General features: G+C 38.6%; 1 protein-coding gene across 1 annotated transcript; it reads left to right on the forward strand.

The window, feature by feature from the left end:
• Positions 1-15,085: 15,085 nt before the first annotated feature.
• COL6A5 (collagen type VI alpha 5 chain) lies at positions 15,086-118,286 on the forward strand (the record flags this gene model as incomplete). The annotated part of the gene is given in 41 exon segments (XM_082624344.1): positions 15,086-15,152; positions 16,115-16,297; positions 16,300-16,704; positions 17,893-18,525; positions 23,644-24,204; positions 41,623-42,177; positions 44,238-44,813; positions 47,542-47,756; positions 47,762-48,103; positions 48,107-48,116; positions 49,827-50,360; positions 53,510-53,643; positions 53,647-53,652; positions 54,236-54,328; positions 56,762-56,815; positions 58,707-58,778; positions 59,109-59,135; positions 59,249-59,293; positions 59,384-59,437; positions 61,312-61,374; positions 62,008-62,073; positions 62,515-62,566; position 65,757; positions 65,759-65,792; positions 66,284-66,346; positions 67,805-67,867; positions 69,114-69,176; positions 70,495-70,557; positions 71,998-72,048; positions 72,136-72,171; positions 73,836-73,898; positions 75,462-75,528; positions 79,799-79,829; positions 79,831-80,350; positions 83,070-83,163; positions 85,172-85,262; positions 90,774-90,982; positions 115,091-115,594; positions 115,597-115,779; positions 117,130-117,226; positions 117,965-118,286. Coding segments are annotated over 41 exon segments (7,302 nt in total).
• Positions 118,287-144,179: the final 25,893 nt, after the last annotated feature.

Below are 144,179 nucleotides of genomic sequence, written 5' to 3' on the forward strand. Positions count from 1 at the left end.
TTCCCTCTGTTTCCTGATGAGCTAGGAGACGGAATTAAGAGTGCTGCTTAAAGGAGCTCCAGAGATGGGTGTGAGCTGTGGCTATCAGCGCGGACCCCAGAGACAGGCATGAGATGCTAAGGCTGCTGCTGCAGCCACCAAGAAGCCTGTGAGCAAGCACAGGTCACTATCCACACCTCCCCTCCCGGGAGCCTCTGCAGCCTGCCACTGCCAGGGTCCCGGGATCCAGGGACAACTTCCCCGGGAGAATGCATGGCACACCTCAGTCTGTGCAACGTCATGCTGGCCTCTGCAGCTGCAGGCTCGCTCCGCACTCCGTACCCCTCCCTCCCCCCGGCCTGAGTGACCCAGAGCCACCAAATCAGCTGCGCCTTTAACCTCATCCTGTCTGAGTGAAGAACAGATGCCCTATACGCAGAGGTGGGGCCAAATCCAAAGCTGAACCTTGGGAGCTGTGCGAACAAAGAAGAGAAAGGGAAATTTCTCCCAGCAGCCTCAGAAGCAGCGGATTACAGCTCCACAATCAACTTGATGTACACTGCATCTGTGGAATATCTGAATAGACAATGAATCATCCCAAATTGAGGAGGTGGACATTGGGAGCAAAGATATATTATTTTTTCCCATTTTTCTCTTTTTGTGAGTGTGTATGTGTATGATTCTGTGTGTGATTTTGTCTGTATAGCTTTGCTTTCACCATTTGTCCTAGGGTTCTGTCCAACTGTTTTTTTTGTTACTTCTTAAAAATTTTTTCTTAATAATTATTTTTTATTTTTTATATTAATAACTTTATTTTACTTTATCTTATTTTATTGTCTTTCTTTCTCTCTCTTTCTTTCTTCTTTCTTTCTTTCCTTCTTTCTTTCCTTCTTTCTTTCTTTCTTTCTTTCTTTCTTTCTTTCTATTTATTCTCACTTTTATTCTGAGCCATGTGGATGAAACGCTCTTGGTGCTCCAGCCAGGAGACAGTGCTGTGCCTCTGAGGTGGGAGAGCCAAATTCAGGACACTGGTCCACAAGAGACCTCCCAGCTCCACGTGATATCAAATGGTGAAAATCTCTGAGAGATCTCCATCTGAACACCAAGACCCAGCTTCACTCAATGACCAGCAAGCTACAGTGATGGACACCCTATGCCAAACAACTAGCAAGACAGGAACACAGCCCCATCCATGAACAGAGTAGCTGCCTAAAATCATAATAAGGCCACAGACACCCCAAAACACACCAGAAGACGTAGACCTGCCCACCAGAAAGACAAGATACACCCTCATACACCAGAACACAGGCACTAGTCCCCTCCACCAGGAAGCCTACACAACCCACTGAATCAACCTTAGCCATTGGGGAGAGACACCAAAAACAATGGGAACTATGAACCTGCAGCCTGCGACAAGGAGACCCAAAACACAGTAAGTTAAGCAAAATGAGAAGACAGAAAAACACATAGCAGCACTTCCCTGGTGGTGCAGTGATTGAGGGTCCGCCTGCCAATGCAGGGGACACGGGTTCGTGGACCAGTCTGGGAAGATCCCACATGCTGTGGAGTGTCTGGGACCATGAGCCATGGCCACTGAGCCTGTGCATCTGGAGCCTATGCTTCACAATGGGAGAGGCCACAACAGTGAGAGGCCAGCGTACTGAAAACAACAACAACAACAACAAAAAAAAAACACACAGCAGATGAAGGAGCAAGATAAAAACCCACCAGGCCAAACAAATGAAAAGGAAATAGGCAGTCTACCTGAAAAAGAACTCAGAATAATGATAGTAAATATGATCCAAAATCTTGGAAATAGAATAGAGAAAATATGAGAAACATTTAACAAGGACCTAGAAAAACTAAAGAGGAAACAAACAATGATGAACAACACAATAAATGAAATTAAAAATTCTCTAGAAGGGATCAATAGCAGAATAACTGAGGCAGAAGGATGGATAAGTGACCTGGAAGATAAAGTAGTGGAAATAACTACTGCACAGCAGAAGAAAGAAAAAAGAATGAAAAGAACTGAGAACAGTTTCAGAGACTCTGGGACAACATTAAATGCACCAACATTCGAATTATAGGGGTCCCAGAAGAAGAAGAGAAAAAGAAAGGGACTGAGAAAATATTTGAAGAGATGATAGTTGAAAGCTTCCCTAATATGGGAAAGGGAATAGTTAATCAAGTCCAGGAAGCATAGAGAGTCCCATACAGGATAAATCCAAGGAGAAACATGCCAAGACAAATATTAATCAAACTATCAAAAATTAAATACAAAGAAAACATATTAAAAACAGCAAGGGAAAAACAACAAATAACACAAAGGTATCCACATAAGGTTAACAGCTGATCTCTCAGCAGAAACTCTGCAAGCGAGAAGGGAGTGGCAGGACATATTTAAAGTGATGAAGGGGGAAAAACCACAACCAAGATTCCCAGCAAGGATCTCATTCAGATTTGATGGAGAAATTAAAACCTTAACAGACAAGCAAACGCTGAGAGAGTTCAGCACCACCAAACCAGGTTTACAACAAATGCTAAAGGAACTTCTCTAGGCAGGAAACACAACACAAGGAAAAGACCTACAATAACAAATGCAAAACAATAAAGAAAAAGGGAATAAGAACATACATATCAATAATTACCTTAAATGTAAATGGATTAAATGCTCCCACCAAAAAACACAGACTGGCTGAATGGACACAAAAACAAGACCCATATATATGCTGTCTACAAGAGACCCACTTCAACCTAGGGACACATACAGACTGAAAGTGAGGGGATGGGAAAAGACATTCCATGCAAATGGAAATCAAAAGAAAGCTGGAGTAGCAATTCTCATATTAGAAAAAATAGAGTTTAAAATAAAGACTATTACAAGAGACAAAGAAGGACACTACATAATGATCAAGGGATTGATCCAAGAAGAAGATATAACAATCATAAATATTTATGCACCCAACATAGGAGCACCGCAATACATAAGGCCAATGTTAACAACCATAAAAGGGGAAATCAACAGTAACAGAATCACAGTAGGGGACTTTAACACCCCACTTTCACCAATGGACAAATCATCCAAAATGAAAATAAATAAGGAAACACAAGCTTTAAATGATACATTAAACAACATGGACTTAATTGATATTCATAGGATATTCCATCCAAAAACAACAGAATACACATTCTTCTCAAGTGCTCATGGAACATTCTCCAGGATAGATCATATCTTGGGTCACAAACCAAGCCTTGGTAAATTTAAGAAAATTGAAATCATATCAAGTATCTTTTCCAACCACAATGCTATGAGACTAGATATCAATTACAGGAAATAATCTGTAAAAAACTACAAACACATGGACTCTAAACAATACACTACTAAATAACCAAGAGGTCACTGAAGAAATCAAAGAGGAAATCAAAAACTACCTAGAAACAAATGACAATGAAAACATAATGACCCAAAACCTATGGGATGAAGCAAAAGCAGTTCTAAAAGGGAAGTTTATAGCAGTACAATCCTACCTTAAGACACAGGAAACATCTCAAATAAACAACCTTACACCCAAAGCAATTAGAGAAAGAAGAACAAAAAAATCCCGAGTTAGCAGAAGGAAAGAATTCATAAAGATCAGATCAGAAATAAATGAAAAATAAATGAAAAAGAAGTGAAGGAAACAATAGCAAAGATCAATAAAACTAAAAGCTGTTTCTTTAAGAAGATAAACAAAACTGATAAACTGTTAGCCAGACTCATCAAGAAAAATAGGGAGAAGACTCAAATCAATAGAATTAGAAATGAGAAAGGAGAAGTAACAACTGGCACTGCAGATCATGAGAGATTACCACAAACAACTCTATGCCAAAAAAATGGACAACCTGGAAGAAATGGACAAATTCTTAGAAATGCACAACCTTCCGAGACTGAACCAGGAAGAAATAGAAAATATGAACAGACGAATCACAAGCACAGTTATTGAAACTGTGATTAAAAATCTTCCATCAAACAAAAGCCCAGGACCAGATGGCATCACAGACGAATTTTATCAAACATTTAGAGAAGAGCTAACACCTATCCTTCTCAAACTCTCCTAAAATATAGCAGAGGGAGGAATACTCCCAAACTCATTCTACGAGGTCACCATAACCCGGATACCAAAAGCAGGAAAAGATGTCACAAAGAAAGAAAACTACAGGCCAATATCATTGATCAACATAGATGCAAAAATCCTCAACAAAACACTAGCAAACAGAATTCAACAGCACATTAAAAGGATCATACTCCATGATCAAGTGGGGTTTATTCCAGGAATGCAAGGATTCTTTAATATATGCAAATCAATCAATGTGATACACCATATTAACAAACGGAAGGAGAAAAACCATATGATCATCTCAATAGATGCAGAGAAAGCTTTTGACAAAATTCAACACCCATTTATAATTAAAAAAAAAAACCCTGCAGAAAGTAGGCATAGAGGGAACTTTCTTCAACATAGTAAAGGCCATATATGACAAACCCACAGCCAACATCATCCTCAGTGGTGAAAATCTGAAACCGTTTCCACTAAGCTCAGGAACAAGACAATGTTGCCCACTCTCATCACTATGATTCAACATAGCTTTGGAAGTTTTACCCACAGCAATCAGATAAGAAAAAAAATAAAAGGAATCCAAATCAGGAAAGAAGAAGTAAAGCTGTCACTGTTTGCAGATGACATGATACTATACATAGAGAATCCTAAAGATGCTACCAGTAAACTACTACAGCTAATCAATGAATTTGGCAAAGTAGCAGGATAGAAAATTAATACTCAGAAATCTCTGGCATACCTATACACTAATGATGAAAAATCTGAAAGTGAAATTAAGAAAACACTCCCATTTACCATTGCTACAAAAAGAATAAAATATCTAGGAATAAAGCTACCTAAGGAGACAAAAGACCTGGAAGCAGAAAATTATAAGACACTGATGAAAGAAATTAAAGATGATACAAATAGATGGAGACATATACCATGTTCTGGGATCGGAAGAATCAGCATTGTGAAAATGACTCTACTACCCAAAGCAATCTACAGATTCAGTGCAATCCCTATCCAAATACCACTGGCATTTTTCACAGAACTAGCACAGAAAGTTTCACAATTTGTATGGAAACACAAAAGACCCCGAATAGTTGAAGCAATCTGGAGAATGAAAAATGGAGCTGGAGGAATCAGGCTCCCTGACTTCAGACAATACTACAAAGCTACAGTAATCCAGACAGTACGGTACTGGCACAAAAACAGAAATATAGATCAATGGAACAGGATAGAAAGCCCAGAGATAAACCCAAGCACATATGGTCACCTTATCTTTGATAAAGGAGGCAAGAATATACAGTGGAGAAAAAACAGCCTCTTCAATAAGTGGTGCTGGGAAAACTGGCAGGTACATGTAAAAGTATGAAATTAGAACTCTCCCTAACACCATAGACAAAAATAAAATAAAAATTGTTTAAAGACCTAAATGTAAGGCCAGACACTATCAAACTCTTAGAGGAAAACATAGCCAGAACACTCTATGACATAAATCACAGCAAGATCCTTTTGACCCACCTCCTAGAGAAATGGAAATAAAAACAAAAATAAACAAATGGGACCTTATGAAACTTCAAATCTTTTGCACAGCAAAGGAAACCCTAAAGAAGACCAAAAGACGACCCTCAGAATGGGAGAAAATATTTGCAAATGAAGCAACTGACAAAGGATAAATCTCACAAGCAGCTCATGCAGCTCAATAACAAAAAAGCAAACAACCCAATCCAAAAATGGGCAGAAGACCTAAATAGACATTTCTCCAAAGAAGATATACAGATTGCCAACAAACACATGAAAGAATGCTCAACATCATTAATCATTAGAGACATGCAAATCAAAACTACAATGAGATATCATCTCACAGCAGTCAGAATGGCCATCATCAAAAAATCTAGAAACAATAAATGCTGGAGAGGGTGTGGAGAAAATGGAACCCTCTTGCACTGTTGGTGGGAATGTAAATTGATACAGCCACTATGGAGAACAGTATGGAGTTTCCTTAAAAAACTAAAAATAGAGCTACCATGCGACCCAGCAATCCCACCACTCGGCATATACCCTGAGAAAACTATAATTCACAAAGAGTCGGGTCTTCCCTGGTGGCGCAGTGGTTGAGAGTCTGCCTGCTGATGCAGGTGACACGGGTTTGTGCCCCAGTCCGGGAAGATCCCACATGCTGTGGAGTGGCGGGGCCTGTGAGCCATGGCTGCGGAGCCTGCGCCTCCGGAGCCTGTGCTCTACAACGGGAGAGGCCACAACAGTGAGAGGCCCGCATACCAAAAAAAAAAAAAAGAGTCATGTACCAAAATGTTCATTGCAGCTCTATTTATAATAGCCAGGACATGGAAGCCACCTAAGTGTCCATCAACAGATGAATGGATAAAGAAGATGTGGCACATATATACTATGGAATATTAGCCATAAAAAGAAACGAAAGTGAGTTATTTGTAGTGAGATGGATGGATCTAGAGTCTGTCATACAGAGTGAAGTACTTCAGAAAAAGAAAAACAAATACTGTATCCTAACACACATATATGGAATCTAAGAGAGAAAAAAAAGGTCATGAAGAATGTAGGGGCAAGACGGGAATAAAGACACAGACCTACTAGAGAATGGACATGAGGATATGGAGATGGGGGAAGGGTAAGCTGTGACAAAGTGAGAGAGTGGCATCGACATATGTACACTACCATACGTAAAATAGATAGCTAGTGGGAAGAAGGCTCATAGCACAGGGAGATCAACTTGGTGCTTTGTGACCACCTAGAGGGGTGGGATAGGGAGGGAGGGAGGGAGGGCGATGCAAGAGGGGAGAGATATGGGAACATATGTATATGTATAACTGATTCACTGTGTTATAAAGCAGAAACTAACACACCATTGTAAAGCAATTATAGTCCAATAAGGATGTTAAAAAAAAAAAAAAAACGAAATGCATGGGGCCCAGAATATCCAAAACAATCTTTTAAAAGAAAAAGTTTGTAAGGCTCACCACTTTCTGACTTAAAAGCTTCCTACAAAGGTGGTCAAGACTGTGTGGTACTGGCATAAGAATATATACAAGTAATAGTATTTGGAGTCCAAGAACAAACTGAGATACTTATGGTAAATTTGTTTTTGACATGGGTGCCAAGATAAATCAATCGTGAAAGAAAAGTCATTTCAACAAATTTTCAACAAATGGTGCTGGGACAACTGGACATCCACATGAAGAAGAATGGAGTTGTATCCCTACCTCAAACCATATACCAAAGTTAACTCAAAATGGATCAGATATGTAAATGTAAATGATAAAACTGTAAAATTCTCAGAAGAAAAAACAAAGTAAATTTTCATGACTGTGGAGTAGGTAATGGTGATTTAGCTATGACACCAAAAATCACTAGTAAGAACAAAAAAATAGACAAATTGGACTTCATCAGTTTTTAAAATTTAAATATTATTGGCTTTACAATATTAGGTTAGTTTCAGATATATGACATAATGATTTAATATTTTTATACATTACAAAATGATCACCACATAAATCTAGTTAACATCTCTCACCATACAAAGTTATTACAATATTATTGATTATGTTCCCTATGCTGTACATTGTATCCCCATGACTTATTTATTTTATTACTGGAAGTTTGTACCCTCTTGATCCTGTCACCTGTTTAATTCGTCCCCACACTCCCCTCTCCTCTGGCAACTATCTGTTTGTTTTCTGTATTCTATGTTCTGTTCCATTGTTTTGTTTTTTAAATTCCAAATGTAAGTAAAATCATACACTATTTCTCTTTCTCTTTTTGACTTATTTCATTTAGCATAATACCCTCTAGCTCCATCCATGTTGTCACAAACAGCAAGATTTCATTCTTTTTTCGTGGCTGAGTAATATTCTATTGTGTATATACACCACATCTTCTTTATCCATTCATCTATTGATAGACACTTAGATTACTTGCATATCTTGGCTATTGTAAATGACGCTACAGTGAATATGAGGGTGCATATATAATTTCAAATTAGTGTTTTGTTTTCTACAGTAAAATAGCTGGAGTGGATTTGCTAGATTGTATGGTAGTTCTATTTTTAATTTTTTGAGGAACCTCCATACTGTTTTCCATAGTGGCTGTACCAATTTATATTCCCACCTACAGTGTACAAGTGTTCCCTTTTCTCCACATCCTCACTAACATTTGTTAGTTGTAGACTTTTCGATAATAGCCATTCTGGCAGGTGTGACGTGCTATCTCATTGTGGCTTTGATTTGCATTTCTCTGATGATTAGTGATATTGAGCATGTTTTCATGTGTCTGTTGGCCATCTGTATGTCTTCTTTGGAAAAATGTCTACTTGCATCCTCTTTCCACTTTTTAATTGGGTCGTTTTTCTTTTAATATACTAAGTTGTATGAGTTCTTTGTATATTTTTTATATCAACCCCTTATCAGATAGATGGTTTGAAAATATCTTCTCCCGTTCAGCATGCTGCCTTTAATTATGTTAATAGTTTACTTCACTGTGTAAAAGCTTTTTAGTTTGATGTAGTCCCATTTGTTTATTTTTATTTCTGTTGCCTTTACTTGAGGAAACATATCAAAAAAATATTGCTAAGACTGATGTCAAAGAGTGTACTGCCTATGTTTTCTTCTAGGAGTTTTCAGGTCTTAGCATTTAGATATTTAAACCATTTTGGGATTATTTTTGTATGTGGTGTGAGAAAGTACTCCAGATTATATCTTTTGCATGTCGCTGTCCAGTTTTCCCAGTATAATTTATTGAAGAAGTTTTCTTTCCCATTGTATGTTCTTGCCTACTTTGTCATAGATTGACCATATACATGTGGGTTCATTTCTGGGCTCTATTCTGTTCCATTGATCTATGTGTCTGTTTTTGTGCCAGTACCATGCTGTTTTGATTACTGTAAATTTGTAGTATAGTTTGAAATCAGGGAGGTTGATACAGCTTTTTTCTTCCTCAAGATTGTTTTGGTAATTGGGGTCATTTACATTTTCATATAAATTTTAGAATATTTGTTTTAGTTCTGGGGGAAAATTTCATTCGTATTTTGATAATGATTCCACTGGATCTGTAGATTGCCTTGGGGAGTATGATCATTTTAACAATATTAATTCTTCCAATCCACGAGCATGGTATAACTTTCCATTTGTTTGTGTTGTCTTCAGTTTCTTTCATTGTCTTATAGTTTTCCTAGTACAACTCTTCTACATCCTTATTTAGGTTTATCCCTAGAATTTAATTCTTTTTGATGCAATTGTAAATGGAATTCTTTTCTTAATTTCTCTTTGATAGTTCGTTTTTAGTGTATAGATACACAGCATATGTCTGTATGTTAATTTTGTATACTGCAACTTTACTGAATTCATTTATTAGTTCTCATAGTTTTGGGGGACATCTTTAGGATTTTCTATATATAATATCATGTCTTCTGAAAACAGTTATATTTTTAATGGTTCTTTTTCAATTTAGATTCCTTGTATTTCTTGTCCTGTCTGATTGCTGTGGCTAAGACTTTCAATACTGTGTTGAATAAAAGTGGTGAGAGTGGACATCCTTGTCTTGTTCCTGATCTTAGAGGGAATGCTTTCAACTTTTCACCATGGTGTGTGATGTTGTGGAGTTTTCATATGTGGCCTTTATTATGTTGAGGTATGTTTCCCTCTATATCCACTTTCTGAAGAGTTTTTATCATAAATCGATGTTGAATTTTGTCAAAAGCTTTTTCTGCATCTATTGAGATGATCATATGGGTTTCATTCCTCAGTTTGTATTGTGGTGTATCACACTGATTGATTTACTGATATTGAAAAACACTTTCACCCTGAGATTAATCCCACTTGATCAATGTATTCTTGAATTTAGTTTGCTAATATTTTGTTGAGGATTTTTGCATCTGTGTTCATTAGTGATATTGGCCTGTAATTTTCTTTCTTGTGATGTTTTTTTCTGGTTTTGGTATCAGGGTTTTGCTGGCCTCATAGAATGAGTTTGAAAGCATTTTATACTCTTCATTTTGGGGAGGAATATTTTGAGAAGGACAAATGTTAACTCTTCCTTAATTGTTTGGTAGAATTTACCTGTGATGCCCTCTGGTTCTTGACTTTTGTTTGTTGAGATTTTTTAAAAATAACTGATTCAATTTCACTAGGGGTAATCAGTGTGTTCATAATTTCTATTTCTTCTTGATTCAGTCTTTGGAGATTGTATGTTTCTAGGAATTTATCCATTTCTTCTAGGTTGTCCATTTTATTGGCATATAGTTGTTCATAGTAGTCTCTTATGATCCTTTGTATTTCTGTGCTGTCCATTGTAACTTCTCTGTCATTTCTGCTTTTATTGATTTAGGCTCTCTCTTTTTTTCTTGATGATTCTGGCTAAAGATTTATCAATTGTGTTTATCTTTTCAAAGAACTGAATCTTAGTTTCATTGATTTTTTCTATTATTTTTCAGTCTTTGTTTAACTTTTTTTAATTAGTTTCTGCTTTATAACAAAGTGAATCAGTCATACATATACATCTGTTCCCACATCCCTTCCCTCATGCATCTCCCTCCCTCCCACCCTCCCCATCCCACCCATCCAGGCGGTCACAAAGCACCGAGCTGATCTCCCTGTGCTCTGCAGCTGCTTCCCACTATCTATCTACCTTACATTTGGTAGTGTATATATGTCCATGCCTCTCTTTTGCTTTGTCACAGCTTACCCTTCCCCCTCCCCATATCCTCAAGTCCATTCTCAAGTAGGTCTGTGTCTTTATTCCCGTTTTAGCCCTAGGTTCTTCATGACTTTTTTTTTTAATTCCATATATATATGTTAGCATATGGTATTTGTCTTTCTCTTTCTGACTTACTTCACCCTGTATGACAGACTCTAGGTCTATCCACCTCATTACAAATAGCTCAGTTTCGTTTCTTTTTATGGCTGAGTAATATTCCATTGTATATACTTATTTCTGCTAATATTTTTATTTTTATTCCTTTTACTAACATTGGCTTTTGTGTGTCCTTGTTTTTCTAGTTCCTTTAGGCATAAGGCTAGGTCGTTTGTTTGAGATTATTTTTGTTTCTTGAAGTAGGCTGTATCACTATAAACTTTCCTCTTATAACTGCCTTTGCTGTATCCCATAGATTTTGTGTTGTTGTGTTTCCATTTTGATTTTTCTCTGGGTATTTCTGATTTCTTCTTTGATTTCTTCAGTGACCCATTGGTTGTTTAGTAGTATATTGTTTAGCCTCCTGTGTTTGTGTTTTTTGCAGTTCTTTTCTTGTAGCTGATTTCTAGTCTCACATCACTGTTTTCAGAAAAGATGCTTGATATGATTTCAGTCTTCTTAAATTAATCGAGGCTTGTTTTGTGGCCTAGCATGTGATCTATCTTGGAGAATGTTCCATGTGCACTTGAAAAGAATGTGTATTCTGTTGTTTTTGAATGAAATGTTCTGTAAATATCTATTAAGTCCATCAAGTCTAATGTGTCATTTAAGGCTAGTATTTCCTTGTTGATTACCTGAATGATCTATCCATTGAAGTAAGTAGAGTGTTCAAGTTTCCTATGATTATTGTGTTACTGTCAGTTTTTTCCTTTACATTTGTTAATATTTGCTTTATGTATTTTGGTGCTCCTATGTTGGGTGTATATATATTTATAATTGTTATATTTTCTTCTTGGATTGATCCCTTTATCATAATGTAATATCTCTTCTCTGTCTCTTGTTTTAAAGTCTATTTTGTCTGATATAAGTATTGCTACCCCAGCTTTCTTTTCATTTCCACTTGCATGGAATACCTTTTCCATCACCTCACTTTCAGTCTGTGTGTGCCTTTAGATCTGAAGTGAGTCTCTTGTAGTCAGCATATATATGGCTCTTGTTTTTTAATCCATCCAGCTACTCTATGTCTTTAGATTAGATCATTTATTCCATTTACATTTAAAATAATTATTGATAGGTTTGTACTTATTGCCATTTTGTTAACTGTTTGGGGATTGTATCCATAGTTCTTCTTTGTTCCTTTCTTCTGCTTTTGCTCTCTTCCCTGGTGATTTGATGACTTTACTTAGTATTATGTTTGATTCCCTTTTTTTGTGTGTGTATCTATTATAGATTTTTGGTTTGTGGTTACTATGAGGTTTATTATAGCAATATATATGTAGTTATATATATATATATTTAATATTATATATATATATATATATATATTTCAAGTTGATGATCTCTTAAGTTCAAACACATTGTAACTGCCCTGCCTTTTTACTCCCCCAACCACACATTTAATGTTTTGACATCATATTTTACATCTTTTTGTTTTGTGTATCCCTTACCTACTTATTGTGGGTATAGATAATTTTATTACTTTTGTCTATTAACCTTCCTACTTGCTTTATAAGTGGTTGATCTATTACCTTTACTGTATATTTGCCTTTACAATGAAATTTTTTCCTTTTGTAATTTTTAATGTTTCTAGTTGTGGTATTTTCTTTTCTATTGATACTTTGATATGTCCTTTTAACAGTTCTTGTAAAGCTGTTTTAGAGGTGCTGAACTGTTTTAGCTTTCACTTATCTGCAAAACTCTTGATCTCTCATTCAAATCTTAATTATAGCCTTGCCGAGTAGAGTGTTTTTGGTTGTAGGTTTTTTCTTTCATCACTTTAAATATATTGTGCCACTCCCTTGTGGTTTGCATAGTTTCTGCTGAAAAGTCAGCTGATAGTCTATGGGAGTTCCCTTGTATGTAACTAACTGCTTTTTCCTTGCTTCTTTTAATATTCTCTCTTTATCTTTAATTTTTGCAATTTTAATTACAATGTGTCTTTGTGTGGATCTCTTTGGGTTCATCTAGTTTTAGACTCTCTGTGCTTCCTAGATCTGTTTGTCTGTTTCCTTTCCTAGGTTAGGGAAGTTTTCAGCTATTATTTATTCAAATAAGTTATCTGTCCCTTTCTCCCTCTCTATTCCTTTGGAACTTCTATGATACAAGTATTAGTATGTGTGATATTGTTGCAGAGATCCCTAAAACTAGCCTCATTTTTTAAAAATTCTTTTTTCTACTTTCTTTTCAGCTTGTGTGATTTCCACCACTGTCTTCCAATTTGCTGATCTGTTCCTCTGGAAAATCATATCTACTGTTGATTCCTTTTAGTGTATTTTTTATTTCAGTTATTTTATTCTTATCTTTGGTTCTTCTTTACATTTTCTAATTCTTTGTTAAAATTCTTGCTGTGTTCATTCATTCTTCCTGTGAGTTCATTGAGCATCTTTATGATCATTACCTTGAATTCTTTATCAAGTAGACTGCTCATGTCTCTTCACTTAGTTCTTCGTCTGGGATTTTATATTGTTCCTTCATTTGGAACATATTTTTCTGTCATTTATTTTGCTTAATTCTCTGTCTTTATTTCTATATATTAGGTAGGTACGTTACATTTTTGATATTGGAGGAGTGGTCTTATATAGGAGATGTCTTATGGGGCCCAGCAGCACATTTCCTTCTCGTCACCAGAGCTATGTGCTCTATGGGTGCCCCCTATGTGGGCTGCATGTGTCCTTCTGTTGTGGTGGGGCTTACTACTGGCCACACTGGTAAGAAGGGCTGGACTCCAGGCCAGTTGGTTGCCAGGCTCTGCCTCATGCTCTTGGGCAGGGCTGGGTCCCCAGTGGCTACTTGTGGAGCCTATGGTGTCCAGGGGCTGGTGCTGGCCTGCTGGTGGATAGGGGCAGGTCACAGGTGGCTGGCTGCAGGGCCCCTGGGCCTGGGCCTGGTGTTGACTGGCTGGTGAATGGGTAAGTCCCCTGACACTAATAGGCTAGAGGGAGGAATCTAAAATGGCAGTAACTAATACCAGTGTCCTTGTGGTAGAATGAACTTCCTAAAATCGCTGCTGCTGGGATGCAAATACTATTAATATACTAAAACACATTGAATTGTCCACTTTAAAGGGTAAATTTTGTAGAATGTGAATTATATCTCAATAATAAAATTAATGAATAAGTAAAATATATAATATATTAAAATATGATGAGTATAGATCTGAAAGTCGTCGCTAACATGATTCAGCCAATAACTACTGGGGATCCTCGATTTCCTCCTTAGCAAAATAAGGGTTTAGTCTAAATGATCTATAGGGTGACTTCCAAATCTAGTTTCCAGTGATTCCCTCAGTCTTCCCGCATGATTAGCAATTTTAAAGTAACTGATGGAAAGGTCACCTCTAGAATAAAATCCAGTCCTTATACCTTTGGTATCTCATTGAAGGCATCTCTATTTTTAAGTATTGGTTATTTTATCGATTTCCCTATTAATAGAGAACAACTTTGACTTGGTGGAATTTCTGTAAGTTTATAAATTCCCATGAAGATTTCTGATTGTGTGCTCATAGAGAGAAATACTGAAGTTAAAGTAATTTATAAAACTGAGTATAACCAGAAATGAGGGAACAGCTCTTACAAGGGTTTAATGAAGAAAGCAACATGGGTAACTGTTGGATTTTTGAGCCAAGTTGTGAACATATAAAATAGTCATTGTTGACATGAAAATAGATGGTCAAAAGTAGTGATTACATAAGTTCTGAGTCCAAAGATTTTGTATAAACCTCACGGCACAGTGGTTAAGAACTTGGGCTCTGCGATCACCTTCTCTGGGTTAGGATGATGGATCCACCACTTACCAAGTCACTTGTGCCTGTTTCCTTATCTGTCACATGAGTATAGTAGTTGTACCTCCCAGTAAGATGGTTGTGAGGGTTAAATAAGATGATGCTTAAAAAGCACTGAGAAAAGTATCTGAGCCATGGTAAGGACTCAGAAAACATTAGCATTATCTATTTTCAACAAATACTCAAACTCTTGATGAATGTTTTAAACACAACTGCCGTTGTTGACAAATACAGTGTTTACAGTGTATTGTGCTGTAAACCAACTTTACCAGTAGTTATTTCTTGTTAGACAATGAGATTTTTTATATTGTAAATAACATTTTTTACAGAGTAAAAGCAAGAAAACGTCACCAACAAAATGAAGATCATGCTAATTGTATTTGTTCTCATCCTTTGGACTGAAACACTGACATATCAGAGCCCAGGTACCAGTACATTTTATGTTTATTATTATCAGGAAAATAAATATTTTATGTCTCAAAAAATCTTTATTTTAATAAATAGAAACAAGGAATTTATTTCTTTACTAAAAAAATCAAAGCAGACAGCATTTATTTGTAGTTGGTAATATATTATATCAAGCAAATGTAAGCTCTCAAAGATGATGGAAAGCCATGGGCAAAAGGCATGTATTATTCTACACCTGGCTAGGAAAACCTTTAATTATTCATTGATTTCTTGAAGTCCTGATGTTCCATGTCTGTATGAATAGAGTCAACCCATACGTTTTGTGGGTCAGTTTGCACCTTGGCTTTAATAAATGAAAGAAAAGGAAAAAAGGAACACCACAGAGGAAACTATATATATATATATATATATATATATATATATATATATATATATATATATATATATAATAAGCAATATAAAAGCTTTCATATTCCATACATGCATATATGGAATATGAAAGCTAGGTTTTTCTACTTTTCTGTAATTACTAAAAACATCATTCAAAGAAGTATTTGTAACCCTGCACTATGCTACCCTAAGACTTCCTAGTGAATTTCAGGATCATTTTGAAAGAAATGTCCTGCTTAGTTAAACATTTACCAGTAGATCACTAACTGGGTGGGTGGAGGTGGCTGACCATGACTGCTAAAGTCAATGCTCCTGGTGCCTCCCCTTGTCCAGACTCTCTTTATGAGTCAGGTACACACTCCCCCACCCCCAGCTTCTGTGAATATTGCCTGCAATGGCAATAACTCATGGCTGTACCCCTCTTTCTCAGGACATTTGCCCTTGGCTTTCCCAGAGCCACCTTACCCGTAACCCTCCACTCCTTCCCTCCAGTTCTTGGGAGAAGTCTGCAGCTGATGACTGACTCATAGGCGGGTACAAAAACTATCCCTCTTGACCCAAAGGGTTTGTTGTCATTTTATTTTGATAGGGCCAGGCCCTGAGTATGCCGATGTGGTGTTTCTGGTGGATAGCTCCAACCACTTGGGAATTAAATCCTTCCCATTTGTGAAGGTGTTCATCAACAAGATGATCAGCAACCTCCCCATAGAGGCCCACAAGTACCGTGTGGGCCTGGCCCAGTACAGCGATGGGCTCCACGGAGAATTCCAGCTCACACCTTCAAGAACAGAGGACCCATGTTGAACCACCTCAAGAAGAACTTCAGGTTCCTGGGCGGTTCCTTGTGGATTGGGAATGCTCTCCAGGAGGTACACATGACCTACTTCTCAAACGGGAGGGACAGGAGACATTTTACTCCGTTCCTGGTGGTCTTGGCTTCAACTGAGTCCAAGGATGTCATAGAAGTGTCCTCCAAGGCGCTGCACAGCGATGGGGTGAGGATCATCTCAGTGGGGGTGCAGGGGATGCCTGAGGAGACTCTGAAGGACATGGCCACAGGCCAGTTCCACTACAGCCTCCAGACGGTCCAAGATCTCAACATGTTCTCCCAAAACGTGATGCAGATTCTCAAGGATGCAGCTCAGTACAAGGAGGAAGCAGCCCACTCTCATACAGTAGGTAAGGAAGCCTTTGGTTGAAGAGGTGTCCCATCCCCATGTAATCTGGTCCAGAGAGCCATCTCCTATTATCTCTATGGTGCCACTCACCAGAAATCTCAGTATCTCTTTCCTGGACTAGGGCAATTGTCTTTTAATGAATTTTAATGAATTCATTATCTCCCCTCAGGAACTAGGGTGATATTTAAAAGATTTAAATAAGATCATCTGAGCCCCATATGATTGGGCCCTGCTTCCCTCTGACCTCTGACCATGATTGTTCCCCTCACTCATTGTCTCTGGCTACTCTGGGCTTCTTGCTTGTTTCTATTTCTTGCTTTTCTTTCTGCCAGAATTCTTCTTCCTTTCACACAATGTGTAGTTCAATCTTTCTCTTCATCTTTCTCAACCCAAATGTAATCCTTTCAGAGAGGTCTTCCCTGACTTTTTATGTCTCAGATCAGTTAGTTCTCATCCCACATCCCCAACATGGGGTAACTCAATTGAGTCACTTATTTTATTTCCTTGTTAGCATTTACTATGGTCTGAAATAGCATAATTTACTTATCTGTCCTCCCCATAGAATGTGAGTTCCCTGAGGTCAGGTATATTTCTACTAATTTATGCCTATATTTCAGCATTTGAAAGTGGTGGTGGTGGTTGTTCATACTGATAGTGGTGGACTTGGAGGTGGTGGTAGTGATAGTGTTGGAAGTTCAGGTGGTAGAGTTGCTGAAGAGGAGGGGTAGTGGTGGTAGTCATAGTGGTGGTGACGGTGGTCACGAAGACCATGGTGGTGGTGGAGGTGGTGGTAGAGGTGGTACAGGTTGAAGTAGTAGTGGAGGTGGAGGTAGAGGTGGTAGTGGTGGTGATGGTGGTGCTGGTGGAGGTGGTTGCTGTTGGTGGTAGTAGTGGTGGTGGTAGTCATACTGGTGGTGATGGTGCTCATGAAGAACATGCTGATGAGATGTGGTAGGAGAATCATAAGAAGCATTCTTCAGATAGAGGGAATAGCATTGCAAATCCTCTGAAGTCAATGGCCCATGTAAATTTTGCTGAGAGTTTTTATCCTTTGTTCACTAAAAAATGTGCTAACTGCATCCATCATGACTGCCTCTATTTTCAAATGCCTTCTGACAATCTGTAGAGTGCCTTTCTCACTCTGGGCCAGGGGTGTGTACTAACATTCCTACTTTTTCTCCCTCTATAGTCCCCTTCCCCAGTGCCTGTCAGAAAGATTCGCTTGCCGACCTCATGCTCTTGGTGGATGAGTCTGTTGGGACCAAACAGAATCTAAGGAACCTGCAGAAATTCCTGAAGAATATCACCTCCTCCATGGATATGAAAGACGACTGCCTGTGGCTTGGTCTTATGAGCTACAGTGACAGAGTTCAGGCTTTTTCTCTTCTGAGCTCAAGCACAACCCAATCTGAATTTCAGAAGCAAATCCAGAAGCTTTCTCTGCGGGCTGGGAAATCCACTGCTGGTGCTGCCATTGAGAAGATGAGTAGAGAAGGCTTCTCAGTATCAAGTGGCAGTGGAAGGGCACAGGGAGTGCCCCAGATTGCAGTCCTGGTCGCTGACAGACAATCAGATGACAAGGTGCATGAGGCTGCACTGGATCTCTGGCTGGAGGCTGTAACTGTGTTTGCTATGGGCATCCAAGGGGCCAACAAGACCCAGATAGAAGAAATAGTGTCTTACCCTCCAAGACAGACCATCTCCATGATGAAGTCCTATGCAGACTTGGAAATTTACAGTAAGAACTTCTTGAAAAAGCTCCAGAATGAAATATGGTCCCAAATTTCAACTCATGCTGAACAAATGGAACTTGATAAAACTGGTATGTCTTAAAAAATCCTGTTCATAGTATAAAAATAATATGAGCAGTTGTCTAGGGCTGGGGCAGGAGTGAGGACTTGTTGTAGTTGGGTAAGGGAACTTTAGGAGTTATGAAAATGTTCTAAAACTAGATTTTGGTGATGGTTGCACAACTTTATGAATTTCCTAAAAATCATTGAATGATTGCAGTGGATGAATGTTTTAAGCATGTAAGTCATACCTCGATAAAATATAAAAAATGTTAATTATAAAATAGTTTGATAGTGTTGATGAACATAAAGAAGAAAATAAAATCACCTGTGATCTTATCTTTCAGTTAAAGCCATTTTTATCATTTATTTCTCTTATCTTTTAGTCTCTTCTCTGTCTCTACACTCATGTACACACAAACACATGCATACACATTTTTTGGAAAACGATGTGACATTATGTGTATCAGTACTGCCAAACAGAATTTTTTGTAATGATAGAAATGTTCTTTATCTTCACTGTTCAATAAGGAGGCCACTAGCCAATCATGGCTATTGAGCACTTGGAATGAGGCTAATGGAACTGAAGAGCTGTGTTTTAAATTTAATTTAATTTAATTTTTAGTTTAATAGCTACATGCTGGAGGCTGTCGTATTGGACAATGCAGGAACACACTGCTGGGTAACTTGTATCAGTTACAATTACTTCTGAGTGTGACTAACTAAAGAAAAAAATAACAATGATTTCAATAGGATAAAACTATCTTTTATTTCTGTTTCACAAATAAGTCCTAAGGTAGGTATAAGGAGCTGGGTAGTACAACACAGTATCAGGGACCCTGTCTCTTTCTAAGTTATTTTTCTGCTCTTTGTGGTCTCTATTCCCAGCATCATAATCCAAGATAACAGCTCCTGGCATTACCTTCACATCCAACAACAAGAATTATAAAAGAGAAGGAAAAGACAGGCTTCCCCCTCTTTTTCTTCAAGGATATTCCCAGGAATTACATTCACCATCTTTGCTTACATTCTATTGGCCAGAACTTAGTCACATGTCACTCTTCATTGTAAAAATGAGAGGTAGAAAATGTAGTCTTTACTTGGGGCAGCCAAGTACCTAGGCAAATATTGGGGACTAAATTAGTGTAGAAAAGAGAATGGATATTGGGGATAGCCGGTATGATATGCCTTATTCACTTTTCTGTCAACCGTATAACATGAACTTTTGTCCATCTCCTTAAATATTTTTTGGCAATATTCTTTTTAGGTTGGGAATAATATTCCATCCTGTTATATATGGATATAACATAATTCATTTTTCTATCACTTTTTAGGTTGGGAATAATATTCCATCCATGTTATATATGGATATAACATAATTTGTTTAACATGTCCTAAATTTTTGGATATAGAGGTCATTGCCAATGTTTCGCTCTTATAAAAGTCTTGCAGGGATCATCATTGTACTTATATCTTTATACACAACCGAATCTGCTATAGTTTTACCAAGTTCTTTTCAAAGATGCCAGGACATACTGCCAAAAGATACTTGATGTGACTTCGAGTTTATCTAATTCTGAGATATCTGCTGACATTTCCCTGTAGATAAAATGCTTCTAAACAATTGGAACTCAAATTTGGCAGCACTCACATGGAAAAGAATCCTCCAATGATGTTAAAGGCTAATTTTAAATTCAGATTAGTCGATTGAAAGTTTAAAGATGCAATCCTGGACCAGCCCTTGATTTCCTCTTGCATATATACATTACAAGATAGCAGCAAAAAAACAGTCCCCTATTACCTCCTGAGTGATACAGAGAGGAGTCTCTCAGAGTGGCAGCTGCCTTGGTCTAGTAGCAACTTTTTGGGAATAGGAGGGATGTGTATCGTGATCTCTCTCAGAGAGTTTGAAATTATGTGACAAAAAACTATTATTGTCATTACAGAATTTCTAAATGGGAAGATATGGGACCAAGGCTAGGACAAGGGCCATCCTTATCTTCCATAAGACCTCAGTAAGTGGCTTCTTATTAATTCAGTGGCTCTCTAATACTGGTACCTGACTTAGATTGAGTTCCTCAGATGTAGATGTCAGATAAGGATTCATGTGAAACTGATATATTACAAATATACCCAGGAAAAACTGGAGATTGGTAGAGAAGGGAGGATATGGGACCAGGAAGGACAGGATGATAAGCAAAGACCCATGGAGGGTCAATTCCACAGGACCATTTGAGAGACAGTGTGGGTTAAACCTTAGATTTGTCCTAGTAAGGGGGCAATGTAACTGGAGAATTTATATTCCAGAACACAGAAGGGAATGTACATTTCCAGACACCTCTGGCTTAATACCAAGCAAAAAGGGTTTCAACAACCTGAGAGCAGCCCACCCACCCACAGACACAGGTGCTAGCTATTGGAATGAAAGTGCTGGGAACTGGTTACACAAAAATGGTAAAGGATTTGAGGGGATACAGGCGGAGCACCAGAAGTGTCTGCTGTAAATTTATCAGGACTTCCTGAGGAGCTTGTTAATAATTCAGTGGCCCAACCCAATGACTCAGTCTCTGCAAGTAGGGCCTAGGCCACCTGGATTTTAGAAAACTCCCCAACAAACTCACTCTAGCAATATCTGAGAACCACTACCTCAGTGAATTTGCCATGGTCTACAGTGGGGTGGTCAGCTTTGTAGTTTCAGAATGGTCAGACACAGAACCAACCTCTACTGACTTAGTCCCTGCTGTATCCACCACCTTTGACACCACTAGGTATTCAATTTATTAAATAGAACTTCATTAAAGCAAGGAAAGACTTACATTAACCAAACCAAGAGGCTATGCATAGAAAAAGATTGACAATTATCTCTGAAATGGAAATATTAGTGCCCAGGGACCTAGACATTCATGTCCGCTGAGCAACATAGTCTCTCCCTGTAGACATATAGACAAGTCAGAAGCTAAACTGTAATCAAAAGACTGCTGGAGGATGTGGAATCAGAGCAAGGGAGTTAGTTTTATGACTGAAATGTCTAGTGGTATTTAATCAGGGGAATGACTATTTTAAAATCAAATATATAGATCTACATCTCTGTCTATCTCTCTGTATAACTGTGCAGGTGAGGCCTTGTGCCAGGAGACACATTTCTCTTCAACCCTGTGCACTTGATCTTTTTAGATGGATATATTCTGTAATTACACTGTCCAATATAATAGCCACTAGCCACATGGGACTGTTAAGCACCTGAGATGTGGCTTTTGCAACTGAAGAGCTGACTTTTAAATTTTATTTAATTTTAATCAGTTTAAGATCACATTTTAATAGCAACATGTGACTCACAGCTCCAGGCAGGGTTGGATGGGTATTGCCATGGTTACACCTGGACTCAAATTTTTCTCTTCTTCATTACCGACCACCATTCTTCTTTATTGCATATGTAAGTCAATTCATTCTGGTTGCTGCCAAGTTTTTGTGGCCTGGCATCACCCCTGTCTTTTACAGATAACTGCTTACCTTTGCCCTGCTACTTTTTTTAAAAATAAATTTATTTATTTATTTTTGTCTGTGTTGGGTCTTTGGGCTTTCTCTAGTTGCAGGGAGCGGGGGCTACTCTTCGTTGTGGTGCATGGGCTTTTCATTGCAGTGGCTTCTCTTGCTGCAGAGCACAAGCTTCAGTAATTGTGGCCCGTGAGCTCTAGAGTGCAGGCTCAGTAGTTGTGACTCATGGGCTTAGTTGCTTAGCGGCATGTGGGATCTTCCCAAACCAGGGCTCGAACCCGTGTCCCCTGCATTGACAGGTGGATTCTTAACCACTGTGCCACCAGGGTAGTCCCTGCCCTAATACTTTATATGTAGATTTCATAGTTTAATTCTCAGCATCAAACTTATTTCCAGTATTTCTGATTTCTTAAGGACCAACTCCTCATAGCCTGAAGTAGTGTCAATAGCCATATATTGCCAAAAGCTATCAAGAAAGAAAATATTTCTGAAATGACTAAATTGTGTTGTATTTTAAAGACCTTTTCACATACTCAACCAGGAAATTGTGCACATAACTAAATTTTAAACGTATGCTTTTCCTTCTACCTAACTTCAAAAATGGTTAAATAGAGTTGTAAATAGACTACTAGGAAAGTTAAAGCACATTTTCAGAGAAGCTGCTCAACAAAGGAAGGAACATTGAGAGCTCCTTTATTTACAATTTTCTGTTGAAATCCTGTGATATACCAGGCCTACCGGGCAGAAGCAGAAAATTAGGCAAAGTCTCGCCCTCATGGAACTGACATTCTGTGACAGGAGACAGGCTGTGCTCATGAACAAATGAATAGGTAATTTCAGATAGTAATGGGCATCATAAGGAAAATAGACAGGTTAATAGAATAGACAATGATCAATGTGCTTTAGCTAGAAGGGAAGCCCTTCTAAAGAACTGACATTTTAATTGGCACGTCCAGGAGGTGAGAAGGAACCAGTCATGAAGATTTGGGGGGAAGAATATTCCAGGAAAGAGGGCAGGTGCAAAGGCCCTGGGGCACATTTAGAGTACAGGAGAAGCCCAGTGTTGCTGGAACACAATGAGGAAGATGAAGAATTGCTGCAAATAGGGTCAGAGAGAAAATAAGGGGGAAAGATCGGTTGATTTTTCATTTTTAAATTCTAAATACAATGATAAACCATTTAAGCAGAAGAGTAATATGATCTGGTTCTAGCTTTAAATACATATTCTAGTTCTGGACAGAAGAGGTTATTGGGGAAGTAAGAACAGAAGGTCATCTATCCCGTCCCATTTCTCAGGAAATGATAAGGCATAAACTAAAAAGCCAGGTGTCAATACCAGAAAAACGATTTTAACTAAAATCCTGGAGACTTGGGAATCTCGTCCTTACTCTTTAATTCACTGGTTGTGTGACCTCAGACAAACCACTAGGCCTCATTCAGTTTCAATTTCCTCAGAAGGTTGTGGTAAATTTCAAAGGAGAAAATGGGTATGAATGTGCACAGCGAAGTGTCCGGGCTCCGTGCAAACCTGAAGTGTTCTCATTCTTTAGAAGCTTCGCAGCCTCATCCTCCTCTCCAAACCCTCCTGCAATGTTCTCTCCAGATTCTCTATAGTTAACAGAGAATGGAATTTCTGCTTTCCATTTTTTTTGCAGGCTGTGTAGATACAAAAGAGGCTGATCTCTATTTCCTCATTGATGGCTCAAGCAGCATTCAGAATAAACACTTTGAGCAAATCAAGGAATTTATGTTGGCGGTGATAGAGATGTTTAGCATCTGCCCAGACAAAGTCCGAGTTGGAGCTGTGCAGTATTCCCACGAGAAGGAAGTGGAATTTGATATCAGTGACTATCCTAATGATGTGACATTAAGAAAGGCTGTTTCTAACATCAAGCAACTTGGAGGCAGAACTCTTACTGGGGCAGCCCTGGATTTCATTCTGCCACTAATAAGGAAGGGGAGGAAGCAGAAGATGAGCAAGGTACCCTGTTACCTCATTGTGTTGACTGATGGGATGTCCACGGATGGTGTCCTGGAACCTGCTGAGAGACTAAGTGCTGAACACATCACCATCCACGTGGTCGGCATTGGTGAGGCTAACAGAACACAACTGCAACAAATTGCTGGGACAGAGGAAAGGCTTAACTTTGGGCAGAAATTTGATTCTTTAAAAGGCATCAAAAATGAAGTTGTTCACAGCATCTGCACTGAGAAATGTAAGCAAAAGAAAAAGACTTTATTCTCTGTACTTCGTTGGTTGCTTCAGGTGGACCAATAGGCCGAAACAAGGAATGACGTGACCAGTTGTCTGGCTTACATTTTGCTAACTTCCTTTATAACTGTGGAGGGATTCAGCCCCTCACTTTAAGCCAATTGCCAAGGTTGGAGAATCCCTCTATAGACAGCTGCCCTTTTCGAAAGCCATAAGTGTGAAGGTTGCTAAGAATGTCGTTGCTTTGACAAAGCCCACTGCTGTGGAGGATAAGAAACTTTTTATTTGTGTGTGTGTGTGTGTACACACTAATTCAGGCAGATGAGGACAGTGGAAAGAAAATGGGCTCTGGCTTTAAGTAGATTAAGGTTCAACTCACTTCACTGCTAGAACCTTGAACTTCCTCATCTAGAAAATGAAGATAATACCTACATCAGAGTATCCATATAGGTTTAGCATAATAAACACCAACCATTATTTCTCTATTATGAATGCATACCTAGGACATATGTAACCCTTGCTTATTTTTATTTATAACAGAAACACGTATTTGCATTTTTGTTCTGACTAAAATTAAGTAACAGAAGTAAGGAAGAACAATGTGCAAATTCCTGCACCTGATTGTTATTTCTCTTATTAGTAATAGCCACTTATCTAAAAAAAAATACAAATGAACTTATTTACAAAACAGAAGTAGACCCACAGACATAGAAAACAAACTTATGGTTACCAAGGGGAAAAGGGGGGAAGGGATAATTTAGGAGGTTAGGTTTAACACATACACACTACTGTATATAAAATAAACAACAAAAACCTACTACTGTATAGCGCAGGGGACTGTACTCAATATTTTGTAATAGCCTATAAGGGAAAAGAATCTGAAAAAGTATATATATATATATATATATATATATGAATCACTGTGCTGTACACCTGAAACTAATGTGACATTGTTAATCAGCTATACTTCAATAAAATTTAAAAAAATAATAATAGCCACTTACTACTTGAAGATGGTGTGTGTTTACCGCGAGTGTTAGCACCTGAAAATATTGTCTGCCAAGAGTCATGTTACTTATTGATTAAGATAAAGGATGATGGAGTCAAAGCATCAAAGTTCACAACCCAGATTTATCAATTATTGGCTGTGGACCTTGAATTGGTTACTTACTGTCTACCTGCCTTTGTCCCATATGTGTAGGCATATTGTGAAGCTTAAAGGTACTAATACATGCAGGGCACTTAAAAGAGGACTTAGCCCATGGAAAGTGCTACATAAAATGTGGTTATTTTAAAAGTTGGTCAAGGTGTTCACTGATGTGGAAGGGAAAAGAATTCTAACTTACTTGAACTTACAAAAGTGAAAATGTGTTAGAATTTTTTCTGAGTCACTAAAATCCAAAGAAAAATAAGCCAGCTAATAAGTAGCATTAACAGCAAAATCCTAAATCACAACTTCATTGATTTTTTTCTTCCTGTTATGGACAGTAGTAGAGTAGGGTCTTCGGGATGTCTTAGAATGAGTGTAAGAGTACAGGTTCCCTGACGTTTCCTGGAGTTGATGCCAAGGAAAGTAAAAGGGTTTCAGAAAACCTAAAATAGATTGTACTTCAGGTCTTCTCAAGGGAGAAAGCCATGGAGCAAGCTGAAGAAAGACAGTATGTTTTTTGTTGATCAGGTAGTTGCAGGTCAGGTGCCAAAACCCTGGCACACCTGATGGGGGGAGACAAACTGTGGACAAGGAAATGAGCCATAATATGGTGAATAGAGAGGCAGGAAAACTAAGGACCCTATGCTGGAGGGCCTGGAAACCACTGACTGGTCTCAGAGCACATGTGGATGGAGTGACACTGTGTATTGTTTCAGGGGCAGGTTAAGTGGTTCTAGCAAAAAGACCCTAAACTACACAACATAGAATATTGTTTATCTTTTGTGTAATAGTCCAGGGTAAGCAGTACAGGTCTAGCAAAGAGGCTGGTCCATACTCAACACATAGCACCCATCTCTAGGTCAAATGGAGCTCCAGTCCTCATCACCCTGCATTTGTGGAAAGGGAGATAGGGCCAGGGGAGCCCACCATGCTCAATTGTTTTATTGTTAAGTCCCAGAAGTGGCCAAATCAGTCCTGCTAATATCTACTATCAAAAATTTAGTCACAGGGCCACATCTAGCTTCAAGGAAGCCTGGGAAATATAGTCTTTACCTGGGCGGCCATCTGCCTAGTTGAAACTCTTTTATTGACATGGAAGAGTGGGAGATGGTAGAGGGCAAGAAGCAGCTTCCATCACAAATAGAGATGAGGAGGTACATCCTGTGAATACTGAACCACAGGTAAAAGTCTCCTCTTTTGACATGTGTTCATGGAAGAGAACCTTCCACACTTTGCAGAGCTGGGGCTTTGCCAAGGCCACAAACGTCTTCGGGAACTTCCCTATTTACAACTTTCAAAATGGCTCCAGGGCAGCATGGATCTCAAATGATGGTTTTAATACTCTCTGGTGAGCCTTATACAAGTTATTAAAAAACAGATAGCATCTTTTAATTCTTCTATGGCTGATACTGTATCATCACTTTCAAATGTATCATCATTTGAAAATGATGATACATTTTCAAATACTATGGGATAGCTTCTGTGAGTATTGAGGGAGGGGCTGGTAAAAGAATGGCAGTGATAACAGATAGACAAAAGGGTTAAGACTAAGGAGATACATGCTAAAGAAAATATATTTACACTATATATAGAATATGTAATATAAATATATACTATGATACATATATATGTATATATATATACACACACAACTCCTGAACCATGAATTAATAACACATTTTTATGGCTTATAGAACTTGGTCTTCTATGCATGTATATATGTACAGATACATATATATATGCATATAAACATCCACTTCCAGTCAGTAGGGTATCTACAAATTTTATGTATAAATAAAGGAACAGTCCATGTTGAATGGATATGTGCTTACTAATGTACTTATTATCTCTAGTAAAAGCTTTTCACCCAAATTTCTAATATTGATTTGTAGTGTTTATCAAATCACTTTATTATGTTTTAACATCTTTATTGGTGTATAATTGCTTTACAATGTTAGGTTAGTTTCTGCTGTATAACAAAGTGAATTAGCTATATGTATACATATATCCCCATATCCCCTCCCTCTTGCATCTCCCTCCCATGCTCCTTATCCCACCCCTTTAACTGGTCAAAAAGCACTGAGCTGATCTCCCTGTGCTAGGCAGCTGCTTCCCATTAGCTATCTATTTTACATTTGGTAGTATATATATGTCAGTGCTACTCTTTCACTTCTTCCCAGCTTGTCCTTCCCGCTCCCAACGTCCTCAAGTTCATTCTCAACATCGACATGTTTACTCCTGTCCTGCCCGTAGGTTAGTCAGAAACTTTTTTTTTTTTTAGATTCCATATATACGTGCTAGCATATGGTATTTGTTTTTCTCTTTCTGACTTACTTCATTCTGTATGACAGACTCTAGGTCCATGCACGACACTACAAATAACTCAATTTCGTTTCTTTTTATGGCTGAGTAATATTCCATTGTGTATATATGCCACATCTTCTTTATCCATTCATCTATCGATGGGCACTTAGGTTGCTTCCAGGTCCTGACTGTTGTAAATAGAGCTGCAATGAACATTGTGGTACATGACTCTTTTTGGATTATGGTTTTCTCAGGGTATATGCCCAGTAGTGGGATTGCTGGGTCGTATGGTAGTTCTATTTGTAATTTTTTAAGGAACCTCCATACTCTTCTCCATAGTGGCTGTATCAATTTACATTCCCATCAACAGTGCATTGGGGTCGCCTTTTCTCCACACCCTCTCCAGCATTTATTCTTTGTAGATTTTCTGATGATGCCCGTTCTAACCAGTGTGAGGTGATACCTCACTGCAGTTTTGATTTGCATTTCTCTAATGATTAGTGATGTTGAGCATCCTTTCATGTGTTTGTTGGCAATCTGTATATCTCCTTTGGAGAAATGTCTATTTAGGTCTTCTGACCATTTTTGGATTGGGTTATTTGGTTTTTTTTGAAATTGAGATGCATGAGCTGCTGGTAAATTTTGGAAATTAATCCTTTGTCAGTTGCTTCATTTGCAAATATATTCTCCTATTCTGAAGGTTGTCTTTTCATCTTGTTTATGGTTTCCTTTGTTGTGCAAAAGCTTTTAAGTTTCTTTAGGTCCCATTTGTTTATTTTATTTATTTATTTATTTATTTTGTGGTACATGGGCCTCTCACTGTTGTAGCATCTCCTGTTGCAGAGCACAGGCTCCAGATGCACAGACCCAGCAGCCATGGCTCATGGGCCTAGCTGCTCCGTAACACGTGGAATCTTCCCGGACTGGGGCACGAACCCGTGTCCCCTGCATCGGCAGGTGGACTCTCAACCACTGCGCCACCAGGGAAGCCCTGTTTTTTTTTTTTTGTTTTTTTTTTTTTTAATTTTATTTTATTTTATTTTTTTGCTTTATAACAAATTTAATCAGTTATACATATACATATGTTTCCATATCCCCTCCCTTTTGCGTCTCCCTCCCACCCTCCCTATCCCACCCCTCCAGGCGGTCACAAAGTACCAAGCTGATCTCCCTGTGCTATGCGGCTGCTTCCCACTAGCTATTTACCTCACGTTTGGTAGTGTATATATGTCCATGCCGCTCTTTCACTTTGTCACAGCTTACCCTTCCCCCTCCCCATATCCTCAAGTCCATTCTCTAGTAGGTCTGTGTCTTTATTCCTGTCTTACCCCTATGTTCTTCATGACATTTTTTTTTTCTTAAATTCCATATATATGTGTTAGCATACAGTATTTGTCTTTCTCTTTCTGACTTACTTCACTCTGTATGACAGACTCTAGGTCTATCCACCTCATTACAAATAGCTCAATTTCATTTCTTTTTATGGCTGAGTAATATTCCATTGTATATATGTGCCACATCTTCTTTATCCATTCATCCGATGATGGACACTTAGGTTGTTTCCATCTCCGGGCTATTGTAAATAGGGCTGCTATGAACATTTTGGTACATGTCTCTTTTTGAATTATGGTTTTCTCAGGGTATATGCCCAGTAGTGGGATTGCTGGGTCATATGGTAGTTCTATTTGTAGTTTTTTAAGGAACCTCCATACCGTTCTCCATAGCGGCTGTACCAATTCACATTCCCACCAGCAGTGCAAGAGTGTTCCCTTTTTTCCACACCCTCTCCAGCATTTATTGTTTCTAGATTTTTTGATGATGGCCATTCTGACTGGTGTGAGATGATATCTCATTGTAGTTTTGATTTGCATTTCTCTAATGAGTAAAGATGTTGAGCATCCTTTCATGTGTTTGTTGGCAGTCTGTATATCTTCTGTGGAGAAATGTCTATTTAGGTCTTCTGCCCATTTTTGGATTGGGTTGTTTGTTTTTTTGTTATTGAGCTGCATGAGCTGCTTATAAATTTTGGAGATTAATCCTTTGTCAGTTGCTTCATTTGCAAATATTTTCTCCCATTCTGAGGGTTGTCTTTTAGTCTTGTTTATGGTTTCCTTTGCTGTGCAAAAGCTTTTAAGTTTCATTAGGTCCCATGTGTTTATTTTTGTCTTTATTTCCATTTCTCTAGGAGGTGGGTCAAAAAGGATCTTGCTGTGATTTATGTCATAGAGTGTTCTGCCTATGTTTTCCTCTAAGAGTTTGATAGTGTCTGGCCTTACATTTAGGTCTTTAATCCATTTTGAGCTTATTTTTGTGTATGGTGTTAGGGAATGATCTAATCTCATACTTTTACATGTCCCTATCCAGTTTTCCCAGCACCACTTATTGAAGAGACTGTCCTTTCTCCACTGTACATTCCTGCCTCCTTTATCAAAGATAAGGTGACCATATGTCCGTGGGTTTAACTCTGGGCTTTCTATCCTGTTCCATTGATCTATCTTTCTGTTTTTGTGCCAGTACCATACTGTCTTGATTACTGTAGCTTTGTAGTATAGTCTGAAGTCAGGGAGCCTGATTCCTCCAGCTCCATTTTTCGTTCTCAAGATTGCTTTGGCTATTCGGGGTCTTTTGTGTTTCCATACAAATTGTGAAATTTTTTGTTCTAGTTCTGTGAAAAATGCCAGTGGTAGTTTGATAGGGATTGCATTGAACCTGTAGATTGCTTTGGGTAGTAGAGTCATTTTCACAATGTTGATTCTTCCAATCCAAGAACATGGTACATCTCTCCATCTATTTGTATCATCTTTAATTTCTTTCATCAGTGTCTTATAATTTTCTGCATACAGGTCTTTTGTCTCCTTAGGTAGGTTTATTCCTAGATATTTTATTCTTTTTGTTGCAATGGTAAATGGGAGTGTTTCCTTGATTTCTCTTTCAGATTTTTCATCATCAGTATATAGGAATGCCAGAGATTTCTGTGCATTAATTTTGTATCCTGCAACTTTACCAAATTCATTGATTAACTCTAGTAGTTTTCTGGTAGCATCTTTAGGATTCTCTATGTATAGTATCATGTCATCTGCAAACAGTGACAGCTTTACCTCTTCCTTTCCAATTTGGATTCCTTTTATTTCCTTTTCTTCTCTGATTGCTGTGGCTAAAACTTCCAAAACTAGGTTGAATAAGAGTGGTGAAAGTGGGCAACCTTGTCTAGTTCCTGATCTTAGTGGAAATGGTTTCAGTTTTTCACCATTGAGGACGATGCTGGCTGTGGGTTTGTCATATATGGCCTTTATTATGTTGAGGAAAGTTCCCTCTATGCCTACTTTCTGCAGGGTTTTTATCATAAATGGGTGTTGAATTTTGTCGAAAGCTTTCTCTGCATCTATTGAGATGATCATATGGTTTTTCTCCTTCAGTTTGTTAATATGGTGTATCACGTTGATTGATTTGCGTATATTGAAGAATCCTTGCATTCCTGGAATAAACCCCACTTGATCATGGTGTATGATCCTTTTAATGTGCTGTTGGATTCTGTTTGCTAGGATTTTGTTGAGGATTTTTGCATCTATGTTCATCAGTGATATTGGCCTGTAGTTTTCTTTCTTTGTGACATCCTTGCCTGGTTTTGGTATCAAGGTGATGGTGGCCTCGTAGAATGAGTTTGGGAGTGTTCCTCCCTCTGCTATATTTTGGAAGAGTTTCAGAAGGACAGGTGTTAGCTCTTCTCTAAATGCTTGATAGAATTCGCCTGTGAAGCCATCTGGTCCTGGGCTTTTGTTTGTTGGAAGATTTTTTATCACAGTTTCAATTTCAGTGCTTGTGATTGGTCTGTTCATATTTTCTATTTCTTCCTGATTCAGTCTCGGCAGGTTGTGCTTTTCTAAGAATTTGTCCATTTCTTCCAGGTTGTCCATTTTATTGGCATAGAGTTGCTTATAGTAATCTCTCATGATCTTTTTTATTTCTGTAGTGTCAGTTGTTACTTCTTCTTTTTCATTTCTAATTCTATTGATTTGAGTCTTCTCCCTTTTTTTCTTGATGAGTCTGGCTAATGGTTTATCAATTTTGTTTATCTTCTCAAAGAACCAGCTTTTAGTTTTATTGATCTTTGCTATCGTTTCCTTCATTTCTTTTTCATTTATTTCTGATCTGATTTTTATGATTTCTTTCCTTCTGCTAACTTTGGGATGTTTTTGTTCTTCTTTCTCTAATTGCTTTAGGTGCAAGGTTAGGTTGTTTATTCGAGATGTTTCCTGTTTCTTAAGGTGGGATTGTATTGCTATAAACTTCCCTCTTAGCACTGCTTTTGCTGCATCCCATAGGTTTTGGGTCGTCGTGTCTCCATTGTCATTTGTTTCTAGGTATTTTTTAATTTCCTCTTTGATTTCTTCAGTGATCACTTCGTTATTAAGTAGTGTATTGTTTAGCCTCCATGTGTTTGTAGTTTTTACAGCTCTTTTCCTGTAATTGATATCTAGTCTCATAGCATTGTGGTCAGAAAAGATACTTGATACAATTTCAATTTTCTTAAATTTACCAAGGCTTGATTTGTGACCCAAGATATGATCTATCCTGGAGAATGTTCCATGAGCACTTGAGAAAAATGTGTATTCTGTTGTTTTTGGATGGAATGTCCTATAAATATCAATTAAGTCCATCTTGTTTAATGTATCATTTAAAGCTTGTGTTTCCTTATTTATTTTCATTTTGGATGATCTGTCCATTGGTGAAAGTGGGGTGTTAAAGTCCCCTACTATGAGTGTGTTACTGTCGATTTCTCCTTTTATGGCTGTTAGTATTTGCCTTATGTATTGAGGTGCTCCTATGTTGGGTGCATAAATATTTACAATTGTTATATCTTCTTCTTGGATCGATCCCTTGATCATTATGTAGTGTCCTTCTTTGTCTCTTCTAGTAGTCCTTATTTTAAAGTCTATTTTGTCTGATATGAGAATTGCTACTCCAGCTTTCTTTTGGTTTCCATTTGCATGGAATATCTTTTTCCATCCCCTTACTTTCAGTCTGTATGTGTCTCTAGGTCTGAAGTGGGTCTCTTGTAGACAGCATATAGATGGGTCTTGTTTTTGTATCCATTCAGCCACTCTGTGTCTTTTGGTGGGAGCATTTAGTCCATTTACATTTAAGGTAATTATCGATATGTATGTTCCTATTCCCATTTTCTTAATTGTTTTGGGTTCATTATTGTAGGTCTTTTACTTCTGTTGTGTTTCTTGCCTAGAGAAGTTCCTTTAGCATTTGTTGTAAAGCTGGTTTGGTGGTGCTGAACTCTCTCAGCTTTTGCTTGTCTGTAAACGTTTTAATTTCTCCATCAAATCTGAATGAGATCCTTGCTGGGTAGAGTAATCTTGGTTGCAGGTTTTTCTCCTTCATCACTTTAAGTATGTCCTGCCACTCCCTTCTGGCTTGTAGAGTTTCTGCTGAGAGATCAGCTGTTATCCTGATGGGGATTCCCTTGTGTGTTATTTGTTGTTTTTGCCTTGCTGCTTTTAATATGATTTCTTTGTGTTTAATTTTTGACCGTTTGATTAATATGTGTCTTGGCGTATTTCTCCTTGGATTTATTCTGTATGGGACTCTCTGTGCCTCCTGGACTTGATTAACTATTTCCTTTCCCATATTAGGGAAGTTTTCAACTATAATCTCTTCAAATATTTTCTCAGTCCCTTTCTTTTTCTCTTCTTCTTCTGGAACCCCTATAATTCGAATGTTGGTGCGTTTAATGTTGTCCCAGAGGTCTCTGAGACTGTCCTCTGTTCTTTTCATTCTTTTTTCTTTATTTTGCTCTGCAGCAGTTATTTCCACTATTTTATCTTCCACCTCACTTATCCGTTCTTCTGCCTCAGTTATTCTGCTATTGATCCCATCTAGAGTATTTTTTATTTCATGTATTGTGTTTTTAATCGATGCTTGATTCATCTTTAGTTCTTCTAGGTCCTTGTTAACTGTTTCTTGCATTTTGTCTATTCTATTTCCGAGATTTTGTATCTGGGAAATAGAATCTTGGATCATCTTTACCATCATTATTCTGAATTCTTTTTCAGGTAGAGTGCCTATTACCTCTTCATTTGTTAGGTCTGGTGGGTTTTTATCTTGCTCCTTCTCCTGCTGTGTGTTTTTCTGTCTTCTCATTTTGCTTATGTTACTGTGTTTGGGGTCTCCTTTTTGCAGGCTGCAGGTTCGTAGTTCCTGTTGTTTTTGGTGTCTGTCCCCAGTGGCTAAGGTTGGTTTAGTGGGTTGTGTAGGCTTCCTGGTGGAGGGGACTAGTGCCTGTGTTCTGGTGGATGAGGCTGGATCTTGTCTTTCTGGTGGGCAGGTCCACGTCTGGTGGTGTGTTTTGGGGTGTCTGTGGACTTTTTATGATTTTAGGCCACCTCTCTGCTAATGGGTGGCGTTGTGTTCCTGTCTTGCTAGTTGTTTGGCTTAGGGTGTCCAGCACTGTAGCCTGCTGGTCGTTGAGTGAAGCTGGGTGCTGGTGTTGAGATGGAGATCTCTGGGAGATTTTCGCCGTTTGATATTATGTGGAGCTGGGAGGTCTCTTGTGGACCAGTGTCCTGAAGTTGGCTCTCCCACCTCAGAGGCACAGCACTGACTCCTGGCTCCTCAATTTGGGATGATGTGTTGTCTATTCATGTATTCCACAGATGCAGGGTACATCAAGTTGATTGTGGAGCTTTAATCCGCTGCTTCTGGGGCTGCTGGGAGAGGTTTCCCTTTCTCTTCTTTGTTCTCACAGCTCCTAGGTCTCAGCTTTGGATTTGGCCCCGCCTCTGCGTGTAGGTCGCCGGAGGGCGTCTGTTCTTCGCTCAGATAGGACAGGGTTAAAGGAGCAGCCTCTTCGGGGACTCTGGCTCACTCAGGCCAGGAGGGAGGGAGGGGCACGGAGTGCGGGGCGAGCCTGCAGCGGCAGAGGTCGGCGTGACGTTGCACCAGCCCGAGGCGCACCGTGCGTTCTCCCAGGGAAGCCGCCCCTGGATCCCGGGACTCCGGCAGTGGCGGGCTGCACAGGCTCCCGGAAGGGCGGTGTGGGCAGTGACCTGCGCTCGCACACAGGCTTCTTGGCGGCGGCAGCAGCAGCCCCAGCGTCCCACGCCTGTCACTGGGCTCCGCGCTTTCAGTCGCGACTCGCGCCCGTCCGTGGAGCCCCTTTAAGCAGCGCTCTTAATCCCCTCTCCTCGCGCACCAGGAAACCAAGAGGGAAGAAAAAGTCTCTTGCCTCTTCGGCAGCTCTAGAGTTTTCCCGGACTCCCTCCCGGCTAGCTGTGGCACATTAGCCCCCTTCAGGCTGAGTTCTCGCCACCAGCCCCAGTCCTCTCCCTGCGCTCTGACCGAAGCCCGAGCCTCAGCTTCCAGCACTGCGTGCCCCGGCGGGCGAGCAGACAAGCCTCTCGGGCTGGTGAGTGCCGCTCGGCACCGATCCTCTGTGCGGGAATCTCTCCGCTTTGCCCTACCCAGGTATGTGGGGAGTTTCTTGCCTTTTGGGAGGTCTGGGGTCTTCTGCCAGCGTTCAGTAGGTGTTCTGTAGGAGTTGTTCCACGTGTAGCTGTATTTCTGGTGTATCCGTGGGGAGGAAGGTGATCTCCGCGTCTTACTCTTCCGCCATCTTACCCGGAAGTCAGCCCTGTTTATTTTTATTTTTATTTCCATTTCTCTAGGAGGTGGGTGAAAAAGGATCTTGCTGTGATTTATGTCATAGAGTGTTCTGCCTATGTTTTCCTCTAAGAGTTTTGTAGTGTCTGGCCTTACATATAGGTGTTTAATCCATTTTGAGTTTATTTTTTGGTATGGTGTTAGGGAGTGTTCTAATTTCATTATTTTACATGTAGATGTCCAGTTTTTGCATCACCACTTATTAAGGAGGCTACTTTTCTCCATTGTATATTCTTGCCTCCTTTATCAAAGATAAGGTGACCATATGTGCATGGGTTTATCTCTGATATTTCTATCCTGTTCCCTTGATCTATATTTCTGTTTTTGTGCCAGTACCATACTGTCTTGATTACTGTAGCTTTGTAGTATAGTCTGAAGTCAGGAAGCCTGATTCCTCCAGCTCCAATTTTCTTTCTCAGGATTGCTTTTGGGTCTTTCTTGTCTCCATACAAATTGTGAAATTTTTTTTTTCTAGTGTCTGTGGAAAATGTCACTAGGAGTTTGATAGGGATTGCATTGAATCTGTAGATTACTTTGGGAAGTATAGTCATTTTCACAATGTTGATTCTTCCAATCCAAGAACATGGTATACCTCTCCATCTGTTTGTATCATCTTTAATTTCTTTCATCAGTGTCTTATAGTTTTCTGCATACAGGTCTTTTGACTCCTTAGGTAGGTTTATTCCTAGATATTTTATTCTTTTTGTTGCAATGGTAAGTGGGAGTGTTTCCTTAATTTCTCTTTCTGATTTTTCATTGTTAGTGTATAGGAATGCAAGAGATTTCTGTGCATTCATTTTTTTATCCTGCTACTTTGCCAAATTCATTGATTTGCTCTAGTAGCATCTTTATGATTCTCTATGTATAGTATCGTTATCTGCAAACAGTGACAGTTTTACTTCTTTTCTGATTTGGATTCCTTAAATTTATTTTTCTTCTCTGATTGCTGTGGTTAAAACTTCCAAAACTATGTTCAGTAATAGTGGTGAGAGTGGGAAACTTTGTCTTGTTCCTGATCTTATAGGAAATGGTTTCAGTTTTTCACCATTAAGAATGTTGTTGGCTGAGGGTTTGTCATATATGGCCTTTATTATGTTGAGGTAGGTTCCCTCTAGGCCTACTTTCTGGAAGGTTTTTATCCTCAATGGGTGTTGAATTTTGTCAAAAGTTTTTTTCTGAATCTATTGAAATTATCATATGGGTTTTATCCTTCAATTTGTTAATATTGTTTATTACATTTATTGATTTGTGTATACTGAAGAATCCTTGCATTCCTGGGATAAACACCACTTGATCATGGTGTATCATCCTTTTAATGTGCTGTTTGATTCTGCTTGCTAGTATTTTGTTGAGGATTTTTGCATCTGTGTTCATCCATGATATTGACCTGTAGATTTCTTTTTTGTGGCATCTTTGTCTGGTTTTGGTATCAGTGTGATGGTGGCCTCACAGAAAGAGTTTGGAAGTGTTCCTCCCTCTGTTATATTTTGGAAGAGTTTGATTACAACAGGTGTTAACTCTTTTTTAAATGTTTGATAGAATTCGCCTCTGAAGCCATCTGGTCCTGGGCTTTTGTTTCTTGGAAAATTTTTAATCACAGTTTCAATTTCAGTGCTTTTGACTTGTTCATATTTTCTATTTCTTCCTGGTTCAGTCTCAGAAGGTTGTGCTTTTCTAAGAATTTGTCCGTTTCTTCCAGGTTGTCCATTTTATTGGCATATAGTTGCTTGTAGCAATCTCTCATGATCCTTTGTATTTCTTCAGTGTCAGTTATTTCTTCTCCTTTTTCATTTCTAAATATGTTGACTTGAGTCTTCTCCCTTTTTCTCTTGATGAGTCTGGCTAAAGTTTTATCAATTTTGTTTATCTTCTCAAAGAACCAGCTTTAGTTTTATTGATCTTTTCTATTGCTTCCTTCATTTCTTTTTCATTTATTTCTGATCTGATCTTTATGATTTCTTTCCTTCTGCTAACCTTGGGGTTTTGTTTTTCTTCTTTCTCTAATTGCTTTAGGCATAATTTTAGGTTGTTCATTTGAGATTTTTGTTGTTGTTGTTCCCTGAGGTAAGATTCTATTCTTACAAACTTCCCTCTTAGAACTACTTTAGCTGTATCCTATAGGTTTTGGATCGTCCTGTTTCCATTGTCATTTGTTTTCTGGTATTTGTCGATTTGCCCCTTCATTTCCTCAGTGATCCTTTGGTTATTTAGTAGTGTATTGTTTATCCTCCATGTGTTTGGTTTTTTACATCTTTTTTTCTGTAACTGATATCTAGTCTCATAGAGTTGTGGTCAGAAAAGATACTTGATATGGCTTCGATTTTCTTAAATTTACCAGGGCTTGATTTGTGATGCAAGACCTGATCTATCCTGGAGAATGTTACATGAGCACTTGAGAAGAAAGTGTTATCTGTTGTTTTTGGATGGAATGTCCTATAAATATCAATTAAGTCCATTTGTTTAATGTGTCATTTAAAGCTTGTGTTTTCTTATTTATTTTCATTTTGGATTATCTGCCCATTGGTGAAAGTGGGGTAAGTCCCCCACTATTATTTTGTTACTCTCGATTTCCCCTTTTATGGCTGTTAGTATTTGCCTTATGTATTGAAGTTGTCCTATGTTGGGTGTATAAATATTTACAATTGTTATACCTTCTTTTTGGATTGATCCCTTGATCATTATGTCGTGTCCTTCTTTGTCTCCTGTAATAATCTTTATTTTAAAGTCTATTTTGTCTGCTATGAGAATTGTTACTCCACCTTTCTTTTGATTTCCATTTGCATGGCATATCTTTTTTCCATCCCCTCACTTTCAGTCTGTATGTGTCCCTAGGTCTGAAGTGGGTCTCTGGTAGACAGCATATATATGGGTCTTGTTTTGGTTTCCATTCAGCCAGTGTAGGTCTTTTGGTTGGAGCATTTAATCCATTTACAAGTAAGGTGATTATCATTATGTATTTTCCTATTACCATTTTCTTAATGTTTTGGGTTTGTTTTTCTAAGTCTTTTCTTTCCCTCTTGTTTCCCTCCTACAGAAGTTCCTTTAGCATTTGCTGTTTAGCTGGTTTGGTGGTACTGAATTCTCTTAACTTTTGCTTGTCTCTAAAGCTTTTATTTTCTCCATTTGAATCTGAATGAGATCCTTGCTGGGTAGAGCAATCTTGGTTGTAGTTTTTTGCTCTCATCACTTTAAATATGTCCTGCTACTCCCTTCTGGCTTGCAGAGTTTCTGCTGAAAGATCAGCTGTTAACCTTATGGGGATTCCCTTGTATGTTATTTGTTGCTTTTCCCTTGCTGCTTTTAATATTTTTTCTTTGTATTTAATTTTTGATAGTTTGCTTAATATGTGTCTTTGCATGTTTCTCCTTGGATTTATCCTGTATGGGACTCTTTGTGCTTCCTGAACTTGATTGACTATTTCCTTTCCCATATTAGTGAAGTTTTCATGTATAATCTCTTCAAGTTATCTTCTCAGACCCTTTCTTTTCCTCCTCTTCTTCTGAGACCACTGTAATTCTAATGTTGGTGCATTTAGTGTTGTCCCAGAGATCTCTGAGACTGTCCTCAATTCTTTTCATTCTTTTTACTTTATTCTGCTCTGCAGTAGTTATTACCACTATTTTATCTTCCAGGTCACTTATCCATTCTTCTGCCTCAGTTATTCTGCTATTGGTTCCTTGTAGAGAATTTTTTTCTTTCATTTATTATATTGTACATCGTTGTTTGTTTGCTCTTTAGTTTTTCTAGGTCCTTCTTGAACATTTCTTGTATTTTCTCCCTTGTATTTCTAAGATTTTGGATCATCTTTACCATCATTACTCTGAATTCTTTTTAGGTAGACTGCCTATTTCCTCTTCATTTGTTTGGTCTTGTGAGTTTTTACCTTGCTCCTTCATCTGCTGCATTTTTGTCTGTTTTCTCATTTTGTTTAACTTACTGTGTTTGGGGTCTCCTTTTCACCAGCTGCAGGTTCATAGTTCCCATTGTTTTTGGTGTCTGTCCCCAGTGGGTGAGGTTGGTTCAGTGGCTTTTGTAGGCTTCCTGGTGGAGGGGCCTGGTGCCTGTCTTCTGGTGGGTGGGGCTGGATCCCGTCTTTCTGGTAGTGATGGCTGCACTGGTGGTGTGTTTTTAGGTGTCTGTAAACTTAGTATGATTTTAGGCAGACTCTCTGCTAATGGGTGGAGTTGTTTTCCTGTCTTGCTAGTTGTTTGGCACAGGGCATCGAGCACTGGAGCTTGCTGACCATTGGGTGGAACTGTGTCTTACCATTGAGATGGAGATATCTGGGAGAGCTCTCGCATATTGATATTATGTGGGGCCTGGAGGCCTCTGGTCGTCCAATGTCCTGCACTCGACTCTCCCACCTCAGTGGCTCATGCCTAACACCAGGCGGGAGCACCAACACCTTGTCAGCCACATGGCTCAGAAGAAAAGGGAGAAAAAAATTAAAGAAAAAAATTTTTAAATAATTTTCAAAATTATTCAAATAAAATAATAATAATAATAAAAAGAAGAGAGAAACAAAACCAATAAACCAATCCACCAATGATAACAAGTGCTGAAAACTATACTAAGATAAACATAAAAATCAGAAACCAGTCAGTTGCAGACAGCAAACCCAAGTCTACATTTGCTCCCAAAGTCTACCACCTCAATTTTGGGATGATTCATTGTCTATTCAGATATTCCACAGATGCAGGGTACATGAAGTTGTTTGTGGGGATTTAATCCACTGCTCCTGATGTTGAATGGAGAGATTTCCTTTTGTCTTCTTTGTTCGCACAGGTCCTTGGGTTCAGCTTTGGTTTTGGTCCCACCTCTACATGTAGGTCACCCTCAGGCATCTGTTCCCACCCAGACAGGACAGGGTTAAAGCAGCACCTGATTATATGTCTCTGGCTGATTCAGGCTGGGGGGATGGGGGGTATGGTAGTTATAATTGGAACACGGGGCGAGCCTGTAGTGGCAGAGGCTGCCATGACATTGAAACAGCCTGAGGTGCACCATGTGTTCTCCCAGGGAAGTTGTCCCTGGGTCACGGGACCCTGGCAGTGGTGGGCTGCACAGGCTCCTGAGGGGGTGTGAATAGTGACCTGTGTTTGCACACAGGATTCTAGTGGCTGCAGCAGCAGCATTAGCATTTCATACCCATCTCTGTGGTCCGAGCTGATATCTGTAGCTCGCACCCATCTCTGGAGCTCATTTAGGTGGTGCTCTGCCTTCTGTGGGCAGACAGGGAAGGAATCCCCTCTCCTCATGCACCCCAAAACAATTATCTCTTGCCTGTTAGGCAGGTCCAGACTTTTTTCCAGACTCCCTCCCGGCTAAGTGTGGCACACTAGCTCCCTTCAGGCTGTGTTCATGCAGCCAACCCCAGTCGTCTCCCTGGGATCTGACCTCTGAAGCTGGAACCTCAGCTTCCAGCCCCCACCCATCCCGGTGGGTGAGCAGACAACCCTCTCAGGCTGGTGAGTGCTGGTCAGCACTGATCCTCTTTGAGGGGATCTCTTCTCTTTGTCCTCTGCACCCCTGTTGCTGTGCTCTCCTCCATGGGTCCGAAGCTTCCCCCTTCCACCCCCCATCTCTACCAGTGAAGGGGCTTCCTAGTGTGTGGAAACATTTCCTCCTTCACAGCTCCCTCCCAGAGGTGCAGGTCTCATCCCTATCCTTTAGTCTCTGTTTTTTCTTTTGTCAGCATTCAATAGGATTTGTTCCACATGTATATATATTTTTGATGTAGTTGTGGGGAGGAAGGTGATCTCCACATCTTACTCCTCTTCCATCTTGAAGGTCCCCGCTCCCCAAATCACTTTAAATTATCCCAGAAAATAATGCTATATAAAGATTACCTGGAATTTTGTGTTTCAAGAATATACATAAAACCCTGGAATATTAGTCATATTAGTGCCAAAAATTGCTTACTTTTCTCTGTCCTTCTTTTTTGATCACCATTGCATCTTTAATGCATGGCCTGATGCTTTCTATTTCATAAACTTCGAAAATTATGAATAAATAAATACATAATGCATATATGCATAAGTGAGTGAATGAATAAATACTTTTGAAGTTGCATTTCTTCTCTAAAACTTCTTAGGTAATCTTCAATGAATTTCTGATTTAGGGTTATAGTCAGCAGGCTTCTACAAAAGAAGCAGATAAAATTTTCAAATGCAATGGAAATTGCTTGAGTTAATTTTAGATGTTTTCTGATTAAAGGATTTATTTCTGCTTTACTGTCTTTTATACATTCTGAGGACAATTCCAACCTGGTTTATTTATGGTCTTTTTGATTACATGCAGGGTGTGAATACATGAAGGTCGATATCATGTTTCTGGTGGATGGTTCTAGCAGTATAGGATCTGAAAATTTTGGGAAAATGAAAACCTTCATGAAAAACCTGTTAGCTGAGGTTCAGATTGGCCCAGACAAAACCCGAATTGGTGTCATTCAATTCAGTGATTATAATAGGGAAGAATTCCAGCTGGATAAATACTATACACAAAAAGAAATTTCTGATGCAATAAACAGAATGTCTCCCATCAGCCAAAACGCTTTTACTGGAAGTGCACTAACCTTTGTGGATCCATACTTCACTGAGCCCAAGGGGGGCCGTTCAATGGTCAAAAAGTTTCTCATCCTCATCACTGATAGAGAAGCCCAAGATGATGTGATAGACCCTGCAAAATCTCTTTGGGACAAAGGTGTGGTCATCTTCTCTGTGGGGGTGTACGGGGCCAATAGAGCTCAGCTGGAGGAGATCAGTGGGGACGGCAGCCTGGTCTTCCAAGTTGAGAACTTCGATGATCTAAAGGCAATAGAGAGTAAACTCATCTTCCGCGTGTGTGCTCTTCATGGTAAGTGACCCTGTTATCCTTCAGGACTCAAGGGTGTGAGCTGTTGACTTTATAGTGGGGTGAACAGTGACTTGGACACTGGGCATGGCCTCCAACTGGACTTTGGTATTACATTTTGGTCTTATCTATGCTATGTTAAAATACCCATGACCTCAGGAACATATATACGAAATACCAAGGCATATTCTAGAATAAAAGTTTTGTCAACTAATTGGGCAAAATGTACTCTGATTTTGATGACTTTAAATATATTCCAAAAAGGTCTCAGAATTTTACATTAAATTTCCAACTCTTTAGTACCTGCATACCTAGATTTTCCAGAGCCAATTTTTAATCCCAAATAATTCCCCAAATTGTTTCTTGGCTACCTATAACCATTGTTAAGCAGTAAATAGAAATACAAATTCATCTTCCTCTTAGTTAAATTAAAACCAATATCCTAAGCACAGCATCCCCCCAACAAAAATCCTCTGTATTTTAAAGTTATAGTGTATATTTTCATTACTTCATATTATTCTCTTACTCTCTATCACCTAAGTATCATGTATCAGCTGTTCGTGTGTCTATCCCTTTGGAAATTTTTAATTTGCTACTTTTCTTAAAACAATTGCTTGAGGTCATCACTTTTATCTGACAAACTGTAATCCTTTTCAAATTGAATTGAGCAACCTTCAGTTTGAGCCCATCAATTTTAATGACTCGAGTAAGAACTTGCTATAAATCCACATGTAAGGTTAACTTTTAAATCTACCACGTGCTGTTGTTATCTGTGTTTTGGATACAACTAAGGGAACAAACCAAAACATTAGTAATTGTATATTGTTCCTCTGTCAACAGAGGCCTCCTTTGGACTTCATTCTTCAGGATTATGTGTTTCAAAATTCCAGAAAGTTAACAAATAAGATGTCTTAGTATAAACTCTGAGCTTTAGGCAATAGCTCTAAAATTTCTCTTGCAACAGCTTAACTGGAAATTTTTTTCTTCCTCCAAGAATGGCAGTGATTCCCAAACTCTTGGGATTGTGGAGACATTCTAAGAAAGGCTTACCTTAAGGCCACGGCCCCACCTTTGAAATCCAAAGGGCTCTTTCTGGCCTTTCTTCATTTTGAGAAATGTAATGTTTGTGGAGACCCTGTCTATAGCAAGAGGTGAAGTTTTAGCTGACTCATACATTAGATCAGTTCATAAATATTTATCAAGTTATGAGTAGTCACCAAATCACACTGGGTTTTTTTTCTGACATAGCCTGGGCTCATCCACATTGGATGAGACTTGAAATTTTGAGGCCTCATTGCCAGAAATAAGGATTGGAGGTAAGATAGGCAGGTGGAGGGTGAACCTTTGGGAAGCATGTGCTTAAGTTACTTAAGGAAGGAAAAGAGTGGAAACAAGCTCACACTTTGGAGACTGAGCCAGAATGGTTGCTTGGCTTCTAATGTGGAAGAGGGCTTGGGGCTGGGGTGAGGTGACAGGAGACTTAGCTCTCCCCCTACGTGGGCTTTTCTGGGTTCCAGTTTGAGAAGTCAGGGGAAGGAATACATATAAATACAAAGAGGCATGGTGCACATGGGAAAGTTTCTCTACTAGAAGATGAGGAGACAGCTGGAGCCTGAAGGAGCAGGATGAAACTCCAAGTTTATCCACTGAGCCCCTGACCCTTTCAAAACTACAGGCCAGTCTGGCAAACATTGGTCGTGTCTCACCACTATACTACATTGAATTACCTTCTGACATTCCCTTCCAGTTGAAAGCCTGCTTAGCAAAAGGTGTTGCACGACCCGATGAAATTTAGCAGAATAGGGTCAGGAGGCATGAGGAGCACCAATCTGATCACGGAGTTATATAGATAAGGGTGCCAGTGTCCTTGGAATCATGATATGGGCAAGTTGTACATCTCTCAGCCCTCAAATTCTTTCTCTTTAAAATGGCAACAGTACCTAAGCGAAGTACAGTATCTGGCACTTGGGAGGGATGTGGCAAACATAGTTTCTTCCCTTCTAGTCTGTCTGTGCAGAACACACTGCAGAAAGTTTGTGATGCCTGCTCTCTTCTCCTTTCAGATTGTAAAAGGATTAGACAGTTAGACATTGTGTTTGTGCTGGACCATTCAGGCAGCATCCTTCCCCAAGACCAAGAAAGCATGATCAACGTCACTATCCATTTGGTGAAGAAATCAGATGTTGGCCCGGACAGAGTTCAGTTTGGAGCACTCAGATACTCGGATCATCCTGAGGTTCTCTTCTACCTCAATACGTACTCAAACAGATCAGCCATCATCGAGCATCTGAGGAGGCCCAGGGACACGGAAGGGAATACCTTCACTGCCAGGACTCTGCAGCATGCAAACAACATGTTCATGGAGGAACATGGCAGCCGTCTCAAACAAAACGTGAAGCAGATGCTGATCATCATCACAGATGGGGTATCCCATGACCGAAATCAGCTCAGTGACATGGCTTCAAAATTAAGAGCCAAAGGCATCATCATCTATGCAGTGGGTGTAGGAAAGGCTGACCAAGAAGAACTGGAGACTATGGTGGGGAATAAAAGCTATACTATCCACGTCAGTAATTTCAACAAACTGAAAGATATTTACCTGCCTCTGCAAGATAGTATGTGTACCAATGCACAAGAGGGTAAGTTGGGCTGTTAAAGTTTCTACAGGGATAGCAATACAAGTTTACACAAAAAATATATGATAACTTGGCTTCCCATTACCTGGGTGTCACAGGATGAACATTTCTCTGCTCAGGCTACCAGTTTTCTCATCTCTGAAAGAAATGCATTATTGATTAAGCAAGAGTCTAAAGGTCCTTTGCCACCATACTGAAGACATTACACAAGAAGGTTTCAGAAGCAATCCTTGCTATCTGGCCTCCCTGTTTCCTTTTTCTTGGCAGAAAGGACTCTTCTTAGGGCAATATTCACCTTTCCTCATTTCACGGCTGCCTGTGCTGCCCATTTGCTTAATGGCCCCAAGTGCAACTACTCGGTATCAGTTTCAGGCCAAACTCAAGTGGAGAGTTTCATGGTTTAAACAGATAGACTTTTGTCTTCAAAGTTCCAGGGGCCTCTAAATGGGATTGTTGGCATCCTGTAGGGCCATTGGAAGTCCAAGTGGTATAGTGAACTTTTCTGGATAAAGGCCAGGAATGGGGTAATAGAGACTGGCTGCTAGGAACCAGTAGGGAAGGGGCCAAAGCTGATCCATGAGATACCCCGGGGCAGGAGGGGCTGGAGGCATCACATCTGAAGGAGGAAAGGGTGAGATTTGCCACCTGACCTCAAAGCAGCAGATATTGACAAGTCATCTAGGAGATCTCTGTGCCTCCTTGGAAGGCTGGAATCCTGGCCAGATATTAACCCAGGCCTCCCAACATGGCAGATGCATCAGTCAACCAGCTAACTTCGTTTCTTCTTTTTTCCTCTTCCCTCCCTTCTTCTGACTTCCTTCTCTTTTTCTTTTCCTCCTCCCTTCCTTCCTCTCTACCAGTTTGAAACCTACTTTTGTGTCCAACACAAATCATGTTTCTACGACTGACATTAACTCACTCTCATCTCTGTGAAATAGTCCAGCCCCAAACAAAACCTCCTCCCATATGCTGTGTCGGACCAGCATTTGCTAGGCTGGGTGAAACTACTTCTGATCTCCACAGCTCTACTTTACTTAAGTAAGCAATAAATTCAGCTTCTTGGTTTCAGATACTGAATAATGGTATTTAAGAAAACATGACTTTTCCCAAGGGAGTGGGGCCAGCTCAATTCTTGCGCCTGTCTGGTCCTTCCCTAGACCCCCACCCTTGCCATCTGTCCTGTTCCCTTCCAGACCATCCTTAACACGGAGTGATCTTTCTGATACACAATGGGCTGTGTCACTGATCTGCTCACAGGTTACAGTTTCTAAACTCCTGTGATCCACGTAGCCCCTGCTGACATCTCCCACTTCATCTCTTGTCCCCCATTTCACCTCTTGTCCCCCATTTCACAGTCTTTCCCATCATCCTGAAATTCCTCCATCTTTGCATGCATCATTCCACCCACCACGAGCCTGCCACTTCCCTTGGCTGCACCTAGCTTGTCTGTCACATCCAGCCTTTGTTTGCCAGTTTCCTGACCCAGCACCTGGCAGTGTCCCCACCGTGGTCCTCAACTCCTGCACCTTCTATTTCTCCTGGTGGTAGCACTTAACACATACTTGCTGTTTCATTACCTGTACCCATCACAAGACTACGAGCTCCTTGGGCAGGCTTGGGCTTTTTTTATCACTGTGTCCTCACCAAATCTAGGACATTACTAGGACTACAGTCTTTTCCTAGGAATATGGGGACTGCTTTCTTCTCATCTCCCACACCTGTCTTTTTGGAGTACATGCTGAGATGGAGTTTGGGATGCAAGAAGTTTATTAGGGAGACACAGCTGTGAAAGAAAGGGGGGAAAGCAGAGCAGGCAGTAGAGATGGAGTTTGGGATGCAAGAAGTTTATTAGGGAGACACAGCTGTGAAAGAAAGGGGGGAAAGCAGAGCAGGCAGTAGAAGTCAGTGATGCATGCTCCGTCGTCTCAGTTACCTTCAGTGATCACTTTAGTGCTGCCCCATCCCAGCCTTCGCATTTGAAGGGAACCGAGCATCATCCCTTGGTTATGGACCATTTCACACTGGACTTCAGGGAGATGACCCTGTAACCTGTTTATTAACACTTGTCCATGAAATTTTAATATTTGGGTTATGATATTATTAAAACAATTTGTAATATAAAAAAGTGCTGGATTTACGGATAAAAGGGACCTAGGTACCAGCTCCTCTGCATAGTAATTGTGTATTCTGAGGCAACTTACTTAACCTCTGAATTCCATTTCTTTACCTAACAAACAGAATAATTCCTCACAAGGTGATCATGAATACTAACCATTATTGTATGCTAAACAGGTTTTTTAAATGATAATTTTCAACACAAATGTAAAATGGTAACATTAATAGTAAAAGGATTACTAATAATAGTACAGTGGTACTTGACTTGGGTGAACGTTCCAGTATGGGTATGTTGAAGGGAGTTCAAGCCTTTGTAATGACTTTTTAAAGAATATATTCAACCTAGTCAAACATCTTACTTTCTTTCTCAGAGTAGTGTTCAGTGTCCTTTCAAATGAATCATGTAATTAATTAAAATTTGAAACAAAGTCTATTAGCTTTCTCGTCCCCACTGTTTTTTCTTCTCTTCGAGGGCCAATCGTGGTTCTCTCGTCTGTTACCTTATCTCAATTTGCATTGAAAGTGAGGATTTTGTAAAGCAATTTAAACATTTGAACAAAGGGAAAACTTAGAATGACTCACAAGAACAGTAACTGATTTATTTTTTCAACTGCAGTCTGTAACATTCAAGAAGCCAACGTGATTTTCTTTTGTGATGGCTCTGACATGGTACCTGATTCAGACTTTGTTACCATGACAACTTTCTTGTCAGACTTAATTGATAATTTTGACATTCAGTCTCAAAGGATGAAAATTGGGATAGCACAATTTGGGAGCCACTACCAAGAAATTATTGAGTTGCAAAACTCTCTGACTAAAACCCAGTGGAAGTCTGAATTCAAACTATGACGAAGAGCAACGGGCTTCCACGAATGGACTTGGCCCTGAAACAAGTGAGCGTTATGTTTGAGCAATCCGCTGGTGGGAGAAGGAAGGCTGGTGTCCCTCAGACTTTGGTGGTTATCACATCTGGGGGTCCCCGCTATGATGTGGCAGAAGCAGCGAAGACCCTGAGAGAAGGTGGCATTTGCATTCTGGCTTTGGGCATAGGAGATGTTTATAAGGAACAGCTCTTGTCGATAACGGGCAATTCTGAAAAAATCATCACTTTTAAAGACTTTGATAAACTAAAGAATGTGGATGTGAAAAAAAGAATGGTCCGTGAAATCTGCCAGAGTTGAGGGAAAACCAGTGAGTGCTCCCTTTCTCTTTCTTTGTTATTATTTGATTGCAGCTTCCCAGTTGTCCATTTCCCAAGGTGTTTGTGGGTGAGTCCAGCAGAACACGTGTGTGGTGAGAATAGATATCTCCTCTGTTTCCAGAAATCGAGATCGGTCAGCCTCCCTCAGAGACAGGGGAAAGGGTGCAGAGGCTGGAGGAGGCCCTGGGTTGTGTCCCCTGGTCAGCCCTGCCCCCTAATGTAATCCAGTGGTTATACTCCTCTAACACCTGGAACTCAGCCTCCTATTTCTACCCTCTCTGCTTCTGGAAGTCCTAGAGCAATGCCCTGCATCCCACAGGAAGTAAGTAAAATAAACATTTGCTGATTGGACATTTTCCTATTTTAACTTTGTTAAACCATCTTGTAAGGGATTCAGTGCACATGTGTGTTTGTGTGTGTGGTCCATCTGTGTCAGATGTGTCAGCACACATCTGTACATTTTCTTCTTTGAATGATGGCATTCATATAATCATAACATAGTTAAGATCTGAGTTGTCCTTGGGGATTATTTAATTTCCAGAGTTCACCAATGCTGATGGCTACAAAGGCCGGGTGGGTCATGGAAGTGAGTCAAGTGGGCAGGGAGTGAAGAAAATGAACGCAGAGCCACGGCTCACCTGATGAGGATGTCATTTTTCAGCTCCAGCTGAGAGTTGCCACGTGGGACTCAGGTTCTGTACACTTGAGGCTGAGAGTTGGGAGGACAGAGCAACAGTGAAGGCTAATATTTTGTGGAATTTGCACAACAGGCAGAAATTCCCCAGAGTGCTTCTGTTTCTAGACTCGTTATGATGGAAGCAACTTCTTTTACAAAACACATTGGTTTTTCCAAGCTCTCCATTGGGGTGCTCACTGGGGGCAGATGACAGTGGTGGAGGAGCCTGGGACTGGAATCAGAATGCCAGGGTTCCCACTCTGGTTCAGCAACAGCAACCTCCATGCATGACCATCTCCTCGTGTGTAAAATGAGTAACTGGACAGGGTCAGGGGTGACCAAGTGGCAACTTGTAGCTGAATTGGGTTTGTCCTATTTGGTGTTGACAGCTTCTTAATTAATTGATAACTTTTACAAACTGGAGATATTGTATTAAAATGCAGATTTCAGGTTTCTTTTTGAAAAATCAGACAACGTAACCACATTAGGCCCCGTTTCCCACATGGCTACTCTCAGCTGGAACTGAACGGTGAACAGATGTGTTGTTGCTCTGCGTTCATTTTCTCATTCCCTGCCCACTTGACTCGTTGACATTACCCTCCCGGCTTTTGCCGCCAACTGAGTTGGTGGCCTCTGGATTAAATAAACTCTAAGGACAATTGAAATGTTTAATATGTTATAATTATATGCATCTTAATATGTCATCATTAAAAGAAGAAAATATGCACGCACGTGCACACACACACACACGAGGCCAGCCACTGAGAATAAGACTAAACCATGATTAGACTTCAAACAGTTACTGAAACATGTAACATTTGAACGGGACATGCAAGGGTGGGGAGGGGGAGGGTGAACCTGTGCTACATGTTCACCGAGCAGCCAGTATTTTCCTTCTTGGACACTTTTGGGTCCTAGAGACCCTCTAGCCCTAGACCATGACTGCTTCCCCTTTTCCTGACTCATCTGCCCTTCCTTGCTCCTGTCTGTTCATTAATTTGGCCTTATTTCCCTTGGTCTCCAGACTGCTTTCTGGACATAGTGGTCAGCTTTGACATTTCCACTCAACTGCTGGGGCAGTCATTGTTCCATGGCCACCCCCGGCTAGAATCATACCTCTCAGGCATCTTAGAGGACATTACCTCCCTCAGGGGTGTGAGCTGCAGGGCAGGCACAGAGGTACAGGTGAGTGTGGCCTTTAAGGTGAACAGTGACCAGAATTTCCCCGCCAAGTTCCAAATCTACCAGGAAACAATATTTGACAGCCTACTGCAAGTCACTGTCAACGGGCCAACTCACCTGAATGCACAGTTCGTGCAGTCCATGTGGGACACGTTTAAGGATACCTCTGCATCCCGAGGACAATATCCGTGTCACATTCTAGCTCCCATCTCTATGCTCTTGTATTGGTTTCTCCCTCCCAGTTATATGTTTTGTTCTCATGTCACCCCATTCTATGCTTTCCTTTTTCTCCAGGTATTACTCATCTTTTCAGATGGTCTTGGGGGTGAAAGCAAAATAATGCTTGAAGATAAATCAGACAGGCTCAGAGAAGCAGGTAAAGTTGAAATTGAAAAAGTAAATGATGAAGCATGGAATCTGCTGAACAAGTCTGTACCTACTAGGGTGCTCTGGAATTTGGGATTTGCCTGGCCACTTGAAGCAACTGCTGCTAGTGTCCTGCCCAAACCCCCTTGACCAGCTGCCCACTTATCCCCCAAAGGCTGCAAATGCTACAGCCAAGTTCTTATACCTGTGATCTTTTATAGATGTGTGCCCTTGACTGACCCCAACAAGGACCTGATGCTTGGAATGGGGGTTGGGGTCACACATCCCACCTGAGGGATGGGAGCAGGGGTAATTATTGCAGAGGGATACAGAAACCCAGCACTCTTGCCTGAAGTGGGTCAACTCTGGTACAGCCTACACTCCAGGGACCCTCAGAAATCAGACCCAGGTGAGGACTTTACTGAGACACATCCTTGCTCACAACCTCCCCTTCCCTTTCCTGCTTCTCTCTCTCCCTCTGTAAGCCACTTACACACAGATTCCTGTCTCAGATTCTGCTTCTAGGAACCTAAGACACTTCTTATTGTGTCTGATTTTCCATAGGATAGATTGCAGCATGGATTTTGAAAAGCACTTCTCACTATACCTCCCCTGTCCATGTCATAGTTTCAGAAGAGCTGGGAGCTAAATGCAGAAGCAGAGAGTTACATACAGAGACAGGAGGCAGGCAGGTGACTGGCAGATGGGGCATGTTATTGGAGGCTTCCTTGGTGTAGCCCTCGTGGCTTCCAGTGTTCAGCTTCCATGGAAACTCCCAGGGGCCATAAATGTCCTGGTTGTGTCACCTTCCCTTCTTGAATCCCTACTATATATTCCCACTGTTCTTAGAATATCAAATTCCTTCATATGGCCTGTGAGGCTTTACAGGATCTGGCCCCACTTCCCACTCAGCTTTACCTGGCTGCTCACACTCTGTTCCAGCATCAGAACTTTTTCCATTCTCCCTCCAATGTCCTTTTCAACCTCACCCTCCCCACCCTTGCATGTCCTCTTTCCTTCTGCCTGGGACTCTCCCCACTCTCAGCTTCCCCCAAGTTCTCACCACCTCCCTTCTCTGGTTCTTTCCCTTGACCAACTTCCATTCATCCTTTAGGATCAGTCTAGACATCAGTTCTTTGCAGAAACCTTGTGTGACCTTCCAAAACTGAGTTAGGAGCTTCTTCTTCAGACTTTTGTAGCATCCTGACCCTCTCCCTGGTACAATGATTAATACATAATAGGCTCCTAATAAGCAAATATTTGTTTAATGAAAGGAGGGAAAGAGTAAATGGACCAGCAAATGAATTAATGAGTAAGTGAATGGGTGAATAAATGAATTCCTGGGTATGGCCAGGAGTTCAGCTGAGACTGGAATCACCCTAGGCATTCCTCAAGCTTCCAGGGCCCACCCAGCTGCCAGGGTGTTTGGCAGTAGAGATGATTTGAGAGCTATTTACATTCTATTTACAAATTTTGTGATTAATTTACAAATTACTGTGATTAATTTACATTCAGAAAAATTCATAGTTCATAGCAGCACTATTTACAATAGCCAAGACATGGAAACAACCTAAATATCCATCGACAGATGAATGGATAAAGAAGATGTGGTACATATATGTAGTGGAATAGTACTCAGCCACAAAAAAGAATGAAATAATGCCATTTGCAGCAACATGGATGGACCTATAGATTATCATACTAAGTGAAGGAGATCAGATAGAGAAATACAAATATCATATGGTATCACTTTTATGCAGAATCTAAAAAAATGATACAAATGAACTTATTTACAAAACACAAATAGACTCATAGACATAGAAAACAAACTTATGGTTATCAAAGGGAATAGTGGTGGGGGAGATAAATTAGGAGTTTGAGATTAACACATACATACAACTATGTATAAAATAGATGAACAACAAGGACTTACTGTATAGCACAGATATTGACTATATTCAATATCTTATAATAACCTATAATGGAAAAAATATATATATTCTGTTATATATATATATATATATATATATATATATATATATATATAACAGAATGACTCTGCTGTGCCCCAGAAACTAACACAACATTGTAAATTAACTATACTTCAATTTTAAAAAATGGTGAAAAAAATAAATTAAAAAAACTTACTAACTACCATGTTTAAAAAAATTCAGAAGAGCTCTGAAGCTGAACAATATCCTTTCTTAAAAAATTGCTTTCAAATGCCCCAGAACTGCATTAAGATTGGTGGTGAGGCTACTGGGCATATACCCTGAGAAAACCATAATTCAAAAAGAGTCATGTACCAAAATGTTCATTGCAGCTCTATTTACAATAGCTCAGAGATGGAAACAACCTAAGTGTCCATCATCGGATGAATGGATAAAGAAGATGTGGCACATATATACAATGGAATATTACTCAGCCATAAAAAGAAACGAAATTGAGCTATTTGTAATGAGGTGGATAGACCTAGAGTCTGTCATACAGAGTGAAGTAAGTCAGAAAGAGAAAGACAAATACTGTATGCTAACACATATATATGGAACTTAAGAAAAAAAATGTCATGAAGAACCTAGGGGTAAAACAGGAATAAAGACACAGACCTACTTGAGAATGGACTTGAGGATATGGGGAGGGGGAAGGGTAAGCTGTGACAAAGCGAAAGAGAAGCATGGACATATATACACTAGCAAACGTAAGGTAGATAGCTAGTGGGAAGCAGCCGCATAGCACAGGGAGATCAGCTCTGTGCTTTGTGACCACCTGGAGGGGTGGGATAGGGAGGGTGGGAGGGAGGGAGACGCAAGACAGAAGGATTATGGGAACAGATGTATATGTATAACTGATTCACTTTGTTATAAAGCAGAAACTAACACACCATTGTGAAGAAATTATACTCCAATAAAGTTGGAAAAAAAAGATTGGTGGTGAGGAATTAAACACAGTTTCTGCTAGTGTTCTTCTGCAAGATTTCTTAGATTTCATGCTGAGGTCAGGAACCAGTGCCTCATGTGTGTACTGAAGATGCAGGCAAAGCGCTGTTGGGTTCTTCAGTATCAAGAACACTCCTTTCTCTTGGAAAGGAAATAAGATGGGCTTTCCTTCTTTTTTGTGTACAATTCCTGGGGTTTTATATCTGTTGTATTTACTGCCTAGGACTTGATGCTTTGCTGGTGGTTTCCCTAAACTCAACCTCTCATGATGAGTTTTCCAGCTTTGAATTTGGAAAAGGATTTGATTACAGGATTCACCTGATCATTGGAGTGAGAGAATTGGGCAATATGGTATCATAGTATCTGGTGAGTTGCTGAAGAAAAAAAACCCATTATTCAAAATGCCCTGGGAACATTGGAATTGGAATCCTGATGAGTATTCCCAAAGATTCCCTTGTTTGCCCTAAATTCAGTTACATGGTCTTTAACATATGAAAAAGTGTGAAAGCCCAGAGCATTGTTTTTTGCTTCCCCATGCCCTTTCATCCTTTGTCATCTCGCCAAATGAATTCATAGGAAGCTAAAATCCAACAAACCCCTAATCAAATCAAAAGCCCCCAACAGTTTATGCTGCTGAAATCCCAGGAAACAAGAGCTGTCAACTAGGAACCAACCAGTCTTGTGCACACTTGGCCTGTGGCCATCTGTGTAGTGAGTGCCCCTTCTATAAATAGAGGTCATTTCCTTGGAAAAGATATGTCACCAGTGCAGTTACTGATCTCGTGCTCTCTCTTCAGGGTTAAGTCAAAAAGCACCTCTTATTCTCTGCAGCCCCTCACCCAATGAGAGAGGACAGGCTGTAGGTGGTGAATTATGATTTATGTCAATTCAGTTCTTATGTGATGAAGTTCCTCACCATAGTTGCTCACCCATTTTTTCTTTTTTCCAGGGAAACATTGCGGAGAGGACTTGCTGCTGTACGTTTTGCAAGTGTTCACAGACTCCAGGACCTCAAGGGATCCGAGGACCACAAGTCTTAAAGGTGCCATTCAGTTGTGACATGCTTTTACCTAATGGGCTTTGATTTGGTGTAGGTGGAGCTGAGATTGAGTAGCTGGGTTTGCAACCTTCGCTTGATGCTGATGTAATTACTTTGGGCCATTTGTGTGACTTCTATGGTGTAGGAGCCAGATCAGAAGGGCTCACATTTTTTAAAATATACATTTTATTGAAGTATTCATTTATAATGCTGTGTTAATTTCTACAATACAGCAAAGTGATTCAGTTATACATATATACACATTCCTTTTCATATTCTTTTCCATTATGGTTTTTCATGGGATATTGAATATAGTTCCCTGTACTATATAGTAGGACCTTGTTGTTTCTCTATGTTATACATAGTAGTGTGTATAAGCTAATCCCATACTCTTAATTTATCCCTTCCCTCCTTCCCCTTTGGTAGTATAAGTTTGTTTTCTATGTCTGAGTCTATTTCTGTTTTGTAAATAAGTTCATTTGTATCATTTCTTAGATTCCATGTATAAGTGATATCATGATATTTGTCTTTCTCTGAGTTACTTCACTTGGTCTGATAATCTCTGGGTCCGTCCATGTTGCTGCAAATGGCATTATTTCATTTTTTATGGCTGAGTAATATTCCATTGTATAAATATACCACATATTCTTTATCCACTCCTCTGTTGATGGGCTTTTAGGTTGCTTCCATGTCTTGGCTACTGTGAATAGTGCTGCTGTGAACATTGGGGTGCATGTGTCTTTTTGAATTAGAGTATTTTCAAATATATGCCCAGGAGTGGGATTGCAGAATCATATGGCAACTCTATTTTTAGTTTTTTGAGGAACCTCCATGCAGTTTTCCATAGTGGCTGCACCAATTTACATTCCCACCAACAGTGTAGGAGGGTTCAGAAGGCTCACTTTTGATGCTACTATTAAGAATGACTCCCTTTTCTCTTATGTATCCTTGGTGGTGTTGCTCCTTGGCTTTGCAATTTACACTTTTGCACATTAGACAGTTTGAAAGGTGTCAAGAGGTGTTAGAAATGGTGGGGAAAGTTGTGCTTCATCAGCAATGATATGTGATTGAACTGCAAAAAGAACATAGCACTGCAGATTAATAGCCCTTAAAAAAAGATTATGAAAGATCAATTACACAGCAATAGCATAGATAAATATATCACGGTATTTTAATTCAGTAAAATGCTCTAAGGTAGTGAAAATGAATGAACTACAGCTACACATAACAACAGGGATAAATTTTACAAACACAATAATGGCCAAAAAAAAGAAAACACAGAAAACTACATATGGTATGATTTCATTTATAAAAAGTTTGAAAAGAGGCAAAACTAACCCATAGTGTCTAGGGATGAATGATTAAGTAGTGAAGTTGTTTTGTTTTTTTTTTAAGTCCAGGAAATATTATCATAAAAGCAGGAGTATGTTCCCAGGGGAGGGGTGGGGAGTTGTTTGTGATTGGGTAGCTGCTGTGTCTGGGTACCAGCCATGTCCTATTTCTTGGCCTGGGCGGTGATGACACAGATGTTCACTTCATAATAATTAAGCTGTACCTTTATATTTTATTTACTTTTATGCACTTTTCAAATGCATTTTAGATATCACAATGAAAAGGAGTCTGGGCTATTTTATTTTAAGAGCTCAAACACGATTCTTGCTCCTCAGTGCTGCATTGTCCATCCTTGTGAAAGGATAATTGATCAAGGACCTCCCTTTAGGTCCTTGTTGTTTATCTGTTTTATACACAGTAGTGTGTATATGTTAATCCCAAACTCCTAATTTATCCCTCCCCTTGACTTTTTACTAAGTTACAGTGTTTTGTTTAACACAGTTTCGTCTCTTATTATGTTGCTTGGTACGAGAATTCTATTCCAAGAGCAGAACTCCCCAGTATACTGAGCAGACAGTGCGGACCTGTGTTAGAGGGTGAGGAAAGCAAACCTTAAAGGAAATCCTTGCCAAAAATAAACCACGAGGCAGTTAAACGCAGAGGGAGAGATGATAGTAACTTAAATATGCGTAACCTTGTTGTTGGAGAAGGGCTTATTCTTTTTTGAGCCCTCAAAAAAGCAGAAGAAAGTAAAATGATCTCTTTGGAAATGTTATCAGTTTGCCTGATGAAAGGGTCCTGGTGGCCACCACTGTCCTCCATGCAACACTCCCAAGCACAGGGCTGACCCTGAAGCCCTGAGCTGCACTGGATTTCAAACTCAGCCTCCTGTAGGCATCAGGAGGCCACCTCCGCAGAGGCCTTCAGAGCCAATAACAAGGACAAAATCCAGCCCCAGAACTTGTCTGACTCTCTTCACACTCACAGCCACACCTGCAAAAACCACAACCAGGTTGGAGGGAGGGTCTTGTTTAAAATGCCTAATGTAACAAGTTTGAGTTGATGGAAGATGATTAAGATCAAATTTTCTCTCTTTCCTCCCAGGGTTTTCCAGGTCTGAAAGGCAGCAGAGGACACAAGGGAGAGGAGGGAGACCCTGTAAGTTTTCGTGACACACTGCCCACCATACTTACTGATTTCCTTTTTTCATAAAAAAAGCTTTATTTTCCAGAAGGGATAAATGGGGTTTTGTTTATATATTTTTTGTAGTTTGGGGGGAGGAGAAATGGGTTGCTTTTCTTTTTTTTTTTTCTCCTTTTCCTTGTTTTAATCATGAGGCACTTGCTAAACCTACTATTTGGGAGAAGGAGGGAGCAGACTCACCTACATTTTGCCTGGCACAATTTTGTGGGTGGCAGTGAGCTGGGCATCCTCTTTCCTGCCCCTGCACACAGTGAAGCTGGGTTATTTGTGAGGGGCTCTCTCTGGACCTGCAGCCCAGTGCTTTGGACATGGAAATAGAAGCTGGCAAAGCACCCCCTAAACATGGTGTCGTGGTCCCACGCCACATGTGGTTTTTGAATCTCAATCTTTGACCCCCAAACCAGAACTCTCACTTGGTTCACCAAATTATAAAAATGGATTTGGAGGAACTGAAACCACTTAGGTGGCTCCATTGGGATAAGAAAAGCTTAGGAGACATCCAGCCTGCATCTCCATCCCCTTAGAATCCTTATGTGCACAGCAAGTTGTGATTAAAAGTATAGGCTTCCAGATTGGGATTGACATATATACACTAATATGTATAAAATGGATAACTAATAAGAACCTGCTGTATAAAAAAATAAATAAAATTCTAAAATTCAAAAAAAAAATAATAATAAAATCATTTTTGAGATCTGAAAATAAATAAATAAATAAATAAATAAATAAATAAAATTATAGGTTCCCAAATCAGACAGTCAAGGGCTGATCTAGATGTGAAACCTTAACAAGACATGTAACTTCTTGACCCTCGGTTTCCTCATCTGTAAACACATAAATTCCTCTAAGACTATAGTTTACCCACCCTGTACCTGCAGAGGGGTCATGGGGCCTACTGAGCCAGCTAGGGTTTGAGTGAGGGTAAGAGTGTCACCCAATGCCTGACTGTGAGCCCACAGCTGGCTCTCAGCAACTGTGGCCATAGGTGAGGCCTCCTGCTTTTACTGGTAACAATCCTCAGAATAAAGAAAGCAAAGCAGCAAAAGGAAAACCACCTCTCCCCTCACCTACCTGGAAAGAAAGAACTAAGTTCATTTCTAAATGAGTATTTATCCACACAGCAAACCATTAGCACCTTCTGTGCACCCGGATCTGAGCCAGGCACCAGGGACACAATGGGAGAAGAGACAGTTGGGGGTTCCCGCTCTCAGGAAACACAATATCGTTCTTCTCTTGAGACTCATTTTATTCTAGCCCTTATCTGTATTTAAATATTTCCTGGGAGAAGGCAGACTGACGGGAGGGGCACATGTCATTGACCTTGAGTGCTCTTCCCTGTGTGGATGCTCTAACTTTGGGGATCTTTAACCTGGTGGTCCTTCCCATGAGCACTGGCTTGGGGCAGTGTCATTTCCTATCAACTGCTTCTACTCAGTTCTGGTCCTCTGGCACAAACTTGCTTCTCTGCCGTGAGCAATTTTGGGTTTTCCAGGCCAGCGTAAGGGCCTGGGCAAGATGTTAGGGCCAACATGTATCAGTGGAGCATTGGGAATGTGGCTGTGAAGTGAAGTGACTTCAAACCTTTGGCTGTGCTTTCTGATAAGGGCAGGGAAGCAACTGAGCCCATCCCACACCTTTGTGTGATCTTAGATCTGTAAGAAAGCCCTGAAGGGAAAATGTCTGAATCGAGGGGAAAAACAGAGTTAATTAATGAATTTGCAGGAGAGTTTGCTTTGTCTAGAGCTCAGAGTGTCCAGCTGCTCTGGCTTCACTCTTGAAAAATAAACAGCTGGCAGCTTCTGGCAAAAGAGTCACTTTGGATACCTGTTTGGGTACCTTTTCTTAGGGAAGACAAGGAGACACTGGACCCCAAGGAAATAGAGGGATTGCAGGATGTCCAGGGGAGTGGGGTCGAAAGGTAAATATTGTATTTTAAATTCTCTATGGCATCCTCTCTGTCTCTCCTCTGTCCCCTCCCTCTTCTGTGTTCTCTCTTCCATCCCCCCTCCCACTTTCCCTTTCTCCAATTACATGTTAGTTTCCTCTTCTGCAGAGTAAGTCTATTTAGTCATCTCAAATCTTGAGCATTATTAAATTCCACGTGTAACCTCTTTGTGGTTGGAAACCCAGAAGCTACTAAAGAAATACAAAATCACTCTCTTAATGGAGGCAGCTCCTTCCTGCCCCAATAGACTGTGAATCCACATTCTCCTTGACATGCCAGTGAGAGATATTTAATCTTTTACAGGGAGCCAAAGGATTTGCTGCATATAAGGTACTGTAGTTACTTCTTCAGTCCAATTTCACTTCCTAATGGGCTTTAGTTTACTGATAAGCACGTGGCAAGGATCTCCCTTGACCTGATTGCTGCCCATCTTTGTCTTTCAGGGAGAACATGGAAACGATGGGATTGATGGACTCTATGGGGAAGAGGTAAAGCCATTTTTCCTCAAGTACCATAAAATCGTCATGAGGTTGATGTATTTCTTTAATGGGAATTTTGTTTTCCTTGTCTTCTTTTAGGGCTTTCATGGGCTTCCTGGGAAAAAGGGAGAAAAGGGTGATCCAGGATCCCAGGTAACACTTTTCAGTACATCAAAAAAGGAGAATTTGGTGTTAGAGATAGTCTTCATTGTTGTGTGTCACAGGTTATGAGGAATAAATTTGACAGTAATGAAGCCTATTACCACTGAATAGATGTTACATCCCCATTTAGGGCAAGTGGGTAACTATGCAGTTTTCAAGAATTTCCAGCTAGAAAGATTCAAGACTTGCAAGGATCTTCTATGAGCATGTTTTTCAGAAGTCTGAAAATGAATGCACTTGCCTGTTAGCAGCTTACCTCTTCTCTTTATTGTATCAGAAAAAAATAAAAAGCAAGAGAAAGAGACAAAATTATTTTGGTGGCCTTGGTGTAGAAAATCACAGAGAAACATTTTTTTATTTTCAAATCATTTTGACACTCATTAATGTGTGCCTCCTTGGTTCCAAGCGGCTCTCCTTTTATGTTCTGATTCACTTATTTATCAAATACTTCTGAATACCTGGCATGTGTCAGGCACTAGGTTATGTGCTACTGACTCAGAGATGAACCACACTGTCCTTGTCTTCAAGGATCCCCTGGTGTAGTTGGAGAGACAGACATACCAATAGCTAATGATGACACCATGTGTGGTTGGGGTCATGTTATAGGTAACTAGGTGGGAGCCCAGAGAAGGGCACCTAGCTCTGCAGGGTGGGGAGGGAGTGCAGGAAACCTTCCTGGAGGAAATGATCCCTGAGCTGAAGATGAATAGGAATTAGTAAGATGTGGAGAAAGGGCAGTCCACACAGAGGGAACAGCATAAGTAAAGACATGGAGGCTTGGGGGCCCTGCAAGTTGTTCTGCTCAGTGTGAGCTTTAGGGTACAGGTGGAGGAAGGTGAGGTTCAAGAACGGGTGGGAAGAGCTGGTGAAAGCACTGGTGAGCCATGGAGGAGGAGTCTGGATTTTAGCCATTAAAGAATGGGGAGCCTTAGAAAAATTGTAAGTAGGGAGGTCACAGTTAAATTTGCATTTTAGAAATATTCCGTGACAGTAGTGTGGAGGATGCATTGGGGATGACATAGATGCAAGGCAAATATGAGAGGCAGGTCTGTAATAATCAAGGTGAGAAGTGATGAAGCCTTCAAGTAAAGCAACAGACACAAGACCCATGAAGGTTGTAACAGGGTCCAGGCTGGAATGAGGACCTAGTGTACAAAATTTAAGGAAGCACTCATTCTCAGAGTGAAGGAAAGCGTGAGTGCCTTCCTAAATTTTGCACCCTAGGTACCTTGTTTGTCTCACCCTAGTGCTGACTCTGGGATATCAGATCTCCAGGTAACCAGAGAAGCAGGGAATGAGAAGCCAGTCAAAATACCTGCAAGGATCCCAGCTTTGGCAAGTTTAGTTGGGAACAGTTGAGTTTGAGGTGACCATGGAACATCCCAGTGGCAGTTTCCAGTGGACAATTTAATTACAGATGTCAGAAGTTGCTAGACTGGCTGGGATGCCCAATACGATACCCACTAGCAATATGTAACTACTTAAATTCAAATTAACTAAAATGAAAAATTCTGCTCTCAGTTGTATTAGCCACATTTCGTGTGCTCGACAGCCAACTATGGCCAGTGGTTACCATATTGGACAGTGCAGATGGAGAACATTTCCATCTCTGCAGAAAGTTCTGCTGAGCAGTACTCTGCTAGACCATGAGAAGTTTTCCCTTTTCCCAGCCTTTTTATAAATAATCCTGACTATAGGCTTAAAACTGGACCTTGTACTGTTTAAGAGGTCAAAGGGAATCTGGCTGGGATAGAGGAACGTGGATCATTTTGTCTGATTGATTTTCTCTCCTCCAAACACCACGACCCTTGACATTTTAACACTCTCCTACAAGCTAACTCAGAAGCTCATTTTATTTTTTTCAGGGCAGCCCAGGTTCCAGAGGCCCTCCTGTGGGATATGGAGAGAAGAGCTTCCCTGGGGATTCTGTAAGTTACTGGGGCCCAAGTGGCTCTTAATTGTGTAGTTTGCTCCACACTTCTCATGTCTCCTGCTAACCTGTAGGCAAAGACATGTCTTGGGAGGGGGTGGTAGGTGTTGACTAAGGTTTATTGGTTTGGGGAAAACCTGCATCTGATTTGGGCTGATTATGTCAAAAATTCAGAGGTGGGAACTAAAATTCCATCTAATTCATCCTTATGTATCTTGAGACTTTCAAGTTCCTTTGGGAATGAAATTTCCATAATTTTGCTTATTGGGTTTCTAACCTTATTGATTCCCTATTTGAAGACTCGATTATAGGGGAATCTTACTACACCTTTGAGAGACTGGCATAAGCATGTTTGGATGAGTGCATCAGTGAAGCTGCCAGTACAGAGAAGGGAAAATTGCCATAGCTTCAGCAAGCACTCTTTTAATTCTTCATTTATCACTAAGCCTCCTTCAGACTTGGAGAAATATTGTTTCATTTTTTTTTTTAATTCGTGAGTTTCAAATATGGAGAATTTTCTCACACCTCTCGTTACTTAACCCAAATTAGTTTAGTTCTTAATATTGTACCATTTTGAGAAAAAAAAGCTGATATTTCTTGATTCTAAAGTATTTTTTAAATCTTCCCCTAGGGTAATCCAGGACAAAGCAATAACATCAAAGGACAAAAGGGCTCCAAAGGAAAACAAGGAAGACAAGTAATTGGACCTATTTTACATATATGAGTTGATTAATTCTGTTATCAAGCTAAGGCTTTCCTGAAGTCTAAATTATTTAGTAAAATACATAACAGTTTTTCTAACTGAACAATCACCCCTAAGTTCCCATTTAAAAGAGCCTTATTTTCTTAAAATAAGGTATGCCTGTAGTAGGCTACACCTACTACAAAGTTATGGGCAAAGTTATTAAGTTTCTAGCAGGTGATATTATTATATGGGGAAATTGGTCATTAGCAGTGCATGTTGCTATACCATTTTCCTCTTTAATGGATATATACCCAATAGGGTTAATAATGCAGAAACATTCTGGCATGACACATTTATTCTGTTTTAATAGTGCTTGAGATTTTTATGCTGATGTCTTTGTCATTACTCAGAATCTTTTGCCTTATGATCTTGGGGGAACAACTGTGTTTCTAGGGTAGAACCAGCCCGAAAGAGACACAAGGCAGTCCTAGTTCCAGAGGGAGCAGTGTAAGTATTTCCGTGGACATTTATTTCCCCTCCTTATCACCTGGAGATGCCAAGAGGCATTCAGAATATGTGTCTCTGCAGTTTGCTGATCCAGGGCAGATACACTGACACTGTTGTCATTTGGGGCCAGGTAATTCTTTGTTGTGATGGGATAGCCTGTGCATTATAGGATGTTTTGCAGCATCCCTGGTCTCTACCCACTAGATGTCAGTAGCACCCACTTCTCCCCAGTTGTGATGTCCAAAAATGCCTGCAGATCTTGCCAAATGTCAGTCAGGGGTAATGGGGATGCGGTGGTGGGGCATATTACCCCTGGTTGAGAACAACTGTGACAGTCTGCCTTTCCCTTTCCACCTTCCAGAAACTTTTAAATGTCTTTGAAGAGAGCCAGTGACTTTCACATAAAAACCTTCCTCCAGTAGCTTAGCATCTTTGAGCTTCTGTAGAATATTAAGAAATAAGAAAATGTTCTGTCTTCCTCCTCATATGTCACCAAAGGGAAAGAAGAATTACAGATAAATTCTTCCTGAATAAACCAAAACATTGGCAATTAGAGCCAAACCAGTGGCAACCTGAAGATGCTGTGGTAATTTTACAGCATCCCGTGTGATATCAAGCCTAGAACAGAAATGTTGGATTTCTGCTTCTTTTTAAGGAACAACAAAGAAATCACTTTTCCCTTTGTGGACCACCAAAGTTAGAGAGGATATTTATAATGTGTTAGAAACCCTTTCATCATGCACTCAGAACAGAGATCATCAAAAGAGAATAATGTCCAAATGTAGATTTGGCCCTGAGTTTTGTTCACGAGGACACTGAAAATACTTGGCTTCCTTTTCTGTCACAAAGTTGGAGTCTTCTCACCACTTTGAAAACTATGGCTGATTGCCTCCCCCTCTGGGAGACATAGTGGATGAATGTTTTAGTTCCTCTTGCCTTTGTTTATCTTGACTCATAGTTCTTAAGGGAAAGGGTCTGCAGTTGGATGGCTTAGGCCTCCCAGTGCTTCTGGTGAAATTCATTGGGACTTTGCCCACCTCTCCATACAAGGGAATTAAAATTAATCAGAGGAAGCATGAGAGCAGCAAGATGAACTAAATATTATAAATTTTAAAGATAAATATGTAGTTTTGTTGGTTTAAGAGAAAATACTTTTAGTTTGAAATAGCTTTATAGCTGTCATCATCAATCAGGCACTTTTAAAAAAAGAGTGGGGTCGGGTAGGGGATTAGTACTTGGACAAACCAGCCAATGATTAAGTCACTCCATGGACAGGAGGCTCTCAGCCTCCCTCCCTCATCCTCACCCACTTTGCTGCCCATCTCCTCCTTTGTAATTAAACAAATCAACATGGATGGATATAAAACAATGGCTTTTCTACCCCCTCCTTCACCTTTCCAGTGAAGGCTAGAATTCTCTATGATGGTCAGAGGATCTTAAATGGATGACAAATTCTAAAAACACAAGCAAACTTAAGACATCTCCTCCCACATGACAGAATTTCAACCTGTGTAAATTAATTGTTGCCCCAGCTATTGACAAAGCAACGGATCCATGTACTAAGAACCAGAGCATTTGAAACCATGTTCCAGGCCCATTGCCTTTGGCCTGTCAGGCACAAGGAATACATATAAATAATAGTATTTATACTTCTAGAGCACATATTTTATGCCAGGTCCTAATCAAATCACTTTTAAATATTAATTTGTTTAATCCTCATAACAAATCTATCAGGTAGATACTATTATTATATCCATTTTACAGATGGGAAAAAGCAAGAAACCTTGGACAAGTTGCACAGGATCAGGATAGGTAAATGGAAGAGCTGGGGTTTGAACCCAGGTAGTCTCACTCCTAATCAGCCAGGCTCAGACCTATTGTGCAATTGCTCTGTGCCACCCAGGCTTTAAAGGGAAGGGGTGAGCTCAAGGCTGTCTGACTTCTGAGGACACGTCCCTAACCATTGTGCTACTAAAATAGGAATGCTATTTTATCCTTGCTTTTTAATATAGACAGAATTATGACATCATGGAAACAGTGGCTTCAAACTGTACTGTTTCTGCTCTGCTTTCATCTGTCAAGAGTTCTGTGAGTCACATCAAGGTACAAACAGCTGACAAGTTACAATGGGTAACTTCTCCCAAAGGGTATTTGCACTTTAAAAGCAAAGAGTACCTGAATTGAGGGGTAGAAACTCCATAGAAGAATTCTAATCATCAGCCAAACTGGTGGAGGTGATATTTGGTCAGGTGTTTTATTCTAAGGAGGTTCAGAAGCTGGACAGTTGAAAGAAAACAGCTGCTCTGAAATCATTTCCATGGCTACCTTTCCAAGTGAACGTAGGAAAAAGTTTTTAGTATTTGCTTTGTACATAAAATAATCATAGTTGTTTATCACCACACAAAGTAGATCAATGGGTGAGATGTTCTGCTGCTTTCTCAACAAGGCAGAGGTGGGAGGTGAGGGGTGAGAGTAGACTAATCATTGCTATTTAGGGAGAAAGTTAGGATCTGGGGCTTGGATCTTCTTCCAGCTTGGCTACACTCTGGAAAGCAGAGACAGCCACTAGGTGGAGAGCCTGCACTGGCAACTTCAGGTAGCTTCTGGGGAGGTGCTGCCAGATTTTAGCTTCAGACCAGCTTTTCTCAGACAACCCTGATGGTGGCATTTGGACCAGCACAGAGCTGACCTGACCCCATCAGCCATTTCCTCCTTGGAGAATTCCATGGAGTCTAACCCCACTGGGCCCATGGGAAGCACTGTGTATAATGAGTTTGTACTCCCCCCTAAGATATGATCAGGGACCCAGGACAGGGAGAGATGGCACAGCTTGTTCTCATGCAGGAAACCTCTGATCAGCAGACAGTACATTGTAAGATTTGCTGGAGAGGGGAGGTATCAGACAGGTGCTTCAGGATTATTTCATTCTCCAAACAGCCTCCTGGATAATTGTCAGGGTTGTCAGACTGGAGCTAGGTCTGTAATGACTTTCGGATTGGTTTGCGATCAATCCTCCAAATGTTAATTAAATGTCCAGTGTGTAAACTTGTCTTTGGAGAGCGATTTCGGGGAAACCATTTCTGTGAGCTGCCGTTACTCTGTCTGTCAGGGACAAGACAGGCCGGGTTGCCTCTAAGGAGTCTCCATACAGACACCCACACACTAACATTTTGTCTTTTCTGATCCAGTAAAGAGAAAGCCAGAGGGGGGTCAAGGGTGCCTTGGTGAGTATCCTTCCCCCCACCCCCGTCCTCTGTGGAAGGTGAGGCCAAGGAGATGTCTCACAGGCAGATGGTACTGCCAATGAGTTAGCATTTGATGCGGCTGCTGTAGGAAGGGCTGAGCACTGGACATGAGCCCCACTGACTGGGGGATCAGTTAGACTGCCAGACACAGGACAGGCCTGACCTAAGGCCAGCCTCCTTCACAGACATTTCAGAGACAGGGGACCTGTGCAGCCCTGCAGGCTGTGCTATTCACACACCCTGGGCATTGACAGCAAGAGAGTGAAATTCTATCTTAGAGTAAGAAGTAACCTGGAGTTCAATTCTCAGACAGTTTGGAAGAGTACAATCCTAGACCAAGTAGGGCATGAGCCAAGAGTCAGACAGGATATTTCCTGGGTACCATGCTCTGAAGCCCTAGGTACTATGAAGAGAAAACGTATATGGAAACCATGTGAAGAGAATCTTAACACTGAAAACTCATCCATCAGGGGGAAACAGGGAACCCTGGACTTAAAGGTACATCAGGAGCCGAAGGATTACAAGGCTCACAGGTATGTTGGAATATTTGTAACACTGATAATGCTGTTATTCTGATGGGAAGATGTAGTTCTGTATAAAAATAAATAACTGAGACAATTTGAAGCTGCCCCCGCCCTCCTCCATGGTACATTTCTCTGGGATTCTACGTTTCCCATTGAGGGTGGGTGACTTTGCTCTGTCAAAATTTGCAGCTCACTGATAGAAGAAAGACTTGCTCTTGTGTATACCTGGCATCATGTCTGCATTTTAGTCATAGTGAATTATTGAGACCTTAATACTATGTTAGTAATCAGTATCCAGATCAACAAATTGATTTTTCTTAATTGAAGTCCTGCACGCAGACTCCGATGAAGGAAAGTTAGGAATTGGCAACTATTATTCACCTCTTCCAAAGCTGACTTTACAGGGGGTGACAGTGCTTCTGGAATATCATCGATAGGTCTCCATGTGAGTCATCTGCATTTTTTCTTGGTCATATCATTAGTGAGATGGGCATTGGAATTAGGACATCTCTGTTTCTTTTCCATGTCAGAAATATGCCAGGGTCATCCTAGAGAATGGTTTGCAACACATGGGTACATAGTCACCTGATGGAGTCTACTTTAAGCCTGAACTTTTCTGGGAGGACCTGCCTACATAGATGTGTCCATTCTAAGACCTTTCCAGGAGTTCATTTTTCTTCTAGAAAGTTCTAGATTCTTCATACTAAGCCTGAATTTGGAATTCTCTTGAGTGGTTCTGGTGTCCTCCAGAATGAGTAACCATGGGACCAGCCTAAATCCATCCCCAGACTTTTTAGGGAGAGGGGTGACATTACCCTCAGCCCCTCCAGGGTCCCTTTGATGCTCAGGCTGTGAAACAAGGCCAGCCCAGGGGCTGTAACTACCATTTGCACTGGGCAGCCAGGACATCTTACAGCTGCTGCTTTGGTGATGAGAAACAATACCAGCACCTCTAGTTTTTCTTTCTGTGTGAGAGAACCATATGAGAACCATGTATTTGATGGGAAATATGACCAAAAAACTATGCTTTAATTCCTCTGACAGGGATCTGCTGCTAAAATGTCCTTTTGTGCTAACTTGCTTTCTCTTTTACACATTGATGCACTTTGGCCCAAGTAACCTGCCCCATCAAAGGAATCCATCTTCCTATTGTTTATGTCTCACTTCCTTCTTCTATGGGCTTTATTTCTCCTTTTAGTCTCTTTTCCATTTCTCCCTCCCTTTCCATTTCTCCCAGACCAAGAGGGCTGAGGTCTTACACCCAGGCAGGATATTCCTTCATAAGAGCTGCTCCACTGAGTCTGGGTCTCCTTTCAACTCCTCTTCTGAGACATACTTAATCGTAGTGTTAAAGCTGCTTGAAGGTCTGGATAGATGCTTTTCCATGCAGGTGTTTCAAAAGCACTAATGAAGAAAGTCAGTTTTCATTGACTTCATTGCATTGCGTTTCTTTTGTTACCACCAAAGGGGTCAAATGGACTTCGCGTCAGGAAAAGAGAGAAGGGAAACCAGGGGCACAAAGGGCCTCAGGTGTGTGACTCAGATGGTACCGTCAATGGTCTCCAACCTTCATTTTCCTCTTGCTTCAAAGACATCTTCATGTAGAGTTTATTTTATATTATCTAGTATGAAGTATTTCATTTGGGGATTAACTTGGGACAAACTGGGGACAAATCTTTAGCACAGCTCAGATTCCTTGTACATTCATCTTTCTCCTTCCCGGGGATTTGACTTGGAATGCATAAACCCACTTTATCCACCTGAAGGAAGCCTTTAGAAGAATGCACATCTTGCTGACTCATGAACATTTCAAAACCTGATACATTATTCTGCTTTTTCTAACTTTTAAAAATTATCGGTGCCATGCCTTTCTCTATTGACTATAGATATTTGAAATGGACTCTGCAAAGATCCCTCGTTACCCAAATTTATTTGATTCTTAAGTTCAGCTTTGAATTCACCCTCTGAAACTACTTGATTCCCAAGTTTCTGACAGTCAGTAATGAGAGTTTGGATGGTGAGAGATTCGTATTAAAAATGTTCTGAATCGGGGCTTCCCTGGTGGCGCAGTGGTTGAGAGTCCGCCTGCCGATGCAGGGGACATGGGTTCGTGCCCCAGCCTGGGAAGATCCCACATGCCGCGGAGCAGCTGGGCCCGTGAGCCATGGCCTCTGAGCCTGCGCGTCCGGAGCCTGTGCTCCACAACGGCAGAGGCCACAGCAGTGGGAGGCCCGCGTACCGCAAAAAAAAAAAAAAAAAAAAAAAGAAAAAGTTCTGAATCTATTCAGTTTTTCAGCACAGATAGCGAGAGTTTAGAAGGCAAGCGATACCCATGTTTGCTCAGTTATCTTCCCAGCATATTTGTGAAAGACCTTTTTGCCCCTTTGCAGATCAGAAAACTGAAACACATTTGACATCCCATTTTATATGTGTGGATGGCACAGAGCACAAAAGTGACAATGACAGTACAATGTCTTGTTCTAACAAAATCAGTCCATAACAAACTTGTCACATTCAGAAATAACATGTGTTGTGTCAAGAGTGCCTTTTTTATTTCTCACTAAGCCCCCATTTGAACTAGCGATGTCCCTGCCAATGAAGACTTGGGGTCCTCTAACCAAGACTGTAGCCTGAGTCACCTGGTTTCAGGCTGGGTTTCTTGTTAAGGAGGCATCAAGAAATTGTTATAAATGACACAAAGAAAAGCAAAACTAATCTAACAGGTTTTGTACAAATTGCTGTAGCACCAACATCTGTGTTTCCTATATTTTTTCAGGGCGCTCCTGGGCCAGTGGGAGATAAAGGGAGTGTTGGAAGGCCTGGACTTTTGGGGAAAAAGGTAAGTGTTATTTCTTACAGATTTCAGATACTGAGAAAAGAGTAGCTCCATTTTTTTTCTTGATTTTCATGTTAATTCTTCACATGATCCAGGCACAATCAACCACTCACCAGCTTTCTGCCAATATTCTTTTCCTTCCTCTCTGAAACTGCCCCATTTCACTAGGAGAGACAAGGTTTATTCACCTGTCATGAAACAACTCTGATAAACTCAACTCGCTGGTTTCCTGAATGCATCAAGGCACTTGGTGGTAGAGTCAGCCAGGGTCATGGGGGATGTCAGAACTCAGATCTGTTCATGCATGCAGTTCTCGGTCTAGCTCAACCTACCTTCTCAGAAATGTCCTTATTGGAGATTGTTAGAGAACAGACCGTTGGCTGTTCAGAATCTCACTCCCCTGCTCAAAATCTTTCAGCAGCTCCCTCCCCCAGGGCCAGCTTCATGGGCCTGGGACCCGTTCAGTCACACAGGGGGCCTCACTTAGAAGGCACCCCTACTTGCACTCAAGCTCTGCTATCACAGACTGGAAAGGTTGCTTTTGAGTTAAGGGCCCATGCTTTCATTTGAGTCCCACAGATTATGTCACTGGTCTTAACTTCGGATGACCCTTAGGAAAATCTCCAGATTTTCCAGTAGCTTAGAAGACCCTTTGACCCTGTTTAATTCTAAGGCTTCCTAGCTCATCTACCTCCTGTGTGCCTGCCCAGGCTTCTCACTGTGCCTTCCTCCTCCATTCTCACTCCTCCCTCAGTCCTTCTTCCAGCTCGCACAACTTATCCTTTAAGCCTCAGCATCCCTGCTCCTTTCCTTCAGGCAGCCAGCCTGCCCACCCCACCAAATCTGACTTACAGTCCCCTTCTCTCCACTGCCACAGCACCCTGAACTTTTTTCCTCTACTGTATATATACACAGTGTAGAATTGCCTAATTGTCTCTCGTTCCAAACAGAGTATTCTTGGTGAGGGCAGGACCACATCGGTCATGTTCAACAGTTCCTTTTCCAGGACAATAAATAACTGTTGGATGGGTGAATAAATCAGCAAATGAATCCACTTTCCCTAGAGTAAATTTTCCACTCTTTCTCTTCTCCTTTAGTCCTTCTATAGCACTGGGAAAGCAGTACTGAGTCCAGCTTTGGGCTGTGCTGGTGTTTCCTGCTTGCCTTTGGGAAGATCATTATTTGTTTCCTACACTCCCTTGCTTACTGAGCATTGAACCCTCACCGAGAGCCCTGAGTGTCCCCAGTTAGTGGACAGAACATCCTATGGTGGGAGCCAGGTTTGATTTTTACTGATCTAAAGCTTTCCTTGTCTCACTAGGGAGAACCTGGAATTCCTGGAGATCCAGGGCCACTGGGGCAAGCTGGACAGCAAGGAAAGCAAGTATGAGGTTTTAGGACTCTTACCCTTTAGCAACTCCAAGGGCTCAGTAAAGAGAAGGGGGCTGAAACCATTAGCTTAAGCACCTGGGGTCCTGAAGGTATTTTGGGACCTCCTAGGAAGATGTAGGTACATTCCTCCTACTCCCTGAAGCACTCATTCTATAGCTAGTCTGTCTGCTTAAACAAAGGGAGAACAGCAAAAGGGAAAGGAGAATGCAGAGAGAATAATGGATGAGCTCAGTATTTTAACAACCTATATGGCCATGTCAGTTGAAAATCAGGTGACTTCTTGTAAAACTCCAGAGTGACAAGAGGGTAGTAGGATCAAGAAACAGGATATCTGTTCTAGTTGCTCTGGCTATACCAGAGTCTCAGTTCATAAAGCAGTCAGTATAAGAAAAAAATAGGAAAAAAAATAATTTCTTTTCAAAAATAACATTTATTACAAATGTTAGGCATAGATATTGTAGAAAATTGACTAAGCATAAAACATGGGAAATGGGAAAGAAAAATTACCCATAATCCCACCATTTTGAAATATTTATCATTAATATCCTGGAGATAGAAAAAAAAACATTCTTTTCCCTATTAATAATGTATCATGGGCATACTTCCATATCATTATATTTTTCCCTCAAAGTTACTTTCAATAGCTTCAAAATATTCTACTGAATGTACATACCTTAGTTCACTTGACCAACTTCTTATTACTGGATATTTAGTTTGCTTTCAGTTTTTCACTGTCTTAAAATAGCACAGCAATGAATATTCTTGTATGTAACTAAGTTTTTGGAAAAAACCATAATTAATTTCTATATAGAAATTTCTAGAAGTAGCATAGCTGGTTCAAGGAATATGTATATGTTTAATTAAGGCTTTGAACTCTATTGCAAAGTGTCCTTAGGAAAATTCCAAGGACGTATGTACCCTTGTGTTGTGCAGGAAGAGTGCTCACTTCAGGGCATACACACCAACAATGGGTATTGTCACTTTCTTTTTTTTCATCTTTACCAATTTTACTGACAAAAATGATGTCTCATTAATGTTTCAGATTGCATTTCTTTGGTTACTAGTGAAGATAACATTTTTCAATATGTTTATTGTCCATTTACGATTCCTTTTTGGGGAATTCCTCACCCAGTGTCCTTTGGACCAGCTCCTAATTTTCCAGGCAAGTAACTGCCACTGACTCCACTGTCCTAAATGACCATCCTTCTGCCTCCTGTCATGTCTGCACAGTGGAGCTGAGCAAAGAAGTACCAGGGCATATACCAGGAAGTGTGGAAAACTAAACGGCATGAATATTCCCAGAGTTCAAGTTCATCAGGCCCCCTCCACCTGGAAGTCTCCGGTGCTTTTATCCTGACACCATAATCTCCCCAGTATAGGTTACAATTAATTTTCACTCTTGAGAAATTGAAATGAACTGATATATTCACAGGGTGATTATGGCATTCCGGGCTATGGTCCTATGGGACGAAAAGGAGTAAAGGTAAATATGGAAAACAATTATTTCTTTAATTGGTGAATCAGTTAAATGGTGTGTTGATTTATTTATGTTCTCTGCTGAAAATTGTAGGGCCGAAGAGGATTCCTTGGAGATATGGGTCAAAAGGTATTGTGCACATAACTTGTCAAAGTTACCATGATCTTGACCTTCTACTTGAGAATTAAGATAAGTCTGTGGATCTGAATGAAACAGGAAAAAAAAAAAAGCAAGACAATCGGTTTGCCTGAGCTTCATGAAGAAAGGACCATACTTAACTCCTATGAACCTTTAAATTGGAAAATTTGTCCTTCACTGCCTGATGTCCCTTGTCTTGAAACCCTACCTCTAGGTACCCTCTCAAGTTTGGTCCTTAGTCCTTTTCTTGATTTCTCTTCCCTGGTGATCTCATGCAAAACTCTTGCCTTCTGCTATTGTACTTTGCCCTTCATTATCGTGGCCTTCACTTCCTCTTACCTGAAAGATTACCATATTCTCATTAGTCTCCTACTTGCAACTTTAACCTGCTTCAGTTAATCCCAAACACTACTCTCTTGAGTATATAAAGTATAACTAGAATTCCTCATTGCCTACCAGCCTGAAATTCACCTCCAAGCTCTACGACAAGACATTCCTTCCATTTCAACCAGAGTAGCTCAGGTTATATCTGTTTTATACATTGGAATTCCATAATAAGATCTATTAAAAAAAAAAGCATCCTTAAAAATGAACTTATTTACAAAACAGAAATAGACCCACAGACATAGAAAACAAATTTATGATTACCAAAGCGGAAGGGGGGAGGGATAAATTAGGAGCTCGAGATTAACATACATACACTACTATATATAAAATAGATAAACAACAAGGACCTACTGTGTATATATCACAGGGAACTACACTCAATATTTTGTAAAAACTTATAAAGGAAAACAATATGAAAAAGAATATATATATATTATATATGTGTGTGTGTATAACTGAGTCATTTTGCTGTACACTTGAAACTAACACAACACTGTAAATCAATTATACATCAATAAAAATTAAATAAATAAAAGTATCTTGTATGTCTTCCAATCATTGATGCTCAAATTAAAATAGAAAATATGGATTAAAAAATAGAATGTCTAAGTAAATTGAATCAACTACAGTATAGGAAAACAGCCAATTTTTGATTCCCTCAAAAGTGCTTTTAATTGATGAATTACCAAAAGAGATTCTTTCCTTAGGTGGAGAAGGGTTCAAGAAGGGACTATATAAATAACTGTTAGGATAGGAGTTCTCATTGTAAAGGACCAATTTTCTAATTTGCTGATAAAGAGAGAAAATTAGCATATTTCAATTTACAGATAAATGGTAAATTAGCATATTGATAAGTGTTAAATTAGTTTTCCACCAAAGTCAGAATAAATTTCTTTTTACCTTCAACTTTTTCAGAAATGATTCATGAATTTAGGAAGTAATTCATTATTTAGTACTTTATGTAGTCAATACCCCATATGTTCTCCTTGATTTTCAAGCATTTTTCTTTAGGTATTTTTAGTAACTAATTGGATAGCCTTTGTATTGCTATTGATGCATAAATATTTGTATTTTCAGAAAATTAAAATAGTTTGGAGAATATCTAGGTGTATCAATGACTTAGTTCTAAATGACAAGAAGAAATGACATTTAATATTTAATATATGATATAGTTATAAGATCAATTAGATTTTGGTTTGGAGAGAATTATTTTTATTCTTTCATAGCAAGTATTTTAATATCTTGATTTCTTATATCTGAATCTTTAGGATGTTGTTGGTGATCCTGGAATTCCTGGGGGGCCTGGACCCAAAGGATATAGGGGACTAACAGTAAGTGACCTATAATTCCAGAAATAATAAATGTTTCTTTGGAAGATTCTGGCTTTTATGTTGTAATTATAAATGTGGATTGTCAATCCAACCCAGGGTCATCTGAAATGCCACTTCCTAGCTGTGTGATCTTCAACACATCTTTTCAAGGTCTCTATTTCTGTAACATGGGAGTTAAACTTAATGACACAAAAGCTACTTTCAGCTCTAAAATTCTATGGTTCCATGAATCTGAACTATTTTAAGTATTTACAGATTGATAACAGGGTATTCTAAAAATTGCCAGTGTCTTCCAGTCTTTTCTAGGGCACATGTTAAAGCCCAGGATATTAACCCTGTGAGTGGAAATGAAGCTGACATCTTCCTACTGTGTCCTGGAGCGTTTTCTGACAGTTCCAGTCCCCAGAGCCAAAGTCACCTGGGGTATTCATTTTAAGGAAGGCTGTTGAGATGTTCTAAATAGCAAAGTGCAGAGTAGAGTGTTATACTTATTAAAAAACCAAAATGCCAAGACAAGCATCCTTTCATTTTAAAGTTTCAGTGTAATATCGATGGTCATTACCAGCATGAAAGAGATGCAATTCAACAGATATTTTACATCTGACTGGACAAATTTCATTAGCATCTATATCCATCACCTTGAGTTATGGGAATGATACAGCCAACCCATGTCCTTATATATGTGGGGAATTATTTTTCTTATTTGATTCTTTGCAGATGGCAGCTTTTTATTAGATCTCCATATGCTCTAGTGTATTCACTTGTTTAAAGTGCCAATTCTAGCTTATGACTAATTTAGATTTAAATGCACAGCCAGTGTCAGAGCAAAGGATATCACTAAATGAAGAGGCTAAGAGCGAAATGGATGTTTACCCATAATTAAGAATGACTATTTAGGATGAAAGATTAAAATCATATGATCATCTCAATAAATGCTGAAAAAACATTTGACAAAATTCAACATCCTTTCAATATAAAAATTCTTACAAATTGGGTATAGGAGGAACGTACCTCAACATAATATAGGCCATATTTGAAAAATCCACAATTAATATCACACTCAGCAATGAAAGGCTGAAAGATTTCCTGCTAAGACCAGGAACAAGACATAGGTGTCCACTCTTACTACTCCTTTTCAACATAATACTGGAAGTCCTAGCTAAAGCAATTAGGCAAGAAAAAAAAAAAAGTCATCCAAATTGGAAAGGAAGAAGTAAAAGTGTCTGTTTGCAGATGATATGATCTTATAGATAGAAAATCTTAAAGACTTCATTAAAAACTGTTAGAAGTAATAAACAAATTCAGTAAAGTTGCAGGATACAAAATCAACATATAAAAATCAGTTGTGTTTCTATACACTAACAATGAACTATTGGAAAAATTAATTTTTCTGTGAGTTCTGCGGGGGAAAAAATGGCAATTTATATTACACATAAGGAATTTGATTAACTTGAATTAATAGTTGCTTTTGCTAAATTTTTTTTAAATTATAAAGTCACATTAAGGCTGAGGTAGTCTTCATGGATAGAGGATGTAGAAACTCATGTATATTTCTACCTGCAGCTCACTGTAGGCTTGAAAGGTGAGGAAGGCTCTCAAGGACCCCAAGGCCCTCCTGGACGGAGAGTAAGTACACTCATGAGAACTAAGGGGCATGTGCTGCTTCCTAGGGTGCCCACTGGAATGAGCACAGAATTTAAAGTCAGAATTACTGGTTCAAGTCCAGACTCTGCTTCTTGCTACATGGGTGCCCTTGGACTAGTCCCTGGGTCTCTCAATTTCCTTCTAAAATGAGAATGACATGTCTTGTTGGAAACACCTCAAAAGGTAGCTGTGAGGATCAGATAGTCAAATGTGAATGCTCTTCATAAACTATAAAGTTCAATGCAAATATGGGTTGTGACTGTCAATTTTTACTGAAGGTTTAAAAATAGTGATGAGAATGCATAAGCTTCATTAAGGTGTCCTGACAGGTTGATAGAATTTCACAAACCACTATTTTTGCTTTACTGACCTTACAATATAGACGCTGGGGAGCTTTGGAAATAAAATTGCAACTTTCCACTGTGATTCAATTACAAAAGAAATGGCACCTCTAGAAACGTTCCTGGGCAGAGCCAGGCACATCTCCCACTGACAAGATATCCATATCTCTATTTTAGTGCCTTATGTGTTATTGTGATGACATTAACATGTCTCTCTCCCCTAAAGAGAACAGTCAAATAAGAACTAAATGTTGCCAGCATCTGTATTTTGTGTGTGAGGTGCAGGAAGCATTGTGTAAGGACAGGAGAAACTGCTTCTCTTGTTTTGTGTGTTGTGATTGTTTTCTGACTACCTGGAGGAGTTCTTTAACTTGCAACTTTATAAAGAAATCAAAAACATGGATGTTTTGTGGAAAACTGAATCCGTAGTAGAATGATAATCAACTCACTGTAAAGGATACTCTGGTACAATCTTTTCTTTCTTTTGAATTAAGGAACTGGTGACTATTCTTAGTCATGTAGGTGAGAATCTGGTCTCTGAGTCAATCTGGACTGGTCTGGATTTGCCTCCTTTCCAGATTCTGGAGCTCTCCCTGGAGGTCCCATATCCTCCTGCTCTTGTGTTTGGCCATGCTGGTCTGGTATACCGTGGTTTCTCTGTCTCATGCCTGTGGTCCTCAGTCTCTCCTTAAGGAGTTGCTCGAAGTTATTCTTAAACTCAGTCTTTTGGAACCTACTCTCCAAAGTTCTGATCTTCTGTAGGATGTGGGCTGCCTACTCTATTCATTAGCTGGAAACTCTTCCTCTCTCTGTTTAAATGGCTGTGCATTATTTTCTGTTTTCTGCTGTCACTTGTAAATGGAAGAATAAGACTCTGAATCTTTTAGTGAGATGCATATTTCTTGATTTGGGTCAGGAAGAAAATATGCCCCCAGTGGGTAGAATCATGGATGCCATGACAGTTCTGGTTAATACCAGCAGTACACAGTGGGCCACCTCAGCATTCAGCAGACACTTAACTGTTCATTGGATGGATGAATGGATGGATGGATAGACGGATAGATGGATGGATGGACAGATGCCCAGTTGTCGTTTAGAACAGAGGTTCTTACACTGACATTCATGGATGAGCTTCTGAGGGGTCAGTAAAATCGTACAGCAATCATGAGCATGTGGCAGCATTTTCTGAAGCCAGCAAACATCCTAGCTTTCAGTGTTTGATCAATTAAGCTAATGTCTACCTAGACTGAACTGAATGATTTTTCTAGGACGAGAAGAAGGAAAGAAACAAAAGTACTTTTTAAAGATACTTGTACTGCAGATAGAACATTTAGCTGTAACTAATACAACACTGTAAATCAACTATACTTCAATAAATTTAAAAAATAAAAGTAAATAGGCAAAATATTTGAATAAACACTTCACAAAGGAAAAAAAAGAAACTCTCATCCCCATGGGAAAAGAAACTTCTTCCTTCTGTGCAGACACTTATTATGACTATAATTTTAAGTGTCATGTTTGGAGTTAACTATAAAATGCTGACCGCCAGCTCCCAGACCCTTCACATTGCTTTTCTTTCCAGGTCCTGCCAGTTTCCAACTCATTTTCTTCACGGGGTAGGTCCTGTGTTGCTAGGCAATTCAGTGCAGGGCTGCTCGCTGCCTGACCCATTCTGTTGCTCCATCTGCTGCTGAGTCCGTGGACACTGGCTCCTTGGACAGGCGATGTTTCCTTTCCTCTCTCTGACCTCCATTCACACTTTTCACCTCCATGTGCCCACCACTCGTCAGCCTGAACCGGAGGATGGAGGATGGTTTTCCTGGGGCCTAGACTACAGTCGGTGTTCCATGGTGCCTTAGACCCCTCAGATGATGTCACCCCTGAGCCCGTTAAGTCAACTCTAAGAGATCCTGGTCTCCTACAAGCCTGCTGACATAGATCCACCGGATCTTTGAGCTCATCCCAAAGTTTGGCACCATTCACTTTATTCCAAAAAAAAAAAATTAGTAAATTTAAGCACTCAGTAACACTTCAGGGGTTTGAATTAAATTTATCAGGTACCCTGCTGGGCACTAAGAAAGGGAGAGATTAAAAATAAATGGAAACTGGTGCTGCCTTCTGGGAAAATCCGTGATGATAGGTCAGCTCTGAAGATGCTATCTACCACTTCATTAATCATTTTTACTATAGGGCTAAGAAATAAGGCATAGTTCATTTTTCTCATTTTCTTGTTCATTATTGGCTTGCATATTTTAAAAATTTCTTCGCAGCAAAATGTCTTGATTCAAAATACATCTCGAAATCAACACTTTCTCTACTATTTCTGTTACTGGGAACAACGGTTGGGAGACGCTATATTTTGAGCTTAATGCATTTTGAGAGTTAGACAGATTGGGGAGTTGAGGGGGTGCTTAATTTTTAAGTAATTTCATTTTCTCTTCCTGTATTCAGACTTTAACAAGGACTTTGAAAAGTTTTGTTTGATACATAGGGCAGATTACCTATGAAATTCCCAAAGTGCAGTCATCATAAGACTATTAGGATTGAGCTGGAGATTGCAGACAGTCCCATCTTTATAATAGCTTGTTGAAAGCCTGCCATGGTCCTCTGTGCTGCCCCCTTCCTCCTGCCACCCTCGCTGTCATCCCAAAGCCCCTGAAATCCTCTCTCTCTGGAAACAGCCTCTTTGTCCTCTGAATCCCTGTGAAGAATAATAATCACTCTCTACCTTTCAATATCATGATCCTCCCCAGACAAGTTCCTTGAGGGCAAACTTGCATTTGTTCATCTTCGTATGTATCTCACAGCACATGTTACCCTACATTTCACATGGTGGATACTCAATAAATATTTGCACATAAGTGGATGAAAATCTTCCAGCTGACTTTATCATTATTAGTAGATCATTTCTGAAGATTTTTGAAGAGAATAAACTTTCAGATATTTTTTGAATTTTATTTTTTTATACAGCAGGTTCTTATTAGTTATCCATTTTATACATATTAGTATATACATGTCAATCCCAATCTCCCAATTCATCACACCACCACCCACCACCACCACTTTCCCCCCTTGGTGTCCATATGTTTGTTCTCTATACCTGTGTCTCTATTTCTTCCCTGCAAACTGGTTCATCTGTACCATTTTTCTAGGTTCCACATATATGCGTTAATATACGATATTTTTCTCTTTCTGACTTACTTCACTCTGTATCACAGTCTCCAGATCCATCCACGTCTCTACAAATGACCCAATTTTGTTCCTTTTTATGGCTGAGTAATATTCCATTGTATATATGTACCACATCTTCTTTATCCATTCATCTGTCGATGGGCATTTAGGTTGCTTCCATGTCCTGGCTATTGTAAATAGAGCTGCAGTGAACATTCTGGTACATGACTTTTTTTGAATTATGGTTTTCTCAGGGCATATGCCCAGTAGTGGGATTGCTGGATCATATGGTAGCTCTATTTTTAGTTTTTTAAGGAACCTCCATACAGTTCTCCATAGTGGCTGTATCAATTTACATTCCCACCAACAGTGCAAGAGAGTTACCTTACCTTCAGATTTTCTGATAAGCCATAGTTTCCTTTAAAAAATTTCCATACAGTAAAATTCACTCTTTTGTTCAGTTTTTACACATGCATAGATTCATGTAATCATCACCACAATCAGGATACAGGAAGTTCCATCAGCTCAAATACTCCTTCCAATTTCTTTTTAAATAGCAGACTGATGGTGGGCAGTGAAGTCTGAGCATTATATAGCAAAATATCACTGCTCTGTATTTAGGTAACACCTTCAGGCTAACAAAGGAGAGTCTTTTCCTCCCTTTACATGTGGGTACCTCTGGTTCTAGAGTTTACGTGACACTTGCATTTTCCCAGACCTCAGTGTCAACCTATCTCACTGGAGTAAAGGGAATGGGAAAGGCTTCTGACCCAGTGAAATAACTTAATACTTTTGCTTCTCATTTTTGTAGAAAAATGTCCAGTGTATCCAACAGAGCTAGTATTTGCCCTGGACAAGTCCTACGATATCACAGAGCAGAGATTTAATGAAACGAGGGACATCATCATTTCTATTGTCAATGACCTTCACATCAGGGAAAATAATTGCCCTGTGGGAGCAAGAGTTGTGGTTTCCTTCGACTCAGGCACCAGCTACCTCATCCGTGGGTCTGACTACCATAGCAAGAAGCAACTCCTTCAGCTTCTTTCCCAAATTAAATATCAAAACTCCAGGGAAGTCCGAGACATTGGTAACTCGATGAAGTTTGTGGCTTGGAACATATTCGAGCGTATGTTAGCAGGAGCCAATGTGCAGAGAGTTGCTGTGTTTTTTAGCAATGGACAATCTGTCAGTAGGTCATCCATCATCATGGCCACCATGGAGTTTAGCGCCCTGGATATCAGCCCTGCAGTCTTTGCTTTTAATGAAAGGATTTCCCTTGAGGAGGCTTTTGGGGTAAGTACTTCCCTGGTCAACGTATTTATTTTTAAGATAGTAATACTGGCAGGACGGGAATACTGGGGAGTAGGGGGACAGATGTGGCCTCTTGTCCCCCTTTGCAATTTTCACAGCTGTATTTTTGCCAGGTTCCATGAAACCCAATCTTTAATAAGCACAGTAGCCAATGATAGCAGCCACCTTTGTTCAGGTCCTGCTGGGCACCAGGCACTGTCTCTAGAGCTTTACGTACACACTCAGGCATTCTCCAACCCTCTGAAGTAAACGCAGGTTATCTCCATTTAAAAATCAGGAAACTGAGGCCCAGAGAGTTTGAGTGACTTCTTCAAGTTTGTACAGCTATTAAGTGGCTAAATCAAGATTTGAACTAGGGCTCTCAATATAATGCTTTACCAGCCCTCTGCCAACCTGGTGTTTCTCAAATCTGTCATCTGCTAGCTGTATCTCATTGAACAACTGGTCTTAACATGTAATGGGTGAAGTTTAGGGGTTTTTGAACCCTTAATGTTGTGTAAAACTTTGATGAGTATGAAGCTTTTTCCCAAGAGAGGTTCCATCACTTTTGGATTCACAGATTCTCATGGGATCTGTGCTTCCCTCTTTCTCCCCGCAAACTGAAGAACTTCTCCATCTACTGTTCAACTATTTTAAAATCTACTCATATTATCCATGAGATACATGCTCCTGGCCCTGGGTGGAATCATTATGTCATCCAAGAGGTTATAAAGGTCTATTTTTACACAAATACACATGTCTACTATAAAAAGAAAAGCCCTCTATAACATGAAGAGAGTCACTCTGCTCGTAAGGTATCCATAAATATTTTGGAAATAGGAGTCATAGGGAGAACAGATCCTGACAGAAAGGATTGTAGGAATTTGAAGTATTTTCTATAAAAATAATTACTTCCCAACATAGATAATTTATTTATCGGTTTTGTTATGGTATACGTCCCCCCACCAGAATGTAGGATAGAGATTTTATCTGCTTTGTTCATTTCTGTATCCCCAGCACCTAGAATATTACCTATTTAACATTGTAGGCATTCAATAAATATTTGTTGAATGAATGCATGGATGAATGAAGAACATGTGGTTGACTCCTGTGAATAAACGTCCTTGATTACCAAGGTTGCAGTTAATCTTTACATGGGGAACCAACAAGGTAAAACACAAAATAACACCCAAAGTATCCAGTTTCATAAAAACTAGAGAGTAGGAATGTAGTAACTACTTTCCAACTATAATGCTGGAATGATAATAAATATTACCAAATGTTCAGTCAGCACTTTATAGAAAAACAGAGGGAGTGGTTTTTCTACCTTTTAATTTCCCAAGGGAGAAAGAACAAATGCATGAGCATCTATGTTGATTGAGAGATCCCCTCATCACCTGGGAATGATAGATTTCTATTATTGTATTAAAGTGTCTGTATTGCATGGTGTCTCATACAGAGTAAATGCCCAATATATAGTTATTGAGTCTGAATGAATGAATGCTATATATTGCCCATTTCAGTGAGTATCAAAGCAAAAATATAACCAAGAGACAGACAAAATCAGGCAGTGTACTACCAAGAATTTTGAATAGACTTAGTGTCCTCTGTCTACATCATTTTGGAATAGACCTTTTAAAAATTGAAGTATGGTTGATTTACATGCTGTGTTAATTTCTGGTGTACAGAACATGATTCAGTTATATATATGTATATATATATATATATATATATATATATATATATATATATATATGTATACACACACACACATATATATAGTCATACATATACATTCTCTTTTATATACTTTTCCATTACGGTTTATCACAGGATATTGAATATATTTCCCTTTGCTATACAGTAGGACCTTGTTGTTTATCCATTCTATATATAATAGTTTGCACCTTCTAATCCCAAATTCCCAATCCATCCCTCCCCTCCCCCCCCCTTGGCAATCACAAGTCTGCTCTCTTTCTCTGGGAGTCTATTTCTGTTTTGTAGATATGTTCATTTGTGTCATATTTTAGATTCCACTAGTGATGTCACATGGTATCTGCCTTTCTCTTTCTGACTTCACTTAGTATGATAATCTCTAGGCCCATCCGTGTTGCTGCAAATGGCATTATTTCACTTTTTTTTATGGCTGAGTAATATGGAATAAACTTTTAATTGGAATTTGTGGTTGGAGAAATCCACTTGACATCTGAAAGATATACCTTCTTCTAGATAGTGTGATTGGTTGGAAATAGTTGGAATCACTACTTAAAGAGGCTAAAGGAAACTTGTGAATGTAAAATTTCTGCAAGACCCAACCCCAGAAACTGATGTGTAGTACATAAACAGCTGGTGCATAATCAGAAGTGTGTGAAAATTCAGTGCAGAATTGCAGGTTTGGAGATAAGAATGAGATATTAATATCTACCCCAGTGGGTGAATCTTGTGGTTAACTTGTGGCAGTTTCCTCATCATAAAATTGGTTTGCTCATACCTGTTCTATTTGCTTCCTTGGGTTATGTTTGGGATCAAGGGGGGATAGTGTGTGTGTGTGTGTGTGTGTTTGTGTGTGCATAAAGATGCACTGAATAGAACAATGGGCTACAATGCAAGGTGATGGTGATTAGTTAGGTGTTTTTCAAACTCTTTAAGTGTGTGCACAGTGTATTCCTGATGATGACTAAAGAAAATGAGCAAGTAAGCATATACTTCTTTTTCAATGCAGTTTGACAACACGGGAACATTTCAGGTGCTTCCTGTTCCTCCAAATGGGGAATATGAACCATTAGAAAGACTTCGGCACTGTACTCTTTGCTATGGTAAGACTAATGAGAAGAATTTATTGTGCTGAAACACTTAAATGCCTTCTGGGTGAGTTATTAAATCTACCTTTATCAAAGAATTATATTTTTGATTGTAGATTCTATTTTAAATTTTCCTGTAACTCATATTCGACTGAAGAATCCAATAATTACCCCTTTGGGAATATCATGTTATTTCTTTAACTCTAAATGCCTTCCATTGTATAATGCACCACTGTATTATGAAAAATGAAAGAAAAAGTGCTTCCAGTTAAATGTGATACTGACTTTCCTGTTAGAGTTTTTTTATTTTATAGTCCTCAAAAGAGTTCTTTTAGACAGACTATGATATGTCACCCTTGTGCATACATAAAAAGGGAATATACATGAAATAGACTTGGTTAAGGTATTCCTAAAACTTCTTCTAGTCAAAATTTGACTTTTGTGGGCTCTTTCTTGACTCAGAGTCATTGATACCCATCTTTTCCCATGCAATATTTTTCTTTATACCATCAAGATAGATGATGGATTTTTTTTTAGAAAATCTTTTTTTTAATATAACTTTTTTTTTTGGGGGGGGGTACGTGGGCCCCTCACTGCTGTGGTCTCTCCCGTTGCGGAGCACAGGCTCCGGATGCACAGTCTCAGCAGCCATGGCTCACGGGCCCAGCCGCTCCACGGCATGTGAAATCTTCCCGGACTGGGACACGAACCCGTGTCTCCTGCATCGGCAGGCGGACTCTCAACCACTGCGCCACCAGGGAAGCCCTAATTTAATTTTTATTGGAGTATAGTTGATTTAAAATGCCGTGCCAGCTCCTGTTGCACAGCAAAGTGAATCAGCCATACATATACATAAATCCACTCTTTTTAAGATTCTTTTCCCATACAGGTCATCACAGAGTATTGAGAAGAGTTCCCTGTGCTATACAGTAGGTCCTTATTAGTTATCCATTTTATGTATAGTAGTGTGTATATGTCAGTGCAACCCAATGGAGCAGCACTTTAAAAAGACTCTATGAAATAACACAAAACTGGTCTTGCTGGGCTCTTAAATTAAGCTTTGCAATTATTAGAGCTAGCTTACTTTTGATTTCCATCTGAGCAATGTTGTTAAATACATCCAGTTCACTGTCTTCCCATAACCACTTGGTTTGTAGAGGTTAAAAGTCTCCTTTACTAATATTTCCGGGAATTTTTTCTAAACTGCTGACCCCAATTCTACAAGTTTTGGTACTGGCACGTTTGTTGTTCCCACATACACAGGCGATAACAATGGCATCACGAATCCTTCCTCACCAATAGCAACTGTCAACTGCAATTGATTAGAAGACATAGTCTCATTTCAGAGAAATAGAAAAAAATGCTCATCTTAGAACAAGAGAAATATGATTATTATAAAACCATAAACATTCTGTGAGATATTTTCATGGAGTCTTCGATCATTCAATGGTCAAAGATCTCCTTTCACTAAAACCTATTTATTTTCCTGAATGAGGGGGAAATTATATATTTCTCAGTATTCCACAGTTTATAGAACAACAATAGAAAGAGGTAAAGAAACATATTATTGAGGTCAGTAAGCTAAAATATTTCCTGTGATTATTTTCCTCCTAGGAAATCAGTGTTAATTGGTGCAGAAGCACAGAAATAGCATCATGTAATAAAATATTACTTTTTCTATTAGCATAAGTCTGAGTGAAAATGTATTATAGGATCAGAATAAAATTATGTTAGCCTGAACATATGGAAATTGTGTCTCTGCATCACAATTAACCCTTAAATGAACAATTTGAGGAGGTCCGTTTCCATGACCCCAGTAATTCTTTGGCTGCAAAATGTTCTAAAATCAAATCCTGAATGCTATTTCTAGTTGCTACTATTTTCTGTTCTCACCCAAGCCAAATTGTGCTGAAATACTTTAGTGACATTTATCGTTTCAAGAAGATTCCTGTTGGAGTTCTCTTTCCCTAGTAAATACAATTTCTAGTTTGAAAATCTCACTATAATTTTCCTCTCTCACTAGGAGGATTCAATCAGTACCCACCACTGATGCTTGAGAACATCTGCAGACTCATCAATTCAAAGGAAGAGGATAATCGAAGTATCAATCTCCTGTGAGTTAGAAAGCTCTGATATTTACAAGTGACTGTTGATTGACTGAGGGGTGTGTAACTGGCTGATGGCAGATAAGGTCTCTGAAGGAAAGGCTCTTCATGTATTCCATTTTCTGTAGCAGAAGTTGCACACAAGCATGCTTTCAGGATTGATGTTTGTATAACATCCTCATGAGCTTATTACAATTTTGCTTTAAAATTCATGGTTTCCTCAGAAATTTCCATATTGAAATTTACCCCAGAATTCAGTCTCAACCCACCTTAACCTTACCTCTCATCTCTCCCCATCATAAGCTCTGAGTTCTGGCCACACTGGACTCTTATCTGCCTTGTGTGACCAGAGGCCCAAGAGTTCACCTTCCTGGACCTCTGGTCACACTGCCTGGGATCCTGTTCCTTCCAGTGAAACCCTACCCATCCTTCATGGTCCTGATTAAACCTGCCTCCTCTTCAAAGCCCATCTTTACTCTCAGTCAAAATCCACAGTTCTTCCTTTTTTAATAACTTTTTACACCTCTGCTGAGGCACTTATTACAGTTTATCCCAATGTCTTATCTCACTGAAGTATGGGGTTCCATGTGATTCATTGTTTCATTCCCAAAACAGCATGAAAGAACCCACAATATCATTGCATATGTAAATAATTTTCTTTAAAATTTTATCTTGCATGAAAATATAAATAATTAATCTGAATGGACTTGAACTTCAAACAGAATGAGAATGGCCCATTTGGTTGCTCTGTGCTTTTCTCTCTATTTCACCAAGCTTGGATCCCAGACTACAGCCTGTGAAAGCCCAGAGTTAGCCCATAATGGCCCTGTCCTGTCAGATTGCAATTAAGCAAATAGCTTCTCAAAATAGATGCAGTCTTTCCCATAAATCCTATATATGCAAAATGGCAAGATGAAGTGTTCCTCAGAATTCATGCAAATACATGTTCCTCTCATGTCAGGTTTCATTTATACTTAGTAGTTTAACAAGGAAGTGTCCAGCAGCTCACACCCTCTGAAGGACAATATGGCACTGATGTCCTGTGAAGCAGTGTTTCCCAACATGGAATAGACAATACTCTTATTTAGAGGAAAATCAATTCTTACAGGACTACATTTTAATATAATGTTATTTTACATGTACAAACACAAATCTAGCTGCAAATACCATATGTGTATAGTTCCTATGCAACTATCAAACAAAAATAAATTCCTACGTCAGACCCAAGGAAACTCAGTAAGACACAAATTTAAAACAGTAATTTAATGTATTAGATGATTCTGCTTTGCCAAAATAGAATTCCTAAAAACTAAAAAAAGAAATTTTATAGCCAAGCATGTAAACAACCTAAATGTCCATCAACAGATGAACGGATAAAGAAGATATAATACACACACACACACACACACACACACACACACACACACACACACACTGGAATATTACTCAGCCATAAAAAATGAAATAATGACATTTGCAGCAACATGGGTGGACCTAGAGATTATCGTACTAAGTGAAGTAAGTCAGACAGAGAAAGACAAATATCATATGATATTGCTTATATGTGTAATCTAAAAAATGATACAAATGAACTTATTTACAAAAGAGAAGTAGACTCACAGACTTAGAAAATAAACTTACAGTTACCAAAGGGGAAAGGTGCAGGGGAGGGGGATAAATTAGGAGTTTGGGATTAACATATACATACTACTATATATAAAATAGGTAAACAACAAGGACCTACTGTATAGCACAGAGAACTATACTCAATATCTTGTAATAACCTTTAATGGAAAAGAATCTGAAAAAATATACATATATATGTATATATATATATATATACACATATGTATGTATATATATACACATATATATGTATGTATAAATGAATCACTTTTCTGTATACCTGAAGCTAACAGAACATTGTAAATTAACTATGCTTCAATAAAAAATTTTTTAATAATATGGTGCATATTGGTAAAATGTGTAAAACATGATGCATGCTGCAGAGTCACCTCTGCTCTCAGCTTGCCCACTCAGTTCTGTGAGTGCTTGATTCCCCAGCACTTGTCTTCACCTGCACTACTGCAAAACGCTCATTCCTACTCTAGTCATAGTATCATTTGGCTTTTGCTTGGTGTGAATGTATTGTTGATAATATTATGTCTGACTTTATTTCCTTTCCTCATTAACTCTCAACAGTTAAAGTAGTACCACTGGGTGCCAAACAACAGTATCAATGCAAACATAAACATGGACTTGAAATTGCATAAAGGTGCATTAATAGAATAAGAATAAACTTATATTGAATTTGTTTTTTGCCATCACCTAAATAAAAACACATTATTTTCAAACTATCATTCTTACTCCAAAGAATATAAATGTAGACACCATTTTAGGAAGCATGGTGTCAATGAGATATATTTTATATAGTTTTATTCTTCTCAGAGCAGTTGATGGTAGATTAAATAACTATTTTCTACATTTTCTGTGGAGATTGATATCAAACTGAGACACATTATTTGGTTGTCCCGAGTAACCTATGGGTTTCTTGTCATTTATCTAAAACTCTGTGACAAATCAGACTTGATTTATTCCAAAGTAGTGTTTCATAGGCTATAAGCAGATGGCAGGAAAGGGAAGGATAAATGGGAATTTACACAAATGTATCAGTATATGCTTTTTTTTAATGAAGTATAGTTTATGTACAATATTATATGAGTTTCAGGAGTACAGCAGAATTATTCAGTACTTTTACAGATTATACTCAATTAAGAGTTATTACAAGATAATGGCTATAAGTCCCTGTGCTATACAAAATATCCTTGTTACTTATCTATTTTATACACAGTAGTTTATATTTCTTAATCCCTTACCCCTAACCTCTCCTTCCCCCCCCCCCCACCTCTGGTAACCACTAGTCTGTTCTCTGTATCTGTGAATCTGTTTCTGTTTTGCTATATACATTCGTTTGTATTATTTTTTTAGATTCCACATATAAGTGATATCATACAGTATTTGTCTTTCTCTCTCTGACTTACTTAACTAAGTATAATATTCTCTAGGTCCATCCATGTTGCTGCAAATGGCAACAATTCATTCTTTTATATGGCTGAGTAATATTCTATTGTATATATACCACATCTTCTTAAGCCAGTCATCTGTTGATGGACACTTGGGTTGCTTCCATGTATTGGCTATTGAAAATAGTGCTGCTGTGAACATTGGGGTTCATGTATTTTTTCAAATTAGCGTTTGTGTTTCTTCGGATGTATGCTCAGGATGCAAATTGCTGGATCTATGGTAGCTCTATTTTTAGTTTTTTAAGGAACCTCCATACTGTTTTCCATAATGGCTGCACCAATTTACATTCCTACCAACAGTGTACAGGGTTCCCTTTTCTCCACATCCTCATCATTTGTTATTTGTAGACTTTCTGATGATAGCCATTCTGACAGGTGTGCGGAGCTATCTCATTGTGGGTTTGGTTTATATTTCTCTGATGATTAGCAACGTTGAGCATCTTTCCATGTGCCTGATGGCCATTTGTATGTCTTCTTTGGAGAAATTTCTATTTAGCTCTTTTGCCCAGTTTTTATTTGGGTTGTTTTTTTTTTATATTGAGTTGTATGAGTTATTTATGTCTTTTGAATATTAACCCCTTATCAGTCATATCATTTGCAAATATTTTCTCCCACCCCATAGGTTGTCTTTTAGTTTTGTCAATTGTTTCCTTTGCTGTGCAAAAGCTTTTAAGTTTAATAGGTCCCATTTCTTTATTTTTGCTTTTATTTCTTTTGCTTTAGGAGGCAGAGACAAAAAAAATATTGCTTGCAATTTATGTCAGAGAATGTTTTGCCTATATTCTCTTGTAGGAATTTTGTGGCTTCTGGTCTTACATTTAGGTCTTTAATCTATTTTGAGTTCATTTGTGTATATGGTGTGAGAAAATGTTCTAATTTCATTGTTTTACATGTAGCTGTCCAGTTTTCCCAGCAGCACTTATTGAAGAGACTGTCTTTTCTCCATTGCATATTCTTGCCTCTTTTGTCGTAGCTAGATTAAGTGACCATAAATGTGTGGGCTTATTTCTGGGCTCTCTATTCTGTTCCATTGATCTCTGTATCTGTTTTTGTGCCAGTACCTTGCTGTTTTGATTACTGTAGCTCTGCAGTATAGTCAGAAGTCTGGGAGGGTGGTATCTCCAGCTTTGTTCTTTTTTTCAAGCTTGCTTTGGCAATTCAGTGTCTTTTGTGGTTTCATATGAATCTTAGGATTATTTGTTCTAGTTCTGTGAAAAATTTCATGGGTATTTTGATAGGAATTGCATTAAATCTGCTTTGGGTAGTATGGTCATTTTAGCAATATTAATTCTTTCAATCCAAGGGCACAGGATATCTTTCTATTTCTTTGTATCATCTTTAATTTCCTTTATCAATGTTTTATTGTTTTCAGAATATGGGTCTTTTACCTCCTTGGTATTTTATCCTTTTTGAAGTGATTTTAAATGGGATTGTTTTTTCACTCTCTTTCTGATAGTTCATTATTAGTGTATAGAAAAGCAACAGATTTCTGTATATTAATCATGTGTCCTGTGGCTTTGCTTAATTCATTTATTGTTTCTAATAGTTTTTGGGTAGAGACTTTAGGGTATCTATATAAAGTATCATGCCATCTGCAAATAGGGACAGTTTTATTCCTTCCCTTCCAGTTGAATGCCTTTTAATTCTTTTTCTTATCTGATTGCTGTCTCTAGGACTTCCAAAACTATGTTAAATAGAAGTGGTTAAATAGCCTTATCTTGTCCCTAAATTTAGAGGAAAACCTTTCAGCTTTCCACCACTGCATATGATGTTAGCTGTGGATTTGCCATAAGTGGTCTTTATTATGTTGTGATATGTTCCTTCTGTATCCACTTCGATGAGAGTTTTTATCATGAATGGATTTGAATTTGAATTTTTTTTTAATTTTGTCAAATGCTTTTTCTGCATATATTGAGATGATCATGTGATTTTTGTCCTTCCTTTTGTTAATGTGGCATATCACACTGATTAATTTGTGTATTTTGAACCATTCTTGTGTCCCTGGAATAAATCCAACTTGACACAGTGTATGATCCTCTTATATATTGTTGTATTCATTTTGCTAATATTTTGTTGAGAATTTTTGTATCTGTACTCATCTAAGATATTGGCATGTAATTTTCTTTCTTTGTAGTGTCTTTGTCTGGTTTTGGTTTCAGGGTACTGGTGGCCTTGTAGAATGAATTTGGGAGTGTTCTGTCCTCTTGAATTTTTTGGAATAGTTTTAGAAGGATAGGTATTAGTTCTTCTTTACATGTTTAGTAGAATTCCCCTGTAATATAATGAATTATTTGATTGAAATAAATTTAGATTTTTATCACCCAGTTGTCTTTCTTCTAAGAAATAATTAAGTAACTATATTAAGTTGTTGGGATATTTTATTTGTATTTCCCAAAGTTATATAGGTTCACCTAAAACTTTCCCTTTTATCTTCTAGATTTACCCCTGAGCCACATGAGATTTCTTCAGGAGAGAACAGCTTCATTGGCCAGGAACTGAGTGTGGACAGAGATTCATCTTTTGTGTTGGAAGACAGTGGAAGTGACCATCTGGCTTACATTCCAAGCCAAATGTTTATGCCACAGAAATTAACAACTAAATATGTAAAAGATCAGAATTCTGAAGAAATTGCAAGTCTCGCTTCTGGTAAGGAAATGAAAAGTTATAGCGGTAATTTAAAAATAACTGGATCCTCATCTTTTAACACTAATAGAGAATCAAATAAATAAGGTGGGTATAAAAAGCAACTTTTTTCAAGTTCAAGATGGTGGCTACAACTGCAGCTTTTATTTCATCTGAAGATTTAAATGGTAACAGGTACCACTCTGGAAATCACTGATAAGCTCTAAGAAATGTCCCTGGTATGCTCACCAAACTTAAGATTTCTCTAGAAACCACAATTTAGGTTAGTGTGATGTAGAAGGAGGTACTATAGAGAATAACATAACAAAGGAGGAACTTTTAAAACTTTTTAAAAGTTGTCCTGACCAGTGCCCCAGAATTTGTGATTGCATGAGAAGGTGTAAGGTTTTTTCACTGGAAATAAAATAAACTACCCCACTCTCTACTCTATACATTTTAATGGCAAAGCAGTAATGCTTTTTGTCAGGATTTAATAGTTTCAAACAAATCAGATCATAGAATTTTGGCTGTATTTTCACTTAAAAGGATGGGCATTCTAAACAGACTATTCAGCTATTCCATCTATGTATCTAGAGTCTCCCGAAATGCTCATTTGGCCAGAATGCCAGCATTTAACATATTATGTCATAAGTATCATGTGTGATGTTAGAATATGCAAGTTTGAAAGAAAAGGCGGCCAATCTCATAATATTCATTCTTAGTAATTTCCTTGGATAAATAAATGTTCTTTTCCTTGGGTTCAACACTGATGTCCCCATATTTCCCCCCATTTCTGAAATATACATGTTTGAATTTTGTCTTTAAGGCAGCTAAACTTTCCTTTATAGAAGCTAGAATTGAGAATTAAAGAGTCAATTAATCACTAGTTGAAAAATAAGACTTTTAAAAAAGTAATGAAGTAAACCTGGATGTACATAGTTCCTTGGCATTAAGGCATTCGAGTGTGTGAGTTCTTATTTAAAACAGGTTTTTATCATTATATAGACATAGCTTAAAGAAGAAAATACAAAATTTATTCTTCTTAATGGATGCAGTTAATTTGGGGTATTCATTTTAACGATATGAGAATTACAACAGCCCTCAAGGCATAGGAATTTATTATGGTTTGGTTTAGGACGAAAAGAAAAGAAAAGAAAAAGAGAAGTTATTTTGGCAGAGTTGGAATACTAAATTGTCATTTGTGATAGTATTGTTAGTGGTAAGCATTTTAAAGTCTAATAATTCAGAAGTGTGAAACTTTTCAAGAAAGACCGAATTAATTGGATATTTAAGGGAACAAAGGAGAAACTCATCTTTGCAGCCATCTTTAATGACCGTTGTTCAGTAGTAATAGAAACACTTTTCACTTGGTTTTTCAGATGTCTGGGTATCAAGATACTCATAACCAGTTTAAGGTCCTATTTGGCTGCAGGAATAATTGTTGCATGGTTCTATAGGCAAAATGTCAATTTGCTGTTACGCCCACCACACCCAATTTCTCTTGCAGTGGATTGAAGTGTTGGGAGTTCTGTGGAGGATTATGTTGAGTTGATTGCCTGGAAACAGAGTCTCAGACCTAAGGATAATATATATTTTTTATCCTTTACAATAACTCTGAGTCTCAGATCATCAGTGTTGTCTAGGGACTTCATACTATTCCTTTCTTTCTTTACTTTTATTTTCTCTTTAAAATCATTGCTAGCTAGTTGTCAAAAGCTGCTGAGAACTTTCTGTATAATGTGCCATCCTCAAGGAGAGTAAATCGTAGTTCAGATATTTTATCCAGTCGCTAAGAGACGAGCTTTGATACACATTCCAGATGTATAGCACAAATAAAAAGATTGATAACTTCTGTAAGAACTTCCACATGCTATGCTTATTACTCATTTATAATGTGATTCTTATGGCCAAGGGCTGATTTTTGTGCACTTGAACGGAGAGTCCTGGGAAAGTCAAGAATCTTAACCACTTAAGAAATTTTTAGAGTTCCCAGAGTACTGTGGGCTGGCAATGAGTTGTGTATCACTCTCTTTCACAAGAAACACAACCACTATCTCTCTACCTAGACCTCTCCCTTGCTTCTTCCTCCCTACTCCAGTTTCCAAGTTCATCCTTGATTGCATCACCTTTCTTGGCCCTCTCCACTCCTTACAGCAGCTCAAAGACAATTTGTATCAGGATCACCTGGAAGCCCTTCACAAGCATAGATTCCTAAGCCCTTCTCAGTACTACTGCTCCATATTTAGGGGTGTGAGTGGCCAGGAAAAAGCCACAAGCTTTAAAACCACAACAGGTGATTTTTGTGGGTCCTCATTTTTCAGATCCACAATCCCAGTGATTCTCAAAAAGTGTGTCCCTAAACCAGCAGCATCAGCATCACCTGGGAACTCATTAGAAGTGCACTGATCCTGGACCTACTGAAGCAGAAACTGGTGGTGGGGCTCAGCCATCTGATTTTTAACAAGCAAAAAATCTGATCCAGGCTGAAGTTTAAGAACTACTGTGCATGCTGCCACTTTGGTGTGCTTCCAGATTTGCTCTGTGTTCTCAGCTAAAAGCAGTTGAGTAACTAGTATCACAGAACAGAAGAATTCCTATTGTCAAAGGAATCCAGGTAAACTGGATTATAATTTTATTTTACTCATCCAAGAACACTGAACATTCATCCACCCATCTATTCATCCAACATCTATCTAACAAGACATTTTAAGATCCAAATATGTAGGGGTTATCTAGAGATACTATTATGCATTTTGACCACGCATCCACAATATAAAAATTCCTTGGAAAATTCAGTTGCTCTTAATTACTCACCAATGGAATACACATAGTTCTTTGGAATTATGTAATGAAAAATGGGTGGTTTAATTCTAATTAAATTTCAACTGTTGACCCAATGGTGAGCCTAGCACTTTCATCAAAGATGCTATGTTAACTAATAGTTAAGATACAGTTAGTCTATTGTCAAGATTAAAGAGGGACAGGATAATTTTTAATGAATGTTAAATAGCAACCCAAACTCAGCCTAGGGCACACTCATAGCTTTAAGCACTCCCTGGCCTTAGGATAATTTCAGCTGATGTTCTTTTCAATGAATTTTATTAAGAAATAAGAGGCAACACTTCCATCTTCAAACGAGGCTGGAGTTGTGCTTGAGGAAATTTGCATGGATTTTGTTTTACATTTTTATTTTGCTAACTTTGATTGTGATCTACAATCAGTTTTGGTTTTTTAAGCCAATGTATCTTTTAATTTTGAATCAATCATAAGGTATTAGAGCTAGAAAGGTATTTAGTGATTAGCTCTTGCAAATTCACCTGGGGATGATTCCACCCTACTCTACCCTAGGAGACATATTGCAATGTCTGGAGACATTTTTAGTTGTCATAACTGGAGGGTACTACTGGCATCTAGTGGGTAGAGTCCACAGATGCTGCTAAACATCCTACAATGCACACAGGACATCCTCTCACAACAAAGAATTATCCAGTCAGACTGTCAATAGTGAAAGAAACCCTGTTTTAGAAGAAACTTCAAGCCCCCAAGATAAGGGAACTAAAAAATTCAGTACAGGGACTCAAGATTTCTACACCCTGTCCACTGTTTCCCAGTACACCCTCAGGATTCTGTTAATTTTTTAAAAATTGTAAAAGTACTATCATACCATATAAAATTTTAATACAGAGTCACAAATCACACAATTTAGCAGACTGAGCTATTTGTGGTGTGGAGTACAGTCTTTGGTTTTTCCACAGGCATATAAGTTTACATAGTTTTATTCAATTTCATATCCTGCTTTTCACATATGTTATACATTTTACATATTGCTGCAAGCTTCATACTGATTTTTCTGTGTTCACATAATGTTACTTTCAATGAATGAATGTATTTAACTATTTATCTGTTGTTGAACACTTAGCTTGCTTCCAATTTTTGCTGTCACGTGTTGAACTTGAAGACATATATCTTCTGCTACATTTAAATCTGTACTGGAATTAAATGCAGCAGAGCTAGCTTCTGAGTCACCCAGTGGAGCAGTCCCCCAGCTGAATGTCCTACTTTCATATCTGTACACATGCTAAAGAGGTCAGTGATAGAATTGGGATCATGTCTGAATTGTAATGACATATTTCATGAATGCTTTAGGAAATCTCAACCATCTGAATGCTCTTTGGGGGACAAACTGAGTCTTCTGTTCATTTTAAGCTGTGGACTGAGGTTGTGACTTTCACTTTTGCTTGAGAATTTATTGTATAGTTATTATACTTTGGGCGTCTTCCTTGAAGATTTTGCATGCGGCAGAGCTAATGTGAACTACAAGTTCATGGGATGTGGATGATTTGACTTCATGGAGGCTGCTTCTGTAGGTCTCATGCAATCATTTGTTGCAATTACTAAAGCAATGTTCTATAGTGTTAGCAACACTTTTTTTCATGGGACCCTTTGCTAATGGAATAAAACGTAGATAGTTGAAGTGATAATTGGGTGATGGTGGTGGTGGCGATCAACAAAACAGTGGCAGCCCTCATTGAGGACTTCCTATAGGAAAGGACTCTACCAAGCATTTACATGGATTTTCCCATGAATATCCATGGAGCAAATATGTATCTGACTCCTGTTCTGAATTAAGCCCCATGCTAGTCTTTTGGGGGTTAGAGATATTTAAAAAAAAAAGATTCAGACAGTGACCCTGTCTTCAAGGAGCTTGTAGTCTGATAATCAGAGTATACTCTGAGTAAAAAAAAAAAAAAAAAAGCCTAATATAAGTAAGAAAGTATTCACTTTAATAAAAAGTGCAGGGAGATCAGCTCGGTGGTTTGTGACCACCTAGAGGGGTGGGATAGGGAGGGTGGGAGGGAAGGAGATGCAAGAGGGAAGAGATATGGGAACATATGTATATGTATAACTGATTCACTGTGTTATAAAGCAGAAACTAACACACCATTGTAAAGCAATTATACTCCAATAAAGATGTTTAAAAAAAAAGTGCAGGTGGAATGCTTTGGGGGCCAGTATTCATTTCAGCATTGTATTCACTCTCTCACTTGATGATCAAACAATGCATGAGAAATAATAGTAATCACAGAAGCTACCACTTATTTAGTGCAACTATGCGCCGGGCACTTTATATACATGGTTTAACTTAATCCTTACCACGAAAATCTATTATTATTATTATAATGACTATTACATATTACAGATGAGGACACTGATGTGAAGGTTAAGATCCTCAAGCAACATCACACAGCTTGTAAGCGGCAGAGCCAGGATTCAAATCCATGCCCATTTCCACAGAAACGTTAACAACGTAGGCGGTGTTGTCTGGCAAGGGCATTGTCTGCACTTTCCAATGACAAAATATATCCAGCTGCCAAATTTGACTATCATCATGTCATCAATGGGAGAGTTATTTTTAAAACAATTTTGGTGGTACAATTCAATTTTTTAATTTTAATTTAATTATTTTTCTCTCATGCTTTTTTATAAACCATACATGTTTAAAGCCATAAATATTTAATTCTTTTTTTCATATCATTACTGGAGTATAATGGCCTTAAAATGTTGTGTTAGCTTTTGCTGTATAACAAAGTGAATCAGCTATACAGTTACTTATAAACCCATATCCCCTCCCTCTTTCATCTCCCTCCCACCCTCTCTATCTCACCCCCCCATCCCACCCCTCTAGGTGGTCACAGAGCACCAAGCTGATCTCCCTGTGCTATGCAACTACTTCCCACTACCTATCTACTTTATATTTGGTAGTGTATGTATGTCCACTCTCTCACTTTGTCCCAGCTTACCCTTCCCCCTCCCCGTGTCCTCAGGTTCATTCTCTAGTAGGTCTGAGTCGTTATTCCCGTCATGCCCCTAGGTTCTTCATGACTAATTTTTCTTTCTTTTCTTTTCTTTTTCAGATTCCATACATATGTGTTAGCATACGGTATTTATTTTTCTCTTTCTGACTTACTTCACTCTGTATGAAAGACTCTAGGCCCATCCACCTCATTACAAGTAACTCAATTTCGTTTCTTTTTATGGCTGAGTAATATTCCATTGTATATATGTGCCATATCTTCTTTATCCATTCATCTGTTGATGGACACTTAGGTTGCTTCCATGTCCTGCCTGTTGTAACTAGTGCTGCAATGAACATTGTGGTACATGTCTTTTTGAATTATGGTTTTCTCAGGGTATATGCCCAGTAGGGGGAATGCTGGGTCATATGGTAGTTCTATTTTTAGTTTCTTGAGGAACCTCCACACTCTTCTCCATACTGGATGTCTCAATTCACATTCCCACCAACAGTGCAAAAGGGTTCCCTTTTCTCCACACCCTCTCCAGCATTTATTGTTTCTAGATTTTTTGACGATGGCCATTCTGTCCGGTGAGGTGATACCTCATTGTGGTTTTGATTTGCATTTCTCTAGTGATTAGTGATGTTGAGCATCTTTTCATGTGCCTGTTAGCCATCTGTATGTCTTCTTTGGAGAAATGTCCATTTAGGTTTTCCACCCATTTTTGAATTGGGTTGTTTGTTTTTCTGATATTGAGCTGCATGTGCTGCTTATAGATTTTGGAGATTAATCCTTTGTCAGTTGCTGCATTTGCAAATATTTTCTCCTCTTCTGATGGTTGTATTTTCATCTTGTTTATGGTTTCCTTTGCTGTGCAAAAGCTTTTAAGTTTCATTAGGTCCCATTTGTTTATTTTTTTTTTATTTCCATTTCTCTAGGAGTTGGGTCAAAAAGCATCTTGCAGTGATTTATGTCATAGAGTGTTCTGCCTATGTTTTCCTCTAAGAGTTTTATATTGTCTGGCCTTAAATTTAGCTTTTAAATCCATTTTGAGTTTATTTTTGTGGGTAGTGTTATGGAGTGTTCTAATTTCATTCTTTTACATGTAGTTATCCAGTTTTCCCAGCACCGCTTATGGAAGAGACTGTCTTTTCTCCATTGTATATTCTTGCCTCCCTTATCAAAAATAAGGTGACCATATGTGTGTGGGTTTATCTCTGGGCTTTCTATCCTATTCCACTGATCTATATTTATGTCTTTGTGCCAGTCTTGATTACTGTAGCTTTGTAGTATAGGAAGTCAGGGAGCCCGATTCCTCCAGCTCCATTTTTCTTTCTCAAGATTGCTTTGGGTATTTGGGGTCTTTTGTGTTTCCATAGAAATTGTGAAAATTTTTGTTCCAGTTCTGTGAAAAATGCCATTGGTAGTTTGATAGGGATTGCATTGAATCTGTAGATTGCTTTGGGTAGTATAGTCATTTTCACAATGTTGATTCTTCCAATCCAAGAACATGGTATATCTATCCATCTATTTGTATCATCTTTAATTTCTGTCATCAGTGTCATAGTTTTCTGCATACAGGTCTTTTGTTTCCTTAGGTAGGTTTATTCCTAGGAATTTTATTCTTTTTGTTGAAATGGTAAATGGGAGTGTTTCCTTAATTTCTCTTTCTGACTTTTCATCATTGATATATAGAAATACAAGATATTTCTGTGCATTAATTTTGTATCTGCTCTTTTACCAAATTCAGTGATTAGCTCTAGGAGCTTTCTGGTAGCATCTTTAGGATTCTGTATGTGTAGTATCATGTCATCTGCAAACAGTGACAGTTTTACTTCTTTTTCTGATTTGGATTCCATTTATTTCTTTTTCTTCTCTAATTACCATGGCTAAAACTTCCAAAGCTGTCTTGAATAATAGTGGTGAGGGTGGGCACCCTTGTCTTGTTCCTGATCTTAGAGGAAATGGTTTTAGTTTTTCACCATTGAGAACAATGTTAGCTGTGGGTTTGTCATATATTGCCTTTATTATGTTGAGGTGGATTCCCTCTATGCGTACTTTCTGGAGAGTTTTTATCATAAATGGGTGTTGAATTTTGTCAAAAGCCTTTTCTGTGTCTACTGAGATTATCATACAGTTCTTATCCTTCAATTTGTTAATATGGTATATCACATTGATTGATTTGCATATATTGAAGAATCCTTGCATTCCTGAAATAAACCCCACTTGATCATGGTGTATGATCCTTTTATTGTGCTTTTGGATTCTGTTTGGTAATATTTTGTTGAGGATGTTTGCATCTATGTTCTTTAGTGTAGTTTTCTTTCTTTGTGACATCTTTGTCTGGTTTTGTTATTAGGGTGATGGTGGCGTCGTAGAATGAGTTTGGGAGTGTTACTCACTCTGCTATATTTTGGAAGAGTTTGAGAAGGATAGGTCTTAGTTCTTCTCTAAATGTTTCATAAAATTCACCTGTGAAGCCATCTGGTCCTAGGCTTTTGTTTGTTGGAGATTCTTAATCACAGTTTCAATTTCATTATTTGTGATTGGTCTGTTCATATTTTCTATTCCTTCCTGGTTCAGTCTTGGTAGGTTGTACTTTCTATGAATTTGTCCATTTCTTCCAGGTTGTCCATTTTATTGGTATATAGTTGCTTGTGGTAGGTAGTCTCTCTGATCCTTTGTATTTCTGCAGTGTCAGTTGTTACATCTCCATTTTCATTTCTAATTCTGTTGATTTGAGTCCTCTCTCTTTTTTTCTTGATGAGTCTGGCTAATGGTTTATCAATTTTGTTTATCTTCTCAAAGAACCAGCTTTTAGTTTTATTAATCTTTACTATTGTTTCCTTCATTTCTTTTTCACTTATTTCTGATCTGATCTTTATGATTTCTTTTCTTCTGTCAACTTTGTTTTTTTTTTGTTGTTGTTGTTTTTCTTCTTCTTCTTTCTCTAATTGCCTTAGGTGTAAAGTTAGGTTGTTTATTTGAGAAGTTTCTTGTTTCTTGAGGTAGGATTGTATTGCTATAAACTTCCCTATTAGAACTGCTTTTGCTGCATTCCATAGGTTTTGGATCATCATGTTTTCATTGTCATTTGTCTCTAGGTATTTTTTTGATTTCCTCTTTGATTTCTTCAGTGATCACTTGGTTATTTAGTATCATATTGTTTAGCCTCCAAGTGTTTGTATTTTTTACAGTTTTTTACCTGTAATTGATATCTAGTCTCATAATGTTGTTGTCAGAAAAGATATTTGATACGATTTCAATTTTCTTAAATTTACTGAGACTTTATTTGTGACCCACGATATGATCTATCCTGGAGAATGTTCCATGTGCACTTGAGAGGAAAGTATATTCTGTTGTTTTGGGATGGAATGTCCTTTAAATATCAGTTAAGTCCACCTGGTCTAATGTGTCATTTAAAGTTTGTGTTTCCTTATTTAATTTAATTTTGGATGATCTGTCCATTGGTGAAAGTGGGGTGTTAAAATCCCCTACTATTTTTGTGTTACTGTTGATTTCCCTTTTTATGGCTCTTAGCATTTGCCTTATGTTGGGTGCATAAATATTTAAAATTGTTATATCTTCTCCTGGAATTGATCTCTTGATCCTTATGTTTTGTCCTTCTTTGTCTCTTCTAATAGTGTTTATTTTAAACTCTATTTTGTGTTATATGAGAATTGCTACTCCAGCTATCTTTTGATTTCCATTTTCATGGAATATCTTTTTCCATCCCCCCTCTTTCAATCTGCATGTGTCTCTAGGTCTGAAGTGGGTCTCCTGTAGACAGCATATATACAGCCCTTGTTTTTGTATCCATTCAGCCAGTCTATGTCTTTTTTTTTTTTTTTTTTTTTTTGCGGTATGTGGGCCTCTCACTGTTGTGGCCTCTCCCGTTGCGGAGCACAGGCTCCGGATGCGCAGGCTCAGCGGCCATGGCTCACGGGCCCAGCTGCTCCGCGGCATGTGGGATCTTCCCGGACCAGGGCACGAACCTGTGTCCCCTGCATCGGCAGGCGGACTCTCAACCACTGCGCCACCTGGGAAGCCCCAGTCTATGTCTTTTGTTTGGGGCATTTAATCCATTTACATTTAAGGTAATTATCGATATGCATGTTCCTATTACCATTTTCTTAATTGTTTTGTTTTTGATTTTGTAGGTGTTTTCCTTCTCCTGTGTTTCCCACCTAGAGAACTTCCTTTAGCATTTGTTGTAGAGCTGGTTTGGTTACACTGAATTCTCTTGGCTTTTGTGTGTCTGTAAAGGTTTTAATTTCTCTTTCAAGTCTGAATGAGATCCTTGCTGGGTAGAGTAATCTTCATTGTATGTTTTTCCCTTTCATCACTTTAAATATTTCCTGCCACTCCCTTCTGTCTTGCAGAATTTCTGCTGAAAGATCAGCGTTAACCTTATGGGGATTCCCTTGTGTGTTATTTGTTGCTTTTCCCTTCCTGCTTTTAGTAATTTTTCTTTGAGTTTAATTTTTGATAGTTTGATTAATGTTACTATTTCTCATATTAGAGAAGTTTTCAACTATAATCTCTTCAAATATTTTCTCGGACCTTTTCTTTTTCTCTTCTTCTCTTGGGGTCCCTATAATTCAAATGTTGGTGCATTTAATGTTGTCCCAGAGGTCTCTGAGACTGTCCTCAATTCTTTTCATCCTCTTTTCTTTATTCTGCTCTATGGCAGTTGTTTCCACTCTTCTATCTTCCAGGTCACTGGTCCATTCTTTTGCCTCAGTTATTCTGTTACTGATTCCTTCTAGAGTATGTTTAATTTCATTTATTGTGTTGTTCATCATTGTTTGTTTGCTCTTTAGTTCTTCTAAGTCCTTGTTAAAAGTTTCTTGTATTTTCTCCATTATATTTCCGAGATTTTGGATCATGTTTACTATCATTACTCTGTATTGTTTTTCAGGTAGGCTGCCTATTTCCTCTTCATTTGTTTGATCTGGTGGGTTTTTACCTTCTTCTTCATCTGCTGCATATTTCTATGTGTTCTCATTTTGTTTAAGTTAATGTGTTTGGGGTTGCCTTTTCACAGGCTGCAGGTTCATAGTTCATGTTATTTTTGGTGTCTTCCCCCAGTGGTTGAGATTGGTTCAGTGGCTTGTGTAGGCTTCCTTGTGGGGGGGACTGGTACCTGTGCTCTGGTGGGTGGGGCTGGATCTTGTCCTTCTTGTGGGCAAGGCCAAATCTGGTAGTGTGTTTTTGGGTGTCTGTGAACTTAGTATGACTTTAGGCAGCCTCTCTGCTAATGGGTGGGTTTGTGTTCCTATCTTTCTAGTTGTTTGTCATGGGGTGTCTAGCACTGGAGCCTGCTGGACGTTGGGTGGAGCTGGGTCTTAGTGTTGAGACAGATGTCTGGGAGAGCTCTCACTGATTAATATTACATGGGGCTGGGAGGGCTCTGGTGGACCAATATCCTGGATTTGGCTCTCCCACCTCAGAGGCTCAGGCCTGACACCCGGCTGGAGCACCAAGAATCTGCCAGCCACACGGCTTGGAAGAAAAGGAAAAAAAAAAATGAACAGATGGAACCCCCAAACTTATGGTAAAACATATCTAAACAGACAAAATCACACAAAGAAACATGCACACACACACTCACAAAAAGAGAAGAAAAGAAAAAAGGAAAAGAGCAACCAAACCAGTACACAAACACACCAGTGATAACAAACACTAAAAACTAAACTAAGATAAACATAAAACCAAAAACAAATCAGACACAGAAAGCAAACTCCAAGTCTACAATTGCTCCCAAAGTCCACTGTCTCAATTTTGGGAACATTTATTGTCTATTCAGTTATTCCACAGATGTAGGGTTGATCAAATTGTTTGCAGGGATTTAATCTGCTGCTCCTGAGGCTGCACAGAGAAATTTCCCTTTCTCTTCTTTGTTTGCACAGCTCCTGGAGTTCATCTTTGGTTTTGGCCCTGCCTCAGCATGTAGGCCACCCTCAAGTGTCTGTTCACCACCTAGATAGGAGGGGGTCAAAGCAGTGGCTGATTAGATCTCTTCTGCTCACTCAGGCTGGGGAGAGGGAGGGGCACCATAGCCATAATTGGAATGTGGGGCGAGCCTGCAGCAGCAGAGGCCGGCATGATATTGCAACAGCCTGAGGCACACCATGTGTTCTTCTGTGGAAGTTGTCCCTGGCTCACAGGTCCCTGGCAGTGTTGGGCTGCACAGGCTCCTGAGGGTGTGTGGTAGTGTGACCTGCGCTTGCATACAGGATTCTTGGTGACAGCAGCAGCAGCATTAGCGGTCCATGCCTGTCTCTGGGGTCTGAGATAATAGCCGCAGCTCATGCCTGGCTCTGGAGCTCACTTAAGTCGTGCTCTGCCATCTATGGGCACACAGAACAGGAAGTCCCTCTCCTCACGCATCCCAAAACAATGGTCTCTTGCCTATCCAGCAGCTCCAGACTTTGTCTCGGACTCCCTCCTGGCTAGCTGTGGTGCACTAGCCCCCTTCAGGCTGTGTTCACGCAGCCAACCCCAATCCTCTCCCTGGGGTCTGATGTCCAAAGCCCGAGCCTCAGCTCCCAGCCCCCGCCTGCCCTGGTGGGTGAGCAGACAAGCCTCTCAGGCTAGTGAGTGCTGGTCGGCACTTATCCTCTGTGCAGGAATCTCTCCGCTTTGCCTCCTGCACCCCTGTTGCTGCACTCTCCTCCATGGCTCTGAAGTTTCCCCCCTGCCCACACCCCATCTCTGCCAGTGAAGGGTCTTCTTAGTGTGTGGCAACTTTTCTTCCTTCACAGCTCCCTCCCAGAGGTGCAGGTCCCATCCCTATTCTTTTGTCTCTGTTTTTCCTTTTTTCTTTTGCCCTTCAGGTACATGGGGATTTTCTTGCTTTTTGTGAAGTCTGAGGTCTTCTGCCAGCATTCAGTAGGTGCTCTGTAGGAGTTGTTCCACATGTAGATGTATTTTTGATGTATTTGTGGGGAGGAAGGTGATCTCCACATCTTACTCCTCTGCCATATTGAAGGTCTCTTTAATTTAATTTTTAGAAATTCCTGCTTATAACTCATTTAAAAGACATAAGGCCAGATAGATTGGCCTTATAAACTCATCCAGAGGCCAGAGCAAAAACTAACACCATTAAAACCAAAATACCACTATTTACAATAGCCAAGACATGGAAACAACCTAAAGGTCCATCAACAGATAAATGGATAAAGAAGATGTGATGTATATATACGATGGAATATTGCTCAGCCATAAAAAATAATGAAATAATGTCATTTTCAGCAACATGGATGGACCTAGAGATTATCATACTAAATGAAATAAGTCAGACTGAGAAAGACAAATATTACATGATATCACTTATATATAGACTCTAAAATACAACACAAATGATATTATTTATGAAACAGAAACAGACTCACAGACATAGATAACAAACTTATGGTTACCAAAGTGGGAGGGATAAATTAGAAGTTCGTGATTAAAATATACACACTGCTATATATAAAATAGATAAACACCAAGGGCCTTCTGTATAGTACAAGGAACTACACTCAATACCTTGTAATAACCTATAATGGAAAAGAATCTAAAAAAGAATATATATATGTATAACTGAATCACTTTGCTGTACACCTGAAATTAACACAACACTGTAAATCAACTACATTTCAATAAAATTTTTAAGAAAACAAAGATCCATGTGGTCTGGGTATAAATAACTCCTAAGGCATGCATCACTTTTCTCAGTATGCTGGTACCTTTCTGTAGATTGTTGTTTCAGAGTGTGACATAGATGGCAAGAGTGAGTCGTTTGGACCAAGTGCCACCTAGAAAAGTCTAGGCCAAGAAATATATTTATTCTGTCTTTGGGGAAAATGATGAAGTCCATTTTAAGACAGTGACTCCTACTTGTTCAGGCAAGTGGTGGAGAGAGGAACTCATCTAACAAAACAAGAGATTGAAAAGTATGTCTCTATTTCCCTTTGGCATAAAATCAATGACACACAGTCACAGACACATAAGAGACCATAAGAGATTTGTGCCCCAGCCTAGAGCTTGACCAGTGGCCTCACCAGACAGGCCTGGATTGGCAGTGTGAAATGGAGAGGTGTGTAAGTCATTCCAACTCCTCTGCAGTTAAAGTATGTGTAAATGCAACAGAATGAGCTTGTACGCGTGTCCGTTGTGTTCCACTAATATCAGCTGACTTTGCATTTTTGGGAAATTCTGGTTTACAGAATATAGTATCATGGGTAGGATTTTCAGATATCTGAGACTTTTCTATGTTTTTTTCCTTCTAAAACATATATTTATAGAGTGCTTAGGATATGCTAGGCACTGTGAAATTTTTATTTAATTCTCTCAAAAACCTTATAAGGTTATAGTTTATTATAACAATTTTATAATTTTTTAGATAATGTAACAGAGGCATGGGAGAGACTCAGAATCACAGAGCTAACAAATGGTATAGACTCACCTCAAACTCCTAAGGTTCTGCTCATAACCACTGTTCCATAATGACTAAAGAAGAAAATACTGCAAATTTTATTTAACTGCCTACTTTTGGAAGAAAACTTTCTTTAGTAGCTTCAATCATTAGGAATAGCATTGACTGAGAACCTTGTTCTTCAAACCAGGTCCTGGGCCTTTGGCAAGGTGGCTAATGTGTCCCTTAATGTGTCTGTTCCACCCTCAAATCTGATGAGCAGTTCTTCTGAAGGTGTTACACAGAGCTGGGTGCAAATCCTGCCTCTACCACTTACAGGCTGTCTTTTCTTGACCAAGTCATTTGCCCCCTCCAAGCCTCAGCTTGCTCATCTGTAAAATGGGCACAATGATAATTTCATCCTTATAGTGCTGTGTGGAATATTAAATGAGAGGAGATAAGCATGGAGCTGAGCACAAGACCTGAAGCATCCTGGATGCTCAGTTCAATACTGAGAAAATGGAAAAATTGAAAAAGAAAGCATTGCCAGACTCATAGGAAGTCATAAAAAAGGTTAACTTGAAAAATATCTGCTGCAGTCCTTGTGGACAGAAATGTACATATAAAGTAACCACATTTGTCCATGTAGCTTGCCTATAGAGAACACATGGCTAATTTTGGCCCCTGTACAAATTCCAAGGCAGACCACAAGATAACTCATGCATATCTTGAGATTTCTCACAAACACCATAGCTCCACAGCGTATGTAATCCCAGTCCAGATGGCTCAATCTCCCTCAATTCCCTTCCACCTCTGCTTCTCCCAAAAGTTACTGGAGCACACCTGGCCCTGTGGCTTAAATCTCAGCTGAAATTAGGCTAATCCCTAGGGGCACTTCCCTGGAAATCCAGCTGCATCCCTCATTCCTTTCAAGTCATAACAAGTGAGCAAGCCCTTCCTCCTCTGCCATTCTGAGGAAATTCTTCCACAGAGTTGGAGATAAGAATTTGGTATGGTGACATTTCCAGAAAATGCATAGCATTACTCTGAGCTGTGGGTAAACTTTATCCACACTTCTGCCAGATTTTCTTGAAGGAAAATGTTTTTAAAGGCCCAATCTTTCCTAATAAGATAATTTAGACTCAAAGCAGAATAATCATAGGTGATTATTTAGTGTTTGACTAAATTTTAAAGTTTAGCATTTAACTTCTTTGATTCTCATGCTAATCCCGTAATGGGTAGAGAACCTATTTTTAGAGATGTTGAAGGTAAAATATACCTCTTTAGAAAATAGTTCTGCTGGGTACTTTGGAAAAGGATTGAGATTTTGCTCATTTATAAAGAGAAAACTGGAAAAAAAAAAGAGTACTATTTCTGGTGTGGGCAATGTATGAAAAAATATTTCACTAACATGCTAAGTCAACCCTTCCTCTTCTTTTAATGAAGTATAGTTTATTTACAATATTATATTAGTTTCAGTTGTACAACGTAGTGGTTCAATATTTTTATAGATTATATTTCATTTAAAGTTATTATAAAATATTTGCTATCTTCCCTGTGTTGTACAATATATCCTTTTAGCTTATTTACTTTATACATAGTAGTTTGTACCTCTTAATCCCCTACGTCTATCTTGCCCCTTCCCCTTTCCCTCTCTTCACTGGTAACCACTGGTTTGTTCTCTGTATCTGTGAGTTTGTTTCATTACATTCATTTATTTTTTTATTTTTTAGATTCCACATAAAAGTAAAAACATACAATATTTGTCTTTGTATGACTTATTTCACTAAGCATGGTATCCTCCATGTTCATCTATGTTGTTGCAAATGGCAAATTTTCATTCTTCCTTTATGGCTGAGTAATATTTCATTGTGTGTGTGTGTGTATATATATATATATATATATATATATATATATATATATATATATATACACATATATATAAAATGTCTTCTTTATCCATTCTTCAGATGGTGGACACTTAATTTGCTTCCATATCTTTGCTATTGTAAATAATGCTGCTATGAACATTGGGCCAGTGACCTCACCAGACAGGCCTGGGTTGGCAGTGTGAAATGGAGAGGTGTGTGTACAAAATCTCATGTATCATACAAAGTCTAATGTATCTTTTCAAATTAGTGTCTTCACTTTCCTCAGATACATACCCAGGAGTGGGATTGCTGGATCATATGGTAGTTCTGTTTCTAGTTTTTTTGTGTGTGGAAGCTCCATACCGTTTTCCATAGTGGCTGCACCAATTTACATTCCCACCAATAGTGTAGGACGGTTCTCTTTTCTTCACATCCTCACCAGCAGTTGTTATTTGTGACTTTTTGATGATGACTATTATGAGAGGTGTGAAGTGATATCTCACTGTGGTTTTGATCTGTATTTCTCTGATGACTAACAATGTTGATCATCTTTTCATATGCCTGTTGGCCATCTATCTGTATGTCTTCTTTGTAAAAAAGGTCTCTTCAGGTCTTCTGCTCTTTTTTTGATTGGGTTGTTTTTTTGATAACATGTTCTACGAGCCCTTTATATATGTTGAATATTAACCCCTTATCAATCATATCATTTGCAAATATTTTCTCCCATTCAGTAAGTTGTATTTTTGTTTTGTTGATGGTTTCCTTTGCTGTGCAAAAGCTTTTAAGTTTCATTAGGTCCCATTTCTTTATTTTTGCTTTCTTTTTTCTTTGCCTTAGGAGCCAGATCCAAAAAAGTATTGCTACAATTTATGTCAAAGAGTGTTTCGTCTATGTTCTCTTGTAGGAATTTTGTGGTTTCTGTCTTACATTGAAGTGTTTAATCCATTTTGAGTTTATTTTAGTATATGGTATGAGGAAATTTTCTAATTTCATTGTTTTACATGTAGCTGTCCAGTTTTCCCAGTACCACTTATTGAAGAGGCTCTTTTCTCCATTGTATATTCTTGCCTCCTCTGTTGTAGATTAATTAACCATAAGTATGTGGGCTTATTTCTGGGCTCTCTATTCTGTTCCATTGATCTATGTGTCTGTTTTTGTGCCAGTACCTTGCTGTTTTGATTATTGTAGCTTTGTAGTATAGTCTGAAGTCGGGGATGGTGGTATCTCCAGCTTTGTCCCTTTTTTCTCAATATTGCTTTTGCTCTTCAGGATGTTTTGTGGTTTCACATGAATTTTAGGATGATTTGTTTTAGTTTTGTGAAAAATGTCATAGATATTTTGGTAGAGATTGCATTAAATCCATAGATTGCTTTGGATAGTGTGGACATTTTAACAATATTAATTCTTCTAATCCACAAACATGGGCTATCTTTCCATTTATTTGTATCATCTTTAATTTCCTTCATTCAACAATATTTTATAGTTTTCAAAGTATAGGTCTTTCACCTCCATGGTTAAGTTTATTCCTAGGTATTTTATTCTTTTTGATGTGATTTTAAACAGGATTGTTTTCTTGCTTTCTCTTTCTGATAGTTCATTATTAGTGTATAGAAAAGCAACAGATTTCTGTGTATTAATCTTGTATCATGCAACTTTACTGAATTCATTTATTAGTTCTAATGGTTTTTTGTTGGAGACTTTAGAGTTTTCCATATATAGTATATTGTCATCTACAAACTGAGACAATTTTACTTCTTCCCTTCCAATTTGGATGCCTTTTATTTCTTTTTCTTGCCCTATTACTGTCACTAGGATTTCCAATACTATGTTAAATAGAAGTGGCAAGAGTGAGTATCCTTGTCTTATTCCTGAATTTAGAGTAAAACCTATCAGCTTTTCATCGTTGCATATGATGTTAGCTGTGGCTTTGTCATAAATGACCTTTATTATGTTAAGATATGTTTCCTGCATACCCACATTTTTTGCTTTGTTTTGTTTTGTTTGCTTTTACTTTATTTTTTTAAATTGAAGTATAGTTGATTTACAGTGTTGTGTTATTTTCAGGTGTAGATCAAACTGATTCACTTATGTGTGTGTGTGTGTATGTTGTATACATATATACAGATTTTTTTTCAGATTCTTTTCCCGTATAGGTTATTACAAAATATTGAGGGTAGTTCCCTGTGCTATAAAGTTTTTATCATGAGTGTATGTTGAATTTTGTCAAATGTTTTTGAGGTGGTCATGTGATTTTTGTCCTTCCTTTTGTTAATGTGGTGTATCACACTGATTGATTTGTGAATATTGAGCCATTGTTGCATCCCTGGCATAAATCCCACTTGATCATGGTGTATGATCCTTTTTATATATTGTTGAATTAGGTTTGCTACTATTTTGTTGAGAATTTTTGCATGTATATTCATCAGAGATATTGGCCTGTAATTTTCTTTTTTTTGTAGTGTCTTTTTCTGGCTTTGGTATCAGGGTAATTTTGGCCTCCTGGAATGAACTTGGGAGTGTTCCCTCCTCTTCAATTTTTTGGAATAGTTTGAGAAGGATAGGTATTAGCACTTTGTTGTAAGTTTGGTAGAATTCCCCTATGAACCTGATCAGTTCTGGACATTTGTTTGCTGGGAGCTTTTTGATTACTAATTCAATTTTACTACTAGTGACCACTCTGTTCAGACTGTATATTTTTTTCTGATTCAGTCTTGGAAGATTATATGTTTCTAGAAATTTATCCATTTCTTCTAGGTTGTCTAATTTGTTGACATGTAACTGTTTTTTTTTCTTTAATTTTTATTGGAGTATAGTTGATTTACAATGTTGTGTTACTTTCTTCTGTACAGCAAAGTGAATCAGTTATATGTATACATGTATCCACTCTTTTTTTAGATTATTTTTCCATATAGGTCATTACAGAGTATTGAGTAGAGTTCCCTGTGTGATATAGTAGGTCTTTATTAGCTATCTATTTTATATATAGTAGTATGTATGACATAACTATTGATTGTAGTATCTCATGATGTTTTGTATCTCTGTGATATCAGTTGTAATTTCTCTTTTTTCATTTCTACCCCTTCCTCTTCTACCAGAACATTTATGAAATACTTTTCCTTATGTTTTAACAAAGTGTGTTGATTGTCCTTTTTTAAAAAGCCAAAATGGAGATCCTGGTGGCAGAGCAGGTAATGATTAGTAAATTCCAGGATTGTAAACTCAAAAGGAAAGAAATGTCCATTTAACTAATCTTCACACATCCTCATACACTATTGCCAAGAACTCTAGAAGAGGTTTTGGCAGTATTTTAGGGCTAAAGTATATTATATAGCATCCATTACATAGACAAATATATTTATGCTTTTGTCTGCACTTCCAGTTTTATATTTAGCAATTAAGAATCTTGATATTTATCAAAAATTCTAAGAATTTGAAACTAGGTTCTTGGTGGAGGATTGGAGGTGCATAGATTTCAAACAGCTCATGAAATGTAATATCCTGTTCAATAACTATGAATGTACTGATAAAGGAAAAGTCTGGTACATTAATGACCAGTTCTTAGTCCTTCATAAGAAGGGAGAGAACATAGGAATATCTCAAGCAAGATGGTTAGTTCTCATGTATTAGAAATGCCCAAGGTGAAGTAACAGGAACTGGATTTACCTACCAATTGAAATAACCAAAAGAAAAAAATATATATATATATATATATATATATACATGAAATGAAACAACAATTGTCAGGACACTGGACTTCAGGAAATAAAATGATCTCTGAGAGATGAGAAACCAATGAGATGAACCCTATGATTTCTCATGCTTACTGCCAAGAGAGAGTTTCCAGGCCATGGTTCAGGAAGGGGAATTCAGGTGGAACCCAGTGCACTCCTTGAGATGAGGAAGCAGAGCTGAGAGTCCAGGGAGACCAAGGTGGTAAGAATTCACAGGACAGAACACCAGAGAGGAGAGAGCTGTTCAGAGAGCAAAACCCAGAACTCTGCAGAGGATGCCTCTTCATCATTCATCAGAGTGCTGATAGCACGAGCATTGAGGAAATGACCAGAGCATGGGGGAACATTCTTCTGAAAGGATTAGAGGATAATGCCCATTGCTCACAGGGCCAGGGATAGTGCCTGTTACCACCAGCGAGACTGGAAAAACTCATAATTCATAGAGTACTGGGAAGAAAATTCAGGAAGGTCTTGCTTCAGTAGTGGGGAATAAGTAGCCTTAAATTAAGTACCACTCTGGACATACCTAACAAATCATAACAGCAAGACCCAAAAAGATCAAACCGTTTTCATGTAACTTGACTGCCTCCCAAAACAAGTCATATGGGTATTTATAAGAATATAAAACTATCCCATATCTAACAAGGCAAATTTCATAATGTCTGGCATAAAAAGCAGAAAGAACCCATCATCAAAACCACAATCACTCAAAACCAAATCAGAACTGACAAAGATGTTAGAAGTAATGAAGAAATTAAAACAGTTATTGTTACTATACTCCATATGTTAAAAAGTTAAGTAGAGACATGGAAAATGTAAAAAAAAAAAAAAATTAAATAGAATTTGTAGAGGTGAAAGCTGCAGTGCCTAGGATGAACAATATGCTGGATGGGATTAATGGGAAATTAGATTTGATAAAAGAAAAGACTAGTGACCTTGAAGATGTAGCCATAGAAATTATCCAAAATAAAACTCAAGGAGAATAAAGACTTAAGAAAAAAAAAAAAGACCCTCAGTGGGTTTCAAGACCTCTCTCAATAACTGACAAAAGAATAGACAGAAAATCAGCAGTAATATCATAGACCAGAACAACAGTATCAGTTAATCTGTCCTAATTGATATTAACAGAACACTGCACACAAAATAGCAAATACACATTCTTTTCAAGTACATGTGAAACATTTACCAAGATAGACCATACTGTAGACCATAAAACAATTCTCAAAATTTGAAAGGTTTCAAATCATTCCAAGTATATTCTCTGACCAAAACAGAATTAAGTTGAAATCAATAGTAAGAAGATCTTTGAAAAATCCCCAAGTATTTGGAAACTAAATAAAGCACTTCTAAATAATCCATGGTCAAAGAAAAAAGCAAAGGGGAAATTAGCAAGTATTTTGAAATGAATGAAAATAAAATCACAATATACTAGACTTTGTAAGATTCCACTAAAGCAGTACTGTCTACTAAAGCAGGATGTCATTCATAGCATTAAATGCCTATAATGATAAAGAAGAAAGGTTTCAAATCAATGACCTCAACTTTCATCTTAAGAAATTAGAAAAAGAAGAACAAGTTAAACCTAAGGTAAGGAGAAGAAAGGAAGTAATAAAATTAAAGCAGAACTCAATGAAATAGAAAAGAGAAAATCAATAAAACCAAAAGTGGATTTTTGATAAGATCAATTAAATTGATAAACCCATAGTCAAACTCACCAGTAAAAAAGAGAAAACACAAATTGCCAATATCAGGAATGAGAGAGGAGAAATATTCTACAGATATTAAAAGGATAATCAGGGAATATTATAAGCAGTTTTTACCTATAAGTTAGACATTTTAAGTGAAATAGGCAAATTAGTTGCAATGCATGAATTACCAAGCCTCACTCAAGGAGAAGTAACCTAAGTATTCCTAAACCTATTAAAGAAATTGAATTTGTAGTTCAAAACTTTCCATAAAGAAAACTCCAGGCCCAGATGACTTCACTAGTGACTTCAACAAAACATTTAAGGAAGAAATAATACCAATTCTGCATAAACTCTTCCAGAATATTAAATAGGAAGGAATGCTTCCAAACTCATTCTTTGAGGCCAAAACCAGACAAATACATTACAAGAAAAGGAACCTACAGACCAACATTCCTCGTGAACATAGATGCAAAAATTCTAAACAAAATGTTAGCAAATCAAATCCAACAATTTTAGCTTGATGTGGCAATCATTATACAAGGTATACTTATATCAAAATATTATACACTTTATTATTAATTTTTTTCATTCAATTTTTAAATTTTTTTATTGAAATATAGTTGATTCACAATGTTGTGTTAGCTTCAGGTGTACATCAAAGTAATTCAGTTATACATACATATATATGTATATCTATATATTCTTTTAAAAATCCTTTTCTAGTATAGGTTATTACAAGATATTGAGTATAGTTCCCTGTGCTATACAATAGGCCTTGTTGGTTATCTATTTTACATATAGTAGTGGGTATATGTTAATCCCAAACTCCTAATTTATCCCTCCCCCCTCCCTTTCCCCTTTGGTAACCATAAGTTTCTTTTCTGTGCCTGTGAGTCTATTTCTGTTTTTGTAAATAAGTTCATTTGTGTCATTTTTTTAGATTCCACATATAAGCAATATCATATGATGTTTGTCTTTCTCTGTCTGACTTACTTCACTAAGTATGATCATCTCTAGATCCATCCATGTTGCTGCAAGTGGCATTATTTTATTCTTTTTTATGGCTGAGTACTGTTCTATTGTGTATATATACCACATTTTCTTTATCCATTCATCTGTCAATGGACACTTAGGCTGCTTCCATGTCTTGGTTATTGTAAATAGTGCTGTTATGAACATTGGGGTGCACGTATCCTTTTGAATTATAGTTTTCTCCAGATATATGCCCAGGAGTAGGATCACTGGATCATATGGTAGTTCTATGTTTAGTTTTTTAAAGAACTTTCATACTGTTCTCCATAATGGCTGCACCCATTTACATTCCCACTGGCAATGTAGGAGGGTTCCTTTTTCTCCAGACTCTCTCTAGCATTTCTTATTTGTATACTTTTTGATGAACGTTGTACACTTTAAATATATACAAATGTTATTTGTCAGAAAAAAATCCTACAATAAATAAAAAAAGATAATGTGGAGTTTACCCCAGGAATGCAGAGATCATTGAGCATTCAGAAGTCATCTGATAGTATTTGTGTGTTGTTTTTCTGCATTCTATTTCAATATTAAACTTTTGTGGCATTTATACAGGTTAATCAATTCATTTGTGAGGGTGGTTGCTGTGAGGATTAAATAAAGTAATAGATGCAAAACATGAATAATGGGCCAAGCACAATTGGACAGTAATAAGTTTTTGCCAGTTAGGAATCTACTTCTTGCTTGATTAGGTTCTCAAACATACTTCCTTCATAGAAAAAAAAAGAACATTGACCACGTCCTCCTGTCTTTCTGAGCTGGCATTTCCTGTTGTGACCTCACCAACCAGCCATCGTCCCCATGATTGTAGACATGGTTTCATGACCCTTTAGAGCAGAGCCACTTGAAGTGCTGGCCTCCATCAAGATAAGAAGGTAGCATCAGAGTGTAACTGGGGCATTGTTTCCTTCCTTGAGAAGGTCTTGATACAAAAAATAAATAAATAAAATAAAATGAAATGAAATAATGTGTGTGCTTAGTGATGTAGTTGACTTATATCATGGTGCAAGTTTCTTATCTTGTCATGGGCCAATAAGCTGTTTGTAGACTGGTACTTTGAGTACCAAGGTCTTAGAGTATGTCATGTCTTACACAGAATTTGGACTCTAAAGTCAGCATTTATACTTCTTCTCATGACATCATACTATGGTGCATATTTTAAGCATGTATATAAAGATGTCATCAATAAATGTGTCTTTGACATATTTACTTTTCTCTTGGGGTCATTACATATAATGAAATCTCATGCAGTATGTACTCCAAATTTTGTAACCATGTGGCATGTGCTAAAAATCGCTGTATGTTTTTCACCTTGCATATGAAAATAGCTGGAGGATCCATCAATCCTTTGACAAAGATCAGAGATGGGGTAGCAAATAGGTTTCTTCACATGTGATAATACCTGTCAAGTGGTAATGGCTCTCCACACACTGTGTAGAGATGTACTTAGAGAATGCATCTGGGAACAAGTACTGATATTGATTAGTAACGTATGCCATGGGTGTGGGAATGAAGTATGACAACACCTCATGCTGTGTATTGCCATTCTTGGCCAAGAGTTTCAAGGTTTTCCTTCTACTAAAAATAGTGACTTGAGTTATTCTGTTGCAGGACAGGAAAGCCATGGCAGAAAAGAAGAACCAAGTCTTACTTATGAACTCAGAGATGCCTCTCCTCAAGAATATTACATGGATGTGGCTTTTCTCCTAGATGCTTCCCAAAGAATAGGAAATGATGAATTTAAGGAAGTGAAAGCTTTTATAACCTCAGTGCTTGATTACTTTCACTTGGCCCCAGATCCACTGACCTCCACCTTGGGAGACAGAGTGGCAGTCCTGACATACTCTCCTCCAGGCTATATGCCCAACACAGAAGAAAGCCCCATCTACCTAGAATTTGATTTGGTTACTTATAACAATATACACCAAATGAAACATCATCTCCAAGACTCCCTTCAACAGCTCAATGGAGATGTTTTTATTGGCCATGCCCTACAGTGGACAATTGACAATGTCTATGTAGGAACCCCCAACCTGAGGAAAAACGAAGTTATCTTTGTTATATCTGCGGGTGAAACCAACCCTTTAGGCAGGGGAGTCTTAAGAAATGTATCTCTGGAGCCAAGTGTCAGGGCTACTCCATATTTGTGTTTTCCTTTGGTCCTCTACACAATGACAAGGAATTAGAAGAATTAGCCAGACACCCACTGGATCATCACTTAGTCCAGCTTGGCCGAACCCACAAGCCAGATTTGAACTATATCGTCAAATTTGTAAAGCCTTTTGTTCATTCAATCAGACGTAAGTCATTAAAGTTTTTCTCTTCTGTTGCTTTTGCAATAGATACCTCTTTGCACAATCCACCAGTTGACTTAGTAACATGATTCTCACTTCAGTCAAGAGTGGTGGAGTCTAGGTGTGAGTAGGAGGCAATGAGAAAACCACAGAGAAAATCCCAGGTCCTACTGACCTTGAGCTCTGCTGTCCCACTGTCAGGGTCTTTGCCAGAAAGTGAAAAGTGTCTTTTAACCCTAATCTGTGTTTACTATGTGCCAAGTTTTTTAAAGGATTGTATCATATAATCCTCAGGATAACCCTCTAAGGAAAGTAGTAGTATCCCCATTTTATAAGTGAGAAAACTGAGGTTCACAGACATTAAATCAACTGCTCAAAAGCTGACAGTTAATAGTTGGCAAATTCTAGACTCAATCCTATGCATTCTGACCCCAGGGCTGTGCTCTTATCCATTAAACTATACATCAATTACTAAAGCTTCAATAAAGTATTACAGTGGTATCACTGTAATACATAATACCCCACTGCCACCACCCTCCACCCACTCCAAGGACTTCTGTTTCATCTTGTCACTGTAAATCAACTTTGCTTCTGACTTGAATTCTTAAGAGCCATGGGGACAAATCTCTTCTAGAGCCTCTGTCTCAGACAGCTGGCTCAGGCACAGCCAGGCAAGGGGTTTAAGGGAGTCTTTTCACAGTAGGCATTTGAGAGAGGCTGCCCAGTCTCTGTCCATGTGCTGTAATTCCAGACATGATTATAGTAGCAAACCTAAGAGCTTGTAGCATCAAGCAAGTCCGGGTCTGTGCCGGGAATTAGGAGTGTGATAGGGGCCACCCTGAATGGTTGTCTGTAGCTCCTGCAAGTTTAATGGGGAATCAGAGAGATGCAGATTTTTCTGGCACTCATAAAGCCCAGGGCTCATGGAACTCTCAGCATCTTGGCACTCAGGATTTATATTTAGTGGCAAGCTTGTCACTTGCAAAAAAAAAATGATGCCTTCTTCCAACCTCAAGATAAATAGGGCAGACAATTTCAATAGTTAATACTGTTTTCTAGAAATAACTTCCTTTTCGAGTGAGAGAACCAGATGTTATAAGGGAATAAGAGATATCTTTGAATTATATTGCAAGCTTGTGACACACAGAGCATGAGGATTTTTGACTCAATCACTGCTATATCTCACTGACTTTGCCAACAAGGTATTGCAAAGTCAGAAGGCACATATTTTGCTGAGTTCCTTATAAAATTAACTTGCTCTTGGAAACACCTCCAACCACAGGAAAAGATGAACTGACTTTGGGTGATAGAATGTGGAAGGGTAAAATTTAGACTAACCACCCACTCTCTCTCCAGGTGCCATCAACAAATATTCCCCTGCAGATATGAGACCCAAATGTGTTAACATCACCTCTCCCAACCCAGAAAATGGTGGCACAGAAAATATTGTATTGTGAGTTGACAAATTCACAATTTGGGTAATACTACCACTGGAAACAGTCCTTAAGAAAATAATTTGAAAGAAATGGCATTTTAGTTTTCAGGATGCAAGTTTGGTTGTGGGGTGTATGGGTGTGTGTGGGGGCGGTTGTGTTTTAAATGTTCCTGATTTGTGACACACCACAGATCTGGTGTTAACAGTACATAGAATATGATCCATATTCGAAAGAACCATGTTTCCAATTTTGTAGCTTTTATGAAAAATGAGACCCCTATTAATGCCTTATTAGTAGCTATATAATATCATTCAAATATTGGGTACTGTTAAAACAGAAAACATATAATATCAAAGGTTAGATGTAATAGTTTTAGAGCAGAAGAAAAAGATGAAAAAGAAAAACTCACAAAGCAGCAACAAAAACGTTTGCTGTTTCAAAAACAGAACCCATATGGAGACTGGCAGGAAGAATTTGTTTAAGTTTGATTTTGCAAAGTCCAACCCTAAGTACTCAGTAAAAATTCAGTGATGAAAATAATATTGATTTGGAGCCCTAAACCATGGGCACAAATGTCTAATTTCCCTTTGGAATTAAAAAGTTGCCCCTCAGTCAAATTTCATCCACAAACTGCATTTGGACTATTCCAATAACATGCATAAAATTGATTCCTGTTACATTATCTGTCTGCGTCTACACTGAATCCTGAAAGGGACTTGGTTAACATATTTTTTCATCGTTTTTCTGTTTTTCAGCCTTCTTCCTGATGTATATGAAATAGAGATGGAGAACAGTGAGACTTTGGGTGAATTAGATTCCCAGCAGCAGCAGTTCTTTGAATTAGGGAACGGTCAGAGCAACAGTTCTGGGACCACCACTGATTTGATCCAGAGGTTATACATGCTCTTTTCAACTAGGGAACTGATGATGAAAGACAAGGAAGAGGCACATTCAGAAGAAATTACAGCTCCAGCAAATGTCAGACAAGATGAAAAATGTAACCTGAGTGCATTAGAGTTGACAACTCTGAAATACCCTTGTTTGTTTGGATTTTCCCTGGTAGAAGATGAGCAATGAGAACTCATGGAGACAAATAGAGACTGTAGAATAGAGGGGCTTATCAGCTAGGGCTACAAGGGTCCCCAAAACCAGGGGGCAAGGGAGATAAAACTCTAGGAGGGCAAAAAAAGGAGCCACTGGCCTTGACAAAACCAGAACTAGATATAAATGCCTGGGGTGGGTCAAGGAATAGAAACATAAGAGGGAGAAGAGTAAGGACCACAGGTTCTGGGGGAGCAAGAGGAACCCTGCATTCTTGTGGAGATGGGATAGGAGAGGAACTGAGCAGCAGGCCTCCAGAATTTGAAGACTCAGGGTCTGCTTTCTCTCTTGTTGACCAGGTCTTTCCTTGTCCGAGATGTAGGCTCCTGGCCGAGCCCTAGAACAGTGGAACCTGGAGAGGACAAGGCTGCTATGGTTCTGAGATCTCTGTGCGCTTGTTAGGCTGCGTAGGGAAGTGGCTGTGAACGTGTAGCTAAAGAGAAAATAGGAGATGGAGAAGAGGCAGGCATAGTCAGTTCGAGGGCAGCTGTTCACAGTCTCTGCTATGTATCAAAATCATGGGAGAAGTTATTTTAAAATAAGTATTCCTGGGTGTCTACTAACGCTGAAAATGTGCATATCCTATGACCCAGCAATGTTACCCCAATGTATATATCCCAAAGTATGTAACAGAAAAATATATATTCGCTAAGGGTCAGGTACTAGAATGTTCATAACAGAACTATTTGTAGTGGCCTTAAAGTGGGAACAAAAATGCCCAACTGCACATATGATAAATGTTGGTATAATTATGCAATAAAACACTATATATGTATGCAGTATGTATGTAAAGTACTATATATGTATGTATACTTCATATATATACATATATACAATGTATTTTATGTTATATATGGTATATACTATATTAATATAATATAATATAATATTAATAATATAATATAATATAATAATCCTTTTGATTCTAAGCTTATCATTTTCAGCCAAAAACTACATTGAAATATCTAACAGAACTGATTCAATCAGGATTTATAGTAGTGTTTTCCAAACTTGTATGCACACTAGAATTACCTGTGCAGCTTCTAAAAAGTATGGATGCCTGTGTCTCGACCCCAGAGAATGTGATTTAATTGATATGGAGTGTGGGGTGGACTGTGGAATTGTCAGCAAATATTCAGCTGATTATAATGTATAGAAACGTTTGAGAAATGCAGATTTTTAAGGTTCCTTCCTGTGCTTACACTGTTAATTATATCCCCTGCTATGGACTAGATTGTGTGCCCCAAATTCATATGTTGAAGCCCTAAACCCCCCGCTCCCCTGTGTGTCTGTATTGGAGGGAGGGCCTTTAAGGAGGTGATTAAGGCTAAGTGAAGTCATAAGGGTGGAGGCTTGGTCTGATGGAAGTGGTGTAATTATAAGAGGAAGAGACACCAGGACTCTCCACCATGTGAGAACACAAAAAGGAGGTGGCTGTCTGCGAGCCAGGAAGAGAACTCTCACCATGAACCAAACTGGCTGGTTCCCTGATCTCAGACTTCCCAGCCTCCAGAACTGTGAGAAAATAAATTACTGCTGTTCAAATCACCCAGTCTATGGTATATTTTATGGCAATCTGAGCTAAGACATCCCCTCTTACACCCACCCACTCTGCCTCTGATTTACCCTGAGTCCTTCCTCCCAGTGTTGGGAAAGCACACTGAATCAGGAGTTGCTAGACCAGGGACATGTCCAAGTAAAGCACTAAACCTCTCTAAGCTTCAGTTTCTCCATCTGCATAGGAAAGATATTAATTCCTTTCTCCTGCTTTTGGAGGGGAACAAATGAGGTCATGTTTATGAGTTTGCCATATAAACGTGGAGCTCTGTGCCTGGGTGAACTACATCAGTACCTGCCACTTTTCCTTACTCAACTCAACTTTTCCTTACTCCCTTCCAACCCCCTACTTGATTTCTCACTTGTGTCCCTTCCTCAGTATCACCTTCCCAGTGCGTCCTCTCCCCCATCCAGTCACCAGTCATTTGACCTCACTCCAATTTCCTCCTATCAGAGTTGTCCTTTAGAATAGATACGTTGGCAACAAATTCTCTTAGTTTTCCTTTATCTGGAAATGTATTTATTTTGTCTTCACTCTGGACAGCTATTTTCATTGGGTATAAAATTCTGTGTTCACAGTTCTTTTCACTCAGCACTTTAAAGAAAAATGGTGTTCTACTGTTATTTGGCTTCCATGGCTTCTGATGAGAAATCTACAGTCATTTCAATAATTGTTCCTTTCTTTTGTAACATGTACTTTTTCTCTAGCTGCTTCCAGATTGTTTCTTATCTTTTATTTTCAGCAGTTTGATTATGATATGTCTGAGTGGGGTTTTCTTTGAGCTTTTAAAATCTGTAATATTATGTCTTTTACCAATTGGGGAAGTTTTGGCCATTATTTCCTCAATTTTTTTTTCTGAATGAATCTCTTTCTACTTTCCTTCTAGAATCCCAGTGAAACAAATGCTGGACCCTTTTGATATTGTTCGTCAAGTCTCCAAGGCTCTGTTCATTGTTTTCAATTTCCTTTCTCTCTTCAGATCATGTAATTAATCTACCCTGAAATTCACTGACTCTTTCCTCTGTCATCTTCACTCTGCTACTGAGCTCATCAAGGGAATTTTTAAAATTTCAGATACTGTATTTTTTACTTCTAAAACTTCTTTTTGGTTGTTTTTTGTAATCTCTATGCCACTGCTGAGAATATCCTTCTGTTCAGGTTGTTTCCCTTTGTCTCATGGAGCACAGTTATAATAGCTGCTTTAATATCTTTGTCTGATAATTGCAACATCTGAGTCAATTAGAAAGTTGGCATCCATTGTCTTATCCTTTGAATACCATTCACATCTAGTTTGTTCTCTGTTATGTTACATAATTTTGGATTGTATCTTGAAAAAAAATTTTTTTAGGTTGAAGCATGTTGGTTTTTAAAACATACATATAGTTTTTACTGAAGTATAGTTGATTTACAATGTGTTAATTACAGGTGTACATCACAATGATTCAGTTATATATACATACATAAATATACATATATGCATATATATATATATATATATATATATATATATTCTTTTTCAGATTTTTCCCCTTATAGGTTATTACAAAATATTGAGTATAGTTCCCTGTGCCATACAGTAGATCCTTGTTGGTTATCTATTTTGTATATAGTAGTGTGTATATGTTAATCCCAAACTCCTAATTTATCACTCCCTGTCCCTTTCCCCTTTGGTAACCATAAGTTTATTTTCTATGTCTGTGGGTCTGTTTCTGTTTTGTAAGTAAGTTCACTTGAATTTTTTTTAAGATTCCACATATAAGTGATATCATATGATATTTGTCTTTCTCGGTCTGGCTTACTTCACTTAGTATAATAATCTATGTCCATCCATTTGCTGCAAATAACATTATTTCATTCTTTTTATGGCTGAGTAATATTCCATTGTATATATGTTCCACATCTTCTTCAAATATTACATTTTGTAGACTGTAAATCTATTATAATTCTCTGTAGAACTTTAATTTTTTCAGCAGACAATCAATGTGCTAGGTTCAGAATGTCAGTGTCTCACTTTCTGTGGGCAGTAGTTCCAATCTCAGTTTAGTGTCCAAAGCCTTTGCTATCCTGTTTTTGAGTCTTTCACATCCATGTACCGCTTAGAGGAGAACCTGGGACTTATATAGTTCCCATCATTAAAATTAGAGAACCCCTTTCTCCAGCTTTTTTCTCTGAGGCTACCCCCACATGCTGACCAACAGGTCCTCTTTTCTTGGTTACTCTGCCCCCAAAGAGAGGGGACAGAGTAATTTCTCTTTAATTTTAGCTATCTAGCCTTCTACTCAGCTCCAAACTGGAGCCCACCTTTAGAGCAAAACCATGAGAGAAAAGAAGAAAAAAATGGAGATTTCTTCTATGATCTTTGACACATAGGGAGCCCTTTTCCTAGTTCTTCTGGCCAGAAATATGGGGGTTTTATCAACACTTGCTCCATGGCCACCATGGAGCTGCAGGACTGAGGCTCTGCACAAGGCCAAAAAAGAAAATGGGAAACTCATGCCTCTTTACAATATCTGCTTCTATTTACTTTTCAGAGTTCTTAAGTAGTTGCTTTTTGTGTTTTGTCAAGTTTTCAGTTGCAATCAGTGGAAGAGAGAGACAGCATGGGCTCACTCCATCCTGAGGCCAAAGTAAGCTTAGTCCTTCTTGACCAGACCATATATTTCATCATATTTATATCTATTTTTCCTTTTCTTACATCTTATCTTCTCTCTCCTCTTTGTCTATATTTTTCATACTTCCTCTTTCCTCACCTTTTGTTTTCCATAATTTTGCTGATTTTATTATATTCTATATGCTATCTATATCTACAATTATACCCATATCTAATATATATAGTATATATAATATATAACATACAATATACATTGTATATATGTATACATACATTATATATAATATACATACATTTTATAGATATATAAAATAATATATATGGTATATACTATATTGTTATATATGGTATATACTATAATTATTATCAAGTGAGCATTACCAATACCTTTCTTGTTTATTATCATTTCTCATAATTTTCTCCTTCAAAAGCTTTCCCCATTTTTCTATTTAATTATATATCATACATATAGAAGTGGATGATATCTTTAATCATTTCCCTCAGAGAGTTCTAGCTGACAGCTTGATTTGGTGACTTGGACAGCCTTGCTCCTTGAAGTCAGTCTGAGTCTTTTCAGAAAATCTCAGTTTGGCTTTCTTCTTAGAATTATGGGAGGTTAGAATTTGAAAATTGGAATGGCTTTAGAAATCTCTGAATTGTACTGTATCTTTTCACAGATAAGGAAATGGAGGCTGCAGACATCTGAAGTGTCTTCCCAAAGAACATTCACAGCACCTAATCCAATACTGTTTGTCACAATGTTTCATACTCTATAATTATGTTTATAGAACACAAGTTCACCTTAAAGCTTGAAAAGGAGATAATAAAACCTACCTCTGCATTGTTGAAAATGCTACCTATGAAGCTCAGAATATACTGTGTTGGGCACATAACCAACAAGGCTTATCCCTCTATGAATTATCTGTCTGGTAATATGTTTGACAATTAAAAATAAAAATCCATTGTGAAGAATGATCAGCCTTTACACTGCTTTGCTTTGCTTTTGTTTTCCCAAAGAGAGGGCTTTTCTTTTCATCTGCCCATTTTTCTGATGTTTTCACTTTTATCCACCTACGTAATGTACACATTTTCTGTTTGCTCATTATAATGTACACTTGCAAGATTTTAATGTACATTTTTTAAAGTGTAATTGTATTCGTTTTTCCAATATGTGAACCCAGGGCTTGTTTTCTTAGCCTTTATTTTTCCAACATCAAGTGCAGTGTTTCTCAAAGTGTGGTCCCTGGACCAGGAACATCAACATCACCTAAGAACTCATCAGAAATGCAGATTTGTGGATTCCACCAAAGACCTACTGAGTCAGAAGCTTGGGTTGGGGCCTTCCAGATGATTTTGATGCAGGCTAGAGTTTGCCATCCACTGACTTAGTGTACAGATATTGAGCCTAAATTAGCCATCTTAATAGGGGGTCCGGTCACCAGATATTAAAAGTATTTGGGGAAAATCATTTTTCCATAAAACACTAATAAATAGGTGTCCTTTTTGCAGGACTTATCAGTGACTTTAATAGGCTCATGTTTATTGTGATTCTGAGAGAAGAGCTAATATTCAAACCATTTTGACCACAGCATTTTGTATCAGGGAGCATCTTACTGGGGTCACGTTTTATAGAAATCACTTTGGAAAACTAGTTGAAAGAGTGAATCCAGAGGTCAGACATGGATCTGAATCTTATTTCTGCAATTACTGGTCATTTGACCTTGGACATATCATTTTGCCTCTTGAGCTTCCATTTCTCCACCTGGGGTAATTGTAGAGCCTACATCATAGGCTAATGTGAGCAGTAAATGAATGTAAAGTGCTTCAAACAGCAGTTGGCATAGAGTAAAAGCTTAATAAATGTTACCTATTGTTTAAGATGATGAGGATGAGGAGGAGGAGGATGTTGATGACCATGGTGAAAAGAAGCCCAAACTGAAAATGAGGAGATCCAGAAGCTAGTTTCGGTTCTGTCACTAACTAGCTTTGTGATCATGAAAAGTCACCTGATTGCCCTGATCCTCAACTTTATTGTTTAAGGAGGCACTTGGGCAACACTAGTGTTTTTTATACTTGGGAACAATTGGAGACCTGCAAAGACTTTCAAGTGCATGGATTTCTAAAAACTAGTACTAAAGGACTCTATCTATCTGAGAATGTTTTTTTCTGAAGAATAATGGAGGTCTCTCCTGCATCCCCTTTTATAAGTGCTCCTCACATCACACACACACAAAAATGGCATATTTCTCAGTCATTCTAAATCTTATGGTGCTTTGCACAGATGTAAAACCCTGTTAGGGAAACACAGAATGGGGGGGGGGCATGTTGTCAAACAAAGTTTCATTTTAAATATTGGATCTGTAGACCTCCTTTAAGCCAGGTAAGAATTCAGGTCTTTCCCATCCTGTACATGTTTCTGTTACAGAAGAAGTGTGTTGCTAGAGCTTTGTTATTTGAACTCATGCTTGGATATTCTGAACCCAGATATGTTATAGAGTGGGCTTGATTGGAATTATGATAAATTTCACTTAGTAATCTGCCCTGTTCCATTTCCCAACTCTTGTCAAAGGATGCATCTCTCCTGAGTGAGAATTCTGTGAGAACAAAGCAAAGAGAGCACCCAAGAGAAATAATCAATGGAGAGCAAGCGTGGTTTCATCAGACCAAAAAAATCATAGCAAGAGCCTTAATCATTTAAGTATCTCAGAATGAAATCTCAGGGTGTCATAACAGAGACCCTTAGTAACATACCTATTTCAATTGGAAGAAGAAATCAGTCTTTCTAAGGCAGAAATTAGTTTTACAGTAAGGACTAGTTGATTGGTTTTACAGTAAAGACTAGTTCTGCCAATTAGGATATATGGTGATATGTCCTATAAAGTGAATGAGCTAAGTTGCAGCTTCAAAATTCTGAAAAAAAAAATAAAACAAGTTATAAGAAATATTATTTTATCAAAGAATATAATAGTACATGCGTCCAATGTGCTTATTTATTATGTAACTGGAGGTTTGTACTTCTTAATCCCCTTTTATCCCTTCCAGCTACCACCCATTTGTTCTCTGTATCTATGAGTCTATTTTCATTTTGTTTTGTTTGTTTATTTTGATTTTTAGATTCCACATATAAGTGAGATCATGTGGTATTCATCTTTGACTCATTTTACTTTGCATAATACTCTCTAGATCCATCCATGTTGTCACAAGTGGCAAGATTTCATTTTTATGGCTGAGTAATATTCCATTCTATCTATCTATCTATCTATCTATATATCTATCTATATATATATATACATATACATACCAAATCTTCTTTATCCATTCATCCATTGGGTTTCTTCCACATCTAGGCTATTGTAAATAGTGGTGCATTGAACACTGAAATGTATATATCTTTTTGAATTAGTGTTTTGTTTTCTTTGAGTAAATAGCAAGAAGTGAAATTGCTGGGTTTTATGGCAGTTCTATTTTTAATTTTTTGAGGGACATCCCTACTGTTTTCCACAGTGGTTACAACAATATACAATCCCACTGAAAGAGCACAAGATTTCCCTTTCATCCACATCCTCACCAAAGCTTGTTATTTATTGACTTTTTGACAGTCTGACAGGTGTGAAGTGGTATATCATTGTGGTTTTGATTTGCATTTCACTGAAGAGCATTTTTTCATGTGTTTGTTGGTTATCTGTATGTCTTTGGAAAAATGTCTACATGGGTCCTCTGCCCAATTTTTCATTGGGTTGTTTGGTTTTTTGATGTTGAGTTGTATAACTTCTTTGGACATTTTGGATATTAACCCCTTATTGGATATACCCTTTGCAAATATCTTTTCCCATTCAGTAGGTTGCCTTTTTGTTTTGTTGATAGATTCCTTAACTGCGCAAAAGGTTTTTGTAGTTTCATGAACTCCCATTTGTTTATTTTTGCTTTTGTTTCTCTTGCTAAAGAGTCAATCTTTAACCAGTCCTTAAGAAAAGCATACTGCCTATGTTTTCTTCTAGGAGTTATATGTATCTTAGGGTTAAGTCTTTAATCCATTTGAGCTTATTTTTTTATGGTGTGAGAGAGCAGTTCAGTTTGATTCTTTTGCATGTAGCTATACAGTTTCCCAACACAATGTATTGAAGAGGTTGTCTTTTCTCCGTTGTGTATTCTTGTCTCCTTCATTGTAGATCAATTGACCATACAGGTGTAGGTTTGTTACTGGGTTCTCTATTCTGTTCCATTGATCTATATATCTGTTTTCTGCAAGTACCATACTATTTTTATTACTGTAGCTTTGTAAGATAGTTTGAAATCAGAGAGCATGGTACCTCCAGCTTTGTTCTTCTTTCTCAAGATTGTTTTGGCTATTCAGGGTCTTTTGGGTTTCCATACAAGTTTTAGAATTATTTGTTTTTGTTCTGTGAAAAGTGCCATTGGTACTTTGATAGAGATTGCATTGAATCTGTAGATTGCTTTATGGAATTTAGTCATTTAAATAATATTAATTCCTTTAATCTATAAGCATGGTATATCTTTCCACCTATTTGTATTATCTTCAATTTATTTCATCAATGTCTTATAGTTTACTGAGTACAAGACTTTTACCTCACTGCTTAAATTCATACCTAGGCATTTTTTTTGATGCAATTGTAAATGGGATTTTTTTTTAATTTCTCTTTCTGATAGTTTGCTAGTGTATAGAAATGCAACAGATTTCTGTATATTAATTTTGTATCCTGCAACTTTACTGAATTTATATATTGGTTCCAATAGTTGTTTGTGTATGTGTGTGGTTTCTTAATGGTTTCTATATATCATATCATGTCATCTGCAAGTGGTTACAGTTTTACTTTTTCCTTTCCAATTTGGATGCCTTTTATTTATTTTTCTTATCTGATTGCTATGACTAGGATTTCCATTACTATGTTGAATAGAAGTGGCAAGAGTGTGCATCCTTGTGTTTTTCCTGATCTCAGAGGAAAAGTTCTCAGTTTTTGACTGTTGAATATGATGTTCGCTGTAGGTTTATCATATATTTCTTTTATTATGTTGATATATGTTCTCTTTCTGGAGAGTTTTTATCATAAATGGATGTCAAATTTTGTCAGAAGCCTTTTTTGCATCTCTTGAGATGATCATATGATTTTTATTCTTCAGTTGTTAATCTGTTGTATCACATTAATTGATTCATGGATGCTGAACCATCTTTGCATCCCAGGGATCAATTCCACTTTATCATGGTGTATGATCCTTTTTATGCATTTTTGAATTTGGTTTGCTAGTATTTTGTTGAGGATTTTTGCATCTGTGTTATCAGTGATGTTGGTCTGTAATATCTTTTCTGTCATCTTTGTCTGTCTGGTTTTGGTATTCAGGTTATGCTACTCTCATAGTTGTGAAAAATCTTTTCTGCTAGTCTTCAGGTCATTTTCACAGATAGTCGCTCTATAAATAGTTGTAATATTGGTGTACCCAGGGGGTGGGTGAGCTCAGGGTCTTCCTACTCCACCATCTTGGCCACACCTCTCTTATTTATTTTGTAACTGGAGGTTTGTACCATTTAATCTCCTTCACCTATTTCTCCCACCCTGCCCCAAGAACCACTAGTTTGTTCTCTGTATCTATGAGTCTGTTTCTGTTTTATTATGTTTGTTCATTTCTTTGGTTTTTTTAGATTCCACATATAAGTGAAATCATATGGTATATTTAAATGAATAATGGTGGTATCAGATCACTGTGATGTTTAGATTCCATTGGGTAAATTAAAAGAGGAGAAATGTGGAAGTTTTATTTTTAAATGTCAGTTTTTACAATATGTTACAAATTAAATCCTTTCCAGCTATTTAAACTCATAATTTAAAAACAAATAGATGTGCACTTTAAAATATGTAAGGCAAGAGTACATGTTTATTTTCCTTTGAGGTGGGTATGTAAGCAAAATTGTGTGAAGACAAGTAAGCGAGATTGTCTTTCAGATCCTGTTTTGAGCTGGGCTCCCCAGAGTCAACCCTGAGATGTGGATTCTCATGAATGTGAGATGGAGATGGCACTCACTCAGGGGAGAATCGGAAGGAAAGGGAGGCAGCAAGACAGGGGAGGTGTAGATGCAAACAAGGATGCCATCTCAGGAAAGTGCCACAGAGGGCAGCTTTAGCTCGCTCCTTCCAGTCACTCAGACGTGTGAGTTGTGCTGCAGAGTTGTCCTGACCAAAGGCTTTCTTATTCCTTCATAGATCATTGATTGGTCAAGGGCTGCCTTGAACTCCCAGATACACCCTATGTGGTTAAATCCACTCTAGTAGCTGGACATCAGCACTCCAAAGAATAATACGTGCTGATGTTGGAAGCCAAAGCTCACACGGGGGTGATCGGGGAGGAGTTGTGAAGCGAGATAGGAGGGAAAGGAATGTTGTCCTAGAAATTAATGCTAAAAAAAAAAATCAGAAGGATTCTGGGCATAGTCTTTCTAGCTCTGCACATTCCTTCTAGCTCTGAATCGGTGATACCAGCCACTAAATATGCTACACATCAAATTTCAGATCATCAGTGTACCAGTATTTTCCCAGGAAGAAGTATATCTACAGTTCTACTTACATGTTGTTCATTTATATCTCTTATCACATCACTCTTTTATTATAACTATTGAAAATGACAAAACTTGCATGTTTTTTTCTTATGTGGCATAAAAAGGAGTAGTCTCTAAAGGGAACATTTTAAACAAATCCAGTGACATTAAGAGCAACACATATTTTTGTTTTGCAGATGGTGAGGACACAAGATAATCATAGGAGAAAAGAACATAGGTCCATTGCCATGAGTAATTCTATGTGGTTCTAACCAGGAAGCATAAATCATCTATTAGAGGTGGAATGTTAAGTGGCAGGATTTTTTCATGCAAACATTTGGCTAATAACATGATAAATTTGTTCTGTTTCAAATCTGAGGGCAAAAACTTCTCTGAGTGAAAACATCAATGAGCAAACCAAGAAACTAGGAATGATTTCATTTCTCCTGAGAATTGGGACAACTGACCTTGAAGAATTAATAACTGAACCCTTTCTTTTACAACTCTGCATGAGGCATCAATTGTGATGATGTACCTGCCTAAAGGATATTTTTGCCATAATTTTTATCACATCTATATCTCTAATTGGATTCGAGTAAAAAGAATTTAGAATTAGAATTTCCTAAGAACGTCTTCTATCTATTTAGAGAAATAGAAACCCATCATTATAGGCAATGCTTGCTCTTTCCAGGACATTTACAAAACAATGGAATTTGTAAGAAAGAAAAATATGAGATGAAGCTAATTTTATAAACTGCTATTTTGTGCTGTGATCATGTGTTTTATGTTTTAGCATGCTTTGCTCTGTGTGTACTTGATTTTTGCTTCAAACAAAACAAAACATTATGGAAAAGCATGAATACTCTATCTGACCAGAACTGTTCTTAGGAATTACAATGTTCTAAAGTTCTAAAATAAAGGCAAGTCTGATGTGGCCACTTGTTCTATTCATTTTTACTTAACTGTAGTCCAACTCAGACCCATTAGAACAGCAATACAGGAGTAAGCATATTTGGAAAAAATACATAAAATGTAAAATAAGCCAATAGTGAGTTGGTTTTAAAAATTATTCAGTTTGGTTAAGGCAACAAGTAATTACCAAGTCAATGAATATATGTTGTATATTTTTAAAGTGACTATGTTAAGGGGGTAATACTAAAGGCTTTTTCTATAATTCTCCTTAACATTACTCTTGTGTTTGAATGTTTTTAAAATAATCCAATCAACTAATTCTAGGTTGTCAAAATTTTTACAGTAGCCATTTATTGCTCTCTGGGATGTTCTAAAGCAAACTCTACTCATTTAATAAAGTTTTGTTTTACCCTAAGAGTACATCAGATCCCTAAATCTGAAAGTAACATGGGTTATCAAGAATGTGAGGCCAACTCTGAAGAACAGTATAGAGGCTCCTTCAAAAACTAAAAATAAGCAATCATATGATCCAATAATCCCACTCTTGGCATATATCTGGAGAAAACCATAATTCAAAAAGACATATGCACCCCGATGTTCATAGCAGCACTGTTTACAATAACCAGGACATGGAATCAACTTAAATGTCCATCAACAGATAAATGGATAAAGGAGATGTGATATATAAATACAGTGGAATACTACTCACTTATATGTAGAATCTTAAAAAATATGATACACATGAACTTACATACAAAACAGAAACAGACACACAGACATAGAAAACAAACTTATGGTTACCAAAGGGGAAAGGGAGAGGGAGGGATAAATTAGGAGTTTGAGATTAACAGGTACACACTACTGTATATAAAATAGTTAACAAACAAGGACCTACTGTATGACACAGGGAACTATGCTCAATATTTTTAGTAACCTATAAAGGAAAAGAATGTGAAAGAGTATATATACATACATAGATACATACATATGTACATATATACATGTATGTATAACTGAATTATTTTGCTATACAACTGAAACTAACACAACATTGTAAATCAACTATACTTTAATTTAAAAAACATAGAACAAGGCCAGAGAAACTCACACTCTGCTGATGGGAGTGTGAATTGTCCTGCTTCTGAACAGCATCCTTAACCATGTCTAGTAAGGTCGATGATGCACATATCCTAAAATCCAGCAACCCCACACTAGATCTACATGCTTACAGAAGCTCTCATGCAGGTACACAAGGAACTAAATACAAACACGTTCACTGCAGCACTGTGTATTTTAGTGAAGACTTGAAACCAACCGAAATGCCCTAAATGTTTATAGAATGGAATATGATACAGCAGTTAAATTGATAAACTAGAGCTGTACCTATAAACATGGGCAAATCTCAAAGACAGTACCGAGCCAAAAAGAGTTGCAGAAGGATACATTATGACATCATTCATACAACATTCTAAAATCTGAGAAGCAATACCACACATTGTTTATGAGTACCCAGAACTGGAGTTAAAGCATATGTGGGAATGATAAACACCAAATTCAAGACAGTGGTTATCTTTCAGCGGGGAGGGGTAAAGCTGAGGTCCAACTGTCATTATAATGTTTTATTTCTTAAGCTGGTTGGTGGAAGTGGGTGTTCCTTATATTATTTTTTATACATTTTTGGATATCTGACATATTCCATGATTTAACAAGTGTATACCAAGTCATGGAAATAAATGTAGAATTCAAGTAAAGCCTTATGCTACATCTAGAACCATGATAAGATTGTGAGGAATTAATACATATATATAGTCTATATGTCTTATATAGAGAATATATACTTATATATATTCTAGCAACCTTGACTTAATGCAAACTCCTCAGGGGCAAGGGTAGTTTTTATATAAAATAAAATATACCTTTAACACCAAGCATCAGGGAAACTTGTCTCCTTCATTGGTATGCCACAGAATTTGAACAGAATTTGAATTTAATGTATAAAATTAGTTTTTGTTACCATTGAGTATACATTCAATTTTGATGTGAATTTTATATCTAAGTGGCCACAATTTGATGCATATAAGAGGTAAGAAGGGTGATATGAAATGACATTGTTTCATGGGAGGAACAATTACACTGGGAACTTTTAAATAGATGTGTTTTGGACATTCAAGTCAAAAATATAATAGTTGAATGCTGTGGGCACAAAAAAGTTGAGAACAAACAGCAGAGAATGACCACAGGATGATAAAAAATACCATGCATGAATTCAGAGTAAGGCTGCTAAGTAGAGCCAGTAATTGCTTTGGAAATCAAAGAAGGAAAAATATCACTTGGAATTTAAATACTGGAGAAACTTCAAAGAAGAAATAGAATTCACACCAGGTCCCTCCTTCCAGTTCTTTAAGATAAGAGTACAAACTCCTTCCATGCCTTAAAAGATCCTGCAAAATCACTTTTCCAGCCTAATCTTTCTCCACTACAAGTAACCTCTTCCCCTCCCTACCTCCTATTCATCCTCTGCTTGGCTCTCACCTGCTTGGGAACACCTTCCATAAATTCCTGAAGCTGAGCAGGGTACCCCACCCAAACACCTACCATTTTTTCTCCCAGTCCAGGATCGCTCCCTCTGGGTCCTCACTAGGGAAGGTTATATTGACTCCACCCATTCACTTGTCTATGTCCCCAAGGGACAGTGAAGTGAACATCCCTATTTGTTCATCATTGTATCCCCAACACCCAGGATGGCGCCTGGCACTTAAAAGGCACCCAATGAAGATTGAATGAATGAAAAAACTCATCTTGAAAGAGGAATGTGGTTTAGTTCGATGGGGTGGGGGTGATTGGCATGAACAGTGACAAGGAAATAAAAGCCAAAACAAAACAAAAGTGTGTGTGTTTGTGCACTGAAGTGAGTGGGGAAATTGGGAGTATGTGAACAGAGTTTGTAAGGGAGCCAGTATGGCTGGATTAGAAATCTGGGGACTAGTGGAAGCTGAAGCCATGGCAAGTGTAGTGAATTGCTGAAAAAAGCTTTTTTTAAAGCTTAAAAAAAAAACCCAGCAAGCTTCTTTAAAAATTTAGTTTGAACCACTCCCCAGTAGCCAACCTATTTGAATTTGGAGTGTTCTATAAGCAAAATTACATGTCCTCAGAAAGGAGTCATGGCACATGCATTAAACCCACATTTTCCCAGGGGTTCTGTGCAGAAAAGACCTCTAGCTGAGCCAATGCAGGCTTCCATGTCATGGATCATGCATTGCTGAATAGCTGGTCAGAATTACAGATGATTAAGAATCCTGGGATATTTCTGGAAAACTTCATATGACATTTTAAATCTGATTCCTAACTCTTTTATCTGAGTGTGAGCAGTGGGGTTGAGAATTTGAATAGTCATAGTTGAAAATTTGTGCACCCCCTGTGCGACTTCCTCAATTGGAACCTCTTTCCATCTCTGACCCAGAACTCTGGGATTTCCTTTTAAATTTCTCCTCCAGCCCCACGTCATCCACCTTGACCATGCTTGCACCTCTCCCCTCGTATGCTAGGATCTTAATATGTGCTCCATAACTATTTTTCTTTGTGCAGGAAGGGATGAATGAATAAGCCGTCTTGCTGAGCCTGGCTAATGTCCTACTGGCCTCCCTCTCTTTTCCCTGGCTTCTACTTCCCAAACTGAATTTGGATTCTGTGTTGAGAAAAAGTCTAATAAGGTCTAGAAGCTGTCCTCTACACAAATGCTGTTGAGAAGGAAGCTCTCACCTCCTGTGATGAGTGCAACAGCTGTGTGGGGGCCTGGCTCACAAGATGACTGTTTGCAGTCTCTTACAGAAGTGTATCTAAGACTCCAGGTTGACGAATATTATAAGAATAGATGAGTAAACAGCGTAAGTCATCTTTTTTTAAAATTGAGGTATAGTTGATTTATAATGTTGTGTTAGATTTAGGTGTACAGCAAAGTGATTCAGTTATATATATATATATATTCTTTTTGAGATTATTTTCCCATATAGGTTATTACAAAATACTGAGTACAGTTCCCCATGCTATACTGTAGGTCTTTGTTGTTTATCTAATTTATATATATAGTAGTGTGTATATGTTAATCCCAAACTCCTAATTTATCCCTCTCCTCCCCATAAATTCTTTTAGTTACTAGCATGCCTGCAAAGTAAAACAGCTGTGCCTAATACGATATAAATTGATCTACAAGTGCCCTGTGTTTCATGGTGTTGGAGGACCACAATCCAAAGTACTACAAGTATAGTTGATGGCCCACAAACCAGCATCATCAGCATAACCTGGGAGCTTGTAGGAAATTCAGAATTCCTGGGTTTGGCCCTGAGACAATTGGATCAGAATCTACATTTTATATACACTATCAAATGTAAAATAGATAGCTAGTGGGAAGAAGCTGCATGGCCAGGGAGATCAGCTCGGTGCTTTGTGACCACCTAGAGGGATGGGATAGGGAGGGTGGGAGGGAGGGAGACTCAAGAGGGATGAGATATGGGAACATATGTATATGTATAACTGAGTCACTCTGTTATAAAGCAGAAACTAACACACCATTGTAAAGCAATTATACTCCAATAAAGATGTAAAAAAAAAAAAAAAGAATCTACATTTTAAACAACATATCCAGGTGATTCCTGGGCACATCTAAGTCTGTGAAGTGCTGGCCTAGAATTCACTTGCTTGAAGCTCTGCAAATGAGTAGATGCATTTTGCTAATTTTTCAGTTCAGCTTGTTGACATCGTATTTTGGAGATCTACCATGTAGCATGCATTTTGCCAGAAATAGGGAATGTAAAGGTAAATAAAGGTGATCTTTTGAGCTCATGGTCTAGCTGGAAAGACTGAGTCAAAAAGAGGTCACTTTGATTTCATGTAGTAGTGCTAAGGTGAAGGTGTGCAGAAAGAACTGTGGGAATATGGAGAACTCCTTACTCCAGACTAGGGACCCAGAGAAGTTTTCATCAAGAAGCTGTCCATTGATATGGAAGAAAATGAATACAACTTAGCCAGGCAAAAATCAGGTAAGTAATCCAACAGAAAGTAAATTGTCTCTCCCAGATCTTTGTCCTTAAAATAGATTTTTGTCTAAACCATAAACCCCATTGTGTTCCTGGGGAAGGAGGATTGACTATATGGATTCCATGTTGCTAACTGGGTTTAAGAGTGATGGAGATGAGGATGGAGAGGTGAATACAGACCAGCTACAGAGAACCATGTGGACCATGTTTAGATTCTGTTCTGGAGGCACCAGAGGAGGGATGTGGTTGAACTTTTATTGTGGCTGGTCCTGGCTGCTGAGGGAAGAGGGAATTGGAGGGCAGAAGAACTAGGCATAGCATAATCAGGTAGATATCCAAGCAAGAGTGGACAGTGCTGCTGTCCACAGTATATATATATATATATATACACACACACACATCACACACATACACACACACAGTGGAATATTACTCAGCCATAAAAAAGAATAAAATAATGCCATTTGCAGCAACATGGATGAACCTAGGGATTATCATAATACTAAGTAAAGTAAATCAGAGAAAGACAAATAATATACCACTATTTGTGGAATCAAAAAAATTATACAAATGAACTTATTTACAAAACAGAAATGGACTCACAGACATAGAAAACAAACTTATAGTTGCCAAAGGGGAAAGGGGGGGAGATAAATTAGGAGTTTGGGATTAACACACTACTATATATAAAATAGGTAAACAACAAATACCTACTGTATAGCACAAAGAACTATACTCAGTATCTTGTAATACCTGGAAAAGAATCTTCAAAAGAATATATATATATATATATATCTGAATCACTTTGCTGTACACTTGAAACTAACACCACATTGTAAATTAACTATACCTCAATAAAGAAAAATTTTAAAGTAGGATTGAGACGCAAAACCTGCTTTAAAAAAAAAAAAAAACACAGTACCCAGCTCATTGGATTAAATGAAATAATACCTAGCACAATGCCTGGCATATGGGAAATAGATAATGTTAACTCTTATTCTCTTCCTCTATCATTATTTACAGTAAAATGATGGGACTGGTCTCATCTTCCCTAAAATTCCCTCAGTTTATAAATTCTGTGCTAAAGAATTTGCTGGTTTCTTTGGTATTTGCAGCTTCTTTCTGAAACCCTTCAATGAGTGTCCTCATCTCAAGAATTAGTACTTGCTAAAATCAGCCATCCCCTTCCTGTCACCCTCCCACTACTCCAGCTTCCCCAGGATGTCCAGCCAGCTGTGTTTCATCCGTAGCTGTGATAGAGCTGGGTCACTGTTGTGGTGACTCTCACAGGAGCTCCACTGTGCTGAGTTGCTGTATTCAGCTCCCTCTACAGCATGTGTGTGAGAGCTCTGATGCCAGACCAGTGGAATTTCTGTCCTCTGGACACATGTGCAGTGATATATGGACCACACTCCACAGCTTGGATGCTGATGACCTTGTTCTGTTATCTGATATCCTGTAGGCTTGAAGGTGATCCAGTATGCAATTTGGAATCGCGGGAAGAGTAAGACTTGTTCTACCACATACTGGTTATGTATGCTGGGCTTAACCTGTGGCTTAACTTCTTGGAACCTCCAATTTTCTCATCTGTGAAACTGGTTTTGTGAGATGTTGTGTGTATACAGTGCATTAGATAGTGTTCAGTTTGCAATAGCTACTCAACATCTGTTAGGAGCCATCCTAATGACTCTATCTGGAAAGCTGGTGATAGATTTCAGGGTAGAGAAGGGAACAGGGCTGTATAGAACTTTAGAGAGTGCTAATCATAACTTTCTAAGCCTTTTACAGTACACTTGACTTGCTGTCACTGTGACACTTCTGTCACTGTTTAGGTAGCATATTTCAGCAGCAACATTAACTTCACCATTCCCACTACATTTCTAAGAATTCTCCTCCACACAGGCTGGAATATGACCTCAGACACCTTCACACTCATGGCTGTTCCATAGCAGTGGACTGACTGTGTAGTGGGGCAGAGTCATGGCATTCTTTTTCACACATGCCTTGTAGTACCCAGCAGGCTGGTTCAGCCCCCTGTAAACACGGGAGGGAATGTCTGCAGGGCTTCTGCCAGTGTTTGCAATCTGCCAGGTTGGAAGATTTTTTCCAACTGCCTGAAAACATGTTCTGACCTTGGTGTCTGGATCTCTTGTTTCATCACTTACTCCTGGAGTTAGAATAACTTTCAATCAAGTGAGGTTTTACCATGCAACACAGTTTTACCCCAAAACAAAAAGGGGATAGACACAACTAACATAGAATCAGATTTGCTTGGTTTCTACTAGAAACCAGCTGGTGCTGATGTCCCAGCAATATTGTGGCTATTTTCCAGACATTTGTTTCTCAAAGTGGGGTCCAGGACCACTCCTATCAGAATTTCATAGGTCTTGTTAAAATAGAGAGTTTCCAAGGCTCCCTCAATTCTATTAACTTGGAATCTCTGGGTGTAAACATAGAAGCTGCATTTTAACACATTTTTAGGTGATTCTTATGCATGCTGTATTATACTTTTTAAATTTGAGTTGCTACAAAAGTATTACTAGCTCAAACTTTTAAAAAATCAAATAACACTAAAATATTCATAATTAAAGTCAACTGTCACTTCCTTTCCCCTGCCCAGATCCATTTCCCAGAGATTACCATATAAACTTTTATTTCTTTCTTCTTTTATTTTTTACCTATTTCTAGATAATGTGCTAATACTGCAACTGTTTTTCATATTGATTTTAGACATTATCTGCTGACTTCCTATAATGATTGATGAATATTTAGCAATTTATCCAACATAATCATCCATCCTTACCTTCTTCATATAGTCCCTTAAGTTAAACAGAATTAGAACTGTTAGTTTATGACTATGTAAATATCACTTAGTATTGAGCCAAGAAGGGACCATGAATATCTCTTTCTAACTCGACTTCCGTTTTATCTTAGACTTTCAGTGCTGTCAAAAAACTGTCAAATTTATTTTACAAATACTCAAATATACCACATACGTAGCATTTTCTTTTCCTTGTCCTGGGAGAAATCACCCCCAGAGTACCCCATTCTTCTGCTATGTGTGGACTCTTAATTCTGTTTTCCTTGTTAGATTTCCTTTTACCAGGTTCCATGCCTTCTACTTTCTTAGTCTACTTACTGATTTTGAAAAAGCACATCCTCCAATAACTTCCCTAAGAACCAATGCACTAGAGATACAATTTTTCAGTCCTTACATGACCCCAAATGTCTTTATTCTGACCTCATACTTGGTTCATGGTTTGTACTGGGTTGAAAAGTGTCCCCCTCAAAGTTCATGTCCATGTCCACTTGGAACCTCAGAATGTGACTCTATTTAGAAATAGGGTCTTCACAGATGTAATGTAATTAGTTAAGATGAGGTCATACTGGATTAAAGTGGGCCCTAAACCTAATGACTTGTGCCCTTATAAGAAGGTCATGGGAAGACACAGAAACACACACAGAGGAAAGAAGTCCATGTGAAGACAGAGGCAGAGACTGGAGTGATGCATCTATAGGCCAAGGAATACTTGCGATTGCTGACAACCATGGAAGCCAGGAAAGAAACATGGAACAGACTTCTCTCTCAGAGCCTCCAGAAGAAATCAACCTGCCAACATCTTGATTTTGGACAACTGGTCTCCATAACGGTGAGAGAATAAATTTCTATTGTTTTAAGGTACCCAGTTTGTGGTACTTTGTTATGGAAGTACTAGGAAACTAATCCATGGTTTATCTGGGTGTAAAATTCTATGTTGAGCATAGAATTGAACACAATTTACCTCCAAATTATGACAGCACTATTCCATGGCATTATAACTTCCAGTATTGGTTTAAGGAGTCGAGTGCCACTTTAATTCCCATTTCTTTGTACGTGTAAGTGTTCTCTGACCACAAGATTTTAGGATGTTTCTTTATCCCTGGTGTCCTAAAATTCATAAAGATCTTTCTTAGGTATTTCTTTTTTTAATTAATTGAGGTGGGTACGTGACGAGCCTATCAATCTGGCAAGTCAAGTCTTTCAGTCCTGGGGAATTTTCTTGTGTGATTTCTTTGAAAATTTCCTCTTCTCTATTTGTTGAAGATTAAAATCTTCCAGATTGACCTCCCCAAATTTCTTATCCCATTTCCTAGTCTCTACTTCTCTTAGAGGTTTTCTTGGCTTATACATCTATAAGCCAAGAAATACTTGGAATTGCTCTGCTTTCTTAGAGCAAGTTCTACTTTCTTAGAGGCTTCCTTGGCTTTATGTCGTCTATTTTCTCCATGTTGTTTTTTCTGTTTGTTTGAGTCTTTGTCATACTGGGAACTTCCCTCAGATACTCAGTGATCCTTGGCTGTCTGTTTGTATTTAAGAGTGCAGCATTAAATAAGTGATTAGAAATTTGCTGTGAGGAAGAGTCTTGTCAACCAACTCTCTCTTTCTCTCTTTCTCTCTCTCTCTCTCTCATATAAAGTGTTTGTAAGAACAGAGGTGTGTGTGTGTTCATCCACCATGATGAGCCAGAAGTTTATTTTCTAGTGTACAACACACAGCAAATATTTCTATTATAATGTTTTATTTAGTGAGAAACCTCTAGTTAAATTAGAACACTGGCATTGGAATTAGAGAGAGATATATAGACACCAGTTCTGATATTTACTACACACTTAATGTTCCTAAAACTCAGCTTCTTGCCTTTGAAGAGAAATGGACAAGAACCTCCTATGAGAAGTCAATGCTAGTGCATTGTGTTCATGATTTCCACCTTGGAGATTACTTACAGTTGATGGGATCACCAGTAGGAAGAAAGTCACAATTAGTTTAGGCGAATTCCTGCAATCCCTGCAGACCCTCAGCATCCCCCCACCACTCCCCGGTGTGGAATAACAGAATGACGAAGGGGAGTGATCGTTTAACGAACATAACAAAATCAACCTGTCTCAGAAATCTTATGATGGAGAACAATCCTCATAGATAATTAACAAACTGTTACAATGCAAAGGAAAGGAAGAAAAATGTCAATGAAAATTGTAAGTTCTCTCTTCTTTTGGTCCAAATATGACTTCCTCACAAGAACAAGGCTGACTGAAAAATTAGTCTTTTAAATAGTTTCCAGTGATAGTTTATATTTTTCAAAATCTAACTATAAAATCCCTCAGGAATTAGAAAACATTAACTCAGAGCCCAAATTCAGAAAGATAATAACAAATTATTCATGGCTCAAGAAAAGAGTTTAACAACAAAATGTGTTGTGTAGTTGTATTTGAAATATTAACAAATGTTCTCAAATTCCCACATGTACATCCAGACTGACTGATTTCCTCAAAACTTAGGTACTGCCTGATGATGTATTACTCCACCAACAGTCTAGAGATTCTTATTCCTGAAAAGTAGAATATTTGTACTGTGATACAAGCCACTCATGCAGCTTAATATCAAAAAAAAATTAGCCCAATCTAATAATAGGCAGAAAACCTAAATAGACATTTCTCAAAAGAAGACACACAGATTGCCAACAAACACATGAAAGGATGCTCAACATCACTAATCATTAGAGAAATACAAATCAAAACTGCAATGAGGTATCACCTCACACTGGTCAGATTGGCCATCATCCAAAAATATACAAACAATAAATGCTGGAGAGGGTGTGGAGAAAAGGGAACCCTCTTGCACTGCTGGTGGAAATGTAAATTGATACAGCCACTATGGAGAACACTATGGATGGTCCTTTAAAAACTACTAATAGAACTACCATACGACCCAGCAATCCCACTGTTGGGCATATACCCTGAGAAAACCATAATTCAAAAAGAGTCATGTGGGCTTCCCTGGTGATGCAGTGGTTGAGAGTCTGCCTGCCGAGGGGACACAGGTTCATGCCCCAGTCCGGGAAGTTCCCACATGACGCGGAGCGGCTGAGCCCGTGAGCCATGGCCACTAATCCTGCATGTCCGGAGCCTATGCTCTGCAACGCGAGAGGCCACAACAGTGAGAGGCCCGCGTACCACAAAAAAAAAAAAAAAAAGAGTCATGTACCGCACTGTTCATTGCAGCACTATTTACAATAGCCAGGACATGGAAGTAACCTAAGTGTCCATTGACAGATGAATGGATAAAGAAGTGTGGCACAGATATACAATGGAATATTACTCAGCCATAAAAAGAAATTGAGTTATTTGTAGTGAAGAGGATGGACCTAGAGACTGTTATACAGAGTGAAGTTAAGTCAGAAAGAGAAAAACAAATGCTGTATGCTAACACATATATATGGAATCTAAAAAAAAAAAGGTTATGAAGAACCTAAGGACTGGACAGGAATAAAGACGCAGACGTAGAGAATGGACTTGAGGACACGGGGAGGAGGAGGGTAAGCTGGGACAAAGTGAGAGTGGCATGGACATATATACACTACCAAATGTAAAACAGATAGCTAGTGGGAAGCAGGCACATAGCACAAGGAGATCAGCTCGGTGCTTTGTGACCACCTACAGGGGTGGGATAGGGAGGGTGGGAGGGAGGGAGACACAAGAGGGAGGAGATATGGGGATATATGTATATGTATAGCTGATTCACTTTGTTATACAGCAGAAACTAACACACCATTGTAAAGCAATTATACTCCATTAAAGATGTTTAAAAAAATGAACCCTAATGTAAGTTATGGATTTTAGGAGATTATGATGTGTCAGTGTAGGTTCATCGATTGCCATTCTAGTGAGGGATGCTGATAATGGGAGAGGCTATGCATGTGTGGGGCAGGGCAAATGGGAAATCTCTGTACCTTCTTATTAATTTTGCTGTGAACCTAAAACTACTCTAAAAAATAGTCTTAAGGTTTTAAAGGGAGATAGAAATACCCAAGTTGTTTCAAACATGTAAAAGTTTTCCAATACCTGGATCGGATATTTTTTATGTTAAATTTAAAGTAATTAAAGTTAAATGAAATTAAAAATTCAGTTTCTCATTCTTATTAGCCACATATAAAGGTCTTGAAAGCCACATGTGGTTGGTGGTGACTGTATTGGACAGCACAGATATGGAAGGATAGGTACATAGATATATAGATATAAGGATAAGGGTAGGGATGTGGATATGTCACAGATAAGCATTTCCCCATATCAATATCATATCAGTTCTTCCTAACTTGATTTAGGTTCAACACAATTCCAATCAAAATCCTAGCAAGTTGTTTTGTAGATACTGACAAACTGATTCTAAAGTTTATATGGAGAGGCAAGAGATCCAGAATAACCAACATAATATTAAATGAGAAGAGCAAAGTTGGTGACTGACACTATTCAACTTCAAGACTATACTTACTATAAAGCTACAATAATCAAGACAATGTGGTACAGGCACATCTCATAGATATTGTGGGTTTTGTTCTAGGTTAACACAATAAAGTGAATATCTCAAAAAAGTGAGTCACACAAGTTATTTGGTTTCCCAGTGTTATGTTATGTTATGTTTATGTTATACTGTCACCTAAGTGTGCAATGGCATCATGCCTAAAATATATATATATATATATATATATATATATATATATATATATACCATAATTTAAGAATACCTTGTTGCTACAACATGCTAACCATCATCTGAGCCTTTGGCAAGTCATAATCTTCTTGCTGTGGCGGATCTTGCCTCGATGTTGATGACTGCTAACTGATCAATGTCATGGCTGCTGAGCACGGGGTTGGCTGTGGCAGTTTCTTAAAATAAGCCAGTGATGAAGTCTGCCACATCAACTGACTCTTCCTTTCATGAAAAATTCCTCTGTAGCATGCAGTGCTGTCTGATAGCATTTTACCCACAGTAGAACTTCTTTCAAAATTGGAGTCAATCTTCTCAAACCCTGCCACTGCTTTATCAACTAAGTTTAATATTCTAAATCCTTTGTTGCCATTTCAACAAGCTTCACAGCATCTTCATCAGGAGTAGTTTCCATCTCAAGAAATCAACCTCTTTGGTTATCCATAAGAAGCAACTCCTCATCCATTCAAGTTTTATCATGAGATTGCAGCAATTCAGTCACATCTTTAGGTTCCACTTCTAATACTAATTTCCTTGCTATTTCCACCACAACTGCAGTTACTTCCTCCACTGAAGTCTTGAACCCCACAAGGTCATCCATGAGGGTTGGAATTCAAATTCCTGTTACTGTTGATGTTTTGACCTCTTCCCATGAATGACAAATGTGCTTCATGGCATCTAGAATTGTGAATCCTTTCCAGAAGTTTGTCAATTTACTTCACCCAGATCCATCAGAGGAATCACTATCTATGGCAGCTATAACCTTACAAAATGTATTTCTTTTTTTTTTTTTTTTTTTTTTTTTTTGCGGTATGCGGGCCTCTCACTGTTGTGGCCTCTCCCGTTGCGGAGCACAGGCTCCGGATGCGCAGGCCCAGCGGCCATGGCTCACGGGCCCAGCTGCTCCGCGGCATATGGGATCCTCCCAGACCGGGGCACGAACCCGTATCCCCTGCATCGGCAGGCGGACTCTCAACGACTGCGCCACCAGGGAGGCCCCAAAATGTATTTCTTAAAGAATAAGACTTGAAAGTCAAAATTACTCCTTGGTTCATGGGTTGCAGAATGGATGTTGTGTTGGTAGTCATGAAAACAACATGAATCTTGTTGTACATCTCCATCAGAGCTCCTGGATGATCAGGTACATTGTCAAAGTACAGTCATATTTTGAAAGGAATCTTTTCTTCTGAGCAATAGGTTTCAACAATGGGATAAAAATATGCAGTAAACCAAATAGATGTGCTGTCATCCAAGCTTTGTTCTTCCATTTATAGAACACAGGCAGAGTAAATTTGCATAATTCTTAGGGGCCTTAGGATTTTAGGAATGGTAAATTAGCACTGGCTTCAAATTCAAGTTACCAGCTGCATTAGCCTCAAACAAGAGAATCAGCCCATCCTTTGAAGCTTTGAAGCCAGGCATTGACTTCTCCTCTCTAGCTATGAAAGTCCTAGATGGCATCTTCTTACAATACAAGGCTGTTTCATCTACATTGAAAATCTGTTGTTTAACTTTCATTAATGATCTTAGCTAAATCTTCTGGATTACTTGCTGCTATTTCTTCATCAGCACTTGCTGCTTCACTTTGCACTTTTATGTATGGAGATGGCTTCTTTCCTTAAACCTCATGAACCAACTTCTGCTAGCTTCAAACTTTTCTTCTGCTGCTTCTTCACTTCTTTCAGT

Source organism: Mesoplodon mirus (genome assembly GCF_964341445.2).
Source record: "Mesoplodon mirus genome assembly, chromosome: 6".
Lineage (NCBI taxonomy): Eukaryota > Metazoa > Chordata > Mammalia > Artiodactyla > Ziphiidae > Mesoplodon > Mesoplodon mirus.